The following is a 121896-nucleotide window of genomic DNA, read 5'->3' as shown; positions in this document are numbered from 1 at the left end:
AAAAGTCAGAATTGTGACTTTATATAACGCAGCTGCGAGTTTATTTATAAGAATTCTGACTTTTTTTCTCAGAATTGCGAGTTATAAAGTCAGAATTGCGAGAATAAAAAAAAAAAAATTGTGACTTTATATCACGCAATTGCAAGTTTACATCTCACAATTATGACTTCATAACTCGCAATTGTGAGGAAAAAAAGTTTGAATTCTGAGATAAAAAGTCACAATTAATGTTTTTATTTTCTTTATTTAGAAAATATTTGTGACTTTATATAACGCAATTGCGAGTTTATTTATAAGAATTCTGACTTTTTTTCTCAGAATTGTCAGTTATAAAGTCAGAATTGCGAGAATTAAAAAAAATTAAAAATTGTGACTTTATATCATGCAATTGCGAGTTTACGTCTCACAATTATGACTTCATAACAATTACCGTTTTTATTTTCTTTATTTAGTGGCGGAAACAGGCTTCAATAAATAAATGCAGCCTTGGTGAGCATAAGAAAAAAACATATAGTGTATAAGTGATTTAGATTTAGAAATCATTTAGTGTATATATATTTCCATATTATTGTAGAATGAGAATTTTACAATGCCACATAATAATTGTGGGGTTAAATTTGACCTTCTTGATTGTCATATCCTTGACTATCAGTCCTTGCTTGTCTTTTTGTGCTGCTGAAGCATTTGAAACTTGAAACGTCTGCTTTCATTGTTGTAATGGACTGTGTCTACAAAAGGAGATAAAAACGAGCAAATGAAGTAACTCAATCGGTCATTTCCCTATCCCTGCATCAGGCTTCTCCACCGCTCACCTGAATGTCCCTATTCCTAGGTTTGAGCAAGAACACCCAGGATTCCCGCAGTCATCAATGTGACATCCTGTACTGTATTATTAATGTATGGGACTTCGATTAATGGAGTGATACAGGTATCCTGAAGGCTTAGTCTCTCATCTATAATCCAGTCTTCCCCACAAACTTGAATATTTCATACCGAGTCTCTTTCACTGCCGACACCAAAGGAATGTAAAGCCATGCAGAATGCAGTACTGTCAAGTTCAGGACCGCGGGTCAGAGAGCAGTGCGGTAGAGCCGAACACTTTCTGATCAGCGATTCTGTCTTTATTATCCATAATGATCATTCACTGTTTCCTGTCACACACGCTTAGTACAGAATCAGAAAAGGATGGAACTTGGTTTTTCTATTTTACACCCCACTGAACTGGTCACACAAGCAATTTACATGTCATTTAAAATGTGTAATCATGCATCAGATGTTATTAAATCAAGTATATTGCTGGAGCTTTACAAATACAATTTAGGAAAATAAAAAAAACAAAATCATTAAACAAGCAATACAGATATTGTTACATAACATGCTGACATTGTGGGTTATAGATGCAACTGGATAGCATCTGCAGGTCTAAGAATGAGATAAACATATACACACAGCAGTGAAAATAGCCAAGATTCACAAAAATATTTCAGATTTTTAAACTATAGATGGGGGGAAATCATACCATATCTATGTAAAAAATTGCATAGTGTTTGGAGGCTATAACATGTATGAAAGATGGAAATCCTCTACATTTTGAATTGGAACTCTGTCTCCCCATGCAATTCACTCCCTGGACTCAGTCCCAGTCCCCCACCCCTCATTTCCAGCCCTGTATCCTCTATATAATGCCATAATCCAAAACATAAAGGTTGCATATGTTATAACACTAATATCCTGAAAATGGAATAATTATGTCTAATAACTGTATTCATAATGACAGGTTAAAGATTGTTCGTCATGACACTTTTTAAGGCACCTTTTTGACACGACTGACAAAAATGTTCAGACCATTAAGGCAACATTAAATGGTCATTATCACACAACATTAAACACATAATAGACCATTATCTTGCTCATCGGTGTGACTTCCTTACTAATGATGACAGAATTACAAAGCTTGGCAAAGCTATTTACTGTACCAGTCATGTGCAACTAACAAAACAATGAAAATTGGAAAAATAACAGGCACAATGGAAACGTGTGAGATTATAAAAAAAAAAAAAACAAGAATATCTTTAGATGTAACAATCGTTCTTTTTTGGTTACAAAAAGGTTTTAAGAAGATCAAAATGGTTAAACGAGTTGGCCCAAAAGAAAGAAAGAGCAAAGAAAATATTGCAGTTGTTTCACTTCTCAAATGTTTCTTCTTAGAAAAATATCCTAGCAATCTCACTCTAGAGTTTCATAAGATACCTCAGACTGAGGAAAAATATCCAGGATACCAAAGTCAGCTCTCAAAACTGAGAATATATATATAGTTTGATTGGACAAAAATTGTTTACACTACCATTCAAAAAAGATAAGTAATATTGTGAAATATTATTACAATTTAAAATAACTTTTTTTATTTTATTACATTTTAAAATCTATTTATTTATTCATGTGATGGCAAATCTGGATTTTCAGGAGCAATTACCTTCAGAAATTTTTTGAATATGATTTGCTGCTTAAGAAACAAATCTTATTATTATCAGCTGCTTACTATTTTTGTGGAAAAATACATTTCCATAATACATTTTTTTCAAGATTCTTTGAAGAACAGTATAGAAATCTTTTGTAAATGTCTTTACTATCACTTTTGATCAATTTAATGCATCATTGGCATCCTTATATATACACACACACACACACATATATATATATATATATATATATATATATATATATATATATATATATATATATATATATATATATATATATATATACATTTTTTTGAATGGTAGTATTTAGGGCTGGGTATTGATACAGATTTCACAATTCAATATGATTCAGATTCACAGGCTTGCGATTCGATTCAATTCCGATTTGATTCGATTCAATATATATGCAGGATATATGGATATATGCAGGTACAATACAGGGCAAATTTTCTTGAAGAAAAAAAATCTGTCAACTAATGCTGTAAACATGTTAAAATTAACTAATTTGTACTTACACTCAATGAAGTTTTTATAATAATAAACTTATAATACTAACTTTACAATCACAATTATATTTCTAGCCTACTTTAATTCGTCTTTTGAAATATAAACATAATGGTGTGGCTGTCATAAAAACGATGGCTTTATTCAAACATGCATTAAACATTGAAGAACATTAAAAAATTACAATGGATATGTAATATGGTGCATATATTTAGCAAAATGCTCCTCTCTAGAGTTTATTTTCCTAGCTGACTAACGAGTTTATGGTCACTGGATATGGTTTTCCCGAGGTAGGCTAAATGTGACGTGACATATTGTAAGCTGTCTTATTCCGCGGTTGAAACACTGGTTGAGCGATTACATGAGACATGATAAGGATTTCGGTAAGTTGTACTGTATCTTTTAACATACCTTCAGATGTTCATTCATGTTTATTTCACGCTGTAACTGGTATTAAAGCACAGACGATGATCAGTTCACATGAACCGAGGCGCAACAGCGATCTGTCAGGCCACATTAAAAAGCACCAAAACGCTAATTATTTTTTGAATTTCGTAAAAAAAAAAAAAAAAAAAAAAAAAAGGACAGAATTTTAAATCTGAGACTTTGTTTCACAACAATGCACAAAGCTTATTGCGCTTTATTGGACGAGAGGCGCACTACAATGTTCTCTGTTCATTCATCAACTGAAAACAGGATAAACTAATGGGTTCTTGGGATCGATATCGCTTCGTAAAAATGAGAATCGATTAAAATCGAGAAATCAATATTTTTACCCAGCCCTAGAAGTGTACCTTATCCAAGGGTTCATCTTAACAAAAAATGTACAAAAGTACATTCTAAATGAAATATTTCCAAATGACATTCAAACATACAGTATGTACTGCATAGCATCGCAGAAATGCAATGTATCTGTATTTTCCTGTGAATTAATGTGTCAGTGGTTTTGACCTTTACTGGGCTCAGATATGTTGACGAGGTGATTAACAGCACAACAGATTTACCACAAATAAAGTCTCACCACAATGAGAACTAAAGCCAATAAACCTGCCCATACAGTGAGGAAACAGCTGAGAGGCTATGGCTTTGTGACCATCTGTAACAACCAACGGCTAAACTTTGACGTTCAACTAATGCCAAATAAGCCACCAGGCTTAATCAGTCTATCGCAGTGTCGAAATCCCTACAGTGAAACATGGGCAGGGAAGTAGAAAGAAAGCCAAAACTGAGATGGAATTTGAAAGTGCTTTTTTAAGGCCACATCTGTAGTCCTCCCTGAGCAGCCTGGCGCTATAGTGGGATTTAAAGTTACAGTGACCTTTTCTTTGGAGTGATAAATGGTACATATCTCAGTGATGATGTGAATGGTAACTTAATAGCGAGGAACTATTTTATGATGAAGACTTCTCAAAGCTGATCAACCGCAGCAGCAGAGTGGAGATGACTGCATTTTTTCTCACCAGTCCCATCAACTTCCACATAAACACAGACCAAATGTCAATATTTGAGGGAGCAGACTGCTCCTCATCTTGGCGTGACGTGGACTGACAAACATGGATGGTTGTGGTCATGTGGAGAGGTAATCGTGATCTTTACAGGACATAGCAGACTAACAACTCAAGATGGTTCAGAAAGTGTCCATCATTGGCTTTGTGTGGTTACAATGAACTGCAACTGGTTTTTCATTGGAGCATTACGCATTATCATTCTACTTTCTCCATTAAAATCTTTGGTTAAAAACAATACCGCATTTGCGAAATGCTGGCACCAATAGTAAAACGATCCTTTAGCAAAATTACTTTGTTGAAAAGGAACTATTGATCTGTGATAAGGAAACAGAACAAATCCATCTGTTTTTCTTGTTTGCAATGCAATCATATGTGATAAATCAGTTCTCCATTATATATTTATGACATACCCACATGCTATTCCACTGATACGGTTTAGGTAATTAAAGTTTGGTAATAAAACCATTCATCAGCAACTGGTTTTGACCCAAGGCTCAGGTTTAAAAAGTCTAACATAAATCTGCTGCTTAAAATATGGATTTTCGTGTGCAACTATGCAAGTAACAGTGATTTAAGTGTTCTACAAAGAAAAAGGACCACAAATGGTTGACAAATGAGCTAGCAGTTTGAGGCAGATGCATTTGGCACATGCATTTCCAAGCACTCCCATTGCACTAAGAGCATACTGGCTCTCACAAAAGCTAGCAAGAAGACAAATACTATAAAAACAACAAAGTGAAGGGTCATTCATTTGTCAGGTTGTAGTAAATGTGTAGACTGGATTAGTTAAATGTTTTCTTTAAATAGTAAGATGTCCGGCAGGTGCATATAAGGCCTGTTCACTCTTCTTTGAACAAACTAGTTTTTTTGGTAAGGCATGAAATAACTTGAAAAGAGAGAGAAAACAACCTCAGAATAAATATAATAAAAATAAATACGCTGTGGAATTCAAAAGACATTATGACAAAACTAATAGAAAATATTTGATATTTTGCTTTAAAAGATTAGTTCACTCTCAAATGAAAATTACCCCAAGCCATCCTAAGTTTATATGACCTTCTTCTTTCTGATGAACACAACCGGAGTTATATTAATAAACATCCTGATGCATTTAAGCTTTACAGTGGCAGTGAATGGGACCAGTGAGTATGAAGCTCAAGAAAGTGCCCCCATCCACATCCATCCATCATAAACGTACTCCACACATCTCCAGGGGTTTAATAAAGGCCTTCTGAAGCAAAGTGATGTGTTTTTGTAAGAAAATATCAATATTTAACAAGTTATAAAGTAATTTATCTTCCATCAGACCAGCTTCCGTATTCAATTTATGAAGAAAGTGTAATGCCTCTCACAGTTCAAAATGCTTATGCTATTGTCCTATGCCTTCCCTATTCAACTAACGAAAAAAGCTAAACTGACACGACGCCAGTTCCGTTTTTTTTTGTAAGTTGAATACGGAAGGCGGTCTGGTGGAAGCTAGAATATTTTACTTTATAACTTGTTAAATATGGATATTTTTCTTAAACACATCGCTTTGCTTCAGAAGGACTTTATTAACCCCCCGGAGCCGTGTAGAGTACGCTTATGATGGATGGATGTGGATGGAAGCACTTTCTTCAGCTCATACTTGTTGGTTGCCATTCTAAAGCTTGGATGCATCAGGATATTTATTAATATAACTCCGCTTGTGTTCATCAGAAAGAAGAAAGTCATATCCACCTAGGATGGCTCGAGGGTGCATAAATGGGTAATTTTCATTTGAAAGTGAACTAATCCGTTAATTCTAGGCCACTAATTTGTGACACTGAGCATGTGAACTTTATACAAAACATCTGATTTTTTTTGCCTCCCCTAATAAATTAACATTTTTCAATTGAACATTTTTACTTTAATTTTCATGTTATTAATACATTTTTTAATAAAAAAAATTAAGTTAAAATGAGATAAACATATGATTAAATGTCATTGTTAAAGTAAGTTATATTAAATGAAAGAAAAGCAAAATACAAACATTTTCACTAGTAGTCTCAGACTTTTGAACCCCACTGTAGAAAAATAAAAGCGTATAGTTTTGTAGGTTTGCAGCATGTAGTATGTCCTTGTTTAGGAGTGTTGATGACCATCATTATTATAGTGAGTTCAGCCCAGTTTGATTCTGGTGTCCTGGCCGTAGAAGCCCACCTGCAGCAGAATGGCAATGTCAATTAAGATCTGTACCGCACCACAGACCAAGAACTGGGTGGGACTTTCATTGATCACAAAATACGTGGTCTTAAAGATGTCACCAGCTGTCCACAGAAGCACCATCTTTACGCTGAAAAAGAGGGAGAGACACAGAGAAAGAGAACATTTTACTGAAGCATTCAGAAATTATATACAGTGGGTACGGAAAGTATTCAGACCCCCTTAAATTTTTCACTCTTTGTTATATTGCAGCCATTAACTAAAATCATTTAAGTTCATTTTTTTCCTCATTAATGTACACACAGCACCCCATATTGACAGAAAAACACAGAATTGTTGACATTTTTGCAGATTTATTAAAAAAGAAAAACTGAAATATCACATGGTCCTAAGTATTCAGACCCTTTGCTGTGACACTCATATATTTAACTCAGGTGCTGTCCATTTCTTCTGATCATCCTTGAGATGGTTCTACACCTTCATTTGAGTCCAGCTGTGTTTGATTATACTGATTGGACTTGATTAGGAAAGCCACACACCTGTCTATATAAGACCTTACAGCTCACAGTGCATGTCAGAGCAAATGAGAATCATGAGGTCAAAGGAACTGCCTGAAGAGCTCAGAGACAGAATTGTGGCAAGGCACAGATCTGGCCAAGGTTACAAAAACATTTCTGCTGCACTTAAGGTTCCTAAGAGCACAGTGGCCTCCATAATCCTTAAATGGAAGATGTTTGGGATGACCAGAACCATTCCTAGAGCTGGCCGTCCGGCCAAACTGAGCTATCGGGGGAGAAGAGCCTTGGTGAGAGAGGTAAAGAAGAACCCAAAGATCACTGTGGCTGAGCTCCAGAGATGCAGTCGTGAGATGGGAGAAAGACTGAGCTATCGGGGCTCTTCTATTTATATATATATATATATATATATATATATATATATATATATATATATATATATATATATATATATATATATACAGTATAGTCTCAAGACTCTCAACAGTTGAAAAGATCCGTTATGAATTAACCTCATTCAGAACCTTTTAAAAGCGTCACCAATACATCAGACTAATGTATCAAACAATGTCCTGTCCTCCCACTTGATAAAGTCTGTTTATCTCATATTTACAAGTCTCTGAAGTCTTGTGCAATAGAGTGCAGTGGGGTGCAAATTTCAGCTACACTTAATTAATTCTACAAGATGCAAATTTTTCATTTATATAAAATCATGAAGCGGTGAGTCCAATTGTCTAACTTCTGGTATATAACGGCTCATAAAAGCTAAAAATACATTAATTTCTGCATTTTATGCAGAAGAATTTACATTCTACAAAGGTCAATTTGACTATGTGAGGATAAAAGACAGGAGGAACAGTGTATCCCGGAATGCCCGGTACGTAACTTACTCTTTATTAGTCAGAGAAGGACTGAATCACCTGAAGGAAGCTTGGGGGGGACACAATAATTTGTAAATGTCAGTCCGTCTTCCTTTTTGAAAAGCAGAGAAAATTTAAGCTTTGGAAACTTTCAGGAATCAGCTAAAAAGTGTTCTCGGGCAAGGAGAGATGCTGCGTTCTCAGTGGTATTTGAATGAGTTCATTCATTTCATTCAAGCGTAAAGAGAAAAAAAGTGGCCTAAAGATGAGCACAGACTATTCATCAGCTGTCACAGATGGAGAGGGATGAGAATTTGGACTTCTTGTGCTCTGCTGGTCATCCCGACAGGAGAATAAGTCTTTTACATAATGTCGGGCAGCAGAAGCAGACATCTACAGTAATAAAATGGAACATTCTTCCAACTTGTCTACTTGATATTACAAACCCACCCATCTAGATGGCATTGACTATGTGCATTATGTTCTTTCTGTTTTTTTTTTTTTTGGTGCTTCCTTATGTTTTGGTGTCACAGGAATATTGTGAATGAGGCTGAAGGAACATTTGCTGGCAGGAAGTGCACTGTTTGCTAACATCAGTGTGAAATATCATTGATCTGGATATTGGATACTTTACAGTGCTAAAATGTCCTGTTATAGACACTGCCTTGCTAAATCACAAAATTTTTGGTATAATATTTTATAGTCCTAAAGCATTTTATCCACAAAATGCTGATAGTTGGTACAAAATAAAAAGTAAAAATTAGATGTGGAGGTGAAAATGATGATGAACTGGAAAAGGCTATACTGTAGGGATGCTAAAAGTTATAATTTCTATATGAAATACTTGACATGAAATAGAACTTTTCATATGGAAATCTATATTAAAATGTTCTGTTTAAAGTGCTTTGAGAGAAAATGTGTCCTCTATATCTGATCTCAAAGTTACACCCCACTCTCCTCCTTCATTTGTCTTTTACATTAGTTTACTCTAGAGACCATCTCCAAACATCATTAATGGGAATGAAACATTAATGAGGTAATTAAGTGGGGTGGGTCATCCGTACAAGAGCATTGACAACAGTAGTGCCACACAATAAAAAACACTTAAAAAGGTTCTCCATCTTACGCCCAGAGAACAGAAACTCATCCAATTGTTCCCAAACATTCATTCTAAGACAAACACGCTCTTTCCCGTTCGCAAAAACAAACCGCTATCATTTCCTCCACTCTCCTTCCCCTCCGAGCCCTTTGCGGATTGACAGCAGATGAAAGAAATGCTCAGCAAACAGCGAGCAGCGCTTCAGGGCCTGTGAGAGAGGTGGAAGTGATTATTGCATTGATTAGGAGAACTGAGGCCACGGTTACAGCACTCCCAGTCCACACTGAACAGACCTGCGCTCAACCCTGACAAGCCTTCAATTGATCCTCTTCAACCTGACACTCATCTCTATGCCGGGAGAAGCGAAAGAGCGAAAGAAAGAAAGAAAGAAAGAGCAAAAGAAAGAAAGAAAGAAAGAGCGAAAGAAAGAAAGAAAGAAAGAGTGAAAGAAAGAAAGAAAGAGCGAAAGAACGAAAGAAAGAAAGAGCGAGCGAAAGAGCGAAAGAAAGAAAGAAAGAAAGAAAGAAAGAAAGAAAGAAAGAAAGAAAGAAAATGTTAAAATCATAGATAGTCAAACAGAATGATAGAAGAAAAGATAGAGAGGGAAAGGGAAAGAATGGGTAAAGAAAGAAGAATAGGAGGATAGAGTGAAAATGACAGAATAATAGAAATGCTAGCTAGAGTAACAGATGGACAGAATGATAGATAAAATGATAGAAAAACAGAACGATGAAACTATAGAAAGAATGATACATGGAATGAGACAGAATAACAGAATTATAAACATTGAAAAAATTATAAAAATTATAAACAACATTTCGGACAAAAGATCTATTTAACACAGAACTATATATATATAGAATGATAGAAAGAACAATGGACAGAAAAAATAGAATGATGGAATGACAGAAAAATGGAACAATATAACTTTAGAATAATAGATAAAACAATAGAACGATAGAATGGTAAAACTGTAGATAGAACAAAGACAGAGCAACCGCAAGAATGATAGAATGATACACAGAATTCTAGAAAGACAGAACAATAAATAGCTGGAACAAGATAATGACAGACAGACAGATATATGCATAAACAGACAGACAGAACAAGAGACATAGTGTTAGATGATAGATAGGTTGCGAACGGTTCTTAAAAGAACCCTTTTTCTTAGTGTGAAAAACATTTTAATAATCTAAAGAATGGGTGTTAAAGTTTCTTTATGGAAACATTGATGCCAATAAAGAACCTTTATTTTTCAGTTAGATAGATAGATAGAAAGAAAGACAGACAGATAGACAGACAGAATTCCTTCAGACAGACAGACAGATAGAAGGAAAGACAGAGACAGACAGACAGATAGATAGATAGATAGATAGATAGATAGATAGATAGATAGATAGATAGATAGATAGATAGATAGATAGATAGATAGATAGATAGATAGATAGATAGATAGATAGATAGATAGATAGATAGACTGTTGGTCAGAATAAGCTGTACAGTGGAGCAGACTTCATGTCGATAGTTCAACGTTTTGTCTAGAGGCTACAGAAAGCAGACATACAAGAGGCAAAACAAGCCTACTGGGCTTCTGATGAGAGTTCAGTTTTGACATTTGCCAGAGACATCTAAGAAGGGGCAGCGTTCTGAAGATCTGCTCCAGACAGATGTATCGACACACTGGCCTCTTCCTTCTGTGCAGTCTCTCCAGTTTCTCTCTGCTCAATTCACATCGATAGAGGGATACCCATGACCATTGAGAAGCCTCTAAAAGACAGAACGGCACCAAAGCTCCCACATAAAAACCCTCACTCAGTACAAATATTCACGAAGGGAGTGAAGAGCAATAGTTGAATCAAGTATAGTCCTGCTTTTAGTTGCTCTTCACCTAAAGAAAGAAAAAGACAAACGAAAACAAAACCTTGAGAATCAGTCAGAGAAAACTACTGTATGAACCATTCATGAGCTGGAGGTAAAGTGGGCTAGTCAAAACTTTGGCACATGTGAAGACCGGTGAATTCAAAAGGCTAGTGAGAGAAAAGACAGGCCAACCTTTAAAAAAAGAAAAAAAAGAAAATGAATTATGTATGTAGATCGATCCATCCGGCTCAAACACAGGGGGGTTTGCACATTTTCTAAAATAGATCAATCTCCACCACACAAAAGAAGAAAAAACAGAAAAACCTCCAAGAGAAAGATAAAGTGTTCGAGACATTAAAACCCTAAAATTGAATTGTTTCTCTACCATATGGCTAACAAACGAGCTCACACAGATCACTGTCTTACAAACAAAATGTAGCCAATCAAAACAATCTGGAAATGCATACAGAACAGCTGCAACATGCTCTGGATGGAAATGGAATATTCCAGCTGCCTTTAAATCAATACAGTTGGACATCATAACATCCCCTGTGATATATTTCAACTTCTGTATACACAAACCCATTAAGAGCAATGCTAATGTCATACAAATAGGCATGTCAACCAGAAAAACAGATGGTCTTCCTCTTTCCCTCTCTGTCTTTCCACCAGAATGCCGGCACACTGCTCTCTTTTATTTTTCTTTTCCATCTCCTCCTTTACTTTGCTGTACTTTGCCCTGGAGGGAATGTGAATAATTCTGTTGCGGTACTGGTCCTGGCAAGCCGTGGCTGCTAGCGGCTCAACTAATTCAATCACACGGCTCAGTCTGATCAATGGGGACTGCGCTGGAAGCCGGCGTACCTCTGCTCACCTTGGTTCATGTGGGGATACACTCCAATGGCTTTTTTTTCTTTAATTAACCCAGACATGACAGCCAACAACTGTGAGGGGCAACAACTCTACTGACAAAGTTCTGTACGTTTGCATGCCTCTAAGCGATAGCAACTCAAAGATTGAAGTGTGTCAAAAGATACCTTGCTAATATGTGCTGAGTTGAAACATCACTTTCAGGTATCAGATGGCTATGTTAAGAACAGAATACTACCATACTATTTCTGCAGTATGCATCATAAATACTATGCACAGTATTAAAGGGTTAGTTCACCCAGAAATTAAAATTATAGCCCCGTTTCCACCGCAGGAACTTTACCCAGGAACTAGGGACTTTGGGCTGGTACTCGGTGTGTTTCCACCGCAGGAACCAGGAACTAAATACAGTTCCGGCTAAAATTTCCCCCTCAGAAAAGTCCCTGATGGCGAGGTGGTACTTTTTCAAAGTACAGGAACTTTCGGGGGTGGGACTAGGTGCTGAACATGCTGATTGGTCGGATTCACGCCGCATTTGATTGGTCGACTCCACGCAGCAGTAAGTCAGTTATGCGAGCTTGGGATTGTGCACACTGGAAAACAATGCCGAGAGAAGTTGAAAAAACTAAAGCAAGATTACAAGAAAATAAAGGATCACAACAATAGAAGTGGTTCCGATTGGCATACTAACAAGTGGTTTGACCGCCTGGATGCGTTGCTAGGACACAGACCATCCTTTTCTGGTTCAGCGGTGACAAAAGACTCCCCTACTGCATTGTTGGAAGCCATGCCGGAATCCGATGAACAGTGGGTTGAAGGTAAATAAATATGTATATATCACATCTAAATTATATCGTCTTAAAGTCATTGTAGTAAAAAAAAAAATCAATCTAACTTTTTTGCACCATGGTTTTCCAGACGAAACGAGTGGTCCGTCACTGACAGGAAGAAACAGTCGTGCGCAGTACTACGTCACCGGACACCGGACAAAAAGCCTAATCTTCACGGTACTTAAGACCGCGTGGAAACGCAGAAGGCAACAGTTCTGGGGGGGACAAAAAGTTCCTGGGAGAAAAGTTCCTGGTACAATTGTTTCGGGTAATTTAGGTGGAAATGCGGCTTATGTCATTTATTACTCACCCTCAAAATCACTGATTCGAAACAAAAGATTCGAAGGAGTGTTTTGAAATTGGCCATCACTAGATATTGTTGAAAAATCATTATTTTGTTTTTTTTTGGTGCACAAAAAGTATTCTCGTAGCTTTATAACATTAAGGTTGAACCACTGTACTCACATGAACTTTTAAATATATCTTTAGTAGCTTTCTGGGCATTGAAAGTGTTAATTGTCTTGCTGTCAATAGAGGCCTCACTGAGCCATCAGATTTCATCAAAAATATCTTAATTTGTGTCCCGAAGATTAACGAAGGTCTTATGGGTGTAGAACAACATGAGGGTGAGTAATAAATGACATTATTTTCATTTTTGGGTGAACTAACCCTTTAAAGATGCACAATATATTTAGCAACATGTTGGTTATCAGTTGTGATTGACATTTTATTATTATTATTATTATTTATTAGTAGTTCAGTATTGGGTATTTAAATATTTTTGACTGTTTTTAAGATTTTGATTAATTTTGCCATCATTAAGGGGCTAATTCAATAATATTTTTTGTTTGTTTATTTTGCGAGGATGCAATTTTTTCTATTTCTATTTAAATATATGGTGTTCTTTTCAGCTTTCTATTAATCAAAGAATCCTTTTTTTCAGTTTCCACAAAAATTTTAAGCAGCAAAAACTGTTTTCAACATTTATAATAATAAGAAAAGTTTCTTGAGTAGCAAATCAGTATATTACAATGAATTCTGAAGGATCATGTGACACTGAAGACTGGAGTAATGATGCTGAAAATGATGCTTTACCATCACAGGAATAAATTACACTTTTAAAATGTATAAAAATAGAAAATAGCTATTTTAAATTGTCATAATATTTCACAATTACTTTTTTCCTGTGTTTGTGATCAAATAAATGCAGCATTGGTGAGCAGAAGAGAATTCTTTCAATTAAAAAAAATTAAATGTACTTAATCAGTATTTTGTCCTCTTGTTTCTAAAACTTAAATCCTAACTTGTGTAAGAAAATAAGACATATTTTCAGAGATTATATATTGAATGCTTAAAATAATAGAAAATATGGGTTAAGAAAAATATGACAATGCGATAAGAAATTAAATTCCAAATATGTACAATAAAAATGAGCATTGAGTATACAATGATTTTTATAACATCTCCATCTTGACTTATTTTATCGGATTACCAAAAGTTACAACACTTTGCACCAAACTATATTAATTGCTAAATAAAATATGCAAAGATATATGACAAGAATGTTTGAAAGGATCATCGTTGCGTAATTTTCACAGATTTTTAACAACAGTACGAATGCACACTTTGTAGTATCCAGTAATCTAGTATTCCATTCTAAACAAACTCATGTTCTTGTTGGCAAGTAAGAAAAAGAATCAGGGTCCCACAGAATTGTTGACTTGTTTGAGGTTAATAAAGCATTTCTTTCACTCCGCTTGTGTCCATTTTCATGGATGTTGCTTCGCTACCTATGATAAATGAGGTTTTGCCACCTGGGTGTATTGCTGAGCACCATTTGAAACATATAGAAGGTAGATCACATGCACAAACAGACCACAGAAAGACAAATAGCTCCCACCAGTTGTCATAACAGTAGCCACAACAAAACAGAACAGCATCTATGTTAGCGAAGACATTTTTCGTTCCCCAGATACCCAGTACAGCTAAGTCACATCCACTGCTTCCTTATTTTTATAAACACGGGAAACATTTCTTATGAGCGTGAAACTCCCAGGGGTAATCAGGGCCGATCAGGGCTCTGCGTGAGCAGAGAGGCCCATGGCGAAGCTCTGTCTCATGGGAGAATCTGGCTGCGTGTCCCTGCTTGTTAGGGAGACAGATTACGGTGCACTTGGCTTCATCAACACAGCAGGGTCCTGATGCTAACTACGCTCTTGACTTAGCATGCAGCCCAAACCCCAGAAACTGGTTTCAGCTGACATTAGAGCTGAGTGGCTCAAACTTTTTTGGTTAACTTTTTTAAAAAAAATTAGAGCTTGTGTGGAGGTGTCTGAACTGAGAGAAGTGAGAGACAGCAGGTGAGAGACAGCAGGTGAAAGACAGCAACAGCAATGTGATGATTGTTGTGTAATCTGAGTATAGCTGGGACTTATAAAATTAAAGTTATCTTTATAGTTATCTATAAAGATAACTATGTTAGCGTCTGTATGAAAGATGATAATGTTTTGTCTATTATAGGCATGTCATCTGCTTTAAATGCTCAAGCTCTTTAAAGTCGGCATGAAATGGAAGTTGGAAGGGACTTGATGTAGGATGCGACTTGATTTTGTTGGGAATTGACTAGATTGTTGGATCGTTGCCCTGTCATCTCATGTGAGTGACAGGTTTTCCCGCTTTTGCGCCAGTAAACGTCATCAGAGAAGAGAAGAGATTAAAAGGGATGTCATTGCAAGAGGGAGGGGATCAAATTTTGATGAAAGATTACGATGGCACGAATAAATCATTTATAATAAATACTGCAATATTCCATAAAGAATAAAAACTATTAAATTTGATTTCATTGGAAAGTTGTGTGGATTCTGATTAGCTATCGATGTTTTATCGAACATCAGCAGGAAACAATTGCTCTCAAAGTGATTCCAATGAAATCGTTTCTTCGTTATTGTTATAGTTGTGGTGTGGACTTACCTATTCTCACAGAATTAGAATGATTATTTAAAGGGTTAGTTCACCAAAAAATGAAAATAATGTCACTTATTACTCACCCTCATGCCGTTCCACACCCGTAAGACCTTCGTTCATCTTTGGACAAATTAAGATATTGTTGATGAAATCCGATGGCTCAGTAAGGTCTCCATTGCCAGCAATGTTACTGCACCTCTCAAGATCCATAAAGGTACTAAAAACATATTTAAAACAGTTCATGTGAGTACAGTGGTTCTATCTTAATATTATAAAGTGACAAGAATAATTTAAGAATAATAATGTGCACCAAAAAAAAAAAAAAAATAACGACAATATCTATATTTTTTCAACAATATCTATATGGGCCGAGTTCAAAATACTGCTTCAGAGCTTTACGAATCAAATCAGTGAATCGGAGCGCCAAAGTCACATGATTTCAGCAGTTTAGCCGTTTGACAGGAGATCTGAATCACTAATTCGAAACAAAAGATTCATGAAGCTCAGGAGCTTCATGAAGCAGTGTTTTGAAATCGGCCCACATAGATATTGTTGAAAATTCATTATTTTGGTTTTCTGGCGCACAAAAAGTATACTTATCGCTTTATAATATTAACATAGAACCACTGAAGTCACATGAACTGTTTTAAATATGTTTTACCTTTATGGATCTTGAGAGGTGCAGTAACATTGCTGGCAATGGAGGCCTCACTGAGCCATCGGATTTAAATAAAAAACATCTTAATTTGTGCTCCGAAGATGAACGAAGGTCTTACGAGTTTAGAACGACATGAGGGTGAGTAATAAATTACATTATTTTCATTTTTGGGTAAACTAACCCTTCTTGTTCTTGGTGTGAACGGCCATTTACACCAAAAACCTGTACAGTATCTGAGGTCTTTGCTTGCATCAGACGAGATGTTTTAAAACGAGGATAATGAGTGTTAGTCTATGTGTTATCTGTAAAAGAAAAGAGGGTTCACAGGATGAGAATCCATGTCCGCTGAGTCATTACATCTCTATAATTAGAACCATTATCAAAGAGTCCACCCCGTGGCTAAAGACGATAGCCATTGTTATATAATTCACAATGGCTGTCAGACTCACATGTGTAAGGGCAACCTTCAGATAAAATAGGGTGCTCACAAGTATAAACAGTGCCCTCAGGGTCCAAAATCTGAAATGAAAAAGATTAGGAATCAATTTCAGTAAAAATACAAATGTGAACTCACAAAAAAGCCCCTGTCAAGAATTCTGAGGGCCTTTTAGAAGTTGAAAAATGGGCCAAAGCCTCATGGGAAGAGGGGAGTCAGCATGTCGCTGGAAACCTGCTCCATAAACGTCAGTCACAGTCTGAAACACACACTGCCCTTCAGTTTCTCACTTCATTACATCTGTGTTTCCACCAGAAATGAACACATGAATTTAAAACAGCAGCAGAAGCGGATCATCGAGAAGTTCAAACGAGGAGAAAGAAGGTCAACAAGAGAGATGGGCGCTTTCAGAAAATAGAAAGGGGAGATGGGCCATTTAAATCCTTCAGGTTCAATAAATGTCTGGCTCAAGGGCACATTGTTGGACCCTCCCAGCATCACTGTCCCATATTAAGGACTGTAGGGGGGGTATGGATGGTTGGTCTTGTTAAAGACAGTACTTCACGTGTCATTGGAGAAGATACTGATGTGGAGACGGTCACGATACCTCATAAAACTCTCTCTACAAGGGCACAAAAACACAAACACAAGCTCTGTTCCACAACCTACAGTAGTACGCTGCCCACCTAGATAGCGTTTTACTACCTAGGCTCATCAAAACCTACCGATACATGCAATTCACTACACTTTTCAGATGAAATTAACACTAATGGCAGTAAAACACCAACAATTTTTATTCCTTTTCACACAAATTATGATTTCAGAGACTTATTTTTGTGTGGTTCCTTGCACAATCCTATCCTAACCTCAAAACACTTAATATATTGCATGACTGACTAATATATTTTGACATTTGTATCACATAACGAGCTCCATATGTATGGATTTTCTGATGTAGCAAACTTGCTTGGTAGCTCACCTGGTAATGTTCTTGTTGCAAAACGATACATGCAGTGAGAACCAATGTAATAAAAATTTGTCTGATTTACGTTAATCTGTTTCAGATAAAAAACAAAAAAACAAAACGCTTTTATCACCACTCACTAGACATTTTACTTTTAAAGTGTGGACAAATGTGCAAGAACTAGTGCTATGTCATTTTGCAGAAATGTTGTAAAGTTTTTCAATGAGCCTGGTTTGGCATCATTGTTATGATTTTGACGTACAATAAAGAAATAGCTCACCCAAAAATTAAAATTCCGTCAACATTTACTCATCAGCATTTTGTTCCAAACTATGACTGCTTTTCTTCTCTGGAACAGAAGATGATTGAAGAATGTTATCACAACAAGTTGTCTTTTTTATACACTGAAAACATATAGGCTAATGTTACAAAACCTAACATAACATACTAAATAAATGAAATAAAACCTCATTAGAGATCAGTTTGGAAAACTGGCATTGACAGTAGCACTCCTCACATGAAGCTCTACATGGGAGACTCTGGGAGCACACAACTGAGTTCAATAGAGTTTGCTGTTAGCATTTTGCTAATCCTAAACTGAATCTTTAATCAGCACAGAATTAGATAAAATAGTTAATTTGTGAATTCAATTCATTTTTAATTGATACTTTTTGGTAATGAACAATTTTTATCAATACTTTTTGATACTGCATTAATTATATTCGGCATACATTTGGCATAGGCAGCTCACTAGGTTTTGGAACATAGTCATGATCAGGGGCTGTCAAGCTCACAAAAGTAGTCTAATACAACCTTTTCATTCAATTTCAAGTCTTCTGAAGTCAAACGATAACTTTCTATAAGTTATAAACCAAAATTTCTTAATTATTAAAAATATCCTAAATCTTATTCAAATATCATTCACTCTTCTAAATTTTGAAACTTGATTACAGAGATCACAAATGTGAGAACCTTTATATTAAAGGTGCCCTCGAATGAAAAATTGAATTTATCTTGGCATAGTCAAATAACAAGAGTTCAGTACATGGAAAAGACATACAGTGAGTCTCAAACTCTATTGTTTCCTCCTTCTTGTATAAATATAATTTGTTTAAAAGACCTCAGAAGAACAGGCGAATCTCAACATAACACAGACTGTTACGTAACAGTCGGGGTGTATGCCCCAAATATTTGCATATGCCAGCACATGTTCCCAACATTATGAAAGGCATTAGACAAGGGCACAGCTGAATCAACAGACTAGGTAAGCAAGCAAGAACAATAGCGAAAAATGGCAGATGGAGCGATAATAACTAACATGATTCATGATATCATGATATTTTTAGTGATATTTGTAAATTGTCTTTCTAAATGTTTCGTTAGCATGTTGCTAATGTACTGTAAAATGTGGTTAAAGTTACCATCATTTCTTACTGTATTCACGGAGACAAGAGCCGTCGCTATTTTCATTTTTAAACTTGCAGTCTGTATAATTCATAAACACAACTTCATTCTCTATAAATCTCTCCAACAGTGTAGCATTAGCCGTTAGCCATGGATCACAGCCTCAAATTCATTCAGAATCAAATGTAAACAATATAACAGTATACAATACTCACATAATCCGACGCATGCATGACGAACACTTTGTAAAGATCCATTTGAGGGTTATATTAGCTGTGTAAACTTTGTTTATGCACTGTTCAAGGCAAACGCAAGCTCCGTGGGCATGGAGCAGGAGAATTAAAGGGCCAGCAGCCCTGAATCGGCTCATTTATAATTATGCCCCAAAATAGGCAGTTAAAAAAATGAATTAAAAAAAATCTATGGGGTATTTTGAACTGAAACTTCACAGACACATTCAGGGGACACCTTATACTTATATTACATATTTTTTAAAAAGTTCTAGGGCACCTTTAAATCTGGTACGACACAAATGTTGACAGATTTTTCTTTTTTTTTTTTTGGCAGGATGAACTATTCTTTTAATACTGTTGTTAGCAGTAGCACATTTAATAATTTTAGACAAAATCCAAAAAAGCTTAGGTTTAGGTTTCTTAGGTTTAAGGGTTCATTACATATTTATACACAGATATACAGTATATACACAATATACTGTATACACACAATATACTGTATACACACACAAACACTGCCATACTGTCTTGTTGACAGATATCTTCCACTCATAGATGTTGAAGGATGGCTTAAAAACACACTCTGAACTATGTCTCCAAAGGCTTCACCAAAAATAAATTCACATGCATGCGTAAAAAAACACAGATGTCAGTGCAGTGATCGGTCGAGGGCTGTTGATGCCTGCAGACGCTCTGAAATCACATCAAGGGCAAAGGCATTACACACTATACGCGACAGCAGTGACACATTCATTGTGTTCATAAAAAGATAGATTTCCGGAGAAACGTCATTTACATTAGCTTCCACTTTCCCACTCTCAACCTAAACTGTGCTCACAATGTTTAATTTGGCTCATAAAGAGGAGCCCGGAGCGTGTGTCACACCGAGTTCTGTGGAGCAGACCATGAGATGAAGCATTTTTTCCTTTTCTTTTCCCCCTTTTTAAAAAAAAAAAAAAAAAAGAGCTGGCTTCAGCTGAGGTGGAGCTGATATTGAGCTGTGATTATTATGCTGACTCTAGCCTGAGGCTAAAGATATTAGCTTTACTCTAAATTCTCTCTTGCTCTCATTTTGGTCTTTTTTCAAAAAGTACCAGTAAGGTCAACTTTGCTTCACCAAGGCATCTTCGGACTTTAGCAGAGTGGGCTGTAACATCAATTAACAAGCTCATTAGCTGTCTAATATTGATTATCATCATTATGTGCCTTTAATGAGTGATGTCTCTAGTGAGGCATGTCCTGCAAACAATTACTGTGTGTTAATTTAACCTTCTCACCTTCTACCTGCCATGGCACAGATAACATTAACACACATTATGACAACCAATGAGCAAAAACTGCTAAAAGAGGTCGTGAAGCATAAAGTGTAACGTTTTAAATACTACATAACATGGAACCATAGCATAGAACAGTTTTTTAAGAGTAACATTACCATTGCCACCATCTAATGCTCACTTAATCTAAATGAAAATGTAATGGACTAATCGACAAATATCCGCTGATAAATTATATGATAATGGTACATCCCTAATCTTTACAGTCAACATTACTTCAACTGCATTTTTACACTAAGCCTGTCATGCATTCTGGGCTTGCATTTACCACTCGGTAGGTTTTTAGGGTGTGTTCACATTTGGCAGGTTTGGTTTGATTAAAATGAGCTTTGGTGCAATTTCTCGGTTATTTGAATAAATGTCAATGTTGCCATCCAAACCCTAGTACACACCTAACAAGCAGACCATTCACTTCCAAACTAACTCTGGTGCGGTTCGACTGAAATATGAACAACATATACCAAAGACATCTAAATGAACCAAAAACAGGATGTGATGTCAGAAGATGGGACCCTAAAAGGACAGAATGCTCAAGAATTCCTGGATCTTCTTGTCACAGGAGCAATGTCACCCATTACAGTTCGGTACAGGTGTCAAAACCGTTATCTCCTTTGCAGTAAATCTTTGTTTGTCTGCAACAGTGGAATTGTTGGCACTGTTCTGACACCTTTTGGTTGTTCGTGAGTTCTCAGCTGGTAAAAATACCATCGTACGTGCGCACATACAACAAGTGCATTTAGCCCGGCACACAGCATTGTTTTGGATGTTCGGTAAGATCTGCAAATATACGTCATAAAGATTTTTTTTTTGGTATCTTTATGTATAGGGTTTAACATGACAGTTTACAGTGACTGAACCAGAATGTTTTGTTTTCTTTTTTGGTCCAAGAGAACCAATCTTCAAGTGTGAACACTAGAGGTCTTCATGGTTCAACTTGGAACCGAAAACTCAAGGTCTGACCCAAGACCAGAGGGGGTGTGGGTCCAAAACTTTGACAAGTGCCTCAGATATGGGTCAGGTCTGATATTAGTAGCCTCAGGTCTCTGTTAATTTAAAATATATGTGTTTTTACAGAATGGACCAGAGAAGACCAGAATTATTTTAAAATATGCCAACTTTCCACTGTTCGTTTCAGGTGTTTAAAATACTTTATTATTTAAAACAAATACATGTGAAATAATTATACGACAATGTTATTTTCTCTGTCAATATGCGCTCCTATGTGTGAATTAATAAACTCTCCAGGATACAGGTGCGTGCAGCAGCAGAGCGCACTCCACTTAAACAGTGCTCTGTGATACCCAAGCTATTCCCCAGGATGAATGTAGGGATTTGCTTCTTAATATTAACATAAAAATAAATTTCCTTGTCATTTGAGGTGAAACATAATGCTTATGAGCGGTTCATCTACCTGGAGGTGCATGCCCAAGTGGAAAATATTGTGCTGTTGCCAGACTGATTGCAGAAAACCATCTAAATGCAGTTGAGGCCAAACTTTTGCATCCAATTGGGTTCGAAAAAAATTGTCGGTCCGGACTCGGGTTTAATTTTATTGGATTTTTCTTGGGTCAGGTTTTTCTTTTCTTTTTTTAAAGAAAAAAGAGAAGGCTTCTAGAACAGACCCTTATTAATGTAACAATTTAAGGGCCCAAATGAAGCATCTTAATGAAAGATCAATAATAGTTTGGCTCTTGTTTACCTCATGCCTCTGGTGGAGCGGTTGTGGTAGTTTTGCAGCAGCTGAGGCAGGCCCAACATAGCTTCAAACATCACCGCCAAAGAGCCCAGGGCCTCCACAAATAGGACCCAGTCCAGAAAGAGGAACGTTATGAAAGCACACAGCAGCATGAAGGCAAAGCAGAACATCAGATAGTCCTCAAAAGAACTCCAGCTCCAGAAATACCGAAGGTCCAAATCTGGAAGAGAGACAAAGAAAGAAAAAGATAAAAAGCATAATAAAAATGCACTAAAAATATTCTCCAAGTATCTCATTTACAGACAATAAGATATCTCCAAGCATATCTCTATAACACTACCCAACAAAAAAGGGAAAGGGAAACTTTAAAGAAAAGTTAAAAACTCTAAACTTCAAATCATTAGTATGCATATCACAATGCTCAGCACCTCACACAAACTCTCTCAAGCTATATGAAAAGTTAAATGAGCTTTGAAACCTGTGTGCCTCTCTCTGCAAATCTGCATTATATGAAGAAAGCCATTTACGACAACTCAACATTTCATTTACAATTTTCCTGAGAGCCATAAAATAAATGACCAGGCACTCCAGGGGAACACAGCCAAAACATTCAGCAGTGAGGATTAAGCACTCACCTAAAATAAGGACACAAAACCATGACTGTAGCATATTCGATATATATATATATTATATATATATATATATATATAATATATATATATTATATATATATATATATATATATATATATATATATATATATATATATTATATATAGCCTAAAATCAAAACCCATTCCAAAATTGTTTTTTTACAGCTTTATTTACAAATTGTGCCTTACAAAATAAAATTAATGAAAGAAAAAGGCAAGTTCTGAAAATTAATAAAAAAACTGAAAAACCAGAATAACTGGGTTGAAAAAGTCATCTGTCTCCTGATTTAAAATACTTTGTAGGGCCACCTTTTGCATTAATGACAGCCATTAATCTTTCTAGATATGTCTGTACTAGCTTTGCATACCTAGATCGGGGAATATTTGTCCATTCTTAATTGCAAAATTTCTCAATTTCAGTCAAATTCCTTGTTGAGCAGCAATGGACTGCTCTATTAAAGTCCATCGGATTTAAGACAGGGCTCTGACTTGGCCACTCAAGGACATTCACCTTCCTATCCTTAAGTCAAAGCATTGTTCTTTTGATGGTATATTTAGCATCATTGTCGTGTTGGAAGGTGAGTGACCTGCCCATCTTCAGCTGTCTTAAGGGATGCAGGTTTTCCTCAAGAATTTGGATGTACTTGGCAGCATCCATTTTCCCTTCAATTTTCCCTTCTATCTTGAGGCAAAGCTTCTCCTGCCTTGCCCTACATGGACTGAAATTTCTTTGGAATCCCTGAATCTTTTCACAATATTATGTATGGTAGATTGCAAAAGACCTAAATACTTTCATTATATTGTGCATTGTAAAATGTGATTTTTTAATTATTTTATAATTCTCTCATGAAATTTGGCACTTAGTGGTGAGCCATGACCATGATCTTTGGTGGACGCTCCTTTTATACCTAACCACGATAACCATCACAATCACCTATTACCAATTAATTGTGTATTTTTTCAAAGCCATTTAACTTGGATATTCTGTAATATTTTCACTATTATTTTGCCTCTGTCCCAACGTTTTTGAAATGTGTTGCAGCGATCAAAATCAAAATTTGTTAGTATTTCCAAAATACACTTAAGTTGGTTAGTGAAAACTTTTTCTTGTATTTTTGTCAGTTAAGGTTCAAGAGAATTAACAAATCACAGGTTCCTGAATTTATTACGTTTTACAAAATGTCCCAATTTTTTTTTTTGATTTAAGGTTGTATAATTTGCAAGTGTCAGGGATCTGCTATTAATATGCGGGATACTCCCGGAACTTCCAGGAGAGATGGAATGTGTTTAGATGAATAGATAGCGAGAAAGGATTTTTTAAAAATGTAATAATATTTCACAAAATTATTGTTTATGATAGATAGATAGATAGATAGATAGATAGATAGATAGATAGATAGATAGATAGATAGATAGATAGATAGATAGATAGATAGATAGATAGATAGATAGATAGATAGATAGATAGATAGATAGATAGATAGATAGATAGATAGATAGATAGATAGATAGATAGATAGATAGATAGATAGATAGATAGATAGATAGATAGATAGATAGATAGATGTTCTGTGGCATTACTACAGTTCATGAACCTTTATTTTTAAGAGTGTAGTGATCTTTTCTTATTAATATCAAAATAGAAAAGCCTTCAAATTAATGGGAAATGTAGGACATGTTCTGTCCATTCTCAATAGTCAGAGAGGAGACAAAAAAATAAGAAACAGGATAGTGAAGACAGGCGTCTTCGTCACACTGGTCATCTCTACATTAGTGATCATGCACCATGTAAGACATCCTGACATGATCTACGAGTACCTGTCTCTCTCCCAAACTGATAGCACAGGATCCTGAAATGAGCTGACATCAGCTCCAGAGAATTGATAGCTAAATAATAGCCCTATTTGTTACAGCTCTGACTTGAGTGTCACGTTGAGTGGTAGAGAGCCCACAGACCACACGCTGTCATTTAGTAGGTTTTATGTTCTGATTACTTGTATGCATCTACCTGACAGGAACCGGCACTGTAGTGCATCTGCTGTGTCATCCGCTGGTTGGGAATTAGCATGATTGTGTGGTAAAGGATGTCTCAGTGTGTGTGTTTGTGTAATTAATGCATTACATTATCAGAAAGCTCAAATGCTTGAAATGGGAGAACAGATAGGATCAGGAATTAGAAAGTCTCGGAAATCACATAAACTTTTAATGCTAAGCTAGAAAGGAAAGTACAAGACATGATCTTCTGAGAATTCTCTTCCTGACAATGTGAAAGAGATTTGTTTCAATAAATTCATGATCGCAAGGTTGCCATTTCTGCCATTACTCACCCTCATGTCGTTCCATTTGTGTTCATCTTCGGAACACAAATTAAGATATTTTTGATGAAATCCAAGTTTGTTTGTTTTTTTTATCCCCCATAGAAAGCAACATAATTACCAAATTCAAGGTCCAGAAAAGTAGTAAAGACATAATTTTTGTGCACAAAAACGAAACCAAAACCAAAATAATTACTTTATTCAACAGTTTTTTTTCAACAGTGTTTACGTCAGAACACCGGTTATTTTAATGATGTCTTTACTACTTTTCTGGACCTTGACTGTGGTAATTATGTTGCTTTCTGTGGGGGATTTTAAAAAACAAACAACAACACAAAAAAACCCTCAGATTTCACCAAAAATATTTTATTTGTGTTACGAAGATGAACGAAGGTCTTACGGATGTGGAACGACGTGAGGATAAGTAATTAATGACAGAAATTTCATTTTTGGGTGAACTAACCCTTTAACTGGAGTCTAATTAATTTTGATCCCTGGATGTCACCCTAGAAAAGCACCACAATCCTCCTAGAGCAATCCGAGGTTAAGTGTCTTGCTCAAATGTACATCATTGACAGATCACTGCTTGTTCCTTAAGGAAAGATCTGATGTTACTTTTCTAAACAAATTAACTGACAGGCAATACAACAAGCAAAAACAGAACACCCTAGAAACCGCTTATAAATGCCATCATTCTTCATCCAGGCCGATGTGCAAGCTATAACCCGTCATGCTCCAGAACGTCTTGTTCCCCACTAGTGGCATTCAACGGAACGGTCACACTTCAAAACACAAGACAAAGGTGCTCAATAAAAAAAACAAAAACAAGAGCAGTGCCTTTTCTTCTCAGATGTCCACACATCAAACATTTCAATTACTATAACATAGCACCCAGGTCAAAGTCGGAAGTTTGTCTTAACCTTTGTGTTTTCAGTGGCTCTAATCTCTGGCGGATAAAAAAAAAAAAAAAAAAAACTTCAGTGAAGCTGAACATCTGCAGACACAAGAGGTCTCAATTCCATACTGCTTCATGAGGCACTTCAATCTCAACCAAAAGAAAAAAAAAGGAAAAAAGAAGAAGGAACCTTTGGAGAGAATGACAACTAATCAGAAGGCCCATTCAAATAAATCATCTCTTCAGCTTCTCTTACAATGGTCATGTGCCCATGCAAGGTCTGTAGCCTGATGAACCCTTTATGTTCTGTCAGTGCTTGGATGAAGGTCAAGGGCCCTACTGCAGATGCTTGTCCAGACTCTGTAATTTTGCTGGGCTCTGCCATTCAGCTGCACCCTCAAAGCCATTGAAGGCTGTGCTGAAGAAGTAGTCCAGCTTGCAGAATCCCATGAGTGTTTATTTATATATAGATTCATTTTGCATGCATGAACATGCATATTAATTTGCAGATGCACATGTCTCTGGTATGCAATGAATGTTTGATTATGTACTACCAGAAAACAGTGGATGCTAATGCAATAAATAATAAATAAGTGCAGCCTTTGTGAACATAAGATCCTTGATCCTTCAGAAATCATTCTAATATACTAAATTGTAGTAATATTTCAAACTATTTCTGAAGGATTGTGACTGAAGTAAAGGCTGCTGAAAATTCAGCTTTTCCATCACAGGAATAAATTACATTTTTAAAATGCATTAAAATAGAAAAAAAAAAAATTCATATTACTATCTTTACTGTATTTTAAACATATAGGATACTGGAAGATCTGATCATTATAAACCTAAAGATTGATGATTACATTTTGTGCAACAAATAAAGATAATGACTAAGGATGCATAATATTTGTGGTTATTTTTTCAATTTATCAATATCCACCAATATTCAATATTTAATGGTTAGGGTTTTCATATCACTATCAGCTAGAATTGTAATATTTATGTACCCAGAATCATGACATAATCCCTGTATAAATGGCTAAATTAATTTTCACTTTTCTGAACATAATCATATTTAAAAATATAGCTGCAAGCAGCAATTACGGGGGCAAGCAAAAAGCCAGCCAAGATGGCTGGGAGCATCAGACCAACTGCAACAGTGAGCAAAGACCTATTAAGATCATTTTAGGCAAAAGAGCTGAAAAAATATATATACAGTCAATAATAAAAATTTAATGATTTATCACTTTGGACCAATAGGTGGGGCTGTGACCAAATTAATGTGGTATAGTCAGAGTGAGGATATCATTCGACTTGGCATGATGCCCTGAATCTAACAAGACCAATTTAAAAAAAATAATGGCTATATTGAATTTTTTGTATCTCCAGTCCAGTAGGTGGCATTACGACGAAACTCAGCATGTAGGCTCTGGCCTTGCTTGGGATGATTCATTGCAGAGATACAGCCATGAGTCCAAATTGGGTGCTCTGCATTAAATTCATTTGCGTGTTATTTGAGAATGGTTGATTTTATCAAAAAGCGCTTGATAACTTTTTGCCACAATGGTCTGAAGATGATCTGATTTGATTTTTCATGAAAATCAAATGAAGCGTCTAGGACGAGTTCGAAAAAGCAGGTTTTTCGCAAAAAACAACATGGCGGACAAACCTTAAGTTGAAACCTAGCATGTTTGGTATCGTTGGACTCAGCAGGGATTCAGGAGTCTAAGGTCATGACTCTTTTGAAAATAAGTTGACCACACCCATAGTGATAAGCATTTGAATATTTGATTTTACCACTAGGTGGCGCTGGTGTGAAACTTCTCAGGCTCGTTCAGGCCATCGTGCTGATGACCCATACCGAGTTTTGTGACGATATGCTAATGCGTTCATAAAATGCAGCATTTTAGCACAACATTCAAAATGGCTGACACCCAAAATGGCTGATATGGTAATAATGGTTATCATTCGACTCCTCATGATTCCCTGAATCTGACGTGACCATGATTTTGATTTTTATTATGATTTTTGGACAAACCATTCAGAAGTTATTAGCAAAAATAGCCATTTTTCGTATCTCCGGACCAGTAGGTGGCACTACACCGAAACTCTGTATGTTGCCTCAGGTCATGCTTGAGATGACATGTACCAAGTGTGGTCTGAATACAATAAAGCATTGCGGAGATATAGCATCAAGTCTGATTTGGCAAGGTTTTCGTTGAATTAATTTGTGCCATTTTCGAGAATGGATTGTTATATCAAAAAGCTTTTGATCAATTTTTGTCGGCATGGTCTCAAGATGATCTGGTTCAATTTTCGTGAAAATCGGAACAACGGCCTAGGAGGAGTTCGAAAATTTTCATGGCGGAAAATGACGTCGTATAGTGCAATCGAATCGTCTTGAGCCCAGGAATCAGAAAAGAATTTTGTTTCTAGCCCTTATGGTTCAAAAGTTATTAGCATAAAAAGAAGTGAAAATTTGGACAGCTGGTGGCACTAGAGGGATTGAGTTAGAGGCTCCAAATTTGCTATAGACGCAGTTCAGACTGTCCTCTATCAGTGTGCCAAATTTCACAACTTTTTAGCATACGGTTCTATGGGCTGCCATAGACTCCCAGAGCGGAAGAATAATAATAAGAAAAGTAACGATTTCAATAGGTGCCTTCTGTGCTTGGCCCCTAAAAAAAAAAAAATCAGTAAAGTCATTATTGACATAAATATGCATTTTAGATTCACATTTGTTGCATAATACTTTAGGCCAAATTATTCAACATTTCAGACAAAATGAATACATTTGTGGAAAGTTTTTTTTAAATTTCATTTGCATTCATGTCATACTTATGAAAAGAGATTTATAATGTGCTGGGAAGGATCTTTTCTATGTCCCTGCCAATGTGTGGATGCCATCTATGGTGGTTGCACTAGGTTTCTGGGTTTTGAGAACACTAATTAAATTAGACATGCTCAAGAACAGATGTCCAGAACTATTTAGAAATAATTCATGACGCTGATAACATGTTCAGAAATAGCATGTTTAGTTGATACACACACACACACTGGTCTATCAAACTGCTGGAGTCTTGACTCCACCTTCTCATATATCTATTCAATACAGCTCTTATTTTCTTGTTGTTTTTGACCAACATAATCATAAGTACCCAGAACTGATGCACTTTATGAATATTTATACAATGTGGTGATACTACTTTGCATTGATGCTTAGTATGCACGTGTTCACTATACTTTGTCAAGTGTGACCGTTCTATTTTTATTAAGCACTTTCTCTCACGCACATAATTTATCCATGATAAGCATTATGAGTCCTAATGAACCTTCCCATTCTGTGTCTTTTTGACTGACTTAATCACAACTACTCTGAGCTGATCCACTTAATGAATATTCATGCAATACAGTGATACACACACTACTTTGCATAGGATTTCATGCATGCATGCCCATAGCATGCACTTATTTCCTGCCAAGTGTGACCAGTCTATCTACATTAACATCCAGTTGGAGCTCTCTGAATATTAATTAGCAACACTGTGGGTTAATTAGCGAAGCTGTTTATCAAGGAAAAGTGCTTTTTACATGCATGTGCCGTATTTGTGAAATGGCATGTTGGGAATATGAGGAAACATCTGGAACAGAAACAGAGCAAGGACAAAATTCCCACTTCGAACACCCCGACCCAAATGTTTGCACAACCTACAGGTAACCTTGGTGAGCTCTGACAGCCCTGATGCAACTTTACAGCAATACATCGTTGAGAAAACTATGATAGTGTGATGGGTTGCCTCAAGGTTTGCCTTTGGCTGGATAACATTTCTTGTTGAAAATAGGTAATCAATCGAAATCCTACCTAAAAAGTGACTTTAAATGAGATGAAGACAGATAATTAGTTAGGGGATCTGGAGGAGTAATTAAGCAGTTGACCCCAAGGGTAGTGACTAGAAAATACTACTTCAGCATCTAGAGGTTGAACATCTGTGAAGATGCCCGAGAGATGTCACTAGGGGTTTGACTGTCTGACAATACAAAGTCGAATGATTAATTTAACCTTAGTAATTCAGAGCACTGCAGTCTGACCTTTTGTGATCCATGAAGGTCGATGATTTTCTCTCACAAAGCACCCTTGGGTTAAAGAGGGTGGTGAATCTTGATTAACTTCACCCGTAACATCAACTGTGACCTAACAGCATTGAAACTATTACAAAAACCAAAACTAGATCATACTGCAATCACAGCACAGCAAGATAACTCTGGGTAGCCAACAGCGATGCTGGAAATAGGAGAGCTGATAATTTGCTGATTGTGACATCATGCAATGGCAGTGCTGCAACTCATGAATATTAATTTAGGATAGAGGCATTGAAGCAATAAAAAGTTACATAGTGTACTTTTAATCACATTTTTTTTTTTTTTTCAAAATTAACAAAATTGAAATAACAGGTTTAAAATATAAACACTTATAATAGGCTTACAATATTGAAACAGGGTAAGACAAACAAAAACACACATTTTGGAAGAAGTACTGATGATGTGTTGATTATTTCAATTTTGTTAATTTTGAACAAAAAAAAAAATGTGATTAAAAGTACACTATGTAACTTTTTATTGCTTCAATGCCTCTATCCTAAATTAATATTCATGAGTTGCAGCACTGCCATTGCATGATGGTTTTTACAGCAAATTACATACATATGTAACTTGCCCTGCATGCATCGTCATATCCGTAAACAGAGAAAAGTTGATCTGACTACTTTGATGCATGTATGGTGTGGGATAGGTAAATTTTCAAAACGAGTGAGAAAAGTTGACTTGGAACAAACTGTAAATCTCAAACCTCTGAAAAATCACTAATTTAAAAAAAATAAAAATAAAATGCAGAACAGAGTCTGTTGGAAAAAGAGAATGCGACAGAGATTATAATAAAGTGAAAATCAATGTTGGTTTGGCTTTTCGGAGATGGCGAGAACTGAAGGATATTAAACAAATATAACTTAATTTTACATCTCCAAGATGTAATGCCAACAAATAAAATTACATGTACAAACCAACTGAACAGAAATTTAAGTTTACAAAAATGCTTTTAGATGAATGGTCTTCATCTTAGTTTTAAATTTTTAGTACGCAAATTCCATGTTAGGTTTGACAGGTTTTTAGCTATGAGATCAGTCATTGTTCATCGCAAACGAAACATATGGAAAAAGGTTTCCCAACCACATCAGAGAGCACGTACACTAGGGATTATCAGCCATTTAAAGCTGCTTATCTTCCTCTCAGCTCCCTTGTTGATGGTGTATACTGGTCGATATTTAAAGCCATTATTGTACAGAGGCCTAATTTTCTTTACTCCATCTCTGCTTATCACACTTCCCCTCTGTTCAGCTGCTTTGCCACTGATGGTCATCCAGATCACCTTCACACAATGCATGTGCATGTGTCTGGATTATCCTACAAAATCTTAATCGTTCTCTGTGATACATCTAAGTGGCCATAAAATGAGTGGGGAAAAAGAGATTTGTCGTTTGAGGGTGAAAGCACTATCTCAGACTGTGGTCTGTATGTCTATTCTGTTTGAGTTCACCAGTCATGATCGACCATTCTCTAACCTCAGGCAATGACATCGAGATCACTTTGCCAAGGCAATTCTTCAGGTCCACCTGTGCATTCAGTCATCTTCCAGATAAATGCAGTCAGTGCATGTGGCAGTAGTGGGAGGGCTCATGAAGAAAGCTCTATCACTTTACCCAGCTGTGCTGAGGAAACAGAAGCTTAACTACAGTCATGCCCCTTGAGCCTGCAACAAACCCACCAATGTTTAAATAGCAAAGAGGTTAACCATTCATAACCTTCAGGGGCTTTGAATTAGAGATGCACAATATATTGGTACTGTAACACGGGTGTGCTCAGAGATGAAGAAGAGTACATAAAAGGTATTAATAACAAAGTAACAAGAAAACATCCAAAACTCAGAAAACACAAGGAACACTAGAAATGGAAGTGAGAGCAATGACAAGCCTTGGAAAAAAAAAGACCTGACCATGAACGCAGGAAACAATAGGGCTTATATACAATTCAGTTCAGTACAATTCAATTATCTGTCAATATAAATTAGATATATAACAGCCAATATTAGATATTTAACTGTGCACACTTCCCTCAATTTCTGCTATTTTTTAGATTTAACTTAAAGTTAATCTTTAAAAAAACAAATTATTTAAATGACATTACGTAAATATAAATAGAATTGTATTATCTGCTATTTAAAGGTCGTCTGCCATAAGATTACAATTTTTTTGTGGTATAGTCTAGAATTTTCGTGTACCTGTTCTTATGTCTTATCTCCGCAGTCCGATGTCTTTTGCTTTTGACTATGGGTGAATCTCCAGTTGTCACTGATGATTGTCATTTGCATCTTTCTGGATTACAATCCGCCATCAAAATGATAAAGTTTAGTTATTTTAGCTGCTGTGAGAAAAGGCTATAAATGGTCTGCTACAAGCAGCATCCTCATATGATATAGCTTCTAGCTCTGACATTTTCCTTTCGGTTTACAGACATGACGTAATGATGCAAAGACGAACGGCTGCATGCTCGAATTTTACAGCAGAAACCCACCAGTACCTCTTTTATTATAAAACGTTATTACAAGCTTACCGTTGCGAAACGGGCAAAGGTAAGGAGATGGTTGGCTGGTTATGTACTTGCTCAAAAATTGATTTTGGATTATTTTTAACCAAAAAAAGTTATGGAGTGTAGCTTTAAATTGACTAACCATTTCTGAGGGAAAACTGTTTCAATTGTTTCAAGTAAATCCTACACCTTTTTTTTTTTTTTTGAAGGCCACTTAAGAAATGTATCTGGTTAGGTGAACTTAAAACCAGCCTATTCATGGATTGCTTAAGACCAATTACTCAACAGGTATATTATAGTTTTACACATCTCTAGTAAGTATGGCATAGTGTTGGCAAAGCGGTGGAAAAATTTTGGTAAATTTTCGAAACCTTTCCATGGCAAATTAAGCTAAGGGGAATTTTGGAAATATTTCAAGTTGGAAACTTAACTGGAATTTATGGGAATTCATTAGAAATTTAGTGTAACTTTGGGAATTTTGGGAATTAATTGGACATTTGGGGTAACTAATACAAATTGTGTCATATACAAACATAAATATAAACATTTTGTTTGGTCATAAGCAGTCATGCACTTGAATGTTGAATAAAATAAACACTCCCTCCACCCAAAAAGTCCCATTCAAAATGTAAAATGAAAGCAGATTCAGGGGTGTGGCCTCAACAGTCCTGCAGTCAGTAGTGTGCTGTGTGCATGTGATTGAGGAATTCGCAGGGTAGAAATTCAACAGAATTTGCATTATATCTGGTTGTTTTTAGCAAAATTATGCTGCACAATGTTTTTTTACAATGCATTTAAGTTCCCTGTTATAGGGTAACCTGCAATTTTGAAAAAAAATTCCGTGTATTCCCATTAAATCCCACTAATTCCCATATATTTCCATGAATTCCCATACAGTGGGTACGGAAAGTATTCAGACCCCCTTAAATTTTTCACTATTTGTTATATTGCAGCTAAAATCATTTAAGGATTTTTTTCCTCATTAATGACACACAGCATCCCATATTGATAGAAAAACACAGAATTGTTGACATTTTTGCAGATTTATTAAAAAAGAAAAACTGAAATATCACATGGTCCTAAGTATTCAGACCCTTTGCTCAGTATTTAGTAGAAGCACCCTTTTGATCTAATACAGCCATGAGTCTTTTTGGGAAAGATGCAACAAGTTTTTCACACCTGGATTTAGGGATCCTCTGCCATTCCTCTTTGCAGATCCTCTCCAGTTCTGTCAGGTTGGATGGTAAAAGTTGGTGGACAGCCATTTTAGGTCTCTCCAGAGATGCTCAATTGGGTTTATGTCAGGGCTCTGGCTGGGCCATTCAAGAACAGTCACGGAGTTGTTGTGAAGCCACTCCTTCGTTATTTTAGCTGTGTGCTTAGGGTCATTGTCTTGTTGGAAGGTAAACCTTCGGCCCAGTCTGAGGTCCTGAGCACTCTGGAGAAGGTTTTCGTCCAGGATATCCCTATACTTGGCCGCATTCATCTTTCCCTCGATTGCAACCAGTCGTCCTGTCCCTGCAGCTGAAAAACACCCCCACAGCATGATGCTGCCACCACCATGCTTCACTGTTGGGACTGTATTGGACAGGTGATGAGCAGTGCCTGGTTTTCTCCACACATACCGCTTAGAATTAAGGCCAAAAAGTTTTATCTTGGTCTCATCAGACCAGAGAATCTTATTTCGCACCATCTTGGAGTCCTTCAGGTGTTTTTTTTAGCAAACTCCATGCGGGCTTTCATGTGTCTTGCACTGAGGAGAGGTTTCCGTCGGGCCACTCTGCCATAAAGCCCCGACTGGTGGAGGGCTGCAGTGATGGTTGACTTTCTACTGGATCTCTGGAGCTCAGCCACAGTGATCTTTGGGTTCTTCTTTACCTCTCTCACCAAGGCTCTTCTCCCCCGATAGCTCAGTTTGGCCGGACGGCCAGCTCTAGGAAGGGTTCTGGTCGTCCCAAACATCTTCCATTTAAGGATTATGGAGGCCACTCTGCTCTTAGGAACCTTAAGTGCAGCAGAAATGTTCTTGTAACCTTGGCCAGATCTGTGCCTTGCCACAATTCTGTCTCTGAGCTCTTCAGGCAGTTTCTTTGACCTCATGATTCTCATTTGCTCTGACATGCACTGTGAGCTGTAAGGTCTTATATAGACAGGTGTGTGGCTTTCCTAATCAAATCCAATCAGTATAATCAAACACAGCTGGACTCAAATGAAGGTGTAGAACCATCTCAAGGATGATCAGAAGAAATGGACAGCACCTGAGTTAAATATATGAGTGTCACAGCAAAGGGTCTGAATATTTAGGACCATGTGATATTTCAGTTTTTCTTTTATAATAAATCTGAAAAAATGTCAACAATTCTGTGTTTTTATGTCAATATGGGGTGCTGCGTGTACACTGAGGAAAAAAATGAACAAATGATTTTAGCAAATGGCTGCAATATAACAAAGAGTAAAAAATTTAAGAGGGTCTGAATACTTTCTGTACCCACTGTATATTGCAGTTCATTTCCAAGGAAAGTTTCCAGCTTTGAAAATTCCCATAATTTTGCAACCCTAGTATGGTATGAACTGAATTGGTCAAACCAATACAAGAGGCCACAGTCCACCACAAGGGATGTGTGAGATCACTGAAAACCAATTAAGTAACCCTTAACTCATGCGTCCACTCTACCACATCAATGTCAAGTTATGGACTCTCTACTGTATGATGAAATCTTATACCCATGCCTTCCTCTTGGTCTGTCAGCAATTACCCAGGCAAAACCACAATGGACAGCTTGTCAGCACTGGCCAGTATTTCATCAGGGATTCTGGAGTTATGAGGAAGCATTAGGCATGCAGGAGAGAAAGAGAAAGGCTAGATGAGAGGGAGTGGAGAGCACTAAAAGCAACTCAGATACAAGTTACATAAGACTACGCAACACACTGACAGAGAGTCAAGGACACAGCATTGAGAGAACACACACACACACACACACAGACGCTACAGGAGGGATTCCCCAAACAACGAGGCTGAGCCAATGCAAGATTTACCTGCTATGACAATGCAGCCGTTTGTGCCGCACCATGACTGCATAAAGACTGCAGAGATCCAAGATGTGCTGCACAATTCATTCAATGACATAATTCACAGTGAAAGGGAAGGGCGTGAACCTGGTGTTAATGAGAAAGGGAAAAAAGTGCTATCAAGACAAAAATGGACAATGTACAGATGGAGGTGAGAGAGTGGGTGTGAAAAAAGGAGAGAGATTAGAAACTCATTTCAAAGTCAGAGCAGAACAATTCATCAACAACTAAAGCAGGATGTGGGATTATAATGCCGCAAGGTGAATCTGTCTCTTCATGAATGAGTTTCTTCAAATACGGGAACTTTTGTGCTCCAGGAGGAGTTGATTTAAAGAGAATGAACACCTTTCTCTTTTTTTCTTTTTGTTATATGAAGGTCACACATTTTTCAACACGACCTTCAATATTTATTTTGATCATTTATATTTTATACTTTCATCATTAAATACAGCAAGATGAAATCATAATCAATTCATTTAATTTTTAACTTCAAGCCTTAATTTCAATATTTATTGTGTAAAAAATTGTATATCAATTTTGACACAAATTAAAAATGTTTCTCAGTTGTGGCATCCTTTCCACCATGACAATTCTGCTCCAGAAAGTTTTCTAAAAAGTTAGTCTACTTGTTTACCATGGAGAAAAATCAAGGTAAATGTCACTTTTGAACAGAATATTATTATTGCGCGTCATTTCCAATCAAGCTATAAATTGACCAAATTAAGCAAAAATATGACAATACTATTTAACTGTGTATATTTAGGATACATATTATGCTAGCTATAAAACATTTTATTAAAAAAAAAAAAAAAGTTTAACATAAAATTTCCATCACTGCAATTTCAATGCTACATCATTTGACATGACAGTAAAGAATGGTAAAAAGTGTGTAAATATTTATTTTTGACCAAATAAGTAACTTACCAATAAGTGCCTCAAATTCTAGTATTTACGCTAATTAGCTATTCTTCCAATGCTGTGAAAAGAGACAGATCACAGAGTGATAAAAGCGATATTAAAGTAGCACCGCATGTTGCCAAGGGCAACGGTGATATACATCTTAGCAGTCATTAGTCAAAAATATCTGACCGCTCAATGCCACGGCTCAAATATTCAAGAGAGCTGTATAATAAAAAGCAGGATGTATAGCCACAGGACTTGAATGAATTATTTAGTTTGACAGTCTCTTATACTGCATCCCTCTCTGAATGAATATATGCTGCAGTGAATGAATATATGCTCATGCTGCAGTGCAGCCTGTGGAGCTCAGATCCCCACAAAATGTAAGTTATTTACCCCCACTAGATAGAAAGAAATGGACAGGACTACAGAGCCACACAGGCATGCACGCATGAACTTGCACTTTCAACAGTCCATCCCATTAACAGGCTGTGACTCTTTTTAGAAAATGCATTTCAGCAAACCTCCTCTTGCTTTCTGTCTGTCATTCATATTTAATGTAGATGCTTTACTGTCGTCTTCATCTCACCATCTCACCACAAAGTCAAGAGGATAAAAGGTCTTTACGTAGACTTTAACTTGATGCTTATGCCAAAGTGTAGCTACAAAGAAGGACACAGATGAGCTTATCAAGTATGCCACAATGATGAAGAAAATTAAGTTTTTTTTCTTCCTCGAATGTTTTTAGAATGTTACAAGTTGTGGAGGAATTTCGGTGAGGAAAAGAAAGTCCTTTCTATTCTCAGAACAAACATAAAACAAACACAACAGAACTATATAGCCTAAAGAATATTCACATGAGCATGTTTAAACTAAAGGATTTATGCTTTCATTAATTTGATAGGCTACTCCACATAGGAAGAACAGACATGCCAACAAGTTACTGACCTGAAGCAGACTAACATACACATAGCGGAAGCGGAGTGAGGAGTGGAGTGAAGTTTACGCAAGCTAACATGAAAATAAGTGGGGCGTATTTTCACACTTCTTGCATAATTTCATAAAATTACAGCTTGAGTGGAAAAATATTCTGATCACAAGTGAGATTTACCTTGATTTCTCTTCAAAAATACAAAATTGTTCAGTATAGTGAAAATGATATTACAACTATGGGCAAAAAAGGATAGAAATCATATATTAAAATTGTTTTATTTCACTCTTTGTTTAGATTATCATGCTTTAAACTTCAAAATAAACTGTAATAATTCATATAATATAGGCTATTTTCCCAGACTCAGGAATGAAAGTTAATTTGAATAAAAACCAACTGTCTGTTGAAAAAAAGAAGGAAAAAAAAAGAATAAGTCAACAATCTGTTACTTTGGATAAAAACCAACCCCTGGGACAGAATTGCCTAAAAAGAAGCACCCAGATATTGTTGATCTAGAAAATATATTCAATGTGAAATGACTCTGACTACTTACATGTAAGACAAGAAGTTGATCCACAGGACCAACAACAGCTTTCACACACAGATATTCAAAACTTTGTTAGTAGACAAACAAAAGTCGTCTTCTGCTCATGTAGCTTGGTGCAGCACTGAGCAGTGGGCATCTTTTTTCTCGTACCTAACGAAATTGGTGGTATCTGTCTGCATGCGTTTGATGGATGATACAGATCCGGTTTTAATGGGCCTTAAGAGAGAAAGAAAAGAAAATGAGAAAAGGAAAGAGCGAGTGAGGAAATGAGAGAAACAGCAGAAAGAGAGAGAGAGATAAAGATTTAGAGCAAGAGTCCGAGTGAGAATGAGAGAGTGCAATCACAGGAAAGAATCTGGGCTCACTGGAGAAAGCTAAAGGAATAAGTGAAGAATAGTGGGAATCCATTATAAGAAATATGCGGCGGCGCTATCCGTAAGGCAGAACTCAACTCCGGGGTCCGAGTGGGCATTGGAGAGATGTATCTGATGCCGGTCATTTTTAATGAGGCAGCAAGGGAAATGAAGTCCAGAAAGCACAGCATGATACGCATGGTCAGGGCAGAACAAAGTTCAGATGAAACCTCCAGCTAACTATGGAGCATCTAAACTACACTATATCAAGTTAAAGTGATAGTTCACCCAAAAATGAAAATTATCCCATGATTTACTCACCCTCAAGCCATTCTAGGTGTATATGAGTATCTTCTTTCAGACGAACATAATTTATAAGTTATATTTGCATCCATCCATCCATCATAAAAGTAATCCATACGGCTCCAGTGGGTTAACTCAAGCTCCTCTTCTCTTATATCGGAATCCTCCAACATTTCTCTTTAACAATTCTCATTTTAGACTTCTAATTCGTGATCGTTGTTTTGTTTTGCTCTATCCTCTGCACTTCCACATTCATCATTGCTTCATGCGTCCGGTCAGACGTCACTCTTCCGCCATAAATCGATGCGTACGGCTGTCTGCCGGAGGCTAGTTATTTTTAAATATAATTCTGATTGTGTTCATCTGAAAGAAGATAGTCATATACACCTAGGATGGCTTGAGGGTGAGTAAATCATTGGATAATTTTCATTTTTGGGTGAGCTAACCCTTTAAGATGAAAATTCTTACTTTTTTTTTTTTTTTTTTTTTTCACAGGAGTTTTGTTTACAGTGAATTTCTGGCAACCACAGCTGCCAGGTTTTATTTTTACTGTATATTTAACAGCATTTCTTTTAACAGTGTGGGGTCTAAGTGAACTCTCATTAATAATAGAAATGAGGCAGGAAACATGTGGAATAGAGGCTCCTGGGGGTAAGCTGGGGCTAACCAGCACTCTCATCTATCATCCATCTACACTCTGTCACCAGAGCTGTCACATCTACAGTGTGAAAAAAGGGAGAGTTTAGGAGCCATTGCATCATCTACTGTAAACCTGTCAGAGGTTGCATGTAGCTTAATCCAGGCAAAACGAGATGCATGATGCAGAAAGACGATATAAACACTTTTAAAGGATTAGTTCACTTTCAAATTAAAATGTCCTGATAATTTACTCAGCCCCATGTCATCCAAGATGTTCATGTCTTTCTTTCTTCAGCCGAAAAGAAATGAAGGTTTTTGATGAAAACATTCCAGGATTTTTCTCCATATAGTGGACTTCAATGGCCTCCAAACGGTTGAAGGTCAAAATTACAGTTTCATTGCAGCTTCAAAGCGTTCTACACGATCCCAGATGAGAAATAAGGGTCTTAGCAGCAGCAAGTTCGGTCCTAGAGAGCCACTGTCCTGCAGAGTTTAGCTCCAACCTTGAAAAAAACCTTCAGCTGCCTATAGCCTTAGTAATCCTGAAGAGCTTAATTTGCTTGTTCATGTGTGTTTGATTAAGGTTGGAGCTAAACAGGACAGCGGCTCTCTAGGACCGAACTTGCCTACCCCTGATCTAGAGAAACCATCACTCATTTTCTAAAAAAAAAAAAAAGAAAAGAAAATTACATTTTTATACATTTTAACCCTAAATGCTCATCTTGAACTAGCTCTCTTCTTATTATTGTTCTTCTCTATTAGAAATCCGGCAGTGTAGACACTGCTAAATGTATAATTGCCCTCCTCAGGTCAATGTTTGAACTAAAATATTATATACAATATGCTAGTGTGAGTATATAACAATTTAGTTCAAACTTTGACCTGTGGAGGGCAGTAATACACTTAGCAGTGTCTACACTGCTAGAATTCTAATAGATAAGAAGAAGAGAGCTAGTTCAAGATGAGCATTTATGGTTAAAACATATATAATTTGTATTTTTTTTTAAGAAAATGAGCGGATAAATGATGGATAAATGATGAGTTTATCTAGATAAGACCCTTATTCCTTGTCAGGGATTGTGTAGAATGCTTTGAACTTTGAAGCTGCAATGAAACTGTAATTTTGACCTTCAACCGTTTGTGCTCCATTGAAGTCCACTGTATGGAGAAAAATCCTGGAATGTTTTCATCAAAAACCTTCATTTCTTTTCAACTGAAGAGAGAAGGACATGGACATCTTGTATGACATAGGGGTGAGTAAATTATCAGGAAATTTTAATTTGAAAGTGAACTAATCCTTTAACAAACACCATGAACATTAAACAATACAAGTAACATAACTTTAACACAAAACAATGAACCGAAGGGAAGGCAATCAACAAAAAAGGGAACAGGTGAGAATGAATGACTAGAACTCAGACAAAAGGTGACAATGAAAACTATGACCATAATTTATGGTCCATAAACTAAACAAGATGACAACACAACATAATAGGTGCCAGTATGCTGCAAAAAGCATCTTTGAACAGTATTGAACAGTAATTTAAGTCAAACGTAAACTAAAAATAATGGGATCACCCGGATCAGACTTTTATTAAGGATCTTGCATCAGGAATAACCAATGCAGCAGCCCTTATAAAAGCATTAATGAGTATAAAAAGTCTCTACAAAGCGAAAGCTAGAGGGGTGAATCTCATTAAAACATGTCCATGATCACATTTCACCCCAAAATCAAAAGGAAAAAAATATATAACAATTTGCATAAAAGAAAATTAGGTCTATTTTGAGAACATCAAGATTTGATTTTTTTCCCCCCATGGAATTAAAGCACAGGTTTTGTGAGATTCATCCAGCTAGAGATAGAAAAAAAAGTTAGAGAAGGATAAAGGAAGCCAAAGGTATTATGGAGATCAGGCTTGAGAAAGAAAAGCAAAAGGGCAGCAGGAAAATGAAAGTGCATAGAATGAGAAAGAGATTTAGACTCACTGAAGAGCTCTCAAAAAGGGATCGTCAGAAGAGCTAGAAATGATGACCCTGCAACACTGTTTTAAGCTCTGTAAGACTGTCCGCTTACTTAGTTTTCACTTTGTTACTAGCCGTTTGACTGTTCTGTCAGAGCATAGTAAAGATGAAGTGATTGAGGGATGGGGAGAGGACTTGCCTGACAGAATTCACTGCTCATTCAGTGAGAGAGAAACCCCTGCTGAGACCAGACTAGAGAACCGAGGGTCAAAGATGAACTCATGAATTTATAAAAGGGGCTCGCAAATAACCAGCAGACACAGCCACAGTCAGAAACTAAAGAACTGAAGAGCTTTCCAGTGGTGTAAAGTATTCGAGTAAATGTAATTAGTTACTATTCTTAAAGGGATATCACCCAAAAATGAAAATTATCCCATGATTTACTCACTCTCAAGCTAACCTAGGTGTATATGATTATCTTCTTTCAAACACAGTCAGAGTTGTATTAAAACATTTCCTTGCTCTTCCAAGCTTTATGATGGTAGTGAATGGCGCTCCTGATTTTGATGTCTAAAAAAGTGCATCCATTAATCAGAAAAGTAATCCACATGGCTCCAGGAGGTTAATAAAAGCCTTCTGAAGCAAAGCAATGGGTTTTTATAAGAAAAATGTTCATAATTTAAATGTTATAAACTAAAATAACTAGGTTTCGGCAGACGGCCTACGCAAATCGATTTCTCTAAAAGAGTAACTTCTGAAGCGCTGTATGATAGGATGTAGGAGTAGCGTAAGCTTAAACGCCTCACGCGGTTCAAACTCAAGCTCCTCTTTTCTTATATCGAAATCCCCTGATTTGAAATTCTCATTTTATACTTCTCATTCGAGACCAGTGTTATGTTTTTGCTCTATCCTCTGCACTTCTGCGTTCGTCAGTGTGTTGGTCAGGGGTTACTCTTTTGGAGTAAGTCGATTTGAGTAGGCCATCAGCCAGAAGCTAGTTATTTTAGTTTATAAAGATTTAAATAGGGATATTTTTTAGGGCTGGGACGATTCATCGATTCTGAATCTGTACAGTGAATCTGGATCGATCCCGATATTTCTCTCTTGAATCGATTGTAAGCTTAGTTTTAACAGCAGATGGCGCTCTAGGCTAGTTTTTAACTGCATGCTCAAACACTGACGAAGAAGAGGGCTGGACAGCTCTAGTGTGTTCGGTTGAGTCATGTAAGTGGTTAAATATTCAACCTTTTTGAACTTTATGAATGATTATTTAAGGTTTAAGTGCATGGTGTGTGTAAAGGAACTGGAAGCAGGCAGTGTACAAGTGTTTCTAAAGCACGTATAGCAGTGTCATCTGCTGTTTAAAAACTAAGCTCAGAAATTAATTTGAGGGAGAATCGCAATACATCTGAAAATATCAGAATCGCTCCAGATCGTGAAGTGAGATTCGATGTATTGTCCCATTACTAATATGTTTCCAACAAAAGCCCATCACTTTGCTTCAGAAGGCCTTTATGAACCCCCTGGAGTTGTGTGGATTACTTTTATGATGGATGGATGCACTTCTTTGGACTTCAAAATCAGAGCGCCATTCAAAGCTGGGAAGAGCAAGGATATTTTTTTTAATAAAACTCTGATTATGTTTGTCTGAAAGAAGATAATCATATATACCTAGGATGGCTTTCACTAGATTTTCATTTTTGGGTGACCTATCCCTTTAAAAGGTACAATTTGTAAGATATTCACAGTAAAATATCCCAAAACCACTAGGCTAGTGTTATATATTTTGTCCAGCTGATTACTAACAATATCTCTAATGTTTTCAACTACTTGTAAATCATGAGAAAATTCCCATTCTAAACAGTGACACGGGGCAGTGCAGTCGCCTGTCAATGACGTCAGTTACCTTTGTTACCGCCTTTACTGACGTAGAAACCACATGACAGTGTCGTGGACAAATGCGGAAGTAGTGTCTAGCGTCCAGCAAACCACTAGCTTGCATCAAGCAGTTCCTTATTTACTTCTTGCACGTTTTATGGTGGATTGTGTTACTTATTTATGGAACATAATTACTGTTTACCATCTGCCGCTGGTTCTGTCGACAAGGACAGCTCCCGTAAACGTAAGCGTACGGGCCAACCAAACGACCCAAGAACAGTTTGGGACAAGAGGAGAGAAAGAGCGAGGATCAATATCGGTGTTGCATTTTCTAGATGGAGAGAGCTTCGCGACAAACATCTCTTTCTCTAGAAAGAGATGTCGATTTCGCTTGTGTTTTACTCGACAGGTGAGTTGTTTTGATTTGTATCTTTGCATTGACATCAAACACAACATTTATAAAACTTTACTTCATCCGTTAAATCCATGATTTATCTTTCCGTCTGACCATCAGCGGTTGGGTAGAAGACAACAAATCCCATCATTCCACGCACCTTCTTAGCGTCATCAAACCACGCGATTGTTATCGTTTTGGTAGTGCACCCTCTAGTGGCAGGTTCTACAACCTGTACCTTTAAGTATCTTTTTGGTTACTTTGAAGTTTTACTGAGTATTAAAGATATGAGCAACTTTTACTCTCTGCTTGACTAAATTTTTGAATAAAAACATGTACTCTTTACTCCGATAAATTTGTGATGAGTAATGCAATTACTTGTTACATTTTGCATTACACCTAACTTTTGGCACCTAACTTTTTCTGCAGCAGTCATTTCTGCTACAAAAGAAGTAATATCGCCACCTGCAGGGTATTGAAGGTACTATATCTTGAGCGTTTTGCACTTAGACAAACTTGTCAACAAGGCTGCATTACATGAATGTGAGTGCATTAGCAAGTAGTTGTGAATCATAGATGTTTTATATATGAGATGAGGACATGACCACAGCCGGTAATGAGGCCGAAACCAGCACGCCCAGTGCAAGCAGGCTTTTTTTTTTTTTTTTTTTACTTTATTTTATTTTTCCATTATAAAGAGAACTTTTGAAGAATATTGTTTTACTTATACCCTGTCTGAGCTCTTGAGCTTAACTGAGACCTGAGTTTCTATAGATGTTTAAGAGGCTGTTGTGATAACCTTGATTTATTGCAATTTTGAGGTGTTTAGTTTTATTCCAGTTTTACAAAATGTGATTGCTCTCCTCACAAATCAACCATTTCTTGTTTTTCACTGGCATGTCTCTTGGTGTTGAGGACTAGAGCATCTTTGAGCCTACATTCAGTACGAGTAAAAGACTTACATATTCTTAAAATCAGATACTCTAAGACTTTTACTCAAGTTGTATTGGAATTGGTGACTTGTAATGGAATCATTTTCACTGTAAGGTGTCTGTACTTTTACTCTAGTGGTTTTCAGGTACTTTTTACACCTCTGGAGCTTCCCCAGGCTAATAGTTTAGCTGAATGACTCAACTCCTCACTCAAGATAAAATGAGACATAAGGGAAAAATGGCTATTTTTAAAAAGTGATGCAATGCACACAAAAGTGCGAGGATGTTGTATGTGGTTTCCAACGCGTTTCTGTGCTAGGGCAGCAACAGTTAGTTTAGTTAACACAACCCTTTTACACTTAATCCTTTTATACTGTACATTGTATATTGTACAAAAAAAAAAAAAAAAAAATGTATTTTGAGAAAAAAAATGGATTTCCCCTGAACAAAGTCTATGGTATTTTTATTTTAGATCCAACATATGGCCTGGGTAATAGCATGAGAAATAGCACACCTGCATTACAATTTGCTTGACTTAGCAAGAGGATAGAAGTGTGAGCAGATTAATTCCTGCCATCTGATATCATACATATTTCACATAATCTGACATTTACGCAACATTTACACAGGAACCGGTATAAAAAGTGGGAGGGAAAGAGGAGGTAGAGATTCTTCCGAGGATCCATGATATATTCCATGTATCTTAATTATTCATGTAAGCGTCTTTACAACAGAAGTGTTAAGCTTTCAGATTAAGGTTATGTCAGGTATACCATATTTATTTACAACACAGTGGGAGCTCCAGGTGTGCTTTTCACATTAACATGAGTCAGTTCACACTGCTGTAAAACTGAAAATGTGCACACATGAATACACACGATGAAAATGTAATAAAATACATCAGCTGAATTCTGAAAATATAAGCCTTATTCAATTGCATCATTGACCAAATGGTGTCACTTGGATACATGTACTTATTCAATTTCAATTTGACTTAATTGGATGCACACCAGGGTGAAATGAAATGAGTATCAGAGCTGACACCCCAATAAGTGGCCACACTTGGTATGTCACAATTCAGCTCTGCGAGGCACAGATAACGGCACCTGCCACTCCTCTGCCCGGATAATAAAAGAAACTCACTGAGCATGCTCAAACAACCATTCCACAAGATTTAATGACCTGGTTTAATTTACAGTGACCCAAAAAGTATTTCTTCAACAGAGTCACACTTAAAATCTTACAAAAAATCAAATCAAGTGATATCTCCAAACAAATTATGCAAGTGTGTTTCTTCATTTAAACTTAATATATTTTCCATAAAAATAAATAAACATTTTTGCTACTATTTGAGGGCATTGTCTATCAAACTCATGTAATGTATCATTTGTCTCCACAAGAGGGCTCTGCTGTTCTAGTTTTTAATGTCTTATTACTTAAATTTGTTAAATTGATCATCTAAATCTCAGGGATCCACTTTAACCTTGATAACAACATAAAATAATAATAATATTTAAATGATAAATAACCCAAGAAATGCCTGTAATATTAGGCATAAATACTTACTGTTCAATACTTACTGTGTTCGGGGTCAGTACGATTTTTTTTTTCTCTAATTAGTACTTTAATTCAGCAAGGATGCATTAAATTGATCAAAGAAATTTATAGTGTTAAAAAATATTTCTATTTCAAATAAATACTGTTTTTTTCATCAAAGAATCCTGAAAAAAATATATCAGTTTCCACAAAAATATTAAGCGGCACAACTGTATATTAAAATGATTTCTGAAGGATCATATGACACTGAAGAAAACTGAGTAAAGGCTACTCTAAACTCAGCTTTGCCATCAGGAATAAATAACATTTTAAAATCATATCACAATAGAATTTTAAATGGTTCAAATATTTCATAATATTACTATTTTACTGTATTTTTGATCAAATAAGTGCAGCCTTAAACAGAAAAAAATGTTTTCTTAAAAAAAAAAAAAAATTTGTAAAAAAAAAATAAAATAAAAAAACCAACCCCAAATGTAGTGTAATCTTAGCTGCAGGATAAATTTAGTTTTGTCATAATGACAGTAATAAAACTGCTAATTATTGTGAAGTAGTGACACAGCTGTGCTTAAATATGAAGATATCCTCTGAAAAGGCCACTAGACAGAAAAGTAGATAGAAGAAATAGAACTGAAACAAACTCCAGGGCAAAGCACACTGGCATTTAAAGCATACTCTAAAACAACAGATGAAACAAATATGGGACATTGGCTTCCTTAATTCAATCTCCTAAAGGTCATACCATAACACCTCTCTCAACATCTACAAATACATGTCAAAACAACAACAGTAGGAATCTAATGAAAAGCCTGAAGGCAGTCATTGTGAGTCAATGCAAAATCATTCATTGCTTGCAGCGTTAAACAGACCTAAGCTTTACGCTTAACGCAACCTTACATGTTCCCTGTATAACTGACAAGTGAATCGTGTGAGGACACATCATACAGTACGTATACAAAAGAGTATAGGTTAATTGGTCACTTTGAGCATACCTTCACAACTGTACACGTGTGTGTGTTTTAAAGGTCTGTTCATGTTGCCTGACAGTTGCCTGCCTGTGTGTGTGTGTGTAGGTGTGAAGTTATGCAGGGACAGGTGGGCTGTAGGTCATACATAGCCTGTGGTATAGCCAGTGATTAAAGAGGGTCTCATTTGACATCTAACTTTTAGAGGGAGGACCCGATGTCCGTACTATTCTGGGTCCAGCACAAACCCTTCCCTTCTGTCCCTGCTGTAACCGGACACCTTAACTGCCATTCAGGCAAACCTGCTGACGCAAACAGTTCTTCTATGAAACTGGATGTTCAGCACTGAACTGTCTGTTTTATTAAACAAACAAATAATATATATATATATATTATATATATATAAATGTGAAAATGTCCAAATGCTATTTTTTTGTATCCTTTTCCACACATTTTAAAAGTCAAGTTAGTAAAATTACTAATAAATAAATAAACAAACAAACACACACATAAAGTTTATTTTGCATTGTTAAACCTATAAAAACTAATTGTGACAGTATTATTAGTATACTGGGGTGATATTAGGGCTGTCAAAACATTAAAATCATTTTTTAGTGTCACTTACAATGACACTAATAACATTGCTTTTTGATAAGTGCCCCATCTATTTTTCATCTCTAAATAAATTCACCACTTAAGAAAGTCTTTCTCTGAATTTCACTAAAACTTTCAAGAAAGTTTCACCATGGTTTCTTCCACAACTGTCAAAACTCCCAGTCAAATCTCAGGAGTCTCATTAAATAGAGAAGAGAGAAGAAGCGTAAACATTTTATGATAAGGTTTCATTAGTTGACATTAGTTAACTACATTAGTTAACATGAACTAATAATGAACTGCACTTCTACAGCATTTATTAATCTTTGTTAATGTTAATTTCAGCATTTACTGATTAAAATCAAAAGTTGTATTTGTAAACATTAGTTAATACACTGTGAAATAACACGAAAAACAATAAACAGCTGTATTTTTATTAACTAACGTTAACAAAGATGTACAAATACAGTAACAAATGTATTGTTCATGGTTAGTTCATGTTAGTTAATACATTCATGTTAACAAATGAAACCTTATTGTAATGTTACTAAAAAAGCACCTTCAGCATTAACTGTTTGTTCATCATGGACAAAAACAATTTGAGTCTGCTGACTGTCCACATTAGAATGTAAAAAAAAAAAAAAATTAATTTAAAGGAAAATTGTGTAAAAGTGGTGCCTCTGTTTTCAAACAGGTTTCCAAGACAGTCCTCCCAGTCCTCAAACAAACCCTACCCCAAACACACACCATGGGTTGAGCCTTGTTGTTATGTTGGGCTGGTTTGGATGTAAGCAATAAGTTACGAGGCAGAGTGCCTGCAACCCCTTCAGCCGTGACTTATTCGCGATACATCACCAGCCTCGAGTGCCTTATTGCTTTTATAAAACAGTTACCACACAATACAAATATTAAAGCCAAAAATATGTAACAATGCAACTTTCATGAAGTAAACTCTTACTAAAAGCCTTCCTTCCGCCAGAAGAAATAGCCCCTGACCGTGATCAGCAACAGAAGTTACATTATTATGCCATTAGATGGCAGCAAAGACTGTCTTTATGAGTGTGTCAGTCAGTAGCGAAGACTTTTACATTGAAAAGACTGAATTATTGTGAACACGGAAAAAGACGCAACTGACAAATGCTTTGACTAGTGATGTCAGTCATGGGAAAACCCCTTAACTGTTAAAAGGACAAGATAATACATCGGACATTTAAACTGAATTTTTTTTATGAACATAGGACTGACCTGAAGGGAAATGCTCAATCTGAATGCAGGTAATAAACTCACTCACTCAATCTCTTTCTCATGGTACTCTTCTACACACAGTAAGCTTCAATGAGCAATATCAACTGAGAACATACAGTTTACGTTGCTAAGAGTGGTCGCTAAGGGTGTTGTGTAGTGATACACAGAACCATTGGGTGAAACGGCCATAGCCGTGTTTTATCGTGAATAAAATCAGAATCAAGGACAGGAACTAACTGTTTTATAAACACAATCAAAGCCATTTTGAAAGCAGAGACAGCTCTTTTCTTCTGCATTTTGCTGTACCGTTAAGCACGGACAAAAAAAAAAAAAAAAAAAAAAAAAAAAAAACTGATTCTGCTGACTGTCCACATTAGAATGTCACACAGGCTTCACACACTGTAACTTTATAACAAAATGAAAGTAACAGCTATTGCCTCTAGCTTAATAAATCAACATGGCAGGTGAATTAGTGCTCTGTCTGATTTCACATTCAATTTTCTGAATATTACAACATAGCAAAATGTTATCATCTATGCTCCCTCCAAGACAGTGATCTCATAAACTCACTTGAGATTAAGTTTCCCCATGCACATCCAGAAAAAGTCAATCAACTGGAGCCTAACTTTATCATAAATCAATTCTGTGGAAGAGCAAAAAGGAAATTACAAACAGTTTGCACCCTGGTCCACGTGATGCCAATATTCTCAGACGCTTAACATCTTCATTATAAATGAATGTGTGACTAGACAGGCGCTCCAGGCAATGAGTAACATTCATGTTCTTTTATTCCCATCTACATGACAGTAGAGAAAGATGCGATATCTGTTTAGTAATGTTCTTGCATACTTAAGTCTACATACCATTCATATCACCTCAGGCTTAAATACATTACTTGAATACTGCAAGGCCTTGTAGCAATCAATATAACTGGCACTTTACAAATTTCTACTTTCATCCAAGAGATTATTACTATACTTTTCAAAGATTTATGTCTTAATATGATCCCCAAAATATTGGACACTTTAACCACACTGAATGTTATGGCATTGAGATAGCCAAGCAGGAGCCCAGCTTTCAAGAAAACCTTTTAAAAAGGTTTCAAACTACTTCAGGATATGGGGTGTTGTTTAATTTGATTACCTGTGATATGATGCTGTTTAGTACTGACACGGTTGCTGCTCTGGATGGAACAGCACAAATGTAGCATAACCAACATGGTAAGAATCATCACCACACTCTGCAGGAGCAAAGGCAGCTCAAACTGTTTGCCTATCCTGCAAAACAAAGTAATAAATGCTTAATTTAAAAGTGAAGTGTGTAAAAGTTGTGCCTACAGAGAAACCAAACAGCTGCAAAAATGAATACTCAATAATTTATCGACATCTATGGTTCCATTATGGAATCTTTCCATTGCACAAAAGGTTCTTTATATTGGAAAAAGGTTCCTTGGGCTATTAAAATAATTTTCACTCTAAAAAAATTAAGAATTGTTCACTGAAAGATTCTTTGATAAAGGAACCTTTATGTGTACTATAGATAGGGTGAATTTCAATTTCATGCTGAGTGTCGACTTTTTAATGTTTTTTTTATTTTTAAACATTTTTACAAATAAAAAAAATTAGTTTAAAACCTTAAATATGCATAAAACAGCACAATAAAAAAATATTAAGAAGAAGGGCTATTCTCAAAACAAAAGGGGACTAATAAATAAAAGAACAGGGGCCCGTTTCAATAAGGAGGTTCAACCAACTCTGAGTTCAAATTTGAAATCTGAGTTGACTTACCCTGAAATGGGAAACTCTGAGTTTTCTGTTTCAGAACAGTTGAATTGAGTAAGTTCGATCAACTCCGGGTAGGTTAACTCGGAGTTAAGCGTGTGCACCACGACTATGAAAAGCCATCATCAATGGAGCTCCGATATTACGATTCACCATGGCAACAGCACGTGACAAAAGGACATCCGCATACTTCTGAGTCAATGCAAGTTTAATTCTTATCACTGTTATCAAAGGTGAAAACTGGTAGAATGGTAAGTTATTGGACTTATATTCATTTTCATGGTATCCCACATGCAAAAAAATTTAAAAAAATTAACAGGATGCAATAATAATGTAAATGATTTTATCATTATTAAAAACTCGTTAGGCAATTTACTTCCACTTTTAGAACATTTTCTTCATTTTTATTCAATAATGTGATATGTGATGGGAAAAGGGACAAGAACGAGCTTGGAAGAAGGCAGATTCGAACCCAGTAAATCGCATCACAAGTTCATTCTCCACACCCAACACGTTACTGCCTACACCACTGCAGCCACAAGTACGTGCATCAATTTTAACCTGGTCTGACATTGGTGGGCGGAGCTAATGTAAATTTGCACTTAGCAATAGACACTACAAATAATCTTGTTTTCTGTTTGCATTAAGATTATTTGTATTACCACACTGGCAGATATTGATAATGCACTTAATTTAGATCCCCCCAGGAAACAAGACTAAATATCTTATATCAGTTTCTTAAATGCAAAATCCATCTTGATTTAAGCATTTTTAGATATTTATACTTGAAATAGGACAAAAAATACTCTGTACAAAAAGCATTTTGCAGTGTGAATGAATGAAAAATCACTTGCACTTTAAGACCGAAGGAAACCTGCTCCCGACCAGGTTAGGTTCACAGAGTAAGTTACCATAGTAACTGACTCTGAGTATAAGTTACCTCTCTTTCAGAAACAGGCTTGTCTTAACCTGCTTTCTTGGGTTTGACATACCTCCTATTCTGAAACGGAAAACCCAGAGTTTCCCTCATTTCAGCGTTAACTTACTCAGAGTTTTCACTTAACCTCCTTTCTGAAACGGCCCCTGGCCTACAAAATTACTAAAAAATTCAACCTTTATTAGATTTGTTCCTGATTATTTCACTTTGATTTCCAAATTTTCCTCCAAGCATGTAGTAACATTAACTCTCCTCCACTCACCAGAAGAAAATGCGAAGTATATTGGCAATGAGCAGCACCAGACAGACTCTTGTGGAGAATCCTTCAGCATTATTGGTCCTCTGGATCTCCTGGTACTGGGGGATGTAGGGCACCGCACTCCCAAACACCATCACACCAGAAGCCAGCCAGGATAGCAGAGTCCACGAGCTCTCCATGTTCTCTTCTGACCCCTGCTCCATCGCTTAGTCCTTAACAAAACAGCCTCTTTATACTCATATCCCCTGCAAGAAGAGACAATTTTACATTTTATAACATAATAAAGTGCAATGTAATAAAACAGGCATATATAGCTGTAACAGCACCAATAAAAGCAACAGTGCCACCTTCAGTAACCTTAAAGCTCTCACAGGAACAACAATGACTATAATATAGACACACTGTAAATGATTCATGTGCGCCTTTCTATACATGAGATCCTAAGAGGGACCAATTACATAGTAGTGAAACAGTAACAGTCTTCTACATGCTGCCACCCAGTCTGACAGTATCTCAGCCAAACAGGACGTTTGTGCTCTGCTCACAGGAGAACTGTGCAGCAAAAGATAAGGCTTCTCTTTGTCTCTGACCAGACAAACATCTCCTCAACATGATGGGCTGAGTCACAAGATCTAGAAAGTTTCAAAACAGTTTTAAGCTTACATTGCAGCATCATTTCCTCAAATCAGCAAAAGCCTTGGACAGACATGTTTTCTGAGGGTGAGCATTCTTTAAAGGATGTAGAAAAAGTTTTGAGGTGTAATCTATGCTTACAAAAAGCCTGGAAGAAACTAATTTTTAAACAAATATTAAATTCTTGAGCACATGACCCCTATTAATTTCCCCCCGTTTAAACTGTATTGGATTATATTTACATTTTTCAACTGTAATTCAGACAGAAAATAATGGAATACATGGCAAAACATTACTGATTTTACTGTTGTTACCAAGACTATCAGTCAGTTTCATCATAACTTTATCTTAATTATTAGCCAGTAAGAAAACTATACCTAGCTGACAAGTGTTGATGGTTGGAAAGTATAAAATGCATGTATATGATCAAACAAACAAACAAAAATCAAAACAAAATCAAGCCGAAGGGTCCTGCAACATTTTAAAGAGGATTATATGGTAAGTAGCCTAGTCAGATTAGTAAAGAATGTATAATCCATCTGAAGGCAACTGGAAACAAGAACTTAATCATTGCTTTTGTATAGCCTAGTGGAGGTCTAGCAGTGAAGTATACTTTCTGAGAAGTGCTACTGTACATAGAGGTGTTGCATAACTGCATTCCGTGGGGGGGTTGGGCTCTTCTGAGTCGGACATGTCTCCACCTCTCTCTTGTGTCTCCTAGCCTACATGAACAGATGTTCACATCCACACCTACACTAAATATATTTAGTTTTCCTGGACAAAAAAGAGAGACTATCATTATCTGGAATGGCAAACATGGCCATCAGACACGTCTGGTATGCTTGAGGCACTTCATGCAATGTGCACGTCTGTGTTGTGATATTTAGAAACCGGATAGCACGTTGGGACAGCAGGAAAATTCCTCATGTGGGTTCCAACCTGAAGAGTCGGTTCACACAGAACGCGTTTTTGCATCCACCACTGAGCAGCTTTTAAACGTTTTCCTTCTTTCTGTGTATTCTGTCTTCATGTTGCAAGTAGTTAAACCTTAAACGTCTCGAGACCTTAATTAAATTCCGTCAATAGCTGTTTTAAGCGCAGTAAACACCAGTGTGAATAGGTGATGGGAAGTCTGAATCGATTCTTTTGAACAGTACGTGAATCGATTCTTGGTTCTTTTACGTTATCGTTGCTGTTTATTATAATTTTACTAAGTCTAAGTAGTAAGAGAGTTTAATTGTATGTTATGTGTCCCAGTCCACTTCATCATGATTCACCTCATAAAATAGAGCCTAATAGGCTATTTGAATTTACAATAGGCCTATTAAAATGAATTCATCCTCAGGCGGAAAGTTACTTAAATGTTATTAAAACAATATGCTCCACATGCATACTAATAAACCTGCAATACAATCGAGTCGTAAATAAATAGTCACTTTTATTTAGGCTGTAGGCTACTTTTTTCTGGCAATTAAAGTATCTTTTCGCCGAATCAGTCAAACGTTTTATAATCTCACTCATTGGTTCTCGACTCATTAGGACAGGCTATCCGAACGAGATACCCTATATATCATTTTTAATTACGAAAGATCCACTCGGTTAATTCGAGAACCGCTTTTACTGATTCAATCCGATTCGATTCGTGAACGACATCTTTCTTTTCACAAAACCGGTTTAAATGGTTCAAAAGATCCGACTCAAAAGAACAGGACATAATCACTACAAGGAGGATATGAACAAACCACTCCGGGATACGCTGCGTGTAAAACTTATCTGCATGTTTTGTCTTGTCCAATAAAGTGAACCTGATGAATCAGAGGGAACATTAATGCAGTATCGCCTTTCAAGAACTCTCAGATCGGCAATTTCAGGCATGCAACGCGAAAACCATGGTGCTTTTCGCTTTAAGCTACTCACTCTTTTTGCATATTCAGTTTCGCTTTACTGTAACGAAACTGTAACAGAAAGAAGTTGCAAAAAGGAAATAACCGTAGTAAGTTCAAGCATACCTTATTTCGGGCGAAGACTTGTTTGACAACTATCCTATAATATCAGCAGCACACACTCGTGAGCAGTCATATGCTGTCTCATCTAGCCATCATCCAGTCTAAATCAGGCTGATGCAGTTTGGAGATGTGGGCTTGACCGCGCGCAGCTTTCATCAGTCTAATGTTACAGAGGAAGAGGAAAAAACAAAACAAACCAGAGAGAACACCACAAGATTGCATCAAACCAAATATTTGTTTGAATAGCGCTACTTCTCCCATTCTACTCATTTTGACGGTGAAGTATTGAAACTTCAAAACAGCAACAAAACGACTCTTTTTTATATTCTGCATAAACTGAACAAATATGACAAATAAATTGCCCGCAACATTTTTTAGATAATTTATCTTTTAGTCTACATGTTGTTCTGCCCATTTGAATCGTCTTAATTGTGATTTTAAACGGTCTAAAAGGCCAAAATATATCTATCAAATAAAGATTTTCTTTGGTAATCTCTGCCTCTCCTACACAATGGTGTAAACATAAATAAACAAAACAACCATTTTGCCATCGAGCAACAAAATCAGCTGAATCACTTAAATAAATTCTGGCCTATCCTGCTGGTTATAATAGATGAAATCACTGCATCTTTTGGACGAGCAGCACTGCTCTGCTGCTGAGCGTCTGATCACGCCAGAAGTACATTTGCGTGCCTGCAGCTGTGGGAATCTCTCACTGAGAGGTCTCTAAAATCTCGCGATATTCGTCACGACTCCGTGTTTTAGCCAGCAGCTGATTTTTTTTAGAAAGCAAAGAGCTGGGAGGATACACAATTTTAAGAAGAATTAACATCTTTTGCAGCTGTACGCATCTATTTATTTAAAAAAATATGGCAGAAACAGACCCGAAATCGGTGCAGGATCTCACAGCAGTGGTAGGTTTGAAAATAAACGACATTTTTGTGGTTTGCTAAGCTAGGCTAATGCTAGGCCCTGTTTATCTGTTGTACTTGGATTATTTTGATGCGATATAAGCATCGTTTACGGTTTTAAATTAGATTTTTCTGAAAAAATATTGTTGTGATTCAAACAAGCAGATTTATTTGTTACAATGTTTTATTCCAGCATATTTACATGTCTTCATGTATTTATATATGTTAGATTAACTGCATGTTTCTCCCAAACAGGTGCAGACATTGCTGCAGCAGATGCAGGATAAATTCCAGACAATGTCAGACCAGATCATCGGGAGAAATATCCTTTCTGGTTTTTGTTATAGCTATAGGGTTTTTCTAAAAGGCACTAGTAGTCTCATATATACAAGGTGTTTAAATGAGATTATAGATAAAAAGCATCTGCTAAATATGAAGTAGAGTATGGAAGTCCATTTCCTCCACCGAAGGAAAAAGCACGCTTTTGTAAATAACAATGACGTAAAAAATGACAGTCGAAATGATATGAGATATAAAATTGACGCACTAAGTCATTATTGAGATGGTTTAAATTGACATAATACATGGAAATGGTGACAAAGTCGTGATTAAAATGGACTTTGTCATATTTCAAATTTATTTATGGGAGTATTATTCAAAATGCTCCCATGATATAATCATCATTTGACTTTTCATCTCATTAATGTCACTTATGTCATAATTCTGATTTTTAATGTCGTAATGAACATTTACCAAAGCATTATTATTATTTTGTTTTTTTACTCTTATGTGGTGGAAATGGTCTTCCATAAAAGAGAGTCTTTCAATTTGTATCGACAGCAATATACCTTATTCACAGCAGTGCCATCTTTGATTTTTAAAGGGAATGAAATTGAGGCTGTGAGGGATACTCTTTAGTGGGTTGTACTGATATTTAAGGTGTTTTTGAATTGTTCTGCCGGCAAAACATCTTCTCAAAAAAATTCAGTAGACAAAAAAAACCTGACAACATGAGCTGTGGAAAATTATAACTGATCTATAAACTTTATACAGCATATGCTATTGAAAAGTCTATCCCTCACAGCCTTGCTTTCATACCTGTAATGGCGCTGCTCTGAATAAGGTCTATATTTATTCTGGCACAAGTCTATGTACCAGCATGAATTCACTGTGTTATTCAATTTAATTCAGGTTTCAGTATCTGTAACTCGGGGGTTCAAATGTGAGAGGCGGATCAAATAGTCAATCTTGGAGAGATTAATCCAGATCCTTAACTACTAAAATGCCACAACCACCATTATTGAACAGGGCTGATATTGCTAATCTCTGTCGAAAGCTCCACATTTTCATAGAATCAAAATTTACCACATCTACGAAAACCACAAGATCATCAAAATCCTGTCGCCACCCTGTGATCAGTTTCACAAAACTACAAATGCATTAATGTTTTAATTCAGTACTAATGGCCTGCAAGTTTAGAATACACACAACTCTTGATTACAAATCAAAATCATAAGCAAATATTGCTTTGCCCTCACACTCACTTAAATGGTGGTTTATTACCTGCACTAGTTCCCATCTTCCTTAACAAGATTCACTTGATGAAATGAGCACCCGCATCGATGATCTGGAGAAGAACATAGCAGACCTGATGACTCAGGCTGGAGTGGAAGAGATTGAAGGGGAGAACAAGGTCAAAGAGGGAGGAGAGGCCTCCTAGTACAGGTAGTTTTATTTTATTTCTATTGCTTTAGTAATTGTTTTGTTTGTGAATGTTTGATTTTAAATGGCATTTAATTCTGGCATACTGTAGTAAAATGCACTCATTTTTTACAGGATACCAAGTAGAAGACACTATATAAACCATTCAGGAGCAGCAAGATTTTCTCTATGGTGACTAACATATTTTGGTTTGATGTGATGCTTTTTTTTAAATATTTAGCAGGAATTAAAGTCAATCTTGATGCTGTGACTGTATGCTACCCTTTTTTCCTTTTTGCTGTAATGGACTGCAAAGAACTTTTTAAACATGACATCCAACTGTAGAATCGAACCCCGCGTTACTGTAATAACAGCACTAGCCCAAGTGCCAACCTAACATCATTCCTGTTGTTGAATTAAAGTTGTTTCTTAAAACATGTGTCCTCATCTCTCTATATTGGTAGCTTTCTTAAACCATTCACTATTTTACCTCTATTTATGGTAATATGGTTATCAAGAAAACTAAATATGTCAAAGAGACATGAGTTCAGATACAAAAACCTAGTCTGTCTGACATGTTTTCATTTAAATGAGCATTTCACGAGTTCACATATCCATATAATTAAATGGAGTAAAGTTTGCGTATTTGGCGTGCTGTCCGGGGAGAGGGCTCCGAGCTCAGAATTTTGGCCCGAACCCAGAGTACTCCCCCCCCCTGTGTGGTAAAAGTAGATAGAACTATAAGTGAGGAGATGGGGGTGGAGGAGGGATGCTGATAAACTCTCAGATGAACAGAGGTCAGTCTGCTGAATTTATACCTTTTGACATTGGTTGAGTTGACTACTTTAATGCTCTCCACCTGTGCTAATTAGTTTAATTATCTGAACTTGCTCCTCCCGAATTTTGTTAATAAAACATCATTTGTTTTACCAGGCTCTTATGTTTAGGTTCAGTAATTTCACTTTAATGACAATGAAAAGGTTGTAAGTCAGTTATTGAAATGACTTATTTTCAAAAATGTCACATTTGTCAGTTCATTTAACTTTTTTTTTTTTTTTTTTTTGCAAAATACCTCTTTGAACAAGAAGACATGGTAAAACGTCCGCTTCTGTCATTTTTACAGCAGCAAAGGGACCACTGTTGTGTTTACTTGCTACTCGCGAAATCCTGTCATTGCCACTGTAACTATGGGCAAAACATGATAAAAGCCGGCTCACCGTCATTCATCTTGAAATCATTCGCGTCTTCCGATTGGTTCTTCTGTGGCGTTTAACGGTTTCTGCCAACGAACCGGTATCTCTGAATGGACTGACGTGGGATTTAACGGATTTGAAGCGAAAATATTTGATGAACGAATACTATGAGCATTCGCTCAATATTACAGGTGCTGGTCATATAATTAGAATATCATCAAAAAGTTGATTTATTTCACTAATTCCATTCAAAAAGTGAAACTTGTATATTATATTCATTCATTACACACAGACTGATATATTTCAAATGTTTATTTATTTTAATTTTGATGATTATAACTGACAACTAAGGAAAATCCCAAATTCAGTAACTCAGAAAATTAGAATATTGTGAAAAGGTCAACCTGGTACCACACTCTAATCAGCTAATTAACTCAAAACACCTGCAAAGGCCTTTAAATGATCTCTCAGTCTAGTTCTGTAGGCTACACAATCATGGGGAAGACTGCTGACTTGAAAGTTGTCCAAAAGATGATCATTGACACCTTGCACAAGGAGGGCAAGACACAAAAGGTCATTGCAAAAGAGGCTGGCTGTTTACAGATCTCTGTGTCCAAGCACATTAATAGAGAGGCGAAGGGAAGGAAAAGATGTGGGAGAAAAAAAAAGAAAAAAAAAAAAAGAGTACAAGCAATAGGGATAACCGGACCCTGGAGAGGATTGTGAAACAAAACCCATTCAAAAATGTGGGGGAGATTCACAAAGAGTGGACTGCAGCTGGAGTCAGTGCTTCAAGAACCACTACCCACAGACGTATGCAAGACATGGTTTCAGCTGTCGCATTCCTTGTGACAAGCCACTCTTGAACAACAGACAGCGTCAGAAGCGTCTCGCCTGGGCTAAAGAAAAAAAGGACTGGACTGTAGCTGAGAGGTCCAAAGTTATGTTCTCTGATGAAAGTAAATTTTGCATTTCCTTTGGAAATCAGGGTCCCAGAGTCTGGAGGAAGAGAGGAGAGGCACACAATCCACGTTGCTTGAGGTCCAGTGTAAAGTTTCCACAGTCAGTGATGGTTTGGGGTGCCATGTCATCTGCTGGTGTTGGTCCACTGTGTTTTCTGAGGTCCAAGGTCAACGCAGCCGTATACCAGGAAGTTTTAGAGCACTTCATGCTTCCTGCTGCTTACCAAATTTATGGAGATGCAGATTTCATTTTCCAACAGGACTTAGCACCTGCACACAGTGCCAAAGCTACCAGTACCTGGTTTAAGGACAATGGTATGCCTGTTCTTAATTGGCCAGCAAACTCACCTGACCTTGACCTTATTGTGAAGAGGAAGATGCGATATGCCAGACCCAACAATGCAGAAGAGCTGAAGGCCGCTATCAGAGCAACCTGAGCTCTCATAACACCTGAGCAGTGCCACAGACTGATCGACTCCATGCCACGCCGCATTGCTGCAGTAATTCAGGCAAAAGGAGCCCCAACTAAATATTGAGTGCTGTACATGCTCATACTTTTCATGTTCATACTTCTCAGTTGGCCACGATTTCTAAAAATCCTTTCTTTGTATTGGTCTTAAGTAATATTCTAATTTTCTGAGATACTGAATTTGGTATTTTCCTTAGTTGTCAGTTATAATCATCAAAATTAAAAGAAATAAACATTTGAAATATATCAGTCTGTGTGTAATGAATGGATATAATATACAAGTTTCACTTTTTGAATGGAATTAGTGAAATAAATCAACTTTTTGATGATATTCTAATTATATGACCAGCACCTGTATATATTTTTTGAAGGTGGTGGCGTTTGGCGGCTTACATCTGAACTCTTCGTATGTTGACATGCAAAATATCTTGCCTCAAATACACTCGAGCTAAAACTAACAGGGTGAATTCTTGGAAATGTAAATGACTGTTGTAATTGGTCAATATGTAAGCTAAGTTGATGATTAATGCCTTAACACGTTAGAAATTTTAAAGTCACATACCATTTATCAAAGGTCTATGGCATGATGCGGAACATCATTTGCTTCAGCTAAAATTTGACAATGTTCCCCATGAAATGTCTGATTTTAAAGCAGAAAAAAAAAAAAAAACTTGTGGCGATATATACTGGTAAATTACACGGGATATAAACCTCAGTCTCAAAAAAATCTGTCAAGAACATATCAGCATTTTGCTTTGATAAATATATTAAAATTTCCAGACCAGAGGGCTTTAATTACTGTATTATTTGTATATTATTTTTCACATCACATCATTGAGAATAATTGTGATGATAATGTCACAATGCCCCCCAAAAAAACCCTTATGGTCATAAAATAATCTTAATTGTATTTTTTTTCCCCTCTGATTTTGAGGTAAAATATGTCTCCTAAAAAGCTTTTTTTGGTCATTTAGATAAAAAAAAAAGGACATAAAAGGTTTCCCTACAAGGCATAAACATTTATTGAACTTTCTTAAAATAATTTAGAACTGAATTTGATTAAACAATATAAAAAAAAAAGGAACAATAAAAAAGTGCCAACAATATCACAAAAGAACATGGCTGCACAATTCAGTCAACAGATTAAAATGTGAGTTTTGTATAAAACATTGTGTTGAACTGGAAAACGAACAAATCACACTCAGAACACAAAGTCATGTTCAGTCATGTCGACAGCCCAGGCAAACTTATCCCTTAGGGATTTGTTGTAAATTTTATCCAGTGGCACCTCCATGTTCTTACACCTAGAAGCAGAAAATAAAGAAACAATGAAATAATTCTAATATGAAATATAACGAGAATATGTGTGTGGCAAGTTTGTGTGTTTGAGTGTGACATCATCACCAGGCCACGGTGATGCGTGGATCCAGGTAGTTGAGTTTGGAGGTGCCCAGGGCGATCTGTTTGTTCTCCTCTCGGTCTGTAGCCTGAACCTCCATCTTCAGCAACTGTTCCTCACACCTCTGCACAGCTTTCTTCTTCTTCTCCACCACACTGAACACAAACATTGTAGCTTTTTACATGTGTGTATATCATATTCATATAGTGTATAAAGGATTGTAAAGGCTGCAAGAGCAAACAAAAGCCCCTTTTCAGAGGCCTGGAATAAGATGCTGACATGAGCAGCTTGTTGTCTGAGCTCCCTTTGGCTTCTTTCTTGGCCTGCTTTAGCTCTTTCTTAGCCAAGTCCAGCTGCTCCTTCCTGCTGTCAATCTGAAAGGAGCAAGAAAAGAAAAAAAAAAAAAACCTTAATAAAACAGCATCATATTTAAACTTTTCTTTCATGTTATTTAAATGTATCATTTTTTTGTCTTACTATTCAGTCTCATATCTCCAGTACCTTTGCTTGCAGGTTAGCCATGGATTGTTCGAAGGTCTTTGGCGGCGCCCGCTGATGGTTACATAGAATTGCAACCGCACGGTTTGCCCGGTTGTAAGAGAGCAACTTCTCCGCCACATTCTCCTTCACTGTAGTAAGAATGACACATTAACACACACATACAGAACAAAAGAGAGAGTGAGAAGATTTGCTGAGTGACAGAAACATTTAAATATGTTAACTGGCAGCTGTTAGATTTGAACAAAATAACTATTTAAAACAATTACTTACTATAAAGATCATTACTATTAAGAATACTAAAAATAGATATATTTCACCCCATCCAAATTGTTCTGTATAAGTGGTTATTTTTATTAGTGTAATCCTGTAATGAGAATTTTTAGTTATTTTAGTTTTATTATAATTAATTTTTAGTAATTTTGTTATGTGCTTTTGCCATTTTATTAGTTTTTTTAATATTGCTATTTAGGTATAATTTATTTTATTTCTATTTTAGTTTTAGTAAGTTTTATTCATTTTCAGTTTATATTTTTTAGTGTTTCAACAAACTTATTTCAGTTTACATTTCTAAAATTTCTACTTTTAATTTATTTTTGTTAGTTTTTCAATAAATATTTATATTTTATTTCAAATTTATTTCAACAAATATAATTTTTTTATAGTTTTAGTATAGTTTATAGCCTGATTTGAATACAATGATTTTAAAATTAAAATTTAACATAAGGCAGTACAAAGATAAAGTATTCATACTTGCATTTAAATAATAGTTTTTTCATTAAAATAAGAATGTGATTTTTTCACATTAGAGCAAAAATAAGTAACACAAATAATTAATAATTATATTTATAAATTATTTCTTAACTGTTACAAAATGGGGTTTCATTCTCTTTATTTAAAACTATATAGAGTATATTGTTTCTTTTAACTTTGAGGTGAAATAATCACCTGCACATTTTTAAAATGCATTTTTTGATGTTTGTTATAATTAATATTTTCATTCTAATTGAATATCAAAACAATTGTAATGCCTGTAACGTGAAGGAAATACAGAGCAGAAAATGGTTAAATGCATTAGAAATGGTTAATTCTAGAACCTTAAACAAGTATCTCAGTGTAAATTTGTAAATTACAAGCCAACATGCCAACCACTTATACACACAGCACATGGCACCTGATGGGCGAGACCCTGCCACACACTGAGCTGATTTAATTAGAGCTTGTAGCAGATACAGAAAACAGATTTCCTCTCAGCGGCGATCCAACACCTCAGCATTACACACACATCACATGCACAGATTGTAGCACTCGCTAGAGATACTCAGATAGTTACACTACTCAAGCAAACATTCAACAGTCTCATTAGCGCAAAAACACAACTCAATAACTAATGATGAGAATCCCATTTACACTGCTAGTGGTGCAACAAACTAGAACAAGTCCATCAAACCGTGCCCTGAGCAGACATGACACGATAAATGCAGTCTCTACCATGGTAATAATAAGGTTTTGTTGTAACAATTTATGACCATGACAAATAGAGAGCAACAGGTCATTTTACCAGCCAATAACTAAATGCATAAATATGGCGATTCTCTTCATTTTTTCCAGCGCTACATCATATTACTAGTTCAAATAATTTACACTACATACTTAAAGGGTTAGTCCAACCAAAAATTAAATTTCTGTCATTAATTACTCACCATCATGTCGTTCCACAGCCGTAAGACCTTCGTTCATCTTCGGAACACAAATTATAATATTTTTGATGAAATCCAACTTTTTTTATACCCTATTGAAAGCAATTACTGTCATTCAAGTTCCAGAAAGGCATTAAAGACCTTGTTAAAATAGTCCACGTGACAACAGTGGTTCAACCTTAGCGTTATGAAGCGACGAGAATACTTTTCTACCCTGCAAGACTCGTACACAGTTGACAGACATGCGTTGTGCTTCTCACGTGAACAGGCATCAGCGAATACTGAGTCGGCGTTCTGACGTAGAAGCTGTAAGCGCTGCACCGAACAAAGCGTAGGAGAAGGACGAATTTGGAGATGAATTTGTTGAATAAAGTCATTATTTTTGTTTTGTTTTTGAGCACAAAAAGTATTCTTGTCGCTTCGTAACATTAAGGTTGAACCACTGAAGTCACGTTGACTATTTTAACAATGTTTTTACTACTTTTCTGAACCTTGAATGTGGTAATTTCATTGCTTTCTATTGAGAATTAAAAAAAAAAAACTCTTGGATTTCATCAAAAATATCTTAATTTGTGTTCCAAAGATCTAATGGGTTTGAACAATGGGTTCCTGACTGAATCCAGATGTTTGAGCAGTTTAATGCTTATACTTTATAGTTTGGGCTCCCTATATCTATGATTTATGGCTTGGCCAGTAACAAAGAAAAATAAAACTCAAACAAATATATTTTCAGTTAAGCTGCTAAACTAAACAAAAAGTAACTGGGAAAACTGTAACAAAACTCTTTTCATGACTCCAAAACTAACTCAAATAATACAGTTCTAAAATAATACTACATGGTATTACAAAACCTTTACAATTAAAAACAAAAACTCTCTACAGCAATAGCTCTGAGAAATTTAACATAAATATATAAACAAAAATATTAAAAACTAAAAAAACTAAGCAATTAAGAACTCTATAATAATATATTGTAATAATAATTAAGTAATATAAACAGATTTTTTTTAAAAAAAGACTAATTGAAAAAGTAGAAATAAAAACTGTATAATAATTAATACAAAAAATGAAGCTTGCAATGAACTACAAACTCAAACTCTGATGTGAAACTGCGACCAGTTACGTTGCGTGCTCATGGAGTAGAAACTTTGATTATAATGTCACTTGTTTGAGTTTAGATATGCTGTCATACTAACCATATCCATATGTTCCTGTGGACTCACAGTTGTCAATGTACGTTTTGTTTTTGAACACTCTGACAGCAATCCATATTGGCATCATATTTGAGCGTTTTTAGCAAATGTTCCAATGCACATCCATACTGCCGGCATGGCTGAACATCTGGAAATTAAACTAGTTCTCTTGAAGTTGCATATTCACTTGAAGTTTGACTGATAGTATGCTAGAAGAAAAGAGAGAGAAAGAGAGGCAGAAAAACAAGGTACTCACTGTTGCTGAGTTCTTTCAGCTGTTGCTGCAGGGTTATAGAGGCGTTGTATGTCCTAAAAACCTTTGCAGTCAATCCTGGCATGAGAGAACTCAGGTGTTTATTCAGCACTTGAGTCTGTGAAGACAAAAACAAGATATTAAAAATCACCATATTTTATTATCAACCTTCACTGCAAAACCCTAGATGGCGCTGTTGCCTTGATTGTCTAGAAATAAATATAATACACACACTTTTTTTACAGTCTATGACACACACACAAAAAAAATATGTCTAAAAGAGAGGATCTCAACAGAGCAAGCTTTCCTCCCCCCCAAAAGACATCAGACATTTGTACCAACTTTAATGGATTTGTGAGTGCAGGAGTATGGGTTATATGTTCCAGACATAAAGAAAACACATCCATTAAATATGAGGCTACACCTTCAAGATGACCGTCTTAAAAAGGACTCGCATACAAGACCAACAAGTGCATGTACGATTATATCAGTCTTGTTTGAAAAGTTCTAAATTGAAAAATCCTTACTCACTTTTCTTTTAAAACTTAAAGTACTGAACATAAAAATATTCAGAAACTGTGGTTTTTGTGCGACCCAGGGGAAGGCAATACAAATAAGGTCACACGAATCTGCATTCTAAATGAAGCTAGATGTGATTTCTTTAAAGATACTAAATGCTAATGACACCAGCTGTGTCCTAGCATGTCAACCAGTGCTAATGTTAAGCACACGATGCTGCCGTCTGATGACACACTCATGGCAAGTCGCTTGATGCATGTTGAACATGTCAGCCTGTTCAGCACTGTTCACCAAGGAACACTGTGACATTTAGTTTAGGACACCCAGTGACTCAAAAGAACTCGGTTAAGGGTTTATGTGTGTCTAACCAAGCTATACTCCTGGGAACACAACTGCTGCACAATGTCCTCCAATGTTAGCTAAACCTGAACAAGTACTTCTGAGTACATTGCTTTTTTTCATTAAAAAAACAAAACAAAACAGAAATGACCAATCTGCACTCAAGCCATTATGCAGTCATGCCATGTCTCAAACAAAGAACAAAACAAAACAAACAAAAATAGAATAAAATAATAAAATATGGCTCCATGGTATATTTTCTCCTGTTTTATGGTACGCTGGTGCAAAAATCTTAAGACTCTCCTATGCAAGCTCCCCTCATTAAAGAAAGTGGACATAAAAGTCATGAAAATCTCACATTTTTCCATGTTTAAGTACTATAATCGGGTCTCCGGTGCATCTACCAATCCAGAAAATGTGAAAAGGGACAATCCAGTAAATTTGTTTTGTCAAGCCTTTCTCTGCAAGTATGTGAAAAAAACGAGCCGCTCAGATTTTACTCCCTTTGTGACATAGGAAGGGGATCTTATAATATTACCGCCCCTTAATTTGAACATTTCCACCCACGGCGCCATCATTTTTTTTTTTTGCAAGCGAAAATGATGTACCAGTTCTAAGGCAATGGCAAAAGTTTGAGCAAAGCATGCTAACTGTTCTGTCGTTGGCTGCACAGACAAGCACAGAACACTATTTAGAGTCTGTTAGCTTGGATAGCCAGCAAGTTGACCCTGGCGTTTCTGTCCTAGCGATACATTGGAAAATATATTAGACCATTCACAGGATTTGATAGCAATCATAAATGTTAGCCTGGTGTGTATGGCTCTGTTTGGCAAACAGGTACGCTATGTATAGTGGGTGTCCATACGGATTTTGCTCAAAATCAACTCCTCAGCAATTACATAAATGTATCCAATGACCATTCAGAAACTTCCAGTTGCATTCTAAAAGTTGTAACTTCTTCCTGAGTCTCTCCATCAGTGTCCGACTGCGATTCGAACAGCGTAAGGCTGAACACAGTTACTGACAATCGTCATTTTGGCTGCATGAGATTCTCCAGCTTTGTTGTTTTTGAGCAATCGAAGCATGCACAGTTAAAGCTCCACCCTCTTTTGGAAAGCGGGCAGGGAGCAGCAGCTCATTTGCATTTAAAGGAACACACACAAGAACGGCATGTTTTTGCTCACACCCAAATAAGGACAAATTTGTCAAGCTATAATAAATGACCTGTGGGGTATTTTGAGCTGAAACTTCACAGATACATTCTGGGGACACCAGAGACATATATTACATCTTGTGAAAAGGGGCATAATAGGTCACCTTTAAAAGTTAATATTTAGGTAAATATGTAATATATAAATTATGTAATATATAAAACAGTGTCTTTTCTGATGAGGGTTCAGCCAAGTTCAAGACATGTGTTTTTTTTCTGAGCAGCATATATACACTCAAGTGCACACATGAGCTTAAAAGCACAGCAGCATGTAATAAGATTTGCAGCACTTTGTGGACGAGGGCCAGTATTAGCGTCTCTGCCGCATCCTCCCTCTTTCACCCCTTTGCTCTGCCTTTGCCATATCAATCGGAAGAGCCCAAAGTACAGATTAACATTCCCCCTCCACGATGGCCCACCATTACCAACCTGACCTCATCGAGGGGGCACATTTCTCTCTCTGACACTGTATCTCTCTCTCACACACACACAAACAGTTTTTCCAGTTTTCTCTCATAATCTGTGTCTTTCTGTCCTTCAGCAAGGGCAGAATCCTTCAGCTGCAAAAATTAAGACTGAAATATTTAAAAAAAAAAAAAAAAAAAAAGAGCTAAAAAGAAAAACTACCATCCTTTAGTGTGAGCTCGTATGATGCAAGCCTCTCGAGAATCGTATCCCTCAGAATGAAAAATCTATGACTGTCTGCCGCTGTTTCAGAACATTACACTCACATTCAGTCGATCAAAGAGGTCGTCTCCTCCTTGCTTGTTTTCCATGAAAAGCTTGAGGTTTTTGAAAACCTAAAACAGAAAACACATGTTAGCTTGTTTATCATATGCATAGAACAGAGGTTGAGGAAAAGAAGAGGAAAGGAAAGAGAGAGAGGCACTCTCAATTATATTTGACATTTCGCAGAAGTCCTGTTTTCCTCCACTCCTACTAAATAAACCAGCTAAAATATGCATGGAACTAATTAATGGTAGCAGATGTGGTGCTTTTAAATCAGTCTCATTTGAATAACAATTTATCCTTGAGCCAAATGCATGAAGAAGAAAGTAAACAGACCGCTCGCCAAGCAATGACAGAATTTATATTTCTGGAACATTTTCCCCCAATTTAACACGGTCGTATGTTAGTAATGATTGATTCATATGCTGACCTTCCCATCTAATAAGCACACATAGGGGAGATCAACACTTAACATGATCACATATTCAACACTCGCACTAATACGGCCAGATAATGCGGGTCCAAAGCTCACAGACCACTAGCGAAAATGCTTCTTTTTGCATTTTTCTAATATAACTCAACATTTTTCATTACAGATTATATTATCAGCATAATAGTTGGAGTGAAAAGTTGAATTGGGAAATTAATGTGAATTTCAGTATTTGTTTTTTAACCGTTTTGCGTTAATGACAGCAGCTGCATGAACTTTATATAAGTTTGCGTAAAACCAGGTGATCATGTTCTCCAGCATGATTTAAGATGATCCAAAGAGCATGTTGTGCTTCAATGGAAGTAAACCTGACCATCTATATAAAGGAGTCACATGCTTAATGTCACAAATTTTTCAGTTGCAAGTGAAAAAAGTGCAGATTATTAAGTATTTGTTATTCATTGTACATCATTCCATTTCTTTTCATTATAGGCCTTGTCCACACTAATACAGTTTTGTTTGAAAACGCATCTTTCTCTCTCCATCGTGGCCTTCCCTACACACGGAGACAGCGTTTTTGTCCTACAAAAACTGAGCTTCTTGAAAACGCTGTCCTCAAGTGGAAAAATCTGAAAATGCCGTTTTCACTTTGTAGTGTGGAATGTGATGCATATAGTACCGATAGATATCTATGTTTATACAGTATTGTGCCTGTTATGTGCTATTCACTTTTACACTGTTGCTAAAAATACATTACTTTGCACACTCCTCATATCACAGCCCTGTAAAGATAACAAAATTTACTTGCAATTGCTGTTCTGAGGGCAGTTGCGTTTTAGACCAAACATATAATGGTAATTGAGTGTGACCTGGACACATCAGTGAATGGTGAGATTTTGCTAAATAAAATGATCCTGCCAGAAGAATAGCATAAGAACTTGATTATGTCTGTTCGTCCAGGATTGACAGGTTTTCACAACAAAACCTGCCCAATTGCTACTCAAAACTAGCCCAATCGTATTTCGGGGGGTCTCCTGGTAAAAGTCATGTTCCAGGAGGTAAAATCCACATTTTTGTCAGGGTTCTCCTGGTAAAATTCACATTCCAGGGGCTAAATATGATGTTAATTTGGTGAATTTAATGCTAGTGAAATGCTAGTGTGGACGGAGAGCGTTTTAAAATGAAAATGCCGTTTTAAAATCAGGATTGCATTTCCGGATTAATGCAAATCTGGATTAATGTAGAGGTAGCCTCAATTTCTATAATTAGGTGTTGAATCCTAGATATTTAATGTAATCTCAGACTTCTGTACATACAGTAGATACATGCATACAAAAAAACTAATTTGTTATTCTATAAAAAAAAGGAAAATTAATAGCAGCATACTGATGGTAATGCAGCTCCAGACCACGTGACATGAAGTTCCAAAGGCTTAAATTGTTATTCATTATGTCGTAATGCAGGGATGAGAAAGTGGGGGGGTCGGTTTTCACAATACCTGCAATTATATCTGACATTTCCGCAAAGTCTGCCTGATGCCAAATAAACTTGCAAGATATTCAGAAACTAATTAATTTTCACTTGATGAGCTTCTTTCAAATGTTCTCATTTACATTATGAAACTATGCAAGCAAACAAGATCTAGGGGCTGAGTACAGCAGACATCTAGAGAACAGTGGAGAAACGGTACTTTCTACAGCTACGAGCTGTGCTAAAATAACAATAACCCACCTGTTATGACTAAAATTATCATACAAAAGGAGGAAATTGATAAATGGGATAGATTCAATTTGCACTAGATTTGTATTTAGGAAGTGTTTTAGGAAAACTAGTGTTGTTGCAATGTTAATACATGTAGGAAAGAACAGACCAAGTAAAATTCAGTTTCAGTATGCAAATAAAAGGCAAAAAAGATTTTAAATAGTCAATGGAAGATGGTCAAACTTTAATCTTAAATATTATTAAAAGTTAATACACATCTAAACACACCAGAAAGAGAAATGTAAATGTAAGCCAGCACAATCTGTCTTTTTTTTATGTTCTTACCCTTTTGGCCACAGGAACCTTGTTGTAGTAGCGGATGCAATCTTTACCCAGGAAGTCAAACTCTACCACACACTTTTGCCCATCCAGTGTGTCGTGTAAAGTGATGTGCTCCACGCGTAGTGAGCAACAACCCACAGTGTCTGCCGTCTCACCCTCTTCCTTTTCATTACCTGCTCTCAGAGCCAGCTGTAGAGTTCAACACAAACATACATCTGCTTCATACAGGCATGACACTGGATCGCCAGGACATCTTAGAGTGACTGCTTAGTTGCTTGTGAACATGTTTGGACATGACAGTGGACTGAAAGCTGCAGTATGGGTATTGTTGAGTGCAATAAGAACTGACTCATAAAATCTTTGATACCTTTGTAACCTTCGATCCAGTATCTCCACACAGAACTGGGTTGTATGTATGTGTCTGTGTGTGTCTGTGTGTGTGTTAGAAAAAGATGCTTGCCGTTCAAAAGATATTTCCATTTTTTTATGAAAAAAAGTTTCATATATGATCGAAAATCAACTATTTCAAGATAGAAATACTTGCAATTCTGAGATATAAAGTTGCTTTTGAATATTGTGCAATATAATTACATTATGACAAGTCGCAATTATGAAAAATACACAAAAATGACAAATTTGCTATTACGAGAAATAGTTGTAATTGTGAGAGAAGAATTTGCTATTATGAGATAGTTGCAATTGTCAGATGAAGTGACAATTCTGAAAATTACAATTAAGTCGCAAAATGGCGTAAATTACAAATTTGTTATAAGAAAGTCAATTGTGAGATATGAAGTTGCAATTATGAAAAAGTTGCACTTTCTCAAAGTTGCAATTGTGACAAATTTGCAATTATGAGAAGTGAAGTTCAATTATGAGATGGTAACATTATGACAAAGTTACAGTTATGTGAAACTGTTGCAACTACGAGAAATATATGTCGCATAAGTCACAATTATGAGAAATAGGTAGAGAAACAGCCTTCCATACTTTTCTCACTCTTCATATTTGATATATTCATCAACCAACATGATATTATTTAGCTTCATAATAGAACTTAAATTGATCATAACATGAGGATCTGAACTCTGATCTTTTAAAATAAAAATTCAATATACTATACTATCAGAACTCATTCTGATTTTTGAAACTGAACATCAGTAACCATAATTGAGAGTTCAAAAGACCTCAGAAAGAAAAGAAAGACACAGTCCACAAGACCTCACATGATAAGTTGACCACAGAGGAAAAAAATATTACAAAATGTATGATATGTATATGTATGAAATGTCGTCACAGTAAATGCACCACCATGCTGCCCTCTGTGATATCTCCTCACTCTCTGCTGTATTTATTCTCAACAGGCAGCTTAATTGACATGTGTGATTACCAGTACTCAAACCATTTGGTCTTTACCCGAATAAAGCAGTCATGATTAAAAGCTCTCTAATAAGCACAAATTATGTCTGTGTAGCTTGTGTGACCTGACCTTGTCAATAAAGTAGAGGGCTACGGCTCTCTGGCGTGTGCCCATCTGTTTGGACTTGAGGTCCTCCTGGTACTGGGTTCGGATGGCATCCACACACGACTTTAGCCTACGAGCCACCTCATACTTTTCCCAATCCTTCTCACCCTACGGGAGGCACACACACACACACAAAAAAAATCAATGAAGTCAAGCATGGAAGTAAATGACATGACATGGGGCAGCTCAGCCTGACACTTCATAAGTTATCTGTCTTAGAGTACCATCTTATTCCAAAAGAACTGATTGAAATCTGAGGTGATTATGAAAATTGTTTTATAATATCGAGAGATTTAGAAAAAAAAGTAATCTTAAAGACTTCTCGAAACAAATGCAATTTTCTTGTCCGCATTTTCTGTGCAATTTTGAGAGAATGTGGATGAATTTGCGAAGAGAAGAGAAGAGAGAGTGAGAATGCGCAGCTGGCATCGGTGTGACGATACTGCAGAAAATGAGCATTGGAACCATTTCAGATATTTCAGTATAGATACATATCAAAATATAGATATTTTTGACAACAGATACAAATCCAAATTAATTAAAATCGAATCATATTGAACTGGAATCAAATTGCAAGCCTGTGAATCAAAATCAAATCATGAAATTTATGTCAATACCCAGCCCTAATATAGATGACCTCAAAGCTAAAAGATGTGGACAAAAAAAAAAAACACAAAACCCATTTTGATTTTTTAATAAAAATACATAAGAACATTAAAAAAAAAATTAAAGAAAACCAATATAATAGTGGCCTGTGCATTGCACGTTACGGTCAGATTGTCTGATTCCAGCTACAAGCACTTTAATTTGTACAAACAAAAAGTTACTTTGTTGTCACAGCTACAACATAATGACCAACACTGTTGCTTTTTTATGTGCTGAATTAGTAAAGGTTAAGTTATTCTACACAAAGCAGACAGATGAATGGACTCAGGAAAGAAAAGCAAAGTAATGAGGCAGCTGGGAGACGGTGTTCTAAATCGGTTTTGATTTTTAGTTTTCTTGATAGGTGTCCATCACCAAGTTCTGATGAAAAGGATCGCTTTTCTTCCTAATTTAATTAGCGAGAGGAAGTGAGTGGAACGAGAGTGAAGATGAGGTGCTGAGCTGAAACTAAGTGAGCGTGATTTGGCAGAACGCGAGAATACACATCGGCTCTGTTTGATTGGCCCGCACTCAGTGTTAAAAGGCAACATCAAATCACATCTATTATTAACAAGGTGACAGACACAGACAGTCATGAGGTGCAAAGGACATGAAGATGAGTTGGAAATTAAGGTATGTACAGGCAGAGAGAGAAAGTAGAGGGCAACAAGTACATTTTAATCAAGTCAATGATAAGGAACTCACTAAAATATTACTATCACGTCACCAGACTTTTGACTAAAAGCATAACGTTTGCACCCAGATTGCAGCTCATTCTGAGCAAGAACCGCCAATTTAGAGTGAAACAGTCTGGTTGTGGAAGTAAATCTTCATTCATTTTCTCCATAGGGAAATAGATTTTTAATGATAACTAATAGACCTTTAAAGACAGACCTACTGCGAGTTCCGAGGTTGTTATTTGATGGTACAATGGTATGCTTTTGTTGAAGCTATCTGTTCAGATTATTTCACCTTTAAAAATACAAAAAAAACAAAACAAAAAAACAATCGTGTTTAACTGCTGAATTTGCAGTGAAAAACTAAATTGCCCATGATCCCGTACAGAACAAAGTTAAATAGCTGTGTGTGTGTGTTTGTATATATTATATAATATTATATGTGTGTGTGTGTGTGTGTGTGTGTGTGTGTGTGTGTGTGTGTGTGTGTGTGTGTGTGTGTGTGTGTGTGTATGTGTGTGTATGTGTGTGTATGTGTGTGTATGTGTGTGTGTGTGTATGTGTGTGTATGTGTGTGTATGTGTGTGTATGTGTGTGTGTGTGTGTGTGTGTGTGTGTGCTTTTGTTTATATTACATTGTGGGGACCAAATGTCCCCATGATGTAATATAAACCTGAGTTCACCTACATCGTGGGGACCAGCCAGCGGTCCCCACAATGTAAATGGGTTTATAAATCATATAGAATGAGTTTTTGTGAAAAAGTAAAAGTTTGCACAGTTTCCTGTGAGGGTTAGGTTTAGGGGTAGGGGCAGGGTAGGGGGATAGAATGTACAGTTTGTTCAGTGTAAAATGCATTGAAGTCTATGGAAAGTCCCCACAATTCACAAAAACAAACATGTGTGTGTGTGTGTGTGTGTGTGTGTGTGTGTGTGTGTGTGCACAAAATATTTAAAATATTTACCTTAAGTTTGGAGTTGGCATTGAGCATCACATATTTACAAGATCCTTGTACGTTCTCGGTCCAGCTGGCTAGCCACGTTACAGTGTTGTCATGACGAACTTCCTTCCAGCGGTGACCGGCAGGAGCTTCTGGGATACGAGAGTCCCTGTAGGGTAAATCCACACCTCATATTTCTTCTGAAAACAAATCGCTGATTGAAGAAAGCAATATTACTTGACATTGCATATATATGGTTTTTCAAAAGAGCCCTTGAGTAAAAATAGCTTTTACCCTTTGCCATACATCTTTCTATAAAATATAACTGCAATGTGCTTTTGTTAGACCTCACATTCATGCCACGGTGCTACAGCAGCGATCCCACTTCTGAACATATAATACGGCTTGAAAAGGCTATGCTGACATGAAAGCCTCACTTGCTGCAGTTGATAATGACGTCTTCAGGTTGAATCCTCTTCTTCAGCATTCCCTGTTTAGGATGGTCTCCTCTGCCTCGGAAAAGCCCTGGAGGTTCTATCTTAAAGTTCCCGATGCGCTCACGATGGTGGTCCAACACACAGAACCCATACTCATCAACAATTTTTTGATTGACCTCTTTATTAACCTGGAGAACATTAATTCAGAGGAACATCAGAGGAACATTGGTTACCTAGCGTAAAGGATGAGGCAGTCCATTCAACAATTAAGTAACTTTGGTTTATATTTCAGAAGTTTAAGAGGTTATAGAGGACACCCACCAACTTCTCCTCTTTTCTCATATTCTTTCTGGCTTCCACCTTTTGTTTGTGCATAGCATGGAGCTCTCCAAAATCACACTTGTTTAGATCCATGATTAGCTGTCTTTCTTCCAAAGTCATCTCCTGTGCATAAGAACATGCATACAAAAACATTTTCCAGATGAAATCAGGATAACATATGCCATCTGTGATTTCATCTGTGATCTCTGTAGTTTTTATTAAGATTGACTGAAAATGATTTTTAAAAGTTTTAGTGAAGTATAACACTGGTTCCGGAAGATAGTGTGAAACTCACTGAAAAAAAAAAAAAAAAAAAAAGAACTTATGTGCTACATTTTCAACATTATGTTCATAAGTAAAAGAAATAATGAATGAATGATGAGGCTCAGACCAGACGCTGCTCTACAGTGGCCATTAACTTTCCTTATTGATTTAAATCGGATGAGATGTCAGCAGCACATGAACCACCAACTGTTATTTTAAGCAAAAAGTTGGCTACAGTATTGAAGGTTCACAGTGAAACTAGATTTTTTTTTTTAACTTGCAGTTTAAATTAGGAGAATCATTGTGTTAAAATAATACACAGCAATCCTAGACAAAGGACCTAGCTCAGAGGACCCCAGGGTAGACGAAAAACAGCAGACAATTTGCACAAAAATTTGTCACAAGGTTGGATGAGAAAAACAGTTTGGACAGGATTGAAATCAATAAGAAAGGCTGTGAAACAGAAATTTAACTTAACTCCTCAGGGAAAACTAGTCCCATCCATCCAGGGCTTTAAGATAGTTGCTGCTCACTTAATACATCTACCAGACATCTTATAAGTAAAAAGCTGAGGGCGCTGTTTTGTATCCACTCAGGGTGATGATAGACCAAGCACAAATTGCTTAAACTGAGTGAACTTTAGCTGACATACTTGACTGCAAGAATTGCACATATCAGAACTTGGCCATTTTCTGTAACAACAGCAAAAACCAAATATGTGAAAAGAAACTGATGAGAGAGAATCAATGAAACATTATCCAAACGGTCTTGTAATAAAAGGCTTTGAATCATCACACTTGGAGTAGAATCTTTGATGAAAAAAAAAAAAACAATTCATAATAGCAATCAGTACATCTTCAGGTCAATAGATCTTCAATGAGACAAACAGCTACTATGGGTCTCTACCCTTGAAAGATGAGGTCAGGCTAAAGGTTTCTCCAAACAATACCATTCAAAATGTTAGGGTCAGTAAGATTCTTTTGGAAGAAATTATAACTTTTATTCAGCAAGGATGCATTAAATTAAACAAACATGACAGTAAAAAAAAAAAACTAAATGAAAAAAAAAAAAAAAAAAAAAAAAAAAAAAAATTATATTTAAAAAACTTTGTATGAATTTGAAATAATCTATAAAAAAATACTGTTCTTGAACCATGGGAGAACCATGGGAAGAATGCATCACAGTTTCCACAAAAATATTAAGCAGGTTATATTAAATATTAAGCAATATTTACTGTTTGATGATTTGAATGTTTCTTAAGCACCAAATCAGCATTTTAGACTGATTTCTGAAGGATCATGTGACAATGAAGACTGTAGTAATGGCTGATGAAAATTCAGCTTTGCCCATCATGGGAATAAATTACATTTTTAAATATATTAATATAATTTTTAAAAAAGTTAGAATCGAATACATTATAACATATAAACAGAACAGTTATTTAAATTGTAATACCATTTCACAATATTACTGTTTTTACTGTATTTTTGATCAAATAAATGCAGACTTGGTAATCATAAGACGCTTCTTTTTTTAAATAAAATCTTACAGACCTCAAACTTTTAAATCTTTGTTTACATCCCTGTAAATGTTAGGAAAAGTCTGAAATTTGACTTAGACCTTGCTTAGGGGCCAAGATTTTGAGCATTTGCAGCAGGTTTTTGAGTTAGCCTTGCACTCAGGTTGATTCCAATTGGCAGTCCTGTCATGAATTGCAACTTTGTAAGAGGAATATCAAATTTTTCTTCAGACTAGGCAAAAGATTCAGTTCAGTGGAAGTGCTTGAGACTTTTGTGACACATAGCAACTATTCAGAAGGCTGAATTTATCAAACAGTTCTGTCTGATCATATATGCCTAGACTGTCTTTTTCTCTTTTTTAGGACGTTTCTCCTGTTGCTACTTTTGCCTTATTTGTCATATATACAGCTAGCTGGGTTTGTTGCCTTGTGCTGCTTTGAAAAAACAAAACAACCCCCCCTCCACAAGAACACTTTAACCATGCCCAAGTGTACTACTGATTATTTGCACTGATATTGCTTTGGGATATGGCCTGTTTCATGACATTCAATAACAAGCACTTCCTACATCAGAAGACACTAAAGATCATCCAAACAACTCTAGAGGGCCGAGATCCCCTCAACTGTGATGATCACAGTTTCCCATTGGGCACAGGAAAGGAGACTGAGGACGAGGACAACCAAAAAATGAGAGGAGAGAAAAGTAAGTATTGGATGGAGGGGTCACAGAGGACTGACATACGCGCTTCCCTTTTGTTGGCTTATGATTTATTCTTGCACTTTTGCAGCGCTAAATGTCACACTAACACTGATTCACTCTAATCTCTCCTCCTGGGGCTGGTGAAGAGAACCTGCGCCACGGGACCTCACACAAGCAATTTCATCTGACCTGCCCCCCTCCATCTCCCCATTCTGTCACACAAATACACATGCTCAACCATAAATGGCACCCCTGGGCCATTAGCCAGGGAGCAGAGCCCAGAGCAGAGTGAAGAAAAAGAGTAAAATGAGAGGGAAAGTAAAAGGAAGGGCCCAAAAAAATACACAAACAGACACTCACTCTAACCTCATAGACTCACAAATCAATTACATATGATAAGAGCGCAGCACGGTCAATCAAATGTACTAAAATGCAATCAGAAATAACTGGCAATTGATAAATGTGTCACAGTATTTAATGGAAACGTTTCATTTCTGTGGCAAAAATGGGAATTCCAAAAAAAAAAAAAATTGAAAAAATTGCCAATGCAAAACTCACTACCACACAGGGGCGGTTTCTTCATTAGGGCAATTGGGCGACGCACCACCAAAAGTGAGAAAGGGACAGATTTTTTCAATCACATTCAACCACAGAGTTACGCTAGCTGTCACTGCTAGGCTGTATGTTCTGCCTCTTGATGTAGTCCAATCAGCATCGAGTCACACTCTGTGGAGTACCGCCTCTTTTTGGGCATTTCAGTCTGGCGGAGATTTGCCCCGAGTGCTCCCATAGACTTCCATTCAAAGAACTTTTTTTTTCGAACTGCAGGCACTGCAATGCAATCTCTATGGGTTCCGGGAGGGCTCGCACTAACGTGCTTTCGTCATCATACGTAACCTTAACTTGTGCAGCGATTGGTGGAAACGAACATACCTCTATTAATATTTTTTTTAAGCTGAAGTGACATCCAATAATTTCCTCAGTGCATAACTTACATTTCACAGACATATTCTCCATCATTAAATATTAGAAAGTCGAGAAAATATTTCCATTTTGCAGTCAGGCATGGACGAGCTTCAGCAAGCACAAACTTCCGTGAATGAGCGCCGCCGCGCACATGCGCGCCAAACATACGGAGTTCAATCTGAGTAAAATAAATTTTGTTAAAAATATTTGTTGAATTTTTTTTTTTTTTTTGCCGAACATAATAATTATGCCATATGTAGAATTTCGAACCTACAACTAAGTGTATTTGTACGACAGCAGTAACTGTGTAAAGTGACTGTTGACTTTTGTTTTTATTTAATTTCATTTTTAGTTTAGTGTATTTAACTTCTGCTTTAAAAAACATTTAAAATTTTAGAATATAGCCTAGGCCTAATGTGATTTGACCCCTTTTTTGCACATAATATAGCATATAGTACAAGGTTACATTCATGTTTGTTTTTATAGCCTTCAATATGAACATTGTTTCAAGGACAATATTGGGCAGGATGTGAAATAACAGTTTTTTTAATTAAATACAGATTTTTTTTTTTTAGATCCCAGCCCTATGGCATGCTTTAAATACTGAATTTTCCCTGTTTTAGATAAGCAGTAATGATACATTATTATATCACTTGTTAAATGGTTATTCAACAATTAGCCTATTCATTCCTGCATTTCTAATTTTTTTTTTTTTTTGCGCCCCCCCAATAATTTTTTGCACCAGCCGCCACTGCTACCACACTGCTAGGGTGTTCTGGATGGCATTATTATGTGGTTGCCAAGACATTCGGAAGGTGCATCCCAATTTGTGTACTTTTCTATGGCAATTTGCACACTACTATATGGCACTTTTAGTATAAAAAGTGTGAACTGAAAATTTCAAATAGTGCACTTGCTCGGATGATACCCAAATGATGCGCTTATCAGCATGGGCGACAAGAGGGGTAGGGGGTGGGTGGAGTTAGATGCCACCAAATATTTACTGTAGTCATTTTCCACATTCCGCTTTGTCTTGCGAACTGTTCAGCGTGCGAGTCTTTAAAAGTTTACTCCTTTAGCTGTGAGTACGGAAAGACGCGTGTAGTCTAGTGGACTTTTCAAGCGCTCAAGTCACTCGCACATGCTGTGTTGTACACGCACTGTCCATACAGTCACAGAAATTGTTTATCATCAATTTTCCATGCTGTATATAATGTTATGATACCTAAATTCACTACCATACTGTTTTTAGTGTATTATAAAACATAATAAAGCATATAATAAAAAAATAAAAAAAAGTATTAAAGATTTCTAGGTAGAGTTGTCAAAAGTACCGACTGAAGAGCTTCATTGATTTGAAGGGTTGATAATTGAAGCCAATCACAGACATATCCGATGAGCGCGTCAACACAATGGCCAATCAGAGGTGTTTAATCCGAATCCGCTCAACAGCGTTCAAAGTGTTACATTTTTTAAATTTCAATACTGACTACCAAAGTTGGTACTTCTGACATCTCTATTTCTAGGTTACTTGCCATAATGTAATATATACAGTACTGTGCAATGTCTTCGGCAAGTCAGTATTTTCACCCCCCCCAAAAATGGTTTTAAGCCAGTTATTTATTCTTTTGCTGTAGTGTGTCAGCAGGAAATATCAGTTCACATTTCCAAACATTCATCTTGCCATTAATTGTAATAATCCAGTGAGATTTTTGAATACACATGGAGTCTGACAACAGCTGGTACTCCACACGGAGATCTCAGTATCGGTTAGAATCACTGCTTGGAGATGATCAAAGATGAATTCTCCTATACCTGTAACTGCACTTATCCAGAACACAGTTTTGTAGCTAGATACGAGTTAGGCTGCTCTCTGATTACGTCCTGTGGCGCCCAGTTCTGGCAGGTCTCTAATGTGCAGTAATTGCCAAATGCTAAGTAGTACATAAACACGCCTCCTCCCTCCCAGCAGACTTTTTTTTACCTTGTTTTTCTAATTGCTGTCTGCACTGCACAGTCAATGATTGCAGGCACAACCATGGATGGCCATATACTAAAACACAAGGAATTCATTATCCACTGAACCCTCAATAATATTCAGAGATTTAGTCTCCATTAATAAGTACTAATGGGTCAAAAGCTCATGAAACAACTAAATGAACATTTTTAAGCAACCGCTTGCGTTAGTGAATACGCTATGCTGCAGATCACTCAGATCACAGCGAACAACAAACAGTTTGAGACAAAAACACTCATACAACACTTTTTGAATACACTATAATAATAGAGCCAGCGTCTCATCACTTGAATTCCTCTCTCGTTCATTCTCGTGATTGACAGTCGGGGACGGGGCGGAGACTGTGCTCAGTGAAGCGAGCAGGGGCTTCCGTGTTATAATAAAACAGTTAAATTGGATTTGTTCATATGCGGGAAGCGAGTTGTCTGGATTAGCATATCAATGCCTTTACACAAATCGTATTTTCAAGAGCATTGAGCACTAAGCAGCACGAAATTAATTCTGCATGATACGCCCTAAGGCCTTCTGGGATGCTGGAAGCTTCATAACTGTTCCGTACTCATAACCTGACACCCATCCCTCCTAACTGTAAAAGCTACTGGTTATAGATTGAGCTAGGCTTAGAAGTGCAGGAGCAGTTTACCTTCCTCCAGTCCCTGAAGAAGTTATTGCGGAAGACCTCTTTTGTTGTGTATTCGTGATCCAGCATTTGAGCAAAGAAAAGTGCCACTTCCTCAGCTGGCAGACTGAGTTTCACTGCCTTTCCTACAAAAAAACAGAACATATTCATTTACTACAAGGACATCAGTGTGAAAAAAACAACCAGCTAACAACCAACTATGAGTTGTTTGGGTTAAAGAATGTACTGCATTTAAAGAACAACATACGTTTCATTTTGTCGATCAAAAATGTAATATAAATATGCATATGATTTGCCATCAGTAAATCTTTTTTGGCATAAAATTAAAATTCACCATATATATATATATATATATTTAAATGGATGTTATTGATTTTATTTTGAACCAATCCATGCATATCTTGTTTCATTTATATAAAAACAAAAAAACAAAAAAAAAAACCTGGCATTCATACATATGCATTTTTTTTGGGGGGGGGGGTTTACTCCATAAAACAGAATTTTAATTTAGGCCATTTATCAGTAATCTGCCATAAACATTCAAATAAGTACTGTCCTAAATTATTATTAAATTCATAGCAGTGATTCCTCTTCCATGGCCTCATGTGATAATACAGTCCATTGGATGCACTCTCCAAATGCTTGTCTTAAAAAAAAAAAACTTTATTGTCCATAAGGCAAAAAAAAATAAATAAAAAATAAATAAATCATTATTCCGATAATTGATTAAAACAACAGTACATTATCTCCTCAAGTTACAAGTTTAAGCCTCTCTGGTCAATGAACATGCTGGCGCATTCTGACAAATTTTTCCCTGATAACAGCGAAAATAACTTTTAAAATAACATTTTTGGTCATACAGATAAAAGTAAGACATCATTCGAAACTGTCTATTTCTATTTGTGTACACTTGTAACATCAAAACACTGCTTTTGTAAAATAAAAAAAATTCTGCTGTCTCAGTGAATTTCTTTCTGAAACACTTAAAAATTAAACAAACCTCAGCAAATACTTGCGAAAACATGTCTACAGAACGCTTGAAATGTCTACTTTTAAATGAACCAATTCAAATAGAAAACAAATATTCTCTGCTTAAGTAATCTGTATGAAACCAAAGAATGGTACAATCTGTTCTAAGTAAATGAAATAAGCTCAAATGTTAGAGCATGTCAAAACATTTCCAGGGCCCAAAAACCCCCTCAGACCCCAGAGAAATAATTCTTAGGTTTAAAGGATTCTTTAAATCCCAACGCTAACTATCAACATCACTAATGTAATCAGCATCACTAATGACTAGGAGTTTGTAGTTATCTGCAAATAAAGTTGATTACCATTCTTATTTATTAACTTAATTTCTCACAATATAACTGGTGACAACAAAAACAAAGAGATAAACGAGTAATTGTTTCTACAGATCTACAACAGAACGAGCATAGAATTTTTTTTTTTTAAAACTGCGTTAAGATGAGTCTTCAGACACATGTTCCCACAGGACTCACCAGCCCCGCAATATAGAACTTTAAATGCATCACGGAGAATCATGGCCTAGGACAAATATAATCAAAACTGCATTTATAGCTTACTGTTCAGGGAGTCTCAGGTACAAAATCCAAATACTTCTCCTTCAGGGTTATTGTACCAAGATTAATGGTCTGGGCCTTCCAAAATGCACTTATAGTTTAAGAAACGCCTCTCTACTATAAATGGCAGAGTGGATATTAATAGAGGGAGCTGACCTTAGTTTAGCAAAGAGATTAAAGACTCGTCCTGTGCTCTCTGAAGTAGGCCTGACACCAACGGAGGAACAGGTCAACCTTGAGCTGGGATGCGTGCCCAGACCAGGAAAATTAATGGGAACAGCACTGACCAATGAACTGACCCCCTCTCTGACCAAAATCTCTCTTTTTTGAACACGTTTTTCTGTGAAACGACTCCGCGCGATGCATCAGTAAGACAGATGCAACAAGATCTTCATAACTTCTGAACACATACCATTATAGTAAAACTTCACATCATCTGGTAGAGGTTGATAGTCAGGGGGGAAATACGGCCCTTTGTGTTCTAGAAACTTCCATTTAATTCCATGCTCATACTTCTCTTCTTCCCACCTGTGAAAGAGTCAATAAGTCAAGAAAAGCAGAAGAGAGACAAACAAAACTTCTGGGTTAAAAGGTGTCCAAAAAGACACAAAGTCTACCATCTCCATCTTTGTTTCTCTTCCTCCTCTTTCTTCTTTATCTTGAGAGCCCTGGCTGCCTCAATCTCCTCCTTGGTTTTTTTCTTTTTAGTGGAAACAGAACACCCTCCTTCCTCTTTTTTCACCTTTGAAAGGGAAAAAGGGGTCATCACTGCAAACTTTGTTAACAGTGTGCATTTTGCAGGAGTAGCAAATTTTCATTCCAAAAATGTCACCAGTTTAAACAAGCGCTGCGGGACTCAAAGCCACCTGAGGAGGAATGAGACTTATTTCTTAATTTCTCCATTATTTAAGTTTCTCTTTATGTGGGACTAAAAGGGATCCTGTATCCTTAAAAATAAGATTTAAAATGGCTGCTTACTTTCAAATAAAATTGTAACACAGCTTTGTTGCTCTGAGTCACAGCAAAAGACAATGTAGCAATGTATATATAAGCCAGAAAAAAATGTATACATTTTCATTGAATGATCATATAATTTAACCCTGTTAAAGTCTTTTATACCCTAATCTAGCACAGATTTTTATATTTTATATTATATATATATATATATATATATATATATATATATAGTACATATAACCTAGCTAGATAACTTGTCCTTGGTGACATATTTACATTTGCAGAATTCACAACATTCAAAATATCTCAGAAATTTAAATGTTTGAGCTGAGCCCTGAAAAGCTTCTACAACTATTTAATTGAACATATCATTTACATAACAAAGCTAGCACAACATTACGTGACAAAGAAATGACAGGAGGGTTAGCACTCTCAGATCAACAGGTAAGACTTGTAAAACTGTAAAAACTTAATTGGGCACTGCTGTTGACAATTTAGTCACGAGTTCTTGGTGATTAGAGAGAATTTGTTGTAAAACCTTTAGGGTATCTCTAGACATGTCTTTTTTGTTATAATGAAGGAAAAAATAGTGACAAATGGCATTTTGGCTATTCAGATAAAAAGCTTTCCCAGTTGAAATGATGGTGGATCCACAGGAGACAAAAAATATTTACTTTCTCAAAGATCAAAATACATGGAGAAATTGAAGCGCTACAGAAGTCAAGTCTGCGGTGGGAAAATAGACAACACCTGACCAGAATGAACTCCTGAGTGGCAATGTGGACATCTTTTCACAGTAAGCCAAAAACCAAACTGTAAACGGTTTCTCCTGAGAATACGATTTTGAACTCTGCAAGAGAGAAATGTCCTCCAAAACTGCTCTCCACAGCACTAAAATTACTATCAAGCAACAGTTGTTGAACAAAATGACGGCTTTTCAGAACAAGGAATTGCCTTTGTGACATGGTCTTTTAAATCCATCAAATTGTAGGGTGAATGCAAAGGACAAGCTGATGTTGACCTGCAGATGGCAGTTTAGATGAATAGCAAAGGATGAATGAAATGATTAGTGAGAAAGTGCTAACATGCCTTTTCATCATGTGAACTGAAGTTTCAATCAAGACTACTTTCTTATTTTTTTATTATTTGACACACACACAAAAACCTGGTGGAAAATCAATTTATATTAAATGCAAAATTCACTGATGTATAGTATCTCAGAACTTTCTGACTGTGCCTTTACATAGATTATCTCAGCATGTGTCCATTTTAAAGATTTTTGTTTTTTTTCAAATACCCAAATTACTAGCATTCCAGCACTCTGTCACCAAGTCCTTCTCTCTATAATCAATGTACCACTAATGCACTCTGGGTAAAGCCCACCTTTTCTTTTTTTTCCTTAATTTTTTTCTTCTTTGCTGTTGGAGAGTTTTCCTGTCCCTCTTCTGCAACTTTCTTCTTCTTCTTCTTTGGCCTTTCAGGGAAATAAAATAAGCAGTCAATACATGTAAAGAAATGTTTCTTGTGCAACAAATCAGCATATTAGAATAATTTCTGAATAAGGATCATGTGACAGTGAAGACTCTATTAATGCGATCACAGGAATAAATGACATTTTAGAATATGCATATGACAGTTATTTTAAGCTATAATATTATTTTACAATATTACCATTTTACTGGATATTGAATCAAAATAAATGCAGCTTTGGTGAGCGTAAGAGAATTTCAAAAAGATTAAAACAAATAAAATAATAATACCAACCCCAAAACTGTAAACAGCAGTATACATTTAGAAAGGGTCCATCATATACAGGTGTCGGTGATTGATGCAAATGAACTTTTTAAAGCTAAAAAGTTTCAGCATGTTTTTTAAACAGCTAACATTTTCCTTTTAAAGAGAAGTCAAAGAAAACTTTAACAATCAACAGAAATTCCACCCTCCTCTGGCAAGACACACATTACAATAAATGTACACATGCCAAAATTTGTCTAGCTGCATAGTATTTGTGTAATAGTAGTTTAGTCAAATGGTCATTAAATAAACTAAATCATTTAATAAGCTAGACAATGTTTAAATTGGAGGGTCTTTGCTAATTTACATGCAAATTGTACATTCAATTATGTAAAAGAACATTAAATCAGATATAAAACGTATGTCATTAGGACTGGGTATCAATTCAGATGTCCCAATTCTATTCGATTCCGATTCACAAGGTTTCACTGCGATTCTCGATTTTCAATTAGATTCAATGAATTAAAAAATTAAATTTGTGTGAATTTGTCCATTTAGGTGCAAGGAGAGGTGAAAGAGAATTCATTTTATTATTTGCACACTGTCTGTGACGCACAGCGGTGAGCGCTTCAGCCACAAAACTTCTCATACAGCGCGCAAAGTTCTCTTTCACTTGAATGCTTAAATTGGCAAGGCTTGATAATGTGTGCAAATGATAACTTTAGTGACCATGCAGTGCTGGCCCAATCGGACAATGACAGTTCCTTCAGCTGTCTGGAACGTCATTCACACTGAAAGGCGTGCCTGTATCCACCATGCTTAGCACTGAATGAATAACATCTAGTGGAGAAGACTAGTAGTTAGGCTGTCCTTGGTACCATCCACTTTCATGCTATGGACAACAAGCAGCTTTGGCATTCTGCTAAACATCTATTGTGAAAGGAAGTCATATAGGTTTGGAATTTTTAGGTCAGCTGTTGCTTTAAGTAAAAAGTGGCACAGCTTACCCCACTTCAGCCATAAATAAGAAATATAGTGGCATGAAAAAGTATGTGAACCCCTTGCAGAATCTGTGAAAATGAGAATTATTTTAATAAAATAAGAGGGATAATAAAAAATGCATGTTATTTTTTGTTTAGTACTTTCCTAAGTAAGATATTTTACATAAAAGATGTTTGCATTTAGTTCACAAGACAAAACAATAGCTGAATTTATTAAAATAACCCCATTCATAAGTACTGTATGTGAACCATTGATTCTCAATACTGTGTGTGGTTACCTGATGATCCACGACTGTTTTTTTGTTTTGTGATGGTTGTTCATGAGTCTCTTGTCTCAGTACTAAATGAAAAACATTGATATTTAAACAAAATAAGAAAAATTGTGACATCTTCATCCTGTTCAAAAGTTTGCACACCCCGACTCTTAAAGCATCGTGTTTCCTTCTGGAGCATCAGTGAATGTTTGAACCTTTTTTTAATAGTTGTGTTTGAGTCCCTCAGAGGTCCTCAGTATGAAAACACAGATCTCAAAATCCTATAGCCACTGCTGGAAAGGGTTCAAATATGCAAAAATGCTTGAAAACTGATTAATCTGCAGGAGCTGGAGGAATTTTCTGAAGAACAGAGATCAGTTTAGCTGCTCAGGACAAACGTGGATCATCCAGGTAACCACACACAGTATTGAGAATCAATGGTTCACATACTTATAAATTCAGCTATTGTTTTGTCTTGTGAACTAAATGCAAACATCTTTTATGTAAAATATCTTACTCAGGACAGTACTAAACAAAAAATAACATGCATTTTTATTATCCCTCTTATTTTATTAAAATAATTCTCATTTTCACAGGTTCTGCAAGGGGTTCACATACTTTTTCATGCCACTGTATATGAAGAGGAAAAAGGATCTGTTATTGGCTTATTCATTCATTGCTACACCCATAGAAAAAAAAAAAGTAGAAGAAACACTTACAAAGTTGCTTCAGAGGTAGAAGAGCGACCATCCGTTTTATCCGCTTTTCTTTTCCTCTTTTTCCCTTTCCCTTCTGTTACAAAGTCTGGATCTTTGTCTGGTTCTTCCTTCACATTCACCGGAGACCTAAACGAGACAAACAGACAAAAACACATTTAAAGGCTGTGAGAACTTCAGTCTAAAAAAAAAAAAAAAAAATTAAAAAGGACAAATATGCATTGACCAATGACAATGACTAAATTATGGTGATTACACAATAATCCTTAATGGCCACTGATGATAATTATATAATTACAGTAATTATGTCCAAGGATAATTGCAGAGAGATGCAAGCTTTAATTTCCATAAAGCATGATTCAGATGTGGTGGGAGGTGAGCAGACCAAATCAATTAATTACAATTACCATAACAAATGGTTCAATTCAGAGGAGAATTTTCTGGGAGAGATTAAGTGTAAAAGAACACTCGGACACCTTCAGCAGTTTTTAAGTCTGACCTCTGTTGTGTAAATCAACCTCCCACCTGCAATCACCAGCAGGACTTGATTTACAAGGAGTCTGATTGTCAAAGTCCCTGATTAGAGACACTGTTCTTATCGTGAGACAGAAACGAGAGATTTGAGATGGTCTAATTTTTATATATGAAAATCTTACATATTAAATTATACCTGTATATGAAATATAACTTCATGTTAATATAACTTTGTGTTATGTTTGCTTTCTCAGACTTATGCCTCAGGCCTAATCTATGCAACCCCTCCCCCCCAGTCTGATCCGAATGCTTTTCACTTATTACTTTTCTGACACGCCACAGCTTTCTTTCCAATAAATAAATTAATTTCCTGAAAGACAGCCAACGTAGCGAGAAAATCGGAATGGATATTGTCCAGAACTGCGCACTTTCAAATCATCAGAATTAATTTTCATCAACTCTAAAGCAAAGAAAAAAAGTATGATTGCATATTTGAATCGTAAATGGATTAAAACTCATTTCCAAGTGCAGCTGCTGGCTGCTGATGCCATTTCTCTAAATCAAAAGTCTGGATCTCTGATACTACATGTGCAGTACTAGCTACTAAAAATACCCTCACATGTAACACAGTGGTCTCAGTGTACCTTCTGTCTTCAAAGTCCATGCTCTCCTCTTTAGGTGTTTTCATCTGAAATATTAAAAAAATAAAAACAAAAACATGACAACTAGCTGATTGTAACTTTCATTTTGCTTTTCCCCATTATGGTGGCACTACTGCCTTGATTGCTTGGACAGCTATCAATACCAATGTTCAGTTAAACAGCAGGGTTCAATGCAACTATAGATTTAAAATAATATAAGTGCTAAATATTTATTCATTACACTAATAATTTAAATACACACACACAATTTTTGAAATAAGCCCCTTATGCTCACCAAGGCTGCAAGGCAACAGTAAAAACAGTAATAAAGTCAAATATTATTACAATTTAAAATACCCGTTTTCCATTTTATTATGTTTTACTGTTTTATAGTTTATTACTGTGACAGCAAAGCTTAATTTTTAGCAGTTTTCAAGGGTTAGTTCACCCAAAAATGAAATTTCTGTCATTAAGTACTCAGCCTCATGTCGTTTCAAACCCGTCAGACCTTCGTTCATCTTCGAAACACAAATTAAGGTATTTTTGATGAAATCCGAGGGCTTTTTTTTTATCTCCCATAGAAAGCAATGAAATTACCACATTAAAAATCCAGAAAAGTAGTAAAGACATTGTTAAAATAGTCAACGTGACTACAGTGGTTTAACCTTAATGTTATAAAGTGATGAGAATACTTTTTGTGTGCAAAAATAAAACAAAAATAACCACTTTATTAAGCAATCTCTTCTCTTCCATGTCAATCTCTTACACAGTTGACACAGTGCAGCGCTTACGTCCGAATACTCAATACTCAGTATGTATCACTAACGAGTCACATGACACCAGGGAGACAAAATGGCTAATTGGGCCCAATTTGGACATTTTCACTTAGGGGTGTACTCACTTTTGTGGCCAGCGGTTTAGATATTAATGGCCGTGTGTTGTTATATTATATATATATATATATATATACACACATACACACACACACACACACACACACATATATTATATATTAAATGGAATAATAAAAATCAAAAATAAGTTCCAAGCAACCTACTTACTGACTTGACAAGGACATTCCTTTATAATTCCATCTCATTCCACTGTGCAGGTACCAGTAAAACACTGTATTAAAGTGGCAGGCAATAAATAAAGAAGACGCGATACATGGAAATATCAAAGAGATGAAGAAGCTCAAGAAGCTGCATTATGCTAATGTAAAGGTGCAGAGGGAAAGAAAGGCTATTTGTGGGTTTGACGCACCACAGGGAAGCCCAGTCTAATCAATGGCTTACAACCTGCTATCAGGGAAAGCCATCTAGATCACTTGAGGACAAACTGGCGCCCGAAGCTGTCAAGGAGAATCATATTCCACTACAAAAATATCTGCATAGCTGGAAGTAGGTTGCATTAGAGAACAGACTTGCATAATGGCAAAATACTATTACTATCGTTCACAGATAATGAGTGGTTTGGTGCAACCGCCCTGAAGAGGGAAAATTACATTGTTTGCTTTGCTCTGCGTAACAGTCTATTCTTGTTATATCTTGGTTTTCTTAACCTATGAATCTGTCATCCAAATCAGAGACTCGATTGCTCGCTGACTAAATGCTTTTAGGTTATGCTCTGTGTAGCAGTCAGTTCTTGTTATATTTGGGTCTCTGTAACCTGTGAAACTGGTGAAAGCTCTGAATGATATGACTGCATAAATATTCCTTTACAGCAAAGCTAGCAGGGCCTCTTAATTAAGCTGGACTTGAAGAGACAATCCCAGGGGCATGACGAAAGAAAATTAATGGTGACATTGAAGAACTACCTTCCTGTGCGTTTTCTCCTTCCCTTCATGCTGAGACTTCAGCTTTCCTTTGGCCTTTGATTTCTTTTTCTTTGGGTTTACTCTGCGAAGAAACAAAAAGAGAGGAGAGCATGATGAGAAGAATATGAGACAAAAGACAAACATACATGAGAAAAGAAGGAGGGGTGGGAATTGATGAGACGGGGGGCATAAAAAGGCCATTAGTGCTCATGAGATCTGAATCCATATTATCTATTTAAAAATAAAGTTCTCCCTTCACTGGAGTGTTTGACAGCCTGCCAGCAGGCTTCGTCACAACAGGCTGCTGTCAGCAACACTTACAGGTGTCCAAGTCTTTCATCAGATTAATTACAAATGCCAGAGACGGATGGATGTCCCCGGCGTTAGCGTGCCCATATAATGCATTAGATATCAAAGTAAAATAATTTATTCATAAAGAAGATGAAGTACAACTCTCTGAATAATGAATGCAAGCTCTGTGGCACTCAGTTCACACTTGGTTAGATTTACGATTTCTGGTGCACATCATTTGTTTGGGAGGCTCAATTTGTCTCCATCTTTCGCAGTAACACGAAAGGCGTTTCCTGCTGCAAAGTGCAGCGCTGTGTATAATAATGTGCAGCTGTTGTTTGTGTTGCCATTAAATCGTGCTTATTCTCAGTTGAATAACAAATATTTAGCCTACTTGTATACTCATATACAAAATTCAGAGATGCATTGGAGGTGATGTGTGAATTTGAATGCAGTGTGTGCCAGCAAGAGCACAATTACAGGATGTAAGTCAAGGACAGTAAGTCAAAAACAAGAGCTTCTCTTATCTACAGAACATTTGGACAAGTGTTTGAGGATGTCATGTGATTGGACATGCAGTGCAACATTTGTTTGTGATGTATAAAGGGCCTAGTGGTTTGTTGTAATTTCAGTAACAGCTGTACTCACGCAAATGCATCTTCACTCGAGCATGGATTATCCTTCAACTCTGTTTCCATCTCTTTCACAGAGCAAGAGTCTTCTGCCATTCCTAAAAGTTGATGCCAAGCAATTAAACAACTTTACAATATCACTGAAAGCAAAGCAGGTGTCTTAATAGGTTCACAAACTGCACAAAAAATAAATTCACTAATGGAATTAGCATGCCAAAACTTGCTCTGCCATGCGAATCAAGTCAATAAACATTGAAGTAATACCAGTAAATCCGTATACTGTGCAGTTGTTATGAATCCGCGTGGTTCTTAATCATACAGATGATGCACTGATGTTTTGTGTCGTGAGTATTTTATAATCCACTTTATGCTATGTTTAAAATGTGATAGTGAAATTACCTGGTGGTTCAACAAATAATAATTTAAAATGGTTAATAAAATCGCATGCGAGTTCGAAATGTCTCGGACTCTACAGTACAAATCTGCTGTACGCGACTACGCGTTTGCACCACTAGCGACACTAAATGGAATTGAGAAAAAATACTTTCCAAACAGGTTTCCCCAAATACGTCTGCAGCTGGTCTGACAAAAATGTATTCCCGCCTCGAATTCACGCCATTGGTTGATTTTGTCAGAGAGCAGTCTCTACGTTTTCTGATTGGCTAGAACACCAAGGTTATTCTCCTGTCACTGTAACCACACTTAAAGGTGCAATATGTACGAATTTAGCAGTTAAATATCCCAAAACCACGAGGCCAATGTTATATATTTTGTTCCCTTGAGTATTTACAATATCCCAGATGCATGCAACTATTTGTAAATCATGAGAAAATTCAATTGCGTCATACCCGCGTTACCTCGGTTTCCGGTTTTATTTTGTAGAATATTTAATATTATTTATATTATACTTTAATATGTACGTTTTAATAGGCAAGGGAACAACTGTTTTGATATATTTATAGACAGAAAATTATTGTTATATAGCTCAACACGTTTAGTCTTATTGTTTAAATCTAATTTTCTTGATTTTTTGCGAGTACCATGCTTTACCATGCCTCAGAGAAAAACACTACTTTGTAATCAGATGCAGCTTCAATTTTAGTAACAGTAATACAGCATTTTCTCCATCATACAATACATTTTACAATTAATTGCATGCCATTTATCAACACAAGTCATCCAGCATTTATTAATATGATATTCTAAAATCAATCTATCTTACTTCAGTGTGTCTCAAACAGTGTCTCCCAGCAGCCACCGAGCGAGCGCACAGAGTAACGTTATAAAATAATTTTCAACACACTCAAATGTATCTATGATAAACAGAGCTGCGTTACCTCATACTCATGACCGGAAAAGCGGAAGCGGTGCCAGCGACTGTGGCATAATAAAAGTTCTGCTGCTCGTGAGGCACATGTTGCACAATCACTCCAGCGGCCTCGTTCAGCTCCCACAACACTCAGTCCTGCTCTGCTTTATACTACAGTAAAGTTAATAATAGCATCTATGAAGATGATTTCTTTCTGAGTCTTATCCCAAATCTTTTCCACTGTCCGTTGAGGTGAAGACCACATGTCTCAAGATTCTGCACACAAACTTGGCATCATCAAGCTACGCCTTTGTTTTGAATAGGCCTCTAGCGAATTCTAGCGGGCAGAAAATATTACATATTGCATCTTTAAGAGGAAGATTTCTCTGGACAATACATATGAAAATATTATTTAATTAATATTATATAACAAATTATTTAAGGCAAGACACCACGGGTGAACAGCAGTTTTTAAAGATTAGTTCATTAGTTCATGATTTACTCACCCTCAAGCCATCCTAGGTGTATATGACGAATACAATCAGAGTTATATTATTGATCACCCTGATTTCCGTGCACTGCCATTATAAAGTTTAGGAGTATCAGGGTGATTCTTAATGTAACTCTGATTGTATTCGTCTGAAAGAAGAAAATCATATTCACCTAGGGTGGCTTGAGGGTGAGTAAATCATGGGGTAATTTCCATTTTAAAGTGAACTAATTGTTTAACTATTACAATACTTATATTTAAATACGCAAATGAGGCATTATCTAATTAAATACACATTAATTTGCATACATTTCCAGAACAGAAATCTAAACTTTAGATAAAGATAGATAGACTTTATATAATATTTTATTTGTTTATTCATTTATTTATTTACTTACTTATTTTTGTTTTAGTTTTACTAAAATTATAGCTAGGGAACAAGGTTCCTTATCCTTCAAAATCCCAATTTAATGCCCTGGTTACTACTGTATTAATTTTTTATAACGTCTTTTTTAAGCTTAGTTCAGATTTGTGAGTTTGTATGACTGACGCGGTTCCTTTAAGAGATCCCGGAAGTAGATGTGCATTTCAACAGTGTATACGAGGTTTATTTTGGTGCGTATTTGTCAGGCGAGCAATGACAGCTTTCCACTTATCTACAGCCGCGCGCTCTTTGCTAAAGTCTTATCGACACAGAGCTGTAATAAAAACGGCCCAGGGACTCAGAGCGTGGGAGTTCAGAAACATGTATCCATGCACTTCTATCGCAGAGCACAATAACATGGAGGAGATCCTAAAAAAGACAGTGGTTCCATTGCCCACCTATGAGATGAGAGAAAAATCTCCACCTCCACCTGAATCCAACAGTCTGGAGTTTATGCACTTCTACAAGAGTTTAGAGAAAGAGCAAAGACTGGAGTTTCTCGAGAAGTTGTCTCATGATTTCGGAGTAGATCACAGATGGGCTTCGGATCTGGCCGCAAAGATGCTGGACACTCAGGGGCGGGATGTGGCCACTATCCTGCAGGTGGAGGACAGGTTACGGTACAGTTTAACACCTCGATACCGTCAGCTGCTAACGCACATCAGCAAAGTTCAGGGCGGTGTGAAGTTTCTGGTGGATCTCAGGGCAGATCTCATCGAGTTCGCATCCTCAAAAATTAGTGACAGCCCACACATGAGGGTAAATTGAATAATAATTTCATTGTTTTATGATATGTAGATATTAAATGTAATTGTTTTTGGGGTCATTCCAAGAAGAAAAGGTGGAGTTTGTGTCCTTTATACAGTGTTGGGGAAAGTTGCTTTTAAAAGTAATGCATTACAATAGCGTTACTCCTCAAAAAGTAACTAGTTACTTTTTATGGAAAGTAATGCATTATGTTACTTTTGATAAACAATTAAAAACAAAAGTTCTATTTTGGAAAATGTAAAAATGTTTCACACCACAAAAAGTTTAACTTTTGATGATCATTTCACTTTTCCAGCACACACAAACTCTGCACCTTACTCCCAATTTCTCTCAATAAATGGGAAAACAAAGTAATTTTTCTCTAACTTATTTAAAAAAGTAACTCAAATTTCTTGTTTATTTGTAATGTGTTAACCCCAACACTGTGTGTATATATGTGTATATATGTGTATATATGTATGTATATATGTATGTATATATATATATATATATATATATGTGTATATATAATATATATACAGTAACAGTACACACACATACATACAACATATATATATACACACACATACACATATATATATATATATAATATGTGTGTTGTTCATGATGACATGCTCATATTATTGTGTCCCCGGGTTACATCTCAACCTTTTTTTACCAAAATAATAACATAATAAAATTTTTTTATTTCACTTTAAACTTGTTACCATGACTTTAAATAACTAATTATTGAAAATGTGATATATACAGTATGTAGAGAAATATTAGCATTGTTTTTCTGATTTACACTGTGTAGGCAGGCACCCATGTCATGGAATGACCTTTTGGCTTTTCAGATGGTGTCAGTGAAAACTGCATTCCTAAAAATGGCGTTGGTTATGACATGGTATGCAAACTTGTGATTTGCCCTTTCCCCTACTTTAGATCCTGGTGGTCTCTGATTTCACATGGCTGGTAGTGTTTGGAGCCAGATGACCTTTGTCCCACATTTGTGAACGTCACAGGCTTCAGCTGTGACATAGTTTGTAATGTTTTGGTGCCAAATATACATTTGAATATATGGAATGCTGTTTTAATTTAAGCCACAACGTCACATGGACACATGACTGTTGTACACAAGTGATAGTCTACAGTGCCCAACATTTTGTTCCTGTTATAGCTCCTCCAAATTTAGTCAAATTGATAAAAGTTATCATTTGTTAAAGAAGATAAATGATTTTTTAATTAATTTGTTTAGAAACCAAGAATGTTTTTAGCTTGAACTTTTAGGAATTTTTATCATTTTTTTTCCTGCAGAATTCTGCAGTATCAGAAGACTTGTCATTCTTAAAATTCAACAAATCCCCTTGCATGTTTGTGTCTAATTTAAAGGGTTAGTTCACCCAAAAATTTATTACTCACCCTCATGCCGTTCCACACCCGTAAGACCTTCATTAATCTTCGGAACACAAATTAAGATATTTTAGTTGAAATCCGATGGCTCAGTGAGGCCTCCATAGGGAGCAATGACATTTCCTCTCTCAAGATCCATAAAGGTACTAAAAACATATTTAAATCGGTTCATGTGCGCACAGTGGTTCAATATTAATATTATAAAGCGACGGGAGTATTTTTGGTGCGCCAAAAACAAAACAAAATAATGACTTATTTAGTGATGACCGATTTCAAAACACTGTTTCAGGAAGATTCGGAGCACAAATGAATCAGGGTATCGAATCTGCTGTTCAGAGCACCAAAGTCACGTGATTTCAGTCGTTAGCAGTCCGATCTGAATCACTATTCAATACACTGATTTATTTGTGCTCCGAATCTTCCTGAAGCAGTGTTTTGAAATCGACGAAGTGTCATTGCTCCCTATGGAGGCCTCACTGAGCCATCGGATTTCAAATAAAATATCTTAATTTGTGTTCCGAAGATTAACGAAGGTCTTACGGGTGTGGAACGGCATTAGGGTGAGTATTAAATGACAGAATTTTCATTTTTGGGTGAACTAACCCTTTAATTATGCTCTCAGCTACTGGCAAGAATGCTTTCGGCTCCATTTCACACATTTACCATGATTTAAAATCCTTTCGAAAGAATTTCAGAGATCTTTTCCCTCAAAATCAATGTAGAAAATGTGAAAATAATCTGTTTGGGCTTGGTCATACTGAGAATAAGCTATTCATTAGAATTCAAGTCTGGGCTCTGGTTTGGCCATTCCAGAATACAAACCTCCTTTTTATGTATTCCTTGTCCTTTGGGTCATTTATCTGTTGAAAAATTATTTTTTATTCCAAGAACACAACATTGGCAGATTGACCACTTTTCTCCTCAAAGATTTGTCTGTATTTGGCCTCATCTGTAATGCCCTTGATGGCAACATGCATAGAATGACACTGCCATGCTTCACACAGCATATGGACCTTTGTCTGGGTAGATGCCTTTTGTAATTTTAAGAGTGAAAATGAGGCTGTGAGTAAAATAAATACAGTCTGTGCATTTAATGTACTGTTGTGTCAGTCTTTCAGCTGATAGAACATTGAAAATATGACTTTTCCCAGGTAATAAAAAAACTCTGGAAAACATGCTGTGAAAATGATATCTGACATAAGACTGCCTCACTTTCATTTGTGGAAAATTAAATACGGCGTCTGCTTTGAATAAGATCTATGAGGTTTTCTGAATGTTATGGGCTTCATTTGATTTGAGTGTTTTGAGGCCAAGCAAGTCTTACCAGACTAAAAAACGAAAATTCTGCCAAAATATTTCAGGTTTTGTCTAGTGGTGCCTAGCAAACTTCAGTTGTGACACCGTGTGTCTTTTTCAAAATTGAGCATCTTTGTGAAGTGCAAAGAAATCATTGAAGTCTGGACAGTTTCCACATTTCATCCAAAGAGATGTGCAATACTCTTAGTTTTGTAGACTGCCTCTGGGTCACTTGCACAGCACCTTGTCCTGATGCTTTATTTGAAGCAGTCCAATCTCAACTCCAATGTTTTTCCGCCGTTTTGTTACAAAGGACCTCATAGTGATTCTTGGAAAGTTTGAAGCTTTGCCAATCTTTTTATAGCCTTCTCAAGTGTTATTCTTTTCTTTTTTCCCTAACGTTATCTCAAAGTTTCATGGGCAGGTCTTTGGTCTTCATGGCAGCTGATGTTTTAGTAATGAGACTTCATAAAGCCAGCATTTATTGTGGAATTGAACACAGGTGGATTAAAAAAAACATGCAAGAAGAACTGAATGCATGAGGTGAATTTTCAATTGATGTTCAGAAAAGAATATTGGTGTACTGCTTAATAATGGTTCCTGCTTAATCCCTGGCTACTATTTCCTAAAAGTAGTATGTGAAAAAGTACCCAGTATCACTAAAAATAAAGTTTTTTTTTTTTTTTTTTTTTTTTTGCTGTAATGCCATAGAAGAATCATTTTGGTTCTTCAAGAAGCCTTCCATCGAACAGTTCTTGGGGTGTGTTCACACTTGTAGTTTGGTTATCTTGGCTCTTTTGGTCCCCGTTACCAAAAAAGAAAATAATACATTTAGTCCTGGTTCGCTTAGTGTTCACACTGTCCAATCCAAAAAAAGTCCTGTTTTTGGTTCAGATGTATTTGGTCTGTGTTGCATTCACATTTCTGTCAAACCAAACCAGAGTTGGTTGGAAGCAGACCGAGAGTCCAGGAGTCTCGATCCACCTGGGTAGCGTTTCCCAAAAGCATCGTAAGCCTAAGTTGATCGTAGCTCCATTGGTTTCAATGGAGCTACGATCAACTTAAGCTTACGATGCTTTTGGGAAACGCAGCCCTGTTTGGTGCACACCAGGGTTCTGAACTAGAGCTGTCACATCAGAGTTCATTTTAATCTAACCAAACCTGTCAAGTGTGAACACAACATAAAGAACCTTTTCACTATAAAGAACCTTTTGTTAAATGAAAAGTTTCCATTAATGTTAGAGGTTCTTCATGGAACAATAGGTGCCAATTAAGAACCTTTATTTTTAAAAATGTATACAACAATATTTCTGTTTCATTGTTGCCTCATGAGATTACAGCATTAGGTGCATGTTTAGTTCAGTTGTTATCTTGGAAATTAAAATAAAAAAAGTTATTATTAATCAGATTTTTTTAGTGAAAAAATAGTAATATTTCTTCAGTTTAATTTGTTCTATATATTTCAGAAATAAAAAGGGTAATATGGTAGTTTGCTATTCCACACATTATTCACTTATTAGAGAATAGAGATGACATTATAAAGACTTACCTAATAAAATTTCAATTTGAATAGATTGTAATTTGACTTTGCAGTACTAAAGAGTGGGAAATAAATAATCAATGAAAGCTGAATACATTCTGAAAGCACAATTGATGTTAAGCTGACATTCAGCCAAGCAATAATTTGGTCACATGATCATTCATTGTGTATTCTGCACTTCATTTAAAAGCCTTTTTACCTGTTAGTGAGTGTTCACAGCTCTCAGTGGTGGCTTCCCCTGCTTCTCTCTCTCCATAATAATATTGCATTACAGTATATCCCTAAGGAATGCTTCAGAGAAACTGTCTGGCACACCTCCAGCCCACTGGGCCCTATCAGAAAAGATTCTGTGTCATTAATATGTCTGAGTTTGTGACGGTGAGGTGAACTGGCAGCCAAATGCAGGGTACGGAGGTTTTCTGCTACCCAAACTATCCATCAGTTGAACCATTGCTAAGATTAGTTACTGTTGCACACTCAGACAAGCTTTATGAATTGCCCTGTGAACAGCGCAGTTTTCAGTAACATGTTCATAAAGCTGTAAAAAAAAAATACGTTGGATATTATTTGTACATGGACTGGAATGAAGTACAACATTGCAAAGCGTCTTTTTTTTCTGACATTTCCTCAACATTCTCACTGCTTCAAATGAATAATCAGGAATATATTATCATTAATTTACCTTGGAGCAATAGCTATTCTGACTGATGTATTTTGGTTCGTTTAGATGTAATCACTTCTCAACACTGTAAACCTGAATAAGTTGGCAAAACTCAAAAAATTGATGCAGTTGGTTACATCAAAAATTTTAATTTTAAGAAATTCAAAGCTTAAGTAAGCAGAACTGGCAGATTTTTATTTTGTACTCATACATTTTAATTGTTCTTAAATTGAAATAATATTTGAGTAAACTAAATCCATACATTTAATTTAAAAAGGATCATGTAATCTCAACACAAACATTTTTATTAGTGGAAACTAGCTAGCAATAACTAGATAACACAGAAAATGCTAACTTGCTAATTTGTTAAAATGTTAGCAAGAACATGGTATAGCACTTGCTGAATGAGTACAGCAATATAAAACATTTAACATATTGCTCTCAAACCAAGACTCATGCACCACTTGTCACCATGATGGTAACTCTCCAAAAACCCACTTTAACAGAAATTCTTCTAAATTAGCATAATAAAACATTAATAACTACTAAATCTCCCACTTAACATTAATCTTATATATATATATATATATATATATATATATATATATATATTAATATAATTATATATTAATATAATATATAAATTTTAGCATTTACTCTCCCTTTCGAGTGCCATGGGCAAAACATGCTGGGAACAGAAATCCCTGCCCAGTTTTAGTTAAACTTAAGTTCGTCTAAATTGAAAGAAATGCATTCGTAAAACTCAAAACAATGAAACAGTTCAGTTTACTTAAAAAATATCAGTTCTGTGAACTCAAAAGAAAAAGAAAGTGCTAAATATGCATAAAAGTTAATTAGACTGAACTAATTTGTTTAATTTAAGTTTGTCCTACTCAAAACAATTAATTATTTTGTGCGTTAGGTTTTACAGTGAAGATTGTTGTAAAAATAAGCAGCTTTTATACTTCTGTACCTTAAATTATAAATGACTACAACACCTCTGATTCACAGACAAAGAGAGTGAAAACTAGATCTGAAAACTGTGAACTAGTACTGATTTAGCTCACCTCCTACCAGCCTGAGTGCTGAAGAGCAAAATGCGTTAAAATGACAATAATCGGTCCAGACGGAGAACAGCTAAGATGCTGAGCTTTGCAGTAAACTTTAATCACACATCCCAAACTCTCTCAAGCAGAATTATCAGGATCCCAAAGAAATGTCAGTTCAAATCTCTGGGCAGGTGCATCTCTTGATATATAATCAATAAACAGATGTAGTCTGTCTGGACTCAAACAGGTGTCCTGCAGAGCTCCTCCAAGTCTGCATTATATTGGACTCTAAGTAAGCTTCTTGCAATGGTTTCCACAGAGCAATTTAGGATGGCTGCACTGACATGCCCTCTGCAATATTAGTGATTTAAAGTTACATTGGGTGCCTTGTCAGTAAGCCATTTACATTTCCTCAGTCCATTAGTTTTGAGATTTATATTAGAGGTTTATATTATATACTGTAGCAGGAGAGGTATGCTCTCTGAAGCATTTAAAAAATGCTTGTATTCAAAGCATTAGTGATGTACTGGAAAGAAAATTATTTGGCTGGAACTGCAATAACTAATATTAACATTCTAACATTTCTATAAACCATTTCAACATATTTTCCTAAGCTAGATGTGTTATCTTAAAATTCTGAACATTATACAAACATATTTACATTATGTTACTTTTGGTGTGAAATATATATATATATATATATATATATATATATATATATATATATATATATATATATATATATATATATATATATTATATGTTTTTTTTTTAATTAAAGGAGTAGTTCATTGACCCCATTGACTTTAAATATATCTTCTTTTGTGTTTCACAGAAGAAAGAAAATCAGACGGGTTTAACGGGTTAGTTCACCCAAAAATGAAAATTCTGTCATTTATTACTCACCCTCATGTCATTCCACACCTGTAAGACCTTCGTTCATCTTCAGAACACAAATTAAGATATTTTTGATGATATCCGAGAGGTATGTGACTCATTCATAGACGGCACTTTCAAGGTCCAGAAAGGTACTAAAGACATTGTTAAAACTGTCGACATGACTGGTTCAACCTTAATTTTATGAAGTGACAAATACTTTTTGTGCACAAAACAAAATTAATGACTTTATTCAACAATCTCTTCTCTTCCCTGTCATTATCCTTACGCAGGTGACGCAGTGAGCACAGTGAAGGCTTCAGTGTTTACGTCTAAATGCCAGCTCAGTATTGGCCAAAGCTGCACATGTGAGCAGCACAACACATGCTTGTGATGCTAATGCAGGAGCCGGCCAATAATGAGTCAGCGTTCTGACGTAGAACCTGGAAGTGCTGGACGTAAACAACGTATGAGAATAACACAGAAGAGAAGATATTGCTGAATAAAGTCGTTATTTTTGTTTTGTTTTTGCACACAAAAAGTATTCTTGTCGCTTCATAGAATTAAGGTTGAGCCACTGTAGTCACGTCAATGGTTTTAACGATGTCTTTAGTACCTTTCTGGACCTTTCAAATGTTGATTTTATTGCTGTATATGGAAGAGTCATATACCAAATATCGAAAATCTCTTAATTTGTGTTCCGGAGATGAACGAAGGTCTTACGGTTGTGGAACGACATGAGGGTGAGTAATCAATGACATTATTTTCATTTTTGGGTGAACTATCCTTTCAAGCCATTTATATATTTTACAGAATATTTTACAAAGCTACATTTCTGATTTTAAACATTTACTTAAAGCCTTTATGTATAATGTATTATGAAGTTATTCATAATGTTCTATATAATGCATTATATATTTTGATAAATAATTGTAAACAAGGTTAAAATGCATTATGATACACATACCTTGTTACATCTGAAATTGCTTGTTTGGCATGTGTTTTAGTGCATTATACTTTCTAAAGGCGTGTTCAATGACTGGTTAAGCATTATAACTGTGGTTACATATTCATGAGACCATACAATACACTATAATTCTGCATAACAATGGATAAGTAATGAATGCTTTAAAAATACTTTTATAATGCATTACATAGAAAGGCTTTTATTAAAGAATTACCTGGTATTTTTCTCAAATTCTCATGGTGTTAAACATTTTATGTGTGAACAAGTAGGAATTGCTTTAATGATTTCTTCCATTTGCACCTGCTTTCTCCACTTTTCATTCACGTCAGTAAAATCTAAGAATGTCAAAAGCCCAATTTCTGGTGCAGTCATTGACACGTCCTTGACATTCTTGTTTCTTTTGTGCAGTGCAGTTTCCATGCAGCAAATTTTCTCTGCCCTTTTAAGTTTCAGCCTGGCACACTTTGGTGGGATTAATAATTTGTGATCTCTGTATCTGCCTTGACACTTATAGTTTAGCGCAAGTTAGATATCTTCCCCTCTCTTGTGCACACAAGAAAATATATAAAATGGCCCAAACAGTTTGGCTCTTTTGATAGTTGTGGCCTGCAGTGCAATGGTACATATCAAAGTTGGATTCCACTTATGCACGCTTGGCCCCAAAGTAAATTCAGCCGTGTAAGCAAATACAAAAGTCTTTTGGGCAAATACTTTCAGCTGCCCTGAATTTTAAGGTAGAACATCGAATAAATGCTTAGAAGTAATTTCCCAGCCCAGAGAGGATTTGATGAGTTTAATGTTAAGTGGAACGGTGACTGCTGGGGCAGCTATAGGCTGTGGATTGCACTCTGAGTAAAGCTGAGATAGACAGAAAAGCAAAATGCCATAGACTACCACTCCAGTTCAGTCCCTGTTGGCCTGCTTTCCTGGAACAGCCATCCTGTTTTCAGGCAACTGTACAATCCCAACTTTGTTAAATTGTTTTGGTGCTTTTGAGCTATTGGGAGCTTCCGACAACTTCACACCTTCACGCCCCCAGGTTATTTTCTACATACAAATGCATCACTTAGTGGCACATTTATGTATGCTGATCTCAGCGAGCGGGCTTTATAGGGAAAAGCGTGCTGGGAAATGATAATTTGAGATCTTTTGCTTGCGGGCTCAGCTGAAAGTGCTACAATAAGGTCAGATTTTACGTGTACTACCTATAGATGAGGGCGAAGCACGCACAGACGGCCGGTGTTGATGTTTGATTGACGGGCCCGCAATTCTTTTAAGCGCATGCATCTGTGGGACAGGCTAGCCTAGAATTCTTAAAGCTGCTTTGTGTGAGTGCGCCAGCGACTAGATCTAGATATTTGTATGCATGTTGTGTTGCTCATCACCATTATGAAAGAAATCTGACCCTCGAGGGAGAGTGCAGAACCATATCTCATGTGGGGAGCAACAGCTCTTTGATGAAATGGAACTGTGTTTACCACAGAAATCTTTCAGCGTCCTCGTATGGACGCTAACACCGATCCCGGCGCTCTAATGAGAACACCACCAGAGCAAATAAACAGATGCTAAGAGCTACAGAGGGAAATGAGACTCCTCTGAAAGTGTTGTATACAGTACAGATGAAATGGCAGCAACTGTGAGTTGGTGGGGTTGGTTCACACTATCTGTAAAAAGCGCCTGTGAAATATTAATTCTACCGGCGAAAGCTGCACACTTTATAATTAGGCGCCATTATGAGCGCAGCTGTCCTGAGAACGATTCTTGAAAATCGTTGGGTATTGCACATAAATTATAATATTAAGCCAGCCATGTTCTACACTTTTGCAGCTTATTATTTTTTCCCCCCTGAAGCCCATTTATAATATTAGTTGAGGTTTTTTGCACATGATTTAGTTTTGCATGACCATTTTCAACACCATCTTTGACCTTTATGATTAAACAGGCTGGTTTTGCGGCTAAACTTTTAAGACTATATGTAAATAACCTCTTCGCAATACTGTGATGATTTCTGGATGACCCATTTTTTGCAGCTTATTTTTTATAAGTGGTCCGAGTGTAGTCAGAAGGGCGTTTTGCATTGGAAACATTGTATTTCAAGGTGGTTCAATTCAGTATTTCCATATGTGTTGGATTTGTAATGAAAAATATGAAATAAAGTGGTTAAAACATTTATACATTTTAATTTCAACATAACTCGCATAACTTTGTGCCTATAGAAAACTTTGTGTGTGGAAAAACATTTAAAAAGCAAATGATTCTTTTTTTTTTATTTGAGTCTGATTATTTTGGTTTGATTCCATTCAGGTTCAGACAGTCCAGGGTTATTTTGGTTAACTAAAATGATTAAAAAGTATTTTTTTTTTAAATTTATTATAGCCTAACTTATTATCTTTTAATTGAAAAAAACATTGAATTAAAATAAAATGAAATGTAAATATTAGATGAAAATAAGCCCTAAAATTAAACCTAAACAGTAGTCTTTTTGAAAAAAGAAGAAAAAAAGCATATAAAAAATTTATTAACAATTAAACTAAAATTGAAAACTGAAAATGTAAAAATAAAAGCTAATTCAAAATATGAGTATATAAATAATAATGTGCTGGTGATGAAACTACATGTTCACTTTTCACATTCTTCTTCTCTGTTCTTCTGTGTTTGTGTATCTCTGTGTGTTAGGATCTCAACAGCACTCTGAAGAGTCTTCTGTCAGAATGGTTCTCTGTTGGGTTACTCCAGCTCGAAAGAATCACTTGGCGGTCCCCTTGTGAGATCCTTCAGAAGATCAGCCAGTAAGATCTCTCTTGCACTTATGAACATTTCCTTTTTATTTGCCGCCCCAGTTGAGCCTTTTATTCCTGATCCTACAGGTACGAGGCGGTCCACCCTGTGCGGAACTGGACGGATCTCAAACGCAGAGTGGGGCCATACCGTCGATGTTATGCCTTCACCCATGCCTCAATGCCTGGAGAACCACTAGTGGTGCTGCATGTTGCCTTAACTGAGGACATAGCAAATAACATCCAGGTAAATGCAAATGGAAATCACATTTGTTATTCATCACAAAGAATAATTGATTGCTTGATGGTCAGAATTTAAATAGACTGTAAATGTGATATTGGGTTTATGAAGAAAGTGTCTGTGTGCAATGTCATTACTTCTCACTAACATACCTGCTAGAAGTCAAAACAAGACAAATGTATTCAGAGACAGTAGTGGAGTAAGATAAAGACAATGTGCTCAGAATATACAGAAATCTGCCAACGCCTCCAGTCAGTTCCCTGTGAGTCTGTTAATATGCGCCTCTTATTTTCCCAGGGAATCGTGAGAGAGTTTGCCACTGTAGATGTGGACGAGGATGTGAACAAGATCAATGCGGCCATCTTCTACTCCATATCCTCCACTCAGGCTGGGCTGCAGGGGGTGGAGCTTGGAAATTACCTCATCAAGAGGGTGGTCCGAGAACTGCAGGTGGGCAAATGAATGAGAAAATAAATCATAAAAAGATAGTGCTGGTTATGTCCATCACAGCTGTTTAAAGAATTATTGCATCGAAAACTCTGTAAATGAAAAATAAATGCTAGGATATAATAAACTGTAATATTAATATATTATTAACAGAAATTGAAAGTGCTGATATAGTAATTAATAAATGATTTTAGACGTTTCAGAATTTTCTTCAAATAAGCAGTAGTTATTGAGGGGGGAAAAAGAAATTTCAGTTTATCTCTTGATTTTATGTTTTTTTTTTTTGCCATTTAATAAATTAAGATTGTTTCAATATATTATTAATAATATTAATATTAAAGGTGCCCTAGAACGAGTTTTCACAGGATGCAATATAAGTCTCAGGTGTCCCCTGAATGTGTCTGTGAAGTTTCAGCTCAAGATACCCCATAGATTTTTTTTTATTATTCATTTTTTTAACTGCCTATTTTGGGGCATCATTAAATATGCACCGATTCAGCGTGCAGCCCCTTTAAATCTCGCGCTCCCGCCCCCAAGCTCGCGACTGCCTTAAACAGCATAAACAAAGTTCACACAGTTAATATAACCCTCAAAATGGATCTTTACAAAATGTTCGTCATTCATGCTGCATGCATGCATCGGATCATGTAAGTATAGTATTTATTTGGATGTTTACATTTGATTCTGAAATATAGTTTGAGGCTATGCTCCCTGGCTAAAGCTAACATTACACACTGTTGGAGAGATTTATAAAGAATGAAGTTGTTTAAAAATGAAAATAGCGACGGTTCTTGTCTCTGTGAATACAGTAATAAACGATGGTAATTTTAACCACATTTAACAGTACTTTAGCAACATGCTAACGAAACATTTAGAAAGACAATTTACAAATATCAATAAAAATATGATACTATGGATCATGTCAGTTATTATCGCTCCATCTGCCATTTTTCGCTGTTGTCCTTGCTTGCTTACCTAGTCTGATGATTCAGCTGTGCACAGATCCAGACGTCCTGCCCTTGTGTAATGCCTTGAACATGGGCTGGCATATGCAAAAGTTGGGTGCGTACATATTAATGATCCCGACTGTTGCGTCACAGTCTGTGTTATGTTGAGATTCTCCTGTTCTTCTGAGGTCTTTTAAACAAATGAGATTTACACAAGAAGGAGGAAAAATGGTGTTTGAGACTCACTCTATGTCATTTCCATGTACTGAATTCTTGTTATTCAACTATGACAAGGTAAATTAAATTTTCCATCCTACGGCACCTTTAATTACATTGAGTTTAAAAGTTACAATGTATGTACTATCTTAAATTGTGGTGCTCATGGCGTGATATGCTGAAAAAACAATATACAATGCATAAAACAATATAAAATAAGAAATACCTCACACCTACAGTCTTTACTAGTGCAATTTTTACCATATCATCATATGGCAGAAACAGCTAAATTAGTATGCAGTTCCAAATTGTGCAAATTGAGTTTAATGTATGAGTATATGGTGTATTTACCGGAGAAGTCAATCTGGTAATTTTACAGTAATTTACTGGGTTTAATGTGTGAAAGGGGCCTATATTAATCAATAATGTAATGTATTCAAATTATCTTTGTCAACAAATACTAATATGCAATTTAATATGATTAATTCATTGGCATTTTGTAATCAATTCTATAAAAAAAACTAAGTTGATTGACAACGTTAAATACTATAATGTGTTAATATATTTGTCCCACAGTGTCACCTAGTGCCAGGCATTGTACATAAGTATGTTTCTATCTGGAAGGGACAAAAAAGCAGGAAAACTAATAAAATTCCAGCTGTCACCCTCAATAACATGAAGAAGGAAGGACGCATGGCATGTCACAGAGCTGCCTCTTTACTAGATGAAGGCGGAATTAAATGGAAAAGAAACGAGAGGCACTCAGGTTTATAGATTTGGATGAGTTTTTCTTCAGCGGGAGTGTTGGTGAAACAAAGTGCCGGGTGGTTGTTTGTGTAATAGAGGTAAACCCTAGTAAAGAGCTCTCTGCGAACGGCTGCGGTTCTCTGAGTGCTGATTTACCCATATGAGAGATTGAAGGCATCATTTGAGTGGAAATGACAGCTGATAGATATTATTTTATGCAAATTGTGCATGTTGATGCTCTGGATTTGTTTGAATTAGATTGTTTTTGAAGTGTGTGTGTGTGTGTGTAAATGTAGATCGTTCGTTTATCTTTGAATTCCCTCCATCTCAGTCCATAGATATTCATATGAGCCTTGCAACCATATGTTCTAGCAAAATACCATTGTTACTCTTGTTAATGTTACTACTGTAAATTATAAGTAGATTTTTTTTTCCATTTTCTGAAGAACAGTTTTAACACTGTTTAAACAAGTATTAGAAGCTTTTAGCTTTTTTTTTCTTTTCAAAAATTACTGTCATTGTTGACAGTGATTGAACTTGGGAAAAAGTTAAATCTGGGTGTAATCTGTAACCTTTTAAGAATTGTTCACAAAAAGGTTCTTTGGGGAGACGAAAATGGTTCCTCTATGACATCACTGCGAAAGGTTGGACCTTTTTACCTTTGGACCTTTTGACCTTTTTCAGGGTAGCACCATATTTAATTTTTGACAAATGGAAACGAGGCTGTGAGGGATAGAATACAGTGCGTTCAATGGATTGTACTGTTGTTATTAACAATCCAATTGTTCATCTGATGAAACATCTTTCTGAAAAAACTTTAAGTAAACAAAATCCTCCATAAAACTGTTTTTTAAAGTTGTGAGTTGTGAAAATTACATGACCTAGGACCTTTATACAGTGCATGCCATTGTAAAGACTCTAAGTCTATCCCTCATGGCATCTATAAACTTTAGACAAACATGTTTTCTCACAGACTCCATTCAGATTTAACTTTTCCTCAGATTTAACAATCTATAATTCATACTGTACGGGACATGTGAATGTCTTTTAGTTTATTCCACAAGTTTTGACGCGTTTCTTCTTGTCTTGTATTCACCACACGAAGTCCATAGCTTCCGTTATCATGGTTTATTCTTCCAAGTCAATAAAGGATCATATTTCTCAAATACAGCATAATCCTCTTGCTCAGCGATGTCTTCTCTCAACAACTTATTTGTAAAGATACTATACTTATGAGCCAATTTATGCTATATGCCAATTATATAACGGTCAAAAGCTTTGTGTTCTCCCACCGCTCGTCTGAACTTATTGCATGTGCGTCAATATCTCTTTGCGTGCCCTAACAAAAATGACGTCACTGAACATGCGCAGTAAGAACACATATAAACCAAATAAATATATTCAACAATAAATCACTTATTAACCAAAACAATTATTGTACCAAATTTACATAATAAAAATGTGAAAATATAAAATTGTGAAATATGAAATATGGCTCTTACATTTCCGGCCCCTAATTGACAGGCATGCAGACTGACAATTACCTTTTTAACAAACACAATAGAGCCATGCTGGAATAATATTGCTATGCATCACTTTAAAGACCTTAAGTGTCCATTATTTGTTTTTTGAAATGTCCATATTTTTATATGGCAGAGAAACACTCCTTAATATCTGAGGAGTAGTTAACAGTCCATTTCACAGATAAGGCACAACTTGTCAACAGGCCTTTCCAAGGTATTGGTCTTAGTTTTAACCAACACACGTCTTACCAGTCCTTTTTTATCTGGAAACACTTTTATGATTCTTCCAAAGACCCATGAATTTCTAGGGGAAGAGTCATCTATTATCAGGACTACATCTCCAATTGAAAGGTTTTTCTTTACTTGAGTCCATTTTTGACGCTCCTGGAGCAAAGGTAAATATTCACGCACCCAACGCTTCCAGAACAGGTCAGAAAGATATTGAATTTGTTTCCACTTGCGACGTGCATATATGTCTTCTTTTTTGAAAAGTCCAGGAGGTAAGGCTGGTTGCCTTTTCATTAATAATAGGTGATTAGGTGTCAAGGGTTCCAGATCTGTGGGATCATCTGTTGTAAGGGTAAGTGGTCTGTCGTTTATTATTGCTTCCACTTCGCACAGGAATGTATGCAAGCTTTCATCAGTAAGTGTTTGTTCTTTTAGGACAGATCTCAGGATTTTTCTTACCGACCTTATCTGCCTTTCCCACACTCCTCCAAAATGAGATCCTGAGGGTGGGTTGAACATCCACTGTATTCCCTTTTGCATGAGAGTGCTTTCCATTTTTGATTGGTTCCACTGTTGAATGGCTTTGCGCAGTTCAATCTCAGCACCTACGAAATTTGAACCATTGTCGCTTCTCATGATTGACACCTGACCCCTCCTGCACACAAAATGTCTGATGGCATTTAAACACGAGTCTGTGTCCAGTGTATGTGCAACCTCAATATGCACAGCTCGTGTCAGGCAGGTGAACAATACCCCATACCTTTTAACTTTACTTCTGCATTGTTTGACCTCAAATGGTCCAAAGTAGTCAACCCCGACATTGGTGAAGGGTGGTTGACCTGGCATTACTCTGTCGAGTGGCAGCTCTGACATTTTCTGCTCTGAAGCCTTTGCTCTAATCTTTCTACAGGTCACACATCTGGAAAGAAACTTCCTAATAATGGAGTTTGCAGAAGGCAGCCAGAATCTTTGTTGCAACTTTGAAAACATATAGTTTCTTCCGCAATGTCCAATTCTCTGATGAATGTCTCTTAAAAGTAAAGTTGTGACATGTGAGTCTTTGGGTATAATGATGGGATGCTTTACACACTCAGGCATTGCAGATCTTCCGAGACGACCTCCAACTCTCAACAATCCATCCTGAAGTATTGGATCCATTTTAGAAAGGCAACTGTTCTTTTTAACAGATTGATTACCTTTTTGCAACATGGACATTTCTTCTTTGAATCTTTGATTTTGAGTGAACTTGATGATCTCATTTTCAGCCCTTGTTAAGTCCTGCATTGTTAGAGCTCTGCAGTTCTGTGCTGTGAAATTTGTGTCGCAACTCTGAACTTTTCTGTTTTTGGCTGTTACTTGATTGCTGCGCTGCATAATCATGTCTTTAAAACGAAGGATCCATGCCACAGCTCTCTTTAATTTGTACCAATCTGAGTAATAAGTGATCAATTTGTTCACAGTATCTGTGCCATCCACTGCACACACAAGATTTACTGAGGCTGAGTGTTTAACCTCACTGTCATCCACATTTGTTGACAGGTCATGATTTGTCTCAGGCCACTTGCTTTCTGGTTCTTTGAGAAAAGAAGGACCATGGATCCAGCTCACATTTTTCATGAACCTTTCACAAGTAAGTCCCCTGGATGCACAATCAGCTGGGTTCATTGAGGTATTGATGTACCTCCACTGTTGTGGTTTGGTTGACTCTCGTATAATGGCAATTCTGTTAGCGACAAATGTTTTGAAACGTAGACCTTCACTGTCAATATATCTCAAAACAGTGGTGCTGTCAGTCCAAAACACAGATTCATTCAACTCTAGTTCCAGTTCATCTTTCAGCATCTTGTCTGTTTTTACAGCAACAACGGCAGCAGTCAGCTCCATACGTGGAATGGTGGTCTGCTTCAATGGCGCCACGCGAGACTTCCCCATCATGAAGGCGCAATGTGTGAGTCCATCAGCATTTAACAATCTGAGGTATGAGACAACTCCATATCCAACCTCGCTAGCGTCTGAGAAGTGATGTAGTTGTGCAGAAGTGGAAACTCCAAAGTCAACTGGTTTTATACATCTTGGTACACTGAAGTCAGCCAAATGATTTAGCCCATGTAACCAGGTAATCCACTTTTCTGCACTCTGTTCTGGAATGTCATCATCCCATGCAAGTTTTTCTCTGCACAATTGCTGCATTAGAATCTTTGATGGCAATATTACCGGTGCGAGAAAGCCCAAAGGGTCGTAGATGGAGCTTGTGACTGACAGGATTCCTCTTCTAGTTACAGGTTTTTCTTTCAAATTGACCTTGAATTTGAACACATCTGAGTTTACACACCATAACACCCCTAATGCTCTTTCTGCAGGAAGTGCATCTTTGCTCAAATCCAAGTCTCTTACATCTGCAACTCTTTCACTTTCTGGAACAGAGGCCAACAATGCACGACTGTTGCTTGCCCATTTGGTAAGATGAAATCCTCCACTCGCACAAAGTTTTGTGAGATTATTGCGCAAAGCAACTGCTTGAGCAGAGGTTGAAACAGACTTTAAACAATCATCTACATAAAAGTTCTTGAGAACTGTGTTGACTGCTTCGACAGATGACTTGCTACGATTTTCTTCTGCTGTTTTCCTAAGGGCAAAATTAGCTACACTTGGAGATGACTTTGCTCCAAAGAGATGGACAACCATCTTGTACTCATCCAAGTTCTGATTTACATCACCATCTGGCCACCATAGAAAGCGGAGCATGTCACTGTCTTTTTCAGGTACTCTCACCTGGTAGTACATAGCTTCAATATCGGCAATCATGGCAACTGACTCCTGTCTGAAGCGAGTGAGCACTCCAATGAGCGAATTTGTCAGGTCTGGACCCTGTAGAAGCTCACTATTCAAAGACATTCCTTGGAAACTGGCAGCACAGTCAAACACCACTCTCAGTTTCTTCTTCTGAGGATGGTATACCCCGTGGTGAGGTATATACCAGACTTGACCATCATGACGACTTAAGTGTGATGTAGGCAGTTTAACTGCATAACCATTGCTTAGCATGTCATTCATGAAGTTTGTGTACTCTTTATGAAAGGAGAGATTTTTCTGTAATTTCTTTTTGAGATTTAGAGCTCGCTGGACAGCAGCACTTCGATTGTTAGGCATTTGTACAACTGTTTTCTTGATAGGAAGGTCAATGTAATAGTGACCATCGGAAAACTGCACTGACTTAGACACAGACTCCAAAAACTGGTGATCCATCTGCGACAGTTCAGCTTTGTCATCACAATTTCTTTCAGGAAAATCGTGGTTATACTGTTGTATCAGCATCTGCTCCACACTGTCAATGGAGATTCTGTTGACTGTAATGTTTGTTTGTGCATCTCCATGCATGCTTTCTTCAACAGGTTCTCTAAGAAGTCCGTTCAAAATCCATCCAAGGGCAGTCTTCACTGCATACGGCCCATTGTGCTTACTGTTAATTACTTTCCAAGGTTCCAGAAGCTTGAACTCCTTGTTTCCTATGAGGATTTCCACTCCAGCATCAATATGAGGCAACTTCACTTCGCTGAGGTATGGCCATTTGTCAACGTCATGTTGTTGTGGAATGTTTTCCATTGACACTGGTATGCTCTTTTGTGTAAACACTTTGGGAAGTTCAATGAAGTTGTTCTCTTCCAATCCACTCACTTCCAAGTCGGTGAGTACATAACTTTCCACTCGTTTCTTTGAGTTCATAGTGCTTAGCATCATGTCAATCTTTCTACCTTGGACATTCAACCGTCTTGCTAGTGCATCAGTACAAAAAGTGGCTGAGCTGCCTGGGTCCATAAAGGCATACACTTCCACACACTTATTGCTTTTTTTGGACTTTATCTTGACTGGTACTATGGCAAGAACACAGTCATCCCCGGCCCCAGTGTAGGCACTTGTCTCATGACTCAGTGTGGCAGGTAAAGTGTTAACTTCAGTCTTTTCAACTTTTACCATTTCCTTCTCAGGAATCTTGTCTTGTGTGGTTAAGTGTAACATGCTAGGATGTTTCTTTGAGCATAGCTGACATGTGCTTCTTCTGTTACAGTCTTTGCTTAAGTGTCCTTTCACTAAGCATCCAAAGCAAAATCCACTCTTTCTTAAAAATTCCAATTTGTCTTTATATGACTTAGCACCGAACTGGTAACATTGCTCCAAGGTATGACCTTTCTCACAGAATGCACAAGGCTTTGTGAAGGCACTGGTGACTGATGTACTGTTGGTTTTCATCATAGTCAAGTCTTTTTGAGTTTCACCAACTTGTTTGGCGTCAGTTACAAAACTACTGCTGCTTTTTCCTTCTCTTTTCAGCTTGGTTCCTTGAAGAGACTTGTTGGTTTGTTTTTTATCACCTGTCAAAGCCTCCAGATCTCCAAAAAGTGGGTTTGATATTACTTTTGCTTGGCGATCAACAAACTCCACCAACTGAATGAACTTGGCTCTTCTTCTGTTGTGCTCCTCATACTCGTAAGCATGGGCTCTCCATCTTTCACGCAACTTGTAGGGCAGCTTTGAGATAATAATCCTCATGTTGGTAGGATTATCTAACTCATCCATATATTCAATATCCTCCATTACGTTGCGACAAGTGACCAGGAACAATGAAAATGCACTTAAAGACTTTCCATCCTCTGACTTTAATTCAGGCCATTTAAATGCCTTTTGCATTAAAGCTGTTGCAATTTTCAGTTCATTTCCAAACTTCTCGTGCAAGAGTCTCATTGCTTCTGCGTAACCACGATCATCTGGCATATGCTGACAACTTTTTACAAGGTCTCTGGGCTCACCTCTAGTATACTGCTCCAGAAAGTACAACTTGTCAACATTACTATCAGCTCTGGAGTCAACAACATGTTCAAACGCTTTCATAAAAGATCTGAACTCAAGTGGATCGCCATGAAACAAAGGAACATCACGTTGAGGTAGACAAGACATCTGTTGATTCTTCACGAGCATTGCTGTGATATCTGTCTGACGTTGCATCACTCTTTGAAATTCTGATGTATCAGTATTACAGCCAGATGCTTCATTGACTGTTGTTGACCATTCCTTTGCAGTGTTTGTTTTCTTAGGTCTGACACTTAGAGGTATACTTGAGCGAATTACTTCAGGATGTGATGACTTTTTGCCGTGATTTGATGATACACTGTATTCATCATATTCATACTGCTCCTGTTTTCGGATGTACACATCAACTGCTTGGATAGCCACATTTGAACTTGCATACTGTTGTTCTTCACTATCTTGATACACTTTGATTTTGGCATTAGACATTGCAAGTGCCGTTTCTATTTCCAACTTTTCCATTTCAGCCTTTAACTTTGCTTCTTTCAATTCCAGTGCCTGCCTTTCCTTCAAAGCGGCTGCTTTAGCCAACAAAGCTGCTCTGTTAGCTTCTTCCTTAAGACGAGCTGAGGATGCTGTGGATATTGAGGATTTTTTGGAAACAGACGTTGTTCCACTTCCTGACTTATTAGAAGTGACTGTCTTGGATGACACCACTGACACACTGTCCATTGGTGACACTTCATTGTCACAAATTTGAGACATCTTAATGCACTTCTTGGTTTCTTCAATCCACAACTCCACTTTTTCCATGAATTTTTTCGATCTTCCATTCAATCATAACTCCATTGAAAACAATACTGCACAACGTTGTTTGTCCAAGCGTGCCATTCTAACTTCAGATGTACGGTCTTCCATAAACGTGCAGCAGTAAAGTGCGCACTTGCAATAACTCCTCGTAGTTTAAACAATGGAGAAAGCTTTTGACTTACATGTACGGGACATGTGAATGTCTTTTAGTTTATTCCACAAGTTTTGACGCGTTTCTTCTTGTCTTGTATTCACCACACGAAGTCCATAGCTTCCGTTATCATGGTTTATTCTTCCAAATCAATAAAGGATCATATTTCTCAAATACAGCATAATCCTCTTGCTCAGCGATGTCTTCTCTCAACAACTTATTTGTAAAGATACTATACTTATGAGCCAATTTATGCTATATGCCAATTATATAACGGTCAAAAGCTTTGTGTTCTCCCACCGCTCGTCTGAACTTATTGCATGTGCGTCAATATCTCTTTGCGTGCCCTAACAAAAATGACGTCACTGAACATGCGCAGTAAGAACACATATAAACCAAATAAATATATTCAACAATAAATCACTTATTAACCAAAACAATTATTGTACCAAATTTACATAATAAAAATGTGAAAATATAAAATTGTGAAATATGAAATATGGCTCTTACACATACAAAATCTTTTCATAATTTACAGTAGTAGCAAAGATTTTTTTTTTAAGCCAGGGACACACTTAACAACTAGCTAAAACAATCTAAGACTGAACTCAACACACAAAGACAGTTTCCTTCGACTAAAGCAGATTTAAATACTTAAACACAGAATTTAAACAAACACCAACTGAACGCCAACTGGCTTTGACTCTGCACGTTTGGGCATGATCAGTCCTAAGTATCAAATTTCATAATCGGCCTTACAGTCTTTAAGTGTGTCCATGGCTTCAGTGTGAAAAACATTTTATTAATTAAAGGAACTTTTTTCAACTATTAAGAACCTTTTGTATGAACAGGTTCCACGGATGTGAAAGGTTCTTCATGGAACCATATGCCGCATTTCCAGCGTCGGGCTGAACGGTTCTAGTATCTGTAAACCAAAGCCAACCACTGACGCAATTGTATAACATTCCAAAGAGCGTCCGTTATCATCCCCACAGTGGAAAATGAAAACCTATCTGTATCGACTGGGCCATGAAATGGTTAAGCAATGAGAACGATTTGGCTCGATGGTGGTAAAGCAGCTATAGATGCCAATAAAGAACCTTTATTGTTAAGAGCGTGAGACTCTGAGATCCAGGTGACTCACCATGCCACAAGGGGACTATTGGCGTGATGGATGGATGATAGACAGAAAAAAAAAGAGGTGGAGAAAGGTCACGGTGTGATTTAGGAGAAGAGGATGGTTTGCTTGTCTTTCAGCAGAATCCTCATGGGTCTCTTTTGCACTCACTTTCTGCCTTACATTCACTCTCTTCTTGTCCTTACTCTTTATTCTCTCTCTCTCTTTCTCGCTCTCTGTAGCTTTTAAACCTGCTGACTGTTGTTTTACAGTAAATTGAGTTGATGAATGAAAAGTGACCCTTGGACATGCTTAATCTTCCTTCACTCCTGCCTGTCTGAAGGAGTGATGCATGGCAAAGAATGAAAGCGAGAGAGAAGTGTGATGGACTTGAGATGTGGAGGACTTAAAATCTCTGCTCCTCTGGGGCCAGTCTGACACGTTTGGTTTGTTCGGTGCTTTCTTCTGGTTGAATGTGGGCATAAGAGGGAGAGAAAATGAGTGTGTCTATGTCCTTGTGGGGGAAGAGAAAGAGACACTGTAGACTTGTTCAACATGGTTTTTAAATTAGAACAAATGGAGTGTGTGGGTTAGGAAATAAAGAGAAAAGAAGAATCAGTAGAGAGGATATACTAGTGTTAAAAAGTTTATTTTTTTGAAAGAAATGGATACTCTTATTCAGCAATGATGCATTAAATTGATAAAAATAGACAGTATAGATAGATAGATCAAATTATTTATACATTTTTTGCATGATTTTATGATTAATTTGTGCATGTGTAAATATAGATATGTGAGAGTTGACTGTCTGTGTTTATCTTTCTGTGCAGAGCGAGTTCCCCCACATGGCCCAGTTCTCTAGTCTGTCTCCCATCCCTGGCTTCTCCTTATGGCTACAAGGGACTCTCGGACAGCACAAGAAGGAAGGACGCGCCACAGAACTTCTCTCTGAGCAGGAGTGGAGGGAGGTGGAGGACGTGACAGGAGCTGCTCCCGGTGCTCCAGCTCTGGAGGCCTTGCGCAGGCTCATCGGCACCAGCGAGTGGATCCGCTCCGATCGCCTGGTCCATGCTCTGGAACCTGCTCTAATGCGGCTCTGTGCCTGGTACCTGTATGGAGAAAAACGACGGGGCTACGCCCTAAACCCTGTGGCCAACTTCCACCTTCAGAACGGTGCCACCATGTGGAGGCTAAATTGGCAAGCCGACACAAGCCCGCGAGGCATCGCCAACTCCTGTGGCATAATGGTTAATTATCGCTACTTTTTGCAAGAGACCAGCACTAACAGCACTGCCTACATGCAGAATAAAGTCATTAAGGCCTCAGAACAGGTGGTGGGACTGGTGTCGCAATTCCAGAAGAACAGCAAGCTCTGAATCAATTCTGTTGCTCTGCATTGGGACAAGATGTGTTCGCTCTCAAATTCAGTGTTATAATTTTTAATTACTCTGATCTATAATGGGTGGATAAACGCAACGAAGGTTAAACAAGCCTTATACAGATCCATTGGACTCTGCGACTGAAACCAGCCTGTCACATTTCATTCTTAGCTCAGAGATGGACAGTTGCACTTTGCCTTTCTGAAAGACAATAATCCAATAAATTCAATTTCAATTCAAAAAATGGACATTTACTCACCTTGAAAACCTGTATTAATTTCTTTCTTCTATAGAGATTCTTCCTGTAGCCTTTCCATTCAACAGTAGTTCACAATGACCACTTAGTGTCCAAAAAAGGATGATAAAGCATTATTTAAAGCATTAAAGTAGTCCATGTGATTTGTGTACTATATTCCATGAAGGCAAACAACATATTTTGAATCAAATTAGAGGTTATTTGGCCTAAAAAAAAGAAAAGAAATGTAAATTGCCACATATGTGTGGCCCGGAGTCAATTATTCCACTTATACTATGGTTACCACACCTCAAGACACTATTCCAATGTTGTATTTCAACACATTTGTCAGGTTTTTGTCCTTAAAACACTCTTGTGTGTGGGACTAATTTCATATGCATCTCCAAGCCTCCGTTGCTAATTCTGAAAATGTCATATCAGAGCTCACGGCAGCAGTTTCTCTACTAATAGCGAAACTATAAGTTTATCTACCTCAAGAACTGCAGAGTTATGACCTCGCTGGTGAGGAATGCCATGTATCTTTTAAGTTGCTAAACTATTTTACTGATTAATTCGTCAGAGCAGCGCTGACAAAGCATTTCTGTGCGAGTGTGTGTCTGTACTATACTAAAGAGAGTATACGCTTTCAAGACACAATAAAACGTGTTTTGTGGCAAAAACCATGACACTAATTTAACGTTTTCATCCTGTTGTTTAACTATATTCATTTGCTTGGTCAGTGTCTTTGTGGGTTTTGTTTCTTTAGCAGTTATAGGCTGTGGGACCTACTGAAATAACTGAAATCATTTGGCGAAGTGAGACCTGCTAGACCTACTTTAGCCGTGCATAGCTCTGAAAATAATTGCACACCTTAGAACGTTGGTCAACCAATCAGATTCGAGCATTAAGCAGCCCCGTAACATTATAGATGGCAATTTATATGGCAAATGGACCACTTTTAAAGTGCTTTATCTTTCTTTTTGAGCTTGACATGTTGTAGTTTAGATATATAAAGCTCAACTATATATAACTATATACAGGGGTGCACATTAGAGGTACGCATGCGCGGTAAAAATAAACTATACGTACCAGAAAACATGGAGGGAAGCGCTTTTGAGTACCGGTTCACAGGGATACGTTTACTTACTGGATTAGGATTTTTCTCCATCTCTGGCAAGATAGCAATCATGATAATATGTGTGTTCTTTAATTATTAGGTGTGCAACGGATCGCAGTTAATCCGTGATCCATATGGATAAGGTCCAACGGTTCGGCACGCATGTGATTCGCGGATTAACTGCTATATTTAACCATCATAGAGTGAAAGTTTGTAATTTGGACGTGTTTTGTCTCGCCAATTAACACATTCAAACGACTTTAAAAGCGGAAGAGGCGGCGAAAATCGGGACTCGCGAACTGTAATCTGTGCGCACAGCCCCGCGAAACGTGCGCATGATGAGAGTCAGACAGCGCACGAACACCGAATTAATTCCGCTTTCGCGTTTACTTGCGCTTGAAAGGAAACATACACACAAAATTATGTCAAAATACCTGTCTCGGCAAGTATTCTCTCGGTTATGTCATAAGTGAAGTGTTGAGAAAGAAACCGGATGTGTGTCAGTTATTCGGTCCGTGCTTTCCTTCTTAAAGTGACAGCAGCCTTTGCTGTCATTAATGTTAAGTAAAAAAATAATAAAAAAAATCATTATCATCATCTACCGTGTTCGAGAGAAAAGAAGATAGTGAGGAGAGCAGTCAGGAGGAAAGTGATTAGGACAGCTTTTAGGATGTGTTGTGTAAATTGTGAGTGCAAAATCTCCAGGTACTCCCTTGAGAACCAGACCAAAAAAGATATGTGCACCCCTGACTATATACATATTGAAACATACTGTAGAATGACATGAGGGTGTGTAAATGATGTCTGAATTTTTATTTTTGAGTCAACTATCACTTTAATTTGGTTTACTGTACCCAAACATGCTGCTTGGTGATGTCACAAAAAGATCTTTTTTTCTTTTCTTTTTTTTTTAGGTGTGCCAAATACCCTCTAATTTCAAAGAAGAAAAGGATAATTGTCCAAATGACTTATTTTTCTTGGTCCCTTTTTTTTCAGCAGTGCTTGAGTTATTCCTCTGTTTGATTAGCTGGTTGCTGATTTTGATGCTGACTTATGCTACACTTTGAAAGACTGTGGGTAATGAAGCGGGAAGAATCTATCAGCCCCTGTCATGTCTTTGCCTTCTCAGCGCGTGTATGTAAGCGAGCGTGCCAGCGCGACTGAGTGGAAGCTGCTGTAATAAATGATGTTTTGATTCCTTCATTAGTGTGATCTGATTCACTGTGAAATGGCTGTCTGTATGTTTAAATGTTCAAATTATGTGCCAGCTAAAAATATTTATTTATATATTAAAATTCTGCTTATCTTAAAAAACCCTGATTTTTTCCCCCCTTTTGTTTCTATTGTAAACCTGATGTGCTATCTCGGATTTTTGATCAATATTGGGCAATGGAGAATGTTCAAATGTTTTTAACACAGGACAGTACACTATCTCGTTGGGCCAGATCCTATCGCATTTGGACAGATCCGTTCCATGGCGTTTTAACTGGCGGTGTTTAAAGAGATTTAGCACTCTCCAGCAAGCACTTTATTCCTCTGTGACTCCTGTCTCTAGTGTCTGATAACAGACTTCAGTGTTCAAGTAGGCCTCCTGTCTTTCTCTCTTTCTCTTGTTGTGTAAAGTATCTCAGTGTAAGTTGACTGTGAAATTGCATTTTTAACTCTCAAAGGAGGCATGCATCTTCTCCCCTCCTCCGTGCGGTGCCCTAGAAACTAATGAAGTGAGAAATAAAGTTAAAAATGAATTGATGATAAATTTATGATATTCACTTAAACTGAACAGGAGGTGGAAATGGAACAAAGCGGACAATGTTTAAAGGATGCCCTTGAGAAACTCCTCCCACATTGAGGGAGGAAATGAGGAAAAACACATCAGTAGTCACAGGACCAAGGCTGGATGGCCGTACTTCACAACATCAAGTGCTTTACTACAAGGCAAATACATGAGGTTACCATGGCAACTGCTGGGCAACTTAGTATAGCATCCGCGACACTGTTCAAACGCAGTTCATTTGTCCTCTTCAGATTAGTATTTCCCAAATCTGTATCTTGTTTAGCAGGAAATATGTGTCTGTTTTGCACTATTTGCATGGTTTTATGATATTTGAAGTGAAATCGAAAGGCTATTAGTTTTTACCGTCACACAAAAACATAATGTATCAGGAAATGAAGTGTAAAGTGTCCTGATGTTTTTAGCCATTCATGAAAAGACTCTTCTATACAAGTAAAATGAATATCCGGCATTGTTGTATACCACAAAATTGAAGCAAACAAGAATTCAGTTGGTGATTATGACCTAATAAATTTGTTTACTGCGCTAGCAGCGCTACTTGAAAAAGATGCATTTTGAGGACTTATGGGATGACTCTGGGGAGGACTAAAGGTGTTGCTCATCAAAGACATTTGTATTCAGACTTTACAAATAAGCCTCAGGTACTTGTTGGTATTCAAATCATGCTTCTGAGTCATATACAGACAATGATGAATGGCACAATTTTTAAGCTGTTAAAAGAAAATGTGACCATCACAAACCTAAAGTACAAACAAAAATCTAAACCACTGGCAGGTCAAAGTGTCAACAATGACAATTTCAGTAAAATTTTAATAGGAAGCCTAATTCATGGCAAAAAAGCTTTTGAATTCAGCAGTATAGAGATCATGAACTAAAAAGCATTATTGAAAAGGCTATAATCAGTACAAATAATGCTTAAAGTCAACATGAAATGTCATGGCAGCATTAATGTTGTAAAGAAAGTGACAGTACATCTTGTTCTTTTGGCAGTGATTAATTAAATACATATTGAAGATGAAAGTTTTTTTTAATGTGGAATCACGTGTAGCTACTGATGAATTTTGCACAATAATTTTTGTTGACTTTAAAGGCCGTAACACACCAAGCCGATGCCAACGAACTAGTGGCAACGAAAGCAGACTGTGGGGTTGGCTCACGTCGGCAGTGTCTGTGTCCAAAGTTGGCCTGACACACCAAACCAACGCTAGACACCCGACAGCCAAGTAGCACGTCCGTTCTGCGCCTCCGAAAGATGAAATGCCTTTCCAGACCAGCAGGTGGCAGTAGCTGAACAGCCAATGAGAATGATCAGATCGCCCAACGAAGCCAGCTTGGTACAAACTTTATTCTGCACCAGTCAAATCCCTGAACAACATGCAGTGATGAATCAGTGTTGTTAAACAAATCATTTGTGTGAATGATTCAATGACTTACTCATCAAGATACAGTAAGTAGTGAAGTGAAGTGAAGCCAAATGTGGTGTCCATACTTTGAATCTGTGCTCCTCATTTCATCCAT

At 36.6% G+C, this 121896-nt stretch overlaps 4 protein-coding genes across 6 annotated transcripts; 2 read left to right on the top strand and 2 right to left on the bottom strand.

Moving 5' to 3' along the window:
* Window positions 1-6140: 6140 nt before the first annotated feature.
* Window positions 6141-55445, bottom strand: si:dkey-246g23.2 (solute carrier family 66 member 2). Of its 3 annotated transcripts, none has more exons than XM_067390161.1 (5): window positions 54786-55437; window positions 52147-52388; window positions 50310-50443; window positions 22403-22619; window positions 6141-6806 (listed from the first exon to the last, which is right to left on the bottom strand). In XM_067390161.1, the coding sequence occupies exons 2-5, from the start codon at window positions 52344-52346 to the stop codon at window positions 6632-6634; spliced, it is 726 nt and encodes a 241-aa protein (XP_067246262.1). In that variant the 5' UTR covers window positions 52347-52388; window positions 54786-55437; the 3' UTR covers window positions 6141-6631. The 3 variants fall into 3 exon arrangements, with proteins under 3 accessions (XP_067246262.1, XP_067246263.1, XP_067246265.1); XM_067390162.1 differs by lacking the exon at window positions 54786-55437 and adding an exon at window positions 53154-53421; XM_067390164.1 differs by lacking the exon at window positions 6141-6806 and adding an exon at window positions 18752-20062 and having other exon boundaries at window positions 54786-55445.
* Window positions 55446-55515: 70 nt separating this feature from the next.
* hsbp1b (heat shock factor binding protein 1b) lies at window positions 55516-57815 on the top strand. Its single transcript, XM_067390165.1, has 4 exons — window positions 55516-55696; window positions 55949-56015; window positions 57292-57418; window positions 57530-57815. The coding sequence occupies exons 1-3, from the start codon at window positions 55652-55654 to the stop codon at window positions 57411-57413; spliced, it is 234 nt and encodes a 77-aa protein (XP_067246266.1). The 5' UTR covers window positions 55516-55651; the 3' UTR covers window positions 57414-57418; window positions 57530-57815.
* A 3404-nt stretch (window positions 57816-61219) lies between these two features.
* Window positions 61220-91476, bottom strand: zgc:173742 (DNA topoisomerase I, mitochondrial). The gene is made up of 20 exons (XM_067389212.1): window positions 91341-91476; window positions 91093-91174; window positions 90154-90235; window positions 88341-88384; window positions 87226-87351; window positions 84901-84991; window positions 83178-83302; window positions 82973-83088; window positions 80984-81105; window positions 74875-74997; window positions 74554-74741; window positions 74141-74285; window positions 71821-71964; window positions 70335-70520; window positions 67861-67929; window positions 65065-65179; window positions 61919-62046; window positions 61697-61791; window positions 61423-61572; window positions 61220-61322 (listed from the first exon to the last, which is right to left on the bottom strand). Exons 2-20 carry the CDS (start codon window positions 91170-91172, stop codon window positions 61220-61222), a joined length of 2232 nt encoding a protein of 743 aa, XP_067245313.1. The 5' UTR covers window positions 91173-91174; window positions 91341-91476.
* A 1998-nt stretch (window positions 91477-93474) lies between these two features.
* mlycd (malonyl-CoA decarboxylase) lies at window positions 93475-119916 on the top strand. Its single transcript, XM_067390160.1, has 5 exons — window positions 93475-94058; window positions 104525-104637; window positions 104716-104872; window positions 105164-105316; window positions 116686-119916. Exons 1-5 carry the CDS (start codon window positions 93513-93515, stop codon window positions 117229-117231), a joined length of 1515 nt encoding a protein of 504 aa, XP_067246261.1. The 5' UTR covers window positions 93475-93512; the 3' UTR covers window positions 117232-119916.
* The last annotated feature ends 1980 nt before the right edge of the window (window positions 119917-121896 follow it).

Source organism: Chanodichthys erythropterus, chromosome 7 (assembly GCF_024489055.1).
Source record: "Chanodichthys erythropterus isolate Z2021 chromosome 7, ASM2448905v1, whole genome shotgun sequence".
Lineage (NCBI taxonomy): Eukaryota > Metazoa > Chordata > Actinopteri > Cypriniformes > Xenocyprididae > Chanodichthys > Chanodichthys erythropterus.
Note: the sequence above shows the minus strand (reverse complement) of the source record. Positions and strands in the feature narration are given on the sequence as shown.

Bases quoted from the DNA above. Each gene is read 5' to 3' on its own strand.
- si:dkey-246g23.2 (XM_067390161.1), bottom strand. From the start codon at position 52,346: ATGGAGCAGGGGTCAGAAGAGAACATGGAGAGCTCGTGGACTCTGCTA. The intron at 22,620-50,309 runs GTAATCAAATTA...TCTCTCTTCCAG, and splicing joins TAAACAGCATCATATCACAG to ATTTGGACCTTCGGTATTTC. The intron at 6,807-22,402 runs GTAAACAAGAGC...CCTCTTTTTCAG, and splicing joins CGCTCCACCAGAGGCATGAG to CGTAAAGATGGTGCTTCTGT.
- hsbp1b (XM_067390165.1), top strand. From the start codon at position 55,652: ATGGCAGAAACAGACCCGAAATCGGTGCAGGATCTCACAGCAGTG. The intron at 55,697-55,948 runs GTAGGTTTGAAA...TCTCCCAAACAG, and splicing joins TGCAGGATCTCACAGCAGTG to GTGCAGACATTGCTGCAGCA. The intron at 56,016-57,291 runs ATATCCTTTCTG...AACAAGATTCAC, and splicing joins AGACCAGATCATCGGGAGAA to TTGATGAAATGAGCACCCGC.
- zgc:173742 (XM_067389212.1), bottom strand. From the start codon at position 91,172: ATGGCAGAAGACTCTTGCTCTGTGAAAGAGATGGAAACAGAGTTGAAG. The intron at 87,352-88,340 runs GTACACTGAGAC...TGTCTCGTTTAG, and splicing joins ATGGACTTTGAAGACAGAAG to GTCTCCGGTGAATGTGAAGG. The intron at 74,742-74,874 runs GTGGGTGTCCTC...AATGTTCTCCAG, and splicing joins TGAGAAAAGAGGAGAAGTTG to GTTAATAAAGAGGTCAATCA.
- mlycd (XM_067390160.1), top strand. From the start codon at position 93,513: ATGACAGCTTTCCACTTATCTACAGCCGCGCGCTCTTTGCTAAAGTCT. The intron at 104,638-104,715 runs GTAAGATCTCTC...CTGATCCTACAG, and splicing joins ATCCTTCAGAAGATCAGCCA to GTACGAGGCGGTCCACCCTG. The intron at 105,317-116,685 runs GTGGGCAAATGA...CTTTCTGTGCAG, and splicing joins GGGTGGTCCGAGAACTGCAG to AGCGAGTTCCCCCACATGGC.